We start from the raw sequence: 144,179 nt of genomic DNA on the forward strand, positions 1-144,179 counted from the left end.
TCGCTTTTCTTGGTATATTTTTGCCAGAAAATGCCTGTTTTGGCAGCTACACCACCTGTCAGCTTACCAAAAATCCTAAACATGCATTTTATGCCAACAACAACAACAACAATAAACAACAACAACAACAATAAAAAGCAACAAAGTATAAAGTTCAATAGAACTAACACACTAAGCTAACAAAACTAAGTTAACGCTTATTACAAGCCCATTCGAAAACGGGTTCTATTGTCTAGTTCAAAGTATATAAAGTACTCAAGGAGTGTTCTTTCAGCATCCTCATCCGAAAGTTGGATTGCCTTGCCCGACTCATTAGGTGGCTGACTGCGTATGAATTCCCCCACATCAGCTGTGAAGCGAACCTATAAGAAAAATTATATTGAATTAGTATTTCAAAATTTATATAAAAGTAAATCAAAATACTTAATGAAAAGTAAAAAACTTACATGTATAGTCGAGGCTCGACCCTCGACCCACCTTTCTAGATCAGTCTCTTTCTTCTTCTTTACAATACGAGTCTCATTGAATAACTCATCTTACTTCATTGACATCATAAAGTTGTCTGGTGGCTTTGGTGATTATCCTCGTGGTACTATTACTCGGGATGAACTTAGATACAGAGAGTAACTTGGATACAGTACCCGACAGGGTGTGTCTTTGATCAATTGTTGTTCTCATTAGCGACAATGATGATGAGAAGGCAATGACATGTGTTTCAAACAGTGATGGTGTAGGTAAGAATTTAACATTTCCTAAGCAGATAAAAGAAGAGGTTATAGAGGAATTCTCTACTTCCTCTTGGAAAATGAAGTAGAGAATTCCTCTATAACCTTTTCTTTTATCAATTTAGGAAATATTAAATTCCTACCTACACCATCACTGTTTGAAACACATGTCATTGCCTTCTCATCATCATTGTCGCTAATGAGAAAAACAATTAAAGGCATACTATGCCAGGTACTGTGTCTAAGTTATTCTTGGTGGAAATTGCATTGCATGTATAATAAAGTCATCAACCCCTTCTACAAAATCCTCCCGCAATCCTAAATTTCAATTCATATCCACAAAAGTTCAATTCATACACACAAAAGTTCAAGTCATATCCTAAAATTTCAATTTATAAACTAAAATTCCAATACATAAACCAAAAATTTCAATTCATATCCTAAAGGTTCAATTCATATCCTAAAGGTTCAACGCATCTCCACAAAAGTTCAAGTCATATCCTAAAATTTCAATTTATAAACTAAAATTCCAATACATAAACTAATATCCTAAAGGTTCAATTCATATCCTAAAGGTTCAACTCATATCCACAAAAGTTCAAGTCATATCCTAAAATTTCAATTTATAAACTAAAATTCCAATACATAAACAAATATCCTAAAGGTTCAATTCATATCCTAAAGGTTCAACTCATATCCACAAAAGTTCAAGTCATATCCTAAAATTTCAATTTATAAACTAAAATTCCAATACATAAACTAATATCCTAAAGGTTCAACTCATATCCACAAAAGTTCAAGTCATATCCTAAAATTTCAATTTATAAACTAAAATTCCAATACATAAACTAAAAGTCCAATTCATATCCTAAAGATTCAATTCATATCCTAAAGGTTCAACTCATATCCACAAAAGTTCAAGTCATATCCTAAAATTCCAATTTATAAACTAAAATTCCAATACATAAACTAAAAGTCCAATTCATATCCTAAAAGTTCAATTCATATCCTAAAGGTTCAACTCATATCCATAAAAGTTCAAGTCATATCCTAAAATTTCAATTTATAAACTAAAATTCCAATACATAAACTAAAAGTCCAATTCATATCCTAAATGTTCAATTCATATCCTAAAGGTTCAACTCATATCCACAAAAGTTCAAGTCATATCCTAAAATTTAATTTATAAACTAAAATTCCAATACATAATCCTAAAGGTGCAACTCTTAGGGTTTCTTCTCTTTAAACAATTTCTTCCCCAAATTAGTAGGTAAAACTAAATATTTTGGACTAAATGTATTAATAAGAACCCTAAAAAATGCAAATAATATATAACTTTGAACCCTAATATGGTTGAGCTAACTTTGAACCCTAACATGGAGAAATTAAACCCTAATATGGAGAAATTAACTTTGAACCCTAACATGGTTGAACAAATAATATATAACTTTGAACCCTAACATGGATAAATTAAACAAAATCACTGTATTTCGAAAAAAACAAAGAAAGGAGAAAGAAACCTACCTTGGGAATGGAGGTCGCCGGCGGTGGAGCTGCTACCGTCGGTGGTCGTCGGTGGCGTGGGTGGCGCCGCTGCTGCTGGGAGTCGGAGGGGGGGGGGGATTTGAGTGTGAGAGAGAAAAGGGAGATTTTGGGGATTTTTTTTGAAAGAATGGGAGGGGAAACTCGATTTTGACACTGGAATTAAAAATAGCGACCAACTTTGGTCGCTATTTTGGTAGCAAAATAAGTTTTGACTTTTTGACCAAAATAGCGACCAAAGTTGGTCGCTATTTCTAAAAAAATTAAATTACTTTTAATTCAATTTAAAATTATGTACATATGTAGTATAAATTTAGGATTTTAATTCAATTTAAGCTATATATATATATATATACATATATAAATAAATATATAATATTTTAAAAAATATTATATATATATATATATATATATATTAATTGATATAAGTCAAGACGTTTTAATTTATTGTTAATATATATACATGCATATGAGTAGGTTATAAGTCGATGAATCAATTTACAAGTGTATCAATACCTAAAAGAACCCGTCCCTGTGTTCCGAGCGCTTCATGTTCTTATATATATATATATATATATAGACACACACGCACGCTTCGTTGTACTGCTTAACTGCATATATAGCATGTTAGAGTATATTTTAGTCTATTCATCCTTTGTATTACAAAAGTGTTAACGTGTTACATTTATATTATTTAGATAGTAAATACAAAAGTGATTTTTAATTTTGACCATTGTTGGCCTGAAAGAGACCAACTTTGATCGCTAAATATACATAAATATAGCTTATATATATATATATATATATATATATATATATATATATGCATATGAGTAGGTTATAAGTCAATGAATCAATTTACAAGTGTATCAATACCTAAAAGAACCCCTCCCTGTGTTAAGAGCGCTTCATATTCTTATACATATATATATACTATATTATACTATATATATCGAATATACACTAAGTATTAGTGCATTAGCTATATATATATATATATATATATATATATATATATATATATATATATATATATATATATATATATATATATATATATATATATATATATATATATATATATATATATATATATATATATATATATATATATATATATGAGTAGGTTATAAGTCAATGAATCAATTTACAAGTGTATCAATACCTAAAAGAACCCCTCCCTGTGTTAAGAGCGCTTCATATTCTTATACATATATATATACTATATTATACTATATATATCGAATATACCTTGATATATAATACACTTAGTATATATACTATACTATACTATACTATGCACTAAGTATTAGTGCATTAGCTAATATTATATCGAATATAGCTATATATATATAGCTATATATATATATATACATATATTAATTGATATAAGTCGAGACGTTTTCATTTATTGTTAATATATATACATGCATATGAGTAGGTTATAAGTCGATGAATCAATTTACAAGTGTATCAATACCTAAAAGAACCAGTCCCTGTGTTCCGAGCGCTTCATGTTCTTATATATACATACCTAATATTATATCGAATATAGCTTATATATATATATATATATATATATTAATTGATATAAGTCGAAACGTTTTAATACCTAAAAGAACCCGTCCCTGTATATATTGGAGTATATAGTGTGTGTATATATATACTAATATATATATATATACACACACACACATACATACATACATACATACATACATACATACATATATTAATTGATATAAGTCGAGACATTTTAATTTATTGTTAATATATATATATATATATATATATATATAGGTTATAAGTCGATGAATCAAATTACAAGTGTATCAATACCTAAAAGAACTTGTCCCTGTGTTCCGAGCGTTTCATGTTCTTATATATATATATATATATATATATATATAGACACACACGCACGCTTCGTAGTACTGCTTAACTGCATATATAGCATGTTAGAGTATATTTTAGTCTATTCATCATTTGTATTACAAAAGTGTTAGCGGGTTACATTTATATTATTTAGATAGTAAATACAAAAGTGATTTTTAATTTTGACCATTGTTGACTTGAAAAGAGACCAACTATGGTCGCTAAATATACATAAATTTAAATTAGCGACCAAAGTTGGTCGCTAAATTTAAATCAAATTTATTTATATTTTATATAATATTTAAAATAATAATATAATTGTTAAACGTTAGAACTCGATCCCAGATTAGCGACCAAAGTTGGTCTCTATTTTCGTAAGCGACCAACTTTGGTCGCTAAATTTGAATTATATTTTTTTATATTTTATAATTTTTTTTAAATAAAAATATAATTATTAAAATTTTATAATTGGGTCCCATTTTAGCGACCAAAGTTGGTCGCTATCTGCTTACCCCTTAATTAGTGACCAACTTTGGTCGCTAATTTAAGTTATATTTATTTATATTTTATAATTTTTTTAAAATAATATTATAATTATTATAATTATATAAGTGGGTCCCCCTGTAGCGACCAACGTTGGTCGCTAATCTCAGTATACCTTTGACCAAGCAAGTCTGACCAGTCCGGTCAATATTTTGATAAAATTAGCGACCAAGTAGCGACCAACCTTGGTCGCTAATGTATATCAAATAATTATTTTATTATTTTCGCCAATTTAGCGACCAACTTTGGTCGCTTTTCTTGACAGACCAACTTTGGTCGCTAAAGTTTGGTCGCTTTTTTCCGGAATTCTAGTAGTGAACCATGCACTCTATGAGATCTCGTGATTCATTCATTTCTGACTTCTCTACTATCTTGGTCTTTTTTTTGGGGGGGGGAGGGGGGTGCATTTTGTAAATATTGAAGAAGCAGAAATCATTCAGTCTTCTTTAATGAAAAACAAAAAACAGTCAGAATTTTCATTAAGAGCAGTCCTAAATATAAAGAACTAACCATATGAAATGTCAGGGGATCTCATTATAGTATATATATTAAAATTTATTACCTGCAAAATGAGATTTTTCGGCAAAGAGGTGTCAAGTGACACCCCTGAGAATAAAGATGGCTTCGCCAGACTGCCACTGTATATACGTAATTAATCATAACCGTCACTATATATACGTAATTAACCATAACCAATTGTTGACTAATTAACCAACAATTAATATATATTTTTGTTACTGTCTTAGCAAGATGGTATTGTCTTTAGATTCCAATTGCTGGCCGCTCAAGAATGAAAATCGAACAGGCAAACTTATAGCTTGAATGGGTTATTCGTTTCAATGTTAACTGAATTTTTCTTTAGTGTTTTTGAAGAAACTCGCAGAGATTCTGGTCGATATTGAAGCAGAGCAAACACAAATGAGGGAAGAAGAACGCATGCAGAGTTTTGGAGAGAATTTTCTATTCATTATTAATGAAATAGTAGTACAAATGTAACGACCCGATCGGTCGTTTTGAGCTCCGGCGCGTCATTCAGCAGTTTGAGGCCATGAGCAGCTTCATCTCAGGTATATTGACTTGTGTGTATGGTCAGAATTAAAATTCAGGAAGTTTGGAGTCAAATCTAAATGGAAATTCTCATTTTGAAAGCTTAAAATTGAAGAAATGAACTAGGATTGGAATTTTGAGTAAACGACCTCGGAATTGGGATCCGAAGGTTCCACCAGGTTCGTATGATGATTTTGGACTTGGGCGTATGCCCGGATCGGGTTTTGGATAACCCGAGAGCGTTTTGGCGCCTATTGTGGAAGATAGCATTTTAGAAGAAATTGCATCAGTTTGGCTTAAAATGCATTTCAGTGTTATTGATATCCGTTTGGAATTTCGAGACTGGGAATAGCTCCGTATGGTGATTCTAGATTTGGGAGAGCGATCAGAAGTGAATTCAGAGGTCCGTAGTTCATTTTGGAGCCGTTTGGCTAAATATAGAAATTTGAAGGTTTTTGAGAAAATTCGACCGGAAGTGGAAAATTTTGATATCGGGGTCGGAATGCGATTCCGAAAGTTGGGGCAAGTCCGTAATGTCGAATGTGACTTGTGTGCAAAAATTTGAAGTTATTCCTGAATGATTTTGGTAAGGTTTGAGACACTTAGTCTCTTTTAAGGAAGCTTAAGTTGGAAAAATCAACCGGATATTGACTTATGTGTTAGAGCGCTCGAAATGCGAATTTTATGATTCGGATAGCTTTGTTAGGTAATTTGAAACTTAGGAGTGTGTCCGGAATATTTTTGTGATGACCGGTGTAGAATTAAGCTTGAATCGGCAAAGTTAGTATTTTGGCGAATTCCGGTTGATAGGTAAGATTTTGATCCGAGGCTCGAAATGGAATTCCGAGAGTTGTTGTAGCTTCGTTATGTCATTTTGGACTTGTCTGCAAAATTTGAGATCATTCGGACTAGTTTTGACGTGTTTCGGCATCGGATGTGGAAGTTAGAAGTTTCAAAGTTCATAGGTTTGAATCCGATGCGAATTTGGTGTTGTGATATTGTTTTGAGCGTTACGAAGATTGGAACAAGTTTGAACGATGTTATAGGATATGTTGGCATGATTGGTTGAGGTCCCACTGGCCTCGGGTGAGTTTTGGGTGGTTAAACGGACTATTTCATCTTTGAAAAAAATTGCAGAAATTTTTAGGCTTCTGCTGTGCCCAGAAAATTTCAGGCGCGAGGTGTCCAGTTTGGAAGCTCATATCTTGTAATCTATAAGAAATCAGAAAACTTGCAAAATACAAAAGTTGTAGCCCTTACATTCTAGTTTTCATAAAGTTAAACCATTCGCGATTTGGATATTATTTTAGAAAGTTAAGATGGATCGAAAATGGCTGGTAGAGCGATTTCGACAGAATTTACGGATGCGCTTTAGAAGCTCATATCTCGGGATATATAAAGAGTTATATGGTGTACAACCTATCAAATTAAAGATATTCGAGTCTAGTTTTTAAATCTTCAAACCATTTGTCATTTGGATATTTATACAAGACGTTATGGGTGTTTAAGCAGAAGGTGTCCGACAAGGGAAAATTTTAATAGGATGTACAACTTGTATAGCACAAGTGCAAGGTACAACTCGACGAAGCACGGGCAGATTCTTTAAAACACGGATTTGGCTTATTTCTTTCATTTCTTTCATTTGGCTTGGATTATTTTGGAGATAATTTCAAGGGGGATTTCATCAAGCATCAAAGGTGAATTGTTTCTACTTATTTCCAAGTTAAATACATGGATTAGAGCTGAAAACTCAAGTAATTTAAGGACAAAAATAGTGGTTTAGGGCTTGAAACTTAAGAGGATTAAATGAAGATTTGAGGGGTCATTTGAACTCCGATTTTGGTAAATTTGATATGTACGGACTCGTGGCGAGACGAGGAATCCGGTGATGTAAATTTCGTAATTTTTCGAGAAGTGGGCCCGGGGCTCGGGTTTTGCGAATTTCATGAATTTCGATATTTTTCGAGTCTTTTCGATTGGGTTATATTCCCTTAGCCTATTGTAATGTATTCGTTGTGGTTTTGACCAGATTCGACGCTCGAAGAGGTAAGTTCGATAGGCAAGGGCATAGCGGAGTAGACGTTGGACCGTCTTGAGGTGAGTAATGATTTTAAATGATGCACTGAGGGTTTGAAACCCCGGATTGCACAACATACTGCTATGTTGAGATGAGATACGCGTTGTATGACGAGCGCGGGGTCATTTACTATTGGAGATTGTGACTTGGTCCATCCCTGTTGATATTTTACCGCGTAATTGATAAAGATTTATTGTTTTTCACTATGATTGGGCTTATTGCCATATTTGGGCTTCGTGCCAATTATCTGAAATCTTTTATGAATTTACATCACTATTTTCCTCACGAATTGAAATATTATTTGAACTCAGTCTAATTGAATTATATTATTTTGTGAACTCAGCTATATTTATACTCATCTCGAGATTTAATGATATTTATAATGCTGTTGAGCTGAGCACTATTGTTTTACTGATGCCCAAGAGGCTTATGATTATTTTCTGGACTGATTGAGGCCGAGGGCCATACGTGAGGATATGTTGAGTGATGTGAGGAGGCTTTCAGGCCTCGAGTGTTATATGAGGAGGCTTTCAGGCCTCGTGTGTGATGTGTGAAGGCTTTCAGGCCTATTGATATTGCGCTTGGGCTGTAGGAGCCCCTCCAGAGTCTGTACATACCCCCAGTGAGCGCAGGGTACCCAGGTGAATTGGGAGTGGGCCCGAGAGGCCGTTGCTTGTGTGTGGTGAGTTGGGAGTGAGCCCGAGGGGCTGATGTTGTGTGCTGGTGAGTTGGGAGTGAGCCCGAGGGGCTGATACTATACTGAGATTTACATATTGAGCCTGAGGGGCAAGCTTTTGATTATCTTTACTGTGGAAATTATTTGTCTTTACTGTTTTAAAAGAAGAATTATCTGATACTCACTGTTTTACTGTATAACTGATTTTACTGCTTGGGCTAGCACTATATTGTGCCGTTATGAGATTTCATGTTTTCAATCGTTATTTATTTTTATTACTCACTGGGTCGGAGTACTCACATTACTCCATGCACCATGTGTGTAGATACATGCAGAGTTGAGTTCGCTCCTGAGCGCTGATTCTTTCCAGGACAGGCGGTGACTAGGAGTAACAAGGTAGTTGTTTACGTCCGCAGCCCCGTTTTCTCCCTTATCTTTGTTATTTATGATAATTCCAGACTTTGTAAAATATTAGTAACCTCTGTAGTAGCTCATGACTTGTGACACCCCGATTTCGAGCTGAGTTGGGATGGTTTTCCTTGTTCTATCACGTTTATTTCGCATTTAAGATTATATTGCCCATGATTTAGACTTATTCCTGCTAAGTAATTATAAAGAGATGTATTCTTTTGTTGATTGGCTGGCCTTGTCCTCACGAGAGGCGTCATCACGACCGGGTTGGGATTTTGGGTCGTGACAAGTTGGTATCAGAGCCTAGGTTACTAGGTCTCGCGAGTCATGAGCTGGTTTAGTAGAGTCTCACGGATCGGTACGGAGACGTCTGTACTTATCCTCGGGAGGCTGCAGAACCTTTAGGAAAAACTTCATATTCTTGAATTCTTAATCGTGCCTTCTTGATTCAGCTTGAAAAAGTAACTTTTACAGTTTCTTCCACATATTCGTATGCGCGAACGAATGCTCAGTGTTAGATGTGCCTTGATGGCTTGTAATTCCCCGATCGATGGGCGAGGTGTAATCTCTGTGAGTTTGATGTTAGGCCAGTCGGGAGGACTTGAGGCCGGATTATTGCCTATGGCTTGAGCACCAGGGTGCTGATTGTGTGAGCAAGTGTTTTGAACTTATATGTTCGGTATTGTCCCTATTAGTGGGAATGATGGATGGATAGCTACGTGATGAGTATGTTACAACTGCGAGATGTATCTATATGACTTGGAAGTGACGATGGAGACCTGTTGGATGATAGGTGGACTATTAAGTGTTTGATTTTTCATTGTGATGCTTTGTCAAGTTGTGGATGTGTTGTTAGGATGGTTTTGGTGATTCTCTGGCAGGTGGATAGGCCCAATTACAAAGGAAACTCTGCCGAAATTTTTGAAAAATTTGGGACTTAGTAAAAAAAATTGTCGCCTAAAGAGGGCTTAACTGTTGTGTGAGTTAATGAAGGAGTGAGTTTAATCTCACCATGGTATTATGGCAGCAATAGTGTATATGTGTTGTGATCTATGGCTTTGATCCAAGTTGGGGAGTTTGCTATTGATTAGATAATTGTGCGGTCATGTGCTATATTGGTTCCGGTTCGAGGCATGCTGGCGAATCAGCTCTGGTTACGGAAATTGGTCCGAAGATGGCACGAGTGAGGGAAAACTTGGACAAAGGCTACATGGTGTTTTATAGATGTGTGAGAATCACAGTATGTCTTAAGCTGTCGTTGGTAAAGAATGCTCGGTGCATGGAGCAGGAAGATGTTTGGTTGTGCTGGAATGAGGTCATACCCTGCGGTGTCAGAGTGCTAATGAGGCACGTGTGGTTATGTTCCTTGGATTAGGTGAATTGCATTTTGAATAAGAGTAAATGACTTGAGAGAATGGTTCTAATGTGTTCGAAAGTCGTGTAATAGTGGCTTTGAGATAAGTGGGAGAGTCCCACCGCTTACGATTGGGTTGCATGGTTAATTACCTGCGTGAATTCTGGTTATTAGCGTATTGATGGGTTATTGCGGCTACGGAAAAGGACCATGAGTGGTAATTTGAGTAAATGAATTGTTGAATGCATGTTATGGTTAGCCTTATTGGCTCATGTTCAGACTTGAGGGAAGATTCATGATTTATGCCTCGTAGGTGCAGGCTTCGAGGGAAGTGATCCCGTTGGGTGCTTCATAGAGAGGGTATTCATATGTTATAAAATTCAGTGGAGTGGTTGCATTCGGGGCCAAGTCGGAGCGGGTGGCTCTCAGTAACAGTCCTCATGAATTCAAAGGGCAAAGTGTGGTGCCTAATGATGTCGACATTATAGATACAGATAAGAATCAAACTTTGTAGCAGCTTATGAGAAGGTGCCCAAAATGTTCTATAATATTTTGACTTGCTGTGTAGCATTTGGGAGATATGAAATGGTTCGTGGGATTTGAGACAGCATGGTCTCGTGATTCAAGGTCACTCCGGAGGAGTACAGATGGAGTATGTTATGTGTTGTATGGAGAAGTATTATTTCCAAGGCAATTAAGGGTAAATTGGAAGGAGGTAGGTTGATTAGCCATAGTTGAATTAGCATATTGGTGTCAGTGATCAGTTCCTTCAGCGTGAGCAAGTTATGCAAGTGATTTGTGGCGGTACGTGTGAGGCTTGTCGGCCACCGTAATTGATTTTGTTCAGAAGCATTCTTCTGTTATGGCTTGTATGTGGAGGCAAATCCCGGAAGGGTTATGGTGGCTTGGACCACTACTTAGATATTGGCATATTCGACGGTTATGAGAATTCGCCTGTATGTTGCTATAGTTCTCCCAAAGTAAGTTAAATGAAAAGTCTTATGTGATGAAATATTAGCCTATCGACGGTTCTAGAGTTGTGATGGAAATCATGTCTATCGTATATCGGCACGTGAGGTGCAGTGAGTGGTATGGAATTTGAAGTAAGGACCAAGGTCGCAGTTTGGTCAATGACTGTGATTGTCACAAGCTCGAATGAGTAGGAAAGGAGTTCTAGTGTTTTGAGTAAGATGGGTATTGATGTCAGTATCACCTGAGACCGGTGTTCTGTGAGAAAGGCTTTGCATCCTGGTTAGGGATTCTTGATCGCTTTTCAGCGTTAGTGCAGCCGGTGGTTTGAATGTGTGAACCCGTTAATTATTTCGGAAGATGGTGGGAGCTTGTCCCATAGGAAGATTGTATAAGTGTGACATGGAGTCACTTGATTAATTAGAAATTTAAACCAAGTATGAGGATTTTGGTAATATCATCCATTTGAGAATTTATGCCTGGAGGGCACTCTGCTTATTGGGTTATATACCTGTGAAATATTATTGGCCTAGCTTGGCACGATCAGGATCGACTTGAGGTCGGGGGATAGATTTAAATGTGGAAGTGAGCCTTACATCAGGCTAGTTGTGTTTATTTCAGCAATGCGCTCTTTATGGAAGGATAGTCGCGGTCTTATTTCGTGGTCAGATAATTCATGTAAAGATATATTGCGATGTATGAGTTGTGAGATGGCTTGGTAAATTCCTTATGTGTTGAGGTTCCGCTCAGCGGTGATGTTATATGAGCAGGATGGCTCTTGAGACTTAGATCATGTATCGCACCTCAGTTGTGCTTGAGTTGTAGCCTATAACGCTATATGTTTCCTTGGGAATGGTATTATGCACCTTAGTGTGTTTATGACCGATATTCGGTATTTGGATGTGGTGAGCTATTCAGCTCGACGTGTATCTCCTTATGTGAGTTCTATATGTGGATCGGGTGGCACGCCTCCATGGGTATGTTGTTTGGATCGGGTTGCGCGTCGCAACAGTGTAATGTTCAGTTCAGTGCCCATATTTGCTTTTATGTGTTCTGTTTCCCTGTTTTCTGAGGAAATCCATGTTAGTGTGCGAGTTGAGTAGTTCCTCCCAGAGTTCACCTTCCTTTTGTATCGCGTTTGAATTGGTAGCCCACTGGCACATTGTGGCGTCTTGTGGGATTTTTTATTATGTCCGAGGTGACTTATTGCATGAGCAGTTCGTACTAGGTGAGACGAGGTTACTAGATTTGGGGTCAGTGCAAACTGATTATATGAAGTATATTATAGAGCAAAGATCATTCTTTGGTTTGAGACAAGGTAATGGAACTTGTCAGGAGTATAGATCCAATGAATTGTTGATTCAACAGTTGATTATGAATTTCGGCACATCTCTTCAGTCGTATCGGTGTTGTAAAAACTAGAGCAAGACCTATGTAGGTCATGAGATGCAATGGGAGCATCAGATTTGTGGAATTTCGACTATTATGTTTAAAGAATGTTATTGTGGTCCTATGAGTAAAGTGATGCAAAGTGTGAATTCAGCAAAGTTATTCATCCATGTTTGGGTACAGCGTGTGGAGATTGATATGATCGTCGTATGATGGAAACAGTCTTGGCAGGAAATTCAGGATGTTGGAATTGGACCTAATGGCTTATTTGCTTGAATAAGGGAGTATATCTACAGAGTTATCGAGCTAATGTGCTCAACTGAGTGGTGGTATCACGGGAAGGTGCATGAGGTATTAAACAAGTGATTTCAGACTACTTCAGTGTAGTTCTCAGCACGTTCGAGGACAAACGTATGTTTAAGTGGGGGAGATTGTAACGACCCGATCGGTCGTTTTGAGCTCCGGCGTATCATTCAGCAGTTTGAGGCCATGATCAGCTTCATCTCAGGTATATTGACTTGTGTGTATGGTCAGAATTAAAATTCAGGAAGTTTGGAGTCAAATCTAAATGGAAATTCTCATTTTGAAAGCTTAAAATTGAAGAAATGAACTAGGATTGGAATTTTGAGTAAACGACCTCGGAATTGGGATCCGAAGGTTACAATAGGTTTGTATGATGATTTCGGACTTGGGCGTATGCCTGGATCGGGTTTTGGATAACCCGGGAGCGTTTTGGCGCCTATTGTGGAAGATAGCATTTTAGAAGAAATTGCATTAGTTTGGCTTAAAATGCATTTCAGCGTTATTGATGTCTGTTTGGAATTCCGAGACTGAGAGTAGCTCCGTATGGTGATTCTGGATTTGGGAGCGCGATCGGAAATGAATTCGGAGGTCCGTAGGTCATTTTGGAGCCGTTTGGCTAAATATAGAAATTTGAAGGTTTTTGAGAAAATTCGACCGGAAGTGAAAATTTTGATATCGGGGTCGGAATGCGATTTCGAAAGTTGGGGCAAGTCCATAATGTCGAATGTGACTTGTGTGCAAAAATTTAAAGTCATTCCTGAATGATTTTGGTAAGGTTTGAGACACTTAGTCTCTTTTAAGGAAGCTTAAGTTGGAAAAGTCAACCGGATATTGACTTATGTGTTAGAGCGCTCGAAATGTGAATTTTATGGTTCGGATAGCTTTGTTAGGTGATTTGGGACTTAGGAGTGTGTCCGGAATATTTTTGTGATGATCGGTGTAGAATTAAGCTTGAATCGGCAAAGTTAGTATTTTGGCGAATTCCGGTTGATAGGTAAGATTTTGATCCGAGGCTCAGAATGGAATTCCGAGAGTTGTTGTAGCTTCGTTATGTCATTTTGGACTTGTCTGCAAAATTTGAGATCATTCGGACTAGTTTTGACGTGTTTCGGCATCGGATGTGGAAGTTAGAAGTTTCAAAGTTCATAGGTTTGAATCCGATGCGAATTTGGTGTAGTGATGTTGTTTTGAGCATTACGGATGTTGGAACAAGTTTGAACGATGTTATAGGATATGTTGGCATGATTGGTTGAGGTCCCACTGGCCTCGGGTGAGTTTTGGGTGGTTAAACGGACTATTTCATCTTTGAAAAAAATTGCAGAAATTTTTAGGCTTCTGCTGTTCCCAGAAAATTTCAGGCGCGAGGTGTCCAGTTTGGAAGCTCATATCTTATAATCTATAAGAAATCAGAAAAATTTCAAAACACAAAAGTTGTAGCCCTTACATTCTAGTTGTCAGAAAGTTAAACCATTCGTGATTTGGATATTATATCAGAAAGTTATGGTGGATCGAAAATGGCTGGTAGAGCGATTTCGACAGAATTTACGGATGCGCTTTAGAAGTTCATATTTCGGGATATATAAAGAGTTATATGGTGTACAACCTATCAAATTAAAGATATTCGAGTCTAGTTTTTAAATATTCAAACCATGTGTCATTTGGATATTTACACAAGACGTTATGGGTGTTTAAGCAGAAGGTATCCGACAAGGGAAAATATTAATAGGATGTACAACTTGTATAGCACAAGTGCAAGGTACAACTCGACGAAGCACGGGCAAATTCTTTAAAACACGGATTTGGCTTATTTCTTTCATTTCTTTCATTTGGCTTGGATTATTTTGGAGAGAATTTCAAGGGGGATTTCATCAAGCATCAAAGGTGAGTTGTTTCTACTTATTTCCAAGTTAAATACATGGATTAGAGCTGAAAACTCAAGTAATTTATGGACAAAAATGGTGGTTTAGGGCTTGAAACTTAACAGGATTAAATGAAGATTTGAGGGGTAATTTGAACTCCGATTTTGGTAAATTTGATATGTACGGACTCGTGGCGAGACGAGGAATCCGGTGATGTGAATTTCGTAATTTTTCGAGAAGTGGGACCGGGGCTCGGGTTTTGCGAATTTCGTGAATTTCGATATTTTTCGAGTCTTTTCGATTGGGTTAAATTCCTTTAGCCTATTGTAATGTATTCGTTGTGGTTTTGACCAGATTCGATGCGCGAAGAGGTAAATTCGAGAGGCAAGGGCATAGCGGAGTAGACGTTGGACCGTCTTGAGGTGAGTAATGATTTTAAATGATGCACTGAGGGTTTGAAACCCCGGATTGCACAATATACTGCTATGTTGAGATGAGACACGCGTTGTATGACGAGCACGGGGTCATTTACTATTGGGGATATTGACTTGGTCCATCCCAGTTGATATTTTTACCGCGTAATTGATAAAGATTTATTGTTTTTCACTATGATTGGGCTTATTGCCATATTTGTGCTTCGTGCCAATTATCTGAAATCTTTTGTGAATTTACATCACTATTTTCCTCACGAATTGAAATATTATTCGAACTCAGTCCAATTGAATTATATTATTTTGTGAACTCAGCTACATTTATACTCAACTCGAGATTTAATGATATTTATTTATGCTGTTGAGCTGAGCACTATTGTTTTACTGATGCCCAAGAGGCTTATGATTATTTTCTGGACTGATTGAGGCCGAGGGCCATACGTGAGGATATGTTGAGTGATGTGAGGAGGCTTTCAGGCCTCGAGTGTTATATGAGGAGGCTTTCAGGCCTCGTGTGTGATGTGTGAAGGTTTTCAGGCCTGTTGATATTGCGCTTGGGCTGTAGGAGCCACTCCAGAGCCTGTTGATGTGTGAAGGTTTTCAGGAAAAAATATTGCACAACAATTCAGTTCCTTGGTTAATTTAGACACTGACAATAGATTGAACTTAAAACTTGGTACACAAAGTACATCCTTAAGGGTATCACCTCCTCCCAAAGGACTGTTTCCTATCTTGGTCACTTTAGTAGACTCTCCTGTGGGCATTTGCACATTTCCAGCACTTTCTACTTTACCATTATCCAACAACAAACTTTCATTTCTTGTCATATGATTAGTAGCTCCTGCGTCCACTATCCATATATTGCATTATCTTTAACAAAAAAACACTTACCTGCTAAGTTTGCACTTGTTTCAGATATGGACGCCTTGCTAAGCATGTTGAACAACATATTGTATTGTTCTTGTGTGATCATTGAAGCAGCAGTGTTAGTAGAATTGATGTTTCCTTGATTGGTTGCATTAGTCTCAGGCTGCATAGAATGTCCATCCACCACATTAGCTTTGGCCTTGGACTTAAAGGCTGCAGGATATCCATCAGCTTGTAGTAGTTTTCCTTAAGATGACCCTTCTTGTTGCAGTAGCCACAATGCATCAGCTTGAAACATCCATCTCTTGTGTGACCCTTTCCATGACAATAGTCACATTCTATACCCCAACTTCTCTTCTGTTTAGGCACATTATTTCTGGCTGTGAATAATGCAGCTAATTCCATTGTTTCAGTTGTGACATAGTTACTTTCTGCCACAAGTTTTTGGCTCTTATCTTGAATAATCAAGGCATACGCTTGATTCACATTAATCACTTTAGATTTCATTAAGATTTGACTCCTTGCCTGACTATAACCTTCATTCAGTCCTATTAAAAACTGCAATAGGCATTGATATTGTAAATGCACTGCAAAATCTTTTGATTTCTCATAGTCACATGAAGGAGGTGGCATCATTGAGTCATATTCATCCCATAAATCCTTCAACCTCGAATAGTACACTAACACAGATGATGTTCCTTGTGTTAAGGTAAAGATCTCCTTGTGAAGAGAATACAAACGTGATCCATTCACCTTATTGAACCTCTTCTGCAATTCCTTCCAAACTAGGAGTGCATTAGAATGAAACAGAATTCCACTTAGCAATTCTTTGCTCATGTTTCTAGTAAGCTATGAGACTACTATCGTATTACACCTATCTCACTGATGTCTTAAAGTTGGTCCAAAAGTATCCCTAGTGATTGTGCCATTAATAAAACCTAGCTTATTTCTTCCTAGAAGTGCAACTCTCATTGCTCGATCCCACAAAGTGTAGTTTTCCATTCCTATAAGCTGAATACCAACTGATAAGGACCAAGGGGCATCAGAAGGATAAAGATACAGGGGATGATTGTGATCAATCACCACCGGAGCTGGAACAGAGGTTCCTGAATCGGATATATCCCCAATCGCCATGATTATACAGTAAAAAATTCAGTCAATTACAGATGAAGAGAAGAATTTCCAATCAAAATAGAAATCAGAAACAAAATTTATCAATTAAATCTAGGGCTTGCTTCAACTCAAATCAGAAATCGTTTTCTTACAGAATTGTCAATAAATCTCTCGATCATCTTCAATCCGCGAAGAACAATCCTTAGATCTAGCTGACGAAACATTGCTCTGATACCATGAAGAAACTCACAGAGATTCTGGTCGCTATTGAAGCAGAGCAAACACAAATGAGGGAAGAAGAACGCATGCAGAGTTTTTGAGAGAATTTTCTGTTCATTATCAATGGAACAGTAGTACAAATAAGCTAATTACACACATATATACAATGCTAGTTGGTGTCAGTGTCTAACTAATCTCCATTACGTCCACTACCAACATAATTAACTAATAACTAATTACACTACACTAACTAACATAGCTAAGACAGATTAGATCGTTAGTGTACGGTTAGGCAGTTAGTTAATTCCTTCACAGTATTCTTTCATTATTCCACGAGGGAAAAACCGGAAGAGGAATTCTTTTAATGTTCTCTTAAGAGATACTTGGCAGAGCTCAAGAAAAACCTTTTGAAATAATAAAAAAATACCGAATAGAAAAATCGCTATAAAAAGCCGATGAATTTATTCTTTAATTTGGTACGATTATATATTAATTTTAGAAAAATTAATAACATCTAGTCTGGCTGGCTTGGGAAATGCTTTACTTTCTATCTAAACTTGTTGCTCGAGTAATAGAATAAACTATGTCTTGCTATGTTTGCTTTCGACTGTTCTGGTTATCACAACAGCTAGTTATCCTGCTATTTTCAATCTCATTTTATTCGATATTACATGATTAAACATGGAATTTAAGATTAGAATTTGATTGTGATATTTCAGTAATGGTAAAAAGGTAAAAATAAGATTAGGATTTGGCTGTGATATTTCAGTAGTGGTAAAAAGGGTAGAAATATAAACATAAATGTATTAGACAAATTAGAATAAATTACATGCATGTAAGTCATACTGCCTCTGATCCTCCCTTGACCAGAGGTCTCAGGTTCGAGCCCTAAGCATGAAAAAATTCTTGGTAGGGAGTGATTCCCGCAAATGGGGCGCGCGAATCAGGATATAGTCGGGCTCCAATGCGAGTACTGGATATCGGGTGGGAAACCAAAAAATAATACTCTCTAATCTGATTGATGTGTTAATATCGTTTTAGTCCTATTTAAAAATAAATAATAATAAATTTCTAATCTTTAAAACAATTTAATTTAATTTAATATTCGTTAGTGAATTTTTTTTAAAGCCACAAAAATATTATAAAATATTTAATATAGGTATTTCATAAATTTTATAACCACACAAATAATATGAAATATTTATTATCACAAGTGTCAAAAGTTTTCATTTGTTTCTTTACTTCGTAACTATTCAAACTTTGTCACAAATATTATAACGGAACGAACACAAAACAAAACTAAAAAAGTGTTTACCCCTAAAATTGGATAACAATTAAACTTATAATTTGATTTTAAGGATACGTGATTTCACCTAATATCAATTGATGAATATGAAGATTAATAATAGAAATTAACAACGAGATAAAGCAAATCGATGTTGAAACGTAATTCAGCTCTCGAGCTTGAGTGCTCTCGAACTGGTCGATACCCGAATAGTTGAGAAATAAGCAAACTGATAAATAAGAATATAAGCTCGACAGAAAGTATTGTATTGCTTTGATATGTGTGAATGTAAGGTCCTTACAAAATGATTAGAACCCTCTTTATATAGTAAATGAATCCTATTTATGGTACAATTCTAATTACGGAAGTAAATCCCATGATTAGCCTAAACAATCGCCCTTGATTTGATTTCTTCTGAGATTATCGTCATGATCTTCGACCAGTCCGGATATCTCGCCTTTCCGTTATTATGCATTCTTCGATCTTGCCCACTGTCTGTCCCATTTGGTCTCGATCTCAACAGGCATCTCAAATCCCGAACTCGATACCCAATCTTCATGCCTCAGTGCCCAGTCTTCGATTCTTTATCCCGGCAAATCAGTAAAATAGGGTGGGCTAGATTTTAGCCGTATACAGATAGTTCCCTCATTTTTTGGAGTATAATGACAAGAAATGAATTGAGGCTTCGAACTTGCCCTCGATTCATCATGACGTAAGCATCGTAATGTAAGCGGCAGAGGTGCCCGAAACATCCCGTCGGTTCGTATATCGAAGCATTAAATACCTGTCTGTTGTTGTCGGCCATTATCGGTTCTGAACCATCATCTCCATCCTATAAATGAGCTTTCCTTTTCTTTGCCCAAACTTTACTCTTAATCTCTACTCTAATATTCAAAGCTTTTTACATATTTTAAGTTTTTCCATTCTGCATAATCTCCAGGTTTTGTTATCAACCTTCTCTCAAAACACCAAGACCTATTCTTTTCTTGTTTTTTTAAACTCAAACCCAAAATGGCGAAAACATCCAAAACTATGCCGTAGAAGGAAAAAGCTTCCTCGTCTAAGTCGGCCGATGAATAACCAGCGACGGAGCCACTCCCCGAAGAATTCTTTCCTCCGTTGTGTGTCCTTGACTCCGATTTCAAAGTTGAAAAGACCTTCTCGGTTCCGGGTCGAGGTACATATGCACAATCACAAGTGGCCGGTGTCGAGGTACATATGCACAATCACTAGTGGCCTTTTAAAGCAAGTTAAAAAGGACTGCAACTGGGTTGACAAGCATGTGGTGGTGCCCTCGCCCGAAGAGTCAATCACTACGCATGTGGAGGGGTATTTGAGTTTTTACACCTACCCTTTCACATTCAATCCTCTAGATCCAATCATTGTGGACTTGTACAAGAGGTACAAGGTCACCCTCGGCCAAATTCATCCTTCTTTTTGGAGGATAGTGACATTGCTTCGATTTTTTGAGAGCAAAGTCGAGGGTATTCCCTTCACCCCCGACCATCTCATTCGTCTGTATTGCCCCCGACTTTATCGAGGAGGGCTAATAAAGCTTCAACATCGGTCTTCGAAGGCAGTCTTCTTGAGCAAGGATGAGGACAGGGACCGGGGTTGGATGGGTCGATTTGTCCGAGTGAAGACCTCGGACTTGATCCCAGCCAAGAGCATGCCATTTCCAGAGAAATTAAATATGAAACGTGAGTATAATTTGTCCTTTTAACTCTGTTTATTATCTCCTCTTTTTTCATCCTTTCTTAACGGTGTTTTACTTGGTGCAGTCGTTGCTTGGATGCTGGGTGCGATTTCTCATCTAGAAAACTGGGTCAGGAAATTAGTGTCGACGTCTACACACTCTGAGCACGTATGGCGCGAATTTTTGAAAGGTTGATGGGAGGCCCAAAGCCATGGTAAGTTCTCGCATATCTCAATAATCTTGATCGATGTCTGTATTTCTCCTCATACTTGTTTTCTTTTGCAAGTCTTGGGAAGGATGTATCGATGAGGCCTCCATCTGGTGAGGAGGAGAATTCACCCCCGGTCCCAAAACCGGTGAAGGATAAGAAGAAGAAGAAAAGGATCTCAACTTTTGAGGATCCAAAGCCCAAGAAAAATCTGGCTCGTAAGCCAAAGAAAGACACCGTCATCCTGCTTGCGGAAATAGTTCAACGGCTAAGAGAGGAAGAAGAAGAAGAAAATGAAGATGACAGCTCCGAGCTGGTGGCTCTAGTAAAGAGGAACACCGAGGCCCCAAAGGTCTTTGAGTTGGTGAGGGTTGGATAGATTCAGCCTCGAATCGAAGGGGTCTTGGAAGAAGACCCGGGCAAAGTCCCCGAGTTGTCAGAGACTGAAGATGTCTCCCGCTGAAATGAGCAGTCAGTGGGTATGTCCTAAAGGGCCGGCTCTGAGGCCCTTCGAAATGAAGAGAACGCCCCAAGTGACTCACTTGGGGAAATAGAGATTGGAGACTCTCTGTCGCTTCCTTCATTCTCGGAAGGGGAAGTTTGGGAGGCTTAATCCATGAAGGCCCCTCAGGTAGAAGGCACCCTCGGAGGGGAGGACCTTTTCCAAGGTTGTTTTGTGGGGGTCAACAATGTCGCTGGCTTGGATGACTTGGAAGTACCGAGGACGAGCTTGGGCGAAACTTCCTCGAGTTTCAGATTGACCAGCTAATTTTCGGCCCCAGTGTCGATCCTGAGTGTAAATGGACTATCATTATCACGATCCTGGAGGATGCACGAGTTTTTTCCGCCCCCGTAGGGGTGGCTAGTAACCTTCAAGGTCTGGTCACCGAGGAAGATCAAGCTCTGATGGACAAGGTGGGAGCATTGTGTCTCTTCAATGAGGCCCAACAAGCTTTGAATCGGGTAAGCCCTAACTTTCTTTGTTAACATCGGTCTTCATACTTGTGTCTTTCTCTCCTTACCTAATTCTTTCCCTTCTATTTGTGCAGGCGTCAGTACTTCATCATGAGGCTTTCTTTAAGTCTCGAAGAGAGTTAAGCTGATATGAGGCTGAAATTCAAGGGCTTACCGAGGAGAAAAATGCTCTCAAGCTTCTCGGTGAGCAAAAAGAAAAAGAAATCAAAGGCCTTCGAGATGAGCTGGTCGTGGCCCAGAAAGAACAAAGCAAACTGACCGAGCAGGTAAATAAAGTCTTAGACTCATATGGCCTCGGTTTGGGAGTGATGGCTAATGATTCGATCTCACAAGTCCAACGGCTGCACGAAACGATTGTGCAACTCCAAGGGGAGGTAGATGAGGTAAAGGCGGAGACTGCAGTATGGAAGCAAAAGATGGACCACCTTGCTTCAGATAAAAAGGCTGCTCGAGCTCAGTTATCCTTAACCAAAAGCCAACTCCAAGGCATGAAAGAGAAGAACTTGGAACAAGCCAAGAAGATTGAGGTGCTTTAGGCTTGGTTGGACACGGAGCTTGCAGTGGCGAAATCTGAGGTTGATACGGCTAAGGCCGATGCTGAGGTGATCGTGGTTGTCTACCGATCTGACGCCGAGGCCGCCCAAGATCGAGCAAAAGAAGTTTTCGATACTGCTCAGACTCGAGCATACTATGTTACCGAGCATGTCAAGTGCCAGTCTCGAAGAGAGACTCTTGAGGAGATTCATACTCGTGGCTTTAACCTTGCTATCGAGATCGCGAATGCGAAAGAGCTTGAGGCTGAATCCAAAGCATTTCTCCCTTCTGATGATGATGATTCCAGGAGTGGAGAAGGCTCTGAGGACGAAGATGTTGCTCCTGGAGAAGATTAAGTGTTTAGGATCTTTTTTGTAAATTCCGATCGGGCCATGTTGCCCTTGTAAATAACTTTTTGGTATATAAAAGGTCTTTTATTTCCCTTTGCGTTCTGTATTTACTTTATTTTTTATGCCTCATGAAATTGCATTCATAGGTTAGAGGTTCGGGCGATTTGGACCGAAACCGAACTAATGTCGAGTGAGTACTTGCTCGAACTCGAAGTAGGACAACCTTTAGGTCGTAATTAAGTGAGGACGATCCCTCGAACTCAAAAATAACATGGCCCTTAGGCCTTTTGAATTAGGCCAGTGCGGCCTTGAAAGAATGGTTTTTTCCCTTTTCGGCTCAAAAAAGTTAACCATATAGAAATTTGTTATGCCTTAGCATGAAATAAGGTTGTTCAAGAGTTCGAACAATCCGGTACCCCTTAGGGTTTTCGAGGATTGATGTTATCTAAACCCTTTATAATTTTGCCGAGGGTAGCCCTTTTAATCGGTTTTGTAAAGATATTAGAAGGCCTATTTTATTACGGAATTCGGACGTCTCCGAACCGTATTAGTTTGGTCGTAGCCTTTAACTGGGGGTTTGACTCTTGGGCTTGTTTCCCGATTACACTTTGAACTTGTTCGAAGTGTCAGTCCCCGAGTGAGGTGGTCGTGGCCTATAAAAATGAGGGTTGCCTTTTTAAGGTCTTATGATCTCGAGATTTTAGTAGTTCGATTACATCGAATTTTCGGACGGCAGTCCCCGAGTACGGGGTAATTTGTTTGAACTTCAGTTGTGATCGGCCCTTAAGCCTATTTCCACTACGTACCAAAAGTATGAAATTGTAAAGTAAAATTTTCTCTAAGGCATGAAATATTTGGCAAAGAAAAAATACTTCTCTCAATATATTATACATGCGTACATGTTTGCCATTAGGGATCGAGTAATTTACATGGGCACGATTTGTTTGACCGTTTGACCCTTACAAAGTTTTACCTATCGAGACCCTGTCGACAGGAAGTATCTTCCTTATAACAAAGTTGACATCCGAGGGTGATGCCCCCCAGTATTCGAGGTTGATTTTAATGAAGCCTCGGATAATATTAAATTGCTCTAAGTTAGCACGAGCAATGGTTGCCTCATTAAAAATCTTGCCAGAAAAACCCACTTGGGACAAAAATCGGTCTAAGGGAAAAAGAGTGAAATGCGTGCTTTCAGGTCTAAGGACTTTGTGATGAAGAATCCTTTGATGTCTTCGATTGAACACCTATAATTGGTTAGTATAAAATGTAAATAAAAATAGAGAAGGCCGTACCTTAGCAGTAGTATCGCTTGAGGAGTGATACTTTCCAATTGTTTGGTAATTGCTCGTCGTCCATCGTGCCAAGTTTGTAGGATCCCTTTCCGACGATATCAAGGACCTGATACGATCCCTCCTAGTTCGGGCCAAGTTTTCCTTCGTTTGGGTCTCGAGTATTGAGGGTGACTTTTCTCAAAATTAAGTCCCGATCTTAAAGTGTCGAAGATTGGCTCTTCGATTGTAATACATTTCGATTCGCTATTTCTGTGCGACCATTCGAACAAGGGCGGATTCTCGTCTTTCATCTAGAAATTCAAGGCTCATATTCATAGCCTCATGATTTGACTCTTCCGTTGCATACCGAAACCTAAAGCTAGGTTCCCCGACTTCGACTAGGATCAGAGCTTTGGCACCATAGACTAAAGAGAACGGTATTGCCCCTGTACTGGATTTCGACGTTGTTTGATATGCCCAAAGGACCTCGGGCAATATTTCTCTCCATTTTCCTTTAGCTTCGTTCAGTCTTTTCTTCAGATTTTGGATGACGGTCATGTTTGTCGATTCGGCCTGTCCGTTCCCACTATGATGATACGGTGTTGACAGGATCCTTTTTATTTTGTGGTCTTCAAAAAACTTTGTCACTTTGCTGCCGACGAATTGCCTTCCATTGTTGCATACGATCTTGGCAGGCATTCTGAATCGGCATATGCTTTAACCCTTTCTCAAAGGCCTGTACTTCAACCAGCTTAGATAAATAGTCAATCATAAACAAAATGAATTTAGCTTTACCTGGGGCCGATGGTAGAGGACCGATGATATCCATCCCCCATTTCATGAACGGCCATAGGGATAAGACTGAGTGGAGTTGCTCTCCGGGCTGGTGGATCATCGGTGCATACCTTTGACATTTGTCACACTTTCGAACAAAATTTTAATGTCTTTTTCCATATTGGCCTAATAGTATCTTGCTCTGATAACTTTGTGAACCAATGACTCGGCACCAGAATGATTTTTGCAAGTGCCCTCGTGAATTTCCTGTAGAACATAGTCGGTGTCTCCTGGTCCCAAATATTTTGCTAATGTTCGATCAAAAGTTCTCCTATACAGTGTTCCATCCTCGGCCAATGTGAACCGTGCGGCCTTCGTGAGTAGAGTCCTTGATTCTTTAGGATCTGACGGAAGCTTCCCGTTCTTTAGGTATTCGATGTACTTATTCCTCCAATCCCAGGTTAGACTTGTGGAGTTTATTTCGGCGTGTCCTTCTTCGATTACTGACCTCGAAACTTGTACGACAGTCCCCGAGCTAAGTTCATTATCTTAGATCGACGACCCTAGATTTGCAAGGGCATAGGCCTCGCTATTTGTTCTCGAGGTACGTGTTGTAGGGTCCATTCCTTAAATCGATATAAAGACACTTGTAGTTTGTCCAAGTACCTCTGCATTCGATCTTCTCAAACCTCGAAATTTCTGTTGACTTTATTTACCACTAGTTGGGAGTTGCACTTGGCCTCGATGACCTCTGCTCCCAAGTCTTGGCTAGCTCGAGACCTGCAATCATGGCCTCATACCCGGCCTTATTGTTAGTTAATTTTGATGTTTTGACAGACTGTCTAATTGTATCACCTGTGGGTGGCTTCAAAATAATGTCTAGGCCGAACCCCTTCATGTTCGAAGCGCCATCTATGAAGAGGGTCCACACCCTCGGTGATGTACCTAATTTTAATAATAGTTAACCTCAGGTACGAAGGCTGGCGTGAAGTCGGCCACGAAGTCTGCCAAGATTTAAGACTTGATGGTCGTTCGGGGTTGATACTCGATATCGTACCCACTGATCTCGATGGCCCATTTGGCCAATCGACCCGAGAGTTCAGGCTTGTGCAAAATGTTGCGAAAGGGGGTAGGTGGTTACAACACAAATTGGGTGACATTGAAAATATGATTTTAATTTTCTTGAGGCGCTTATTAAAGCAAGCGCTAATTTTTCTAAGTTTGGTTACCGGGTCTCGACTTCACCTAGGGTCCGACTAACATAATAGATAGGAAATTGCATACGTTGCTCTTCTCGAACTAAGACCCCACTTACCGTTATCTCCGAGACCGCTAAGTATAAGTAAAGTTGTTCGTCTGCCTTCAGGGTGTGAAACAATGGCGGGCTCGACAGGTATCGTTTGAGTTCCTCCAAGGCCTGCTAACATTCTGGGGTCCATGCGAAATTGCTCTTTTTCTTAAGCAGTGAAAAGAACTGGTGGCTCCTATCTGAGTACCTCGAAATAAATTGACCCAGGGCGGCTATGCGTCCTGTTAACCTTTGTACAGCCTTGACATTATCAACAACTGTGATATCTTTGATTGCCTTGATTTTATCGGGGTTGATTTCAATTCCCTGATTTGATACCATAAAGCCGAGGAACTTGCCCGAACCGACCCCGAATGCACATTTCTCCGGGTTAAGCTTCATGTTGTACTTTATCAGTATGTCAAAGGTCTCCTGCAAATGTTTTAAATAGTCCTCTGCTCGCAGGAACTTGACTAGCATATCATCAATATAAACCTCCATTGATTTACATATTTGTTCTTCGAATATTCGATTTACTAGGCGTTGATAAGTAGCACCAGTATTTCTTAGTCCGAACGGCATTACATTATAGCAATAGGTACCGTATTTAGTGATAAACGAAGTCTTTTCCTGATCCTCTAGGTTCATTTGTATTTGATTGTACTGGGAGTAAGCATCAAGAAAAGTAAGGATCTCGTGACCGGCTGTGGCATCGATCATGCGATCGATATTTAGCAAAGGAAAGGAATTTTTAGGGAATGCCTTGTTTAATTCCTTATAGTCTATGCACATTCTAAGTCTATTTCCCTTTTTAGGAACTACAACTACATTTGTTAACCATTCGAGATATTTTACCTCCCGGGTGGATCCTATATTGAGAAGTTTTGTTACCTGGTCCTTAATAAATGCATGTTTTACCTCGGACTGGGGTTTTCTCTTTTGTTTTACCGGGCGGAACTTCGGGTCCAAGCTTTCAATGTGTAGTGATCTCTGGTGGGATCCCTGTCATATCTAGGTGGGACCAAGAAAAATAATCCATGTTACTTAAAAGGAATTGAACGAGTTTTTTCCTGAGCTCGGGAGTTAACCCGGTGCCTAAGTATACCTTTCGATCGGGCAGATGCTCGATCAGTATGATTTGTTCCAACTCCTCAACCGTTGACTTTGTTGCATCAGAATCATCGAGGATTATGAAGGTTCGAGGTATCATATAATCATCATCCTCGAAAGTTTCCCGCTCCTCCGATCGGGTCGAGGCCACTGACTATGGTTGCTATTTGACTTCTCGCTTTCCCTTCGACTCCAATCCTTTTGTTGATCAAAGCAACAATACTGGTGCTGCCTTATCGATTGCAAATATTTCTTTGGCGGCGGGTTGTTCTGATGTTGGGAATTTTAAGACTTGATGAAGTGTCGAGGGCACTACTATCATGTTATGAATCCAAGGCCTTCCGAGCAGCCCGTTATACCTCATGTCACCTTCAATCATATGGAACTTTGTTTTCTAGATAGTCCTGGCCACATTTACTAGCAAAAAGATTTCCCCTTTGGTAGTTTCACTTATCATATTGAAGCCGTTAAGTACTCGAGTTGTGGGCACGATTTGATCTTGGAAACCGAGTTGTTCTACAACCCTTGATCCAATAATATTTGTCGAGCTACTTGGATCAATCAACACACGTTTAACTTGAATTTTATTCATAAGGATATATATTACCTATGTGTCATTGTGAGGTTGTTCGATCCCTTCCGCATCCTCGTCGTTGAAAGACAAGGTTTCTTCCGGTAAGTAGTCCCGAGTTCGCTTTTCCCTTGTGATCGTCACCTTGGTGCATTTAAATACTAGCCCTTGAGGAATATCGACCCCTCTAACAATCATATAAATCACATGTTGTGGCTCTTCCTGCTCATTTTTCCTATTCTAATCCCTGTTTTTGAAGTGATTCTTGGCACGATCACTTAAGAATTCTCGAAGGTGACCCTCATTGAATGAACGAGCTACCTCCTCCCTTAGTTGTCTGCAGTCCTCAGTTTTGTGTCCATGGGTACCATGGTACTTATTAGGGTTCATTTGAGTTGGATCAATCTGTATGGGTCTGGGCCATCTAGTATCCTTGATCTGTCCAATGGCTGACATAATACCCGATGCATCGATGCTGAAGTTGTATTCTGATAGTCGTGGTGCTTCTGTGGGCTCGACATGTTTATCGAAACCACTTTTACTTATGATCCCTCGGGAGCTCTGTCCTCGATCATTCATTCGATCAATTCGAACAAGGTTACGTCCTGGGCTGCTGTTTTTACGATCTGCGTTGTATGGTTGGTACCGATCTCTGCTCGATCGGGGTTCACTGTCGATGTCCCTTTGAATTCTACCGACGGGACTGTTTCCTAATTGATCATACTCGACCCTAATCTTCGACTGGTATCGATTATATACATCGTCCCATTTCACAGTTGGATATTCAATTAAGTTATGATTTAGTTGTCCTGATGCTGTCGAACTTCGTTCGTTCAAACCTTGAGTGAAGGCTTGAACAACCCAATCATCTGTGACCGGGGGTAGGTCCATGCGTTCCATTTGGAACCGAGATACGAATTCCTAACATTTCGTTGTCCTTTTGTCTCACTTTGAAGAGGTCCAACTTCCTAGTCGCAACCTTTATTGCTCTGGCGTGTGCCTTTACAAAAGAATCTGCAAGCATTGGGAAGGAATCGATGGAATTGGGTGGCAAATTGTGGTACCATATTATCGTGCCTTCCGATAAAGTTTCTCCAAATTTTTTCAATAGAACAGATTCAATCTCATCATCTTCTAAGTCATTCCCCCTTACTGCACATGTATAAGAAGTGACATGCTCATTAGGGTCGGTGGTCCCATTGTATTTGGGAATTTCTGGCATACCGAATTTCTTTGGGATGAGCTTCGAAGCCGCACTTGGAGGGAAAGGCTTCTGCTCGAACTTCTTCGAATCCAAACCCTTTAGAATCGGTAGTGCCCCAGTATTTGGTTAACCCGGGAGTTGTACATTTCTACCTTTTTATCATTAGCCTCGATTTTCTTTTCACCTGATTTAATTCGTTTAGTGAGCTCCTCGAGTATTTTCATAATTGTTGGGTCAGTCCCCGATTCATTGGCGTTCACCTTTTCCGGTACAGGTTCGGCTCTATGAATAAGTTCTTGTGATGTTTCGAACTCAATTCTGCTTGGTGCTCGATTCTGATTTTGGAGTTGTGCTATCGCAGCTTGTTGAGTCTGCAACATCTCGAATATCATTCGAAGGCTAATTCCGCCTTCTTTATCGCTTTGTGATTCTGATCGGCTGCTCGAGCATTCCTGCGGATGCTATTATCAGGGTCGATGCCCAAATTCCCATTAATGGCAATGTGGGAGCTGACATCGACCGGGTCTATGGCCGGTGGTCCGTCGGGGTTGACTAGAGGAACTCTGTTTCCCGGGGCGGCAACGTTTTTGTTTTCGCCATGAAGACCAAGGTCGTTATCCGTGTGAGTGGGTGCTACTTGAGAGTTTGATATGTTGATTCCTGAAATCAAAGACACTTACGAGAACAAGCGTAAAACAATGTGTGTTACGATAATTAATACCATGCAATCACTATTATCCTTAGCCCCACGGTGGGCGCCAAATTGTTTACCCTTAAAATTGGATAACAATTAAACTTATAATGTGGTTTTAAGGACACGTGATTTCACCTAATACCAATTGATGAATATAAAGATCAATAATAGAAATTAACAACGAGATAAAGCAAACCAGTGTTGAAACGTAATTCAGCCCTCGAGCTTGAGTGCCCTCGAACTGGTCGGTACCCGAATAGTTGAGAAATAAGCAAACTGATGAATAAGAATATAAGCTAGACAGAAAGTATTGTATTGCTTTGATATGCGTGAATGTAAGGTCATTACAAAATGATTAGAACCCTTTTTATATAGTAGAAGAATCCTATTTATGGTACAATTCTAATTACGAAAGTAAATCCTGTAATTAGCCTAAACAGCTGCCCTTGATTTGATCTGTTCCGAGATTATCGCCATGATCTTCGACCAATCACGGATATTTTGTCTTTCCGTTATTATGCAGTCTTCGATCTTGCCCGTTGTTTGTCCCATTTGGCCTCGATCACTACTGATCTCGATCTCAACAGGCATCTCGTATCCCGGACTCGGTACCCAGTCTTCGATCCTTCATCCCAACAAATCAGTAAAATCGGGTGGACCTATTTTATACAAAAAGTTTACCCTGTTTTTTTTTCCCCTTGGCTGACAAGCCAGCAAGTTGACACCTAAACAGGGACTCCAATCGATAGCTTTTAACTTAGGAATTTGGCCATTTGTTCCATTGAGTGCTTTAAGAAGAAGAAAAATAATTTTTACATGTTACATGCATCAAATCATATTACTTTAATATATTGATAAGTTAAGGTAATAATAACAATCAATACTAGAATTAACTTATGAATTAATGTTATGTAAATGATAAATTTAATACATCTTTCGGTTTAATAAATTCACCGGATGCAGATAATTATGTTTCCGTTGTTTAGAACTAACCCACAATTGGGTTACCCCATTTAACGGAGGAAGTTATTTGTACCGTGAGAACTCTGTATAACAATATTTTTATATAACAATTATTCACAATAAAAGTCAAATTTTTTCGGAATTGATTTTATATGTTATATTTTACCTTTTTATAATAAATTTTTACCTACAAAAGCAACATCCATCTATATAACAGTACATTTTTTGTAAAATTATCTCCTCTATAATAGTGTAGACTAATAAGTTTCAAGATTTGGACCTTAATCTATTGCTACTTGGACTATACAGAGGATTCAAGCGTTAAACTTTTAGATTGTCTTCAAGAGAAAGCTATCAGATACTCTTTTGTTAAAAGTTTGAACATAAATCTTTGTCAATTCAAGCGTTATATCGCTAGCAAGAGACTGAAATCTACAGAACAAGCTACAATTCTATAGTTCTTCCATCAATCTTGAAATAATTAATCTTCTAGTAGCTTTAAAATGAATGCCTTAGAATTTAAAATCGTTATGTATTTAGTTATGAATTTATTAATAATATAATAGCTTTATATAATAATTAATTAATAAAATATACATATTTTTGAGTATTCAAATTTGAATAATTCTCTTATCTTTTATATGTAACAGTAAACATATTTAAATGTCAATTGTTATTATTGGTGTATACAGTCATTCACTATAAAAGCCAAAAAATATTAAAATAAATAATATATTATTATAAAAAAGTTTGACTATATTTCATTTCTTCACGGCCTAATTGCCTGCCGAAATTACGTGGGGTCGAAGTGTTCGTAAATCATAAGGTATTGACTCCAAAATCCAAATTAGCGGTTGAGGCACACACCGACACATAATTTGATAGTTTCATCCTAGTGTACCATTTATTGTGTCCTTTCATGCCTAGGAAAATCACCTTTTATCATTCCTTCCTTTTTGACCTTTTTGTCATTTGAATCTATTGGCTCATTTTAATTATTGGGTTCAATTATAGGTTCATACAAATAGTGCCAGAACCAAGATTTCACTAAAATGGTTTAAAATATAAAAAATTAAACACGCGAAGTTTTATATATATATAATATCTTTTGGTAAAAGGGATTATTTATAAAAATAACTTAAAAATCGACTTGATTCGGTTTGGTCGGGATTGGTGTTAATAAAAAATTTGACACCGCCTCTCCAGGCATTCCATTTTTCTTCTCATTTATTCCTTATTTTGTTTATTTATTTATTTATTTATTTATTACTCCACTTATCTGTTTTTTTTTAATCTATTCTGTCGTTATACTGAGGTTCATAGGGGAGTAGGTGCCCTGTATGATGAGTATATTATATTGTCTTCTTGTCAAATAATTTCTGTTTTACAAATAAAAAACAGAGTTATTATTAGAGGGTTAGTTGTTATGTGCCGAATCGGACCTCTATGGTTTAGACAGTTGCAAGATTCTTACAATATTCTTTTTGGTATACAATTGTGTACGATAAAGAATCAGCGGCTACACATAAACAATCCTTCCTTATGTTGTCCTCTTCATTGGACTTTATGTTTTTTTACAAACAAACAAAAAAAAAATCAACGTTAGGTTGGGTTAAATACTTACATGTACTGGGTGTTTGCACCAAACTGTAACAATTTATCATAGTTAAGTAATTTTATTAAGTGAAAATATATATTAATTAATCATGATTAAGTGTTATGAGTCTATTTGTAAACACATGACTTACCCATGTTGGTTTTGTGCAAACATCCGGAGTGAGTAAATTTTTACCGTTACATCGGAGTGTGATCCGTTAATAGAAATTTTCACCCTTAATCACAAGCTTCAAGTTCAAACCGTGAGAATAAATAACCCTTTGACAAAAAGTGTGTTATATTCTTAGTTGATTTACTTGGTGCCATTTCGAATTGTTGCCAATGAATTTCGAATATCAAATACCTAAAGCACATAAAGATGAAAATAAAAGCATATGTCCAGGTGGTTGGGTTACATGTTATGTTAAAGAGTAACGAGTAAAGTGCTTTTTAGTTTTTTTTTTTAAATGTTTATAAGTTATAACCCACAGATTAATGGCTTAGTGGAACGGTTTATATAGTACTTGAAATATAAAATAAATAGTATTTCCGCTTTCTTTCAACAGTTGCTGTCCCCCTTGATAATTAAGTTTGTACTTAGTTGAGAATATTGCACTTAAAATAAGTATTTCCTTTCTACTAGTTTAAAATTTTAACAAGGCGGTTCTCATCATTTGGTCTATTTATTCGATTTCGAGTCCCAGATATAGAGTCGTGTTTAGTAAGCAGCAGTTTACTCAATAATTTTTTTTTGATGTGAATGCAAATTTAATCGGCTTCCAATACAAATATCGAACACCATTTGAGAAAGTTACAACTACTCATAGAACTAATTATATCAAGACAAGAATCATTAAATTTTCAAGAAATAAACCCATCGCATTGCTATATAAAAGCATGTTAGCTTTTCGAGCATTCAAAATCCAATTGGAACCTTAATTATAAGGAGACATAGAGATCCGAACAAGAATGATGAAAATGCAGCAAGTAAAAGTGGTCTTTCTTTGATGTTTTGTTTTTTAGAAAGTGTAATGTCATATTGTGCATAATTGGTATCATAAGGAATTCGTCATTTTGAGTCCCCTTGATCTCTGTCTATGAGGTCCACTTTTGACCTCTACCGAACACGATAAAAACTAACGTGTATTTGGTATTTACATCAAACTAATTAATACAAAATATGTGCTCTCGATCATATTCAAAAACATTCCCCCAAAAAAATGTGTAATTAGGGAGTAGGGATGTACAAATCGAACTGAAAAATCGTACTAAACCGATAAAAAAAATCCGACTAGGTAGGTTTGGTTTGATTTGGTTGGAGGGAAAAAAGCCGAACCAAACCGATATATAATTTTTATATATACTTTTAAAACTTTTTATAGAATTTTATTTAAAAAATATCTAGAAATACTTGTAATTTTCTTATAGGATGTAATATGTAGTTAAATATGAAGTACTCCATTTTTATTAAATTTAAATAATGAGTTGTATGATCACTTTCTTATCAACTGTTACTGAAATGCTTCAATCTATTTGTTCTTTCATATTCATATGTCAAGATTTATTGAATTCTTATATCTTTTTAGAATTTGAAGTGGTATGTCAATAATTTTAAATTAAATAGAACATATCATTATTTAGGTATTATATTGATTTTTATGTTTAATTATTAAATTCAGTTAACCTTAAAAGATACATCAATGAAAAATTATTGTCAGACTACTAAAAAAATAGTATCATATTCTAAGAAAATTTCCCCATAAGAATATTTTAATATATCATATGTTTGTCAATTTTTTCAGTTTTTACTAAACATGTATTTACTTATAAAAAAATTTAACAAAGCAAGATTTAAGTAATATTTATGTAACAAAAAATTCGAAAAGTTCAAAAAACCCGATAAAATCGAATCAATCTAAATCGATATAGTAATTGGTTTGGTTTGATTTTGATAAAAACCGAACCAATTCAGTTCATGTACACCCCTACTTGGGAGTGTAAGAAAAGGAAAAATATTATATAGGTGCAAAAGTGATCTTCATCAGATCATTAAGATTCTTTTCTCTCAAGTGTTAAATAAATAATTCAAAACTTATTATATTTGAATCAGTATTTAAATGTTACATTCTCAGTCCCTCTAACCATTTTAAAGGTCGTCTCAAGCAGATACATCTAGTCCAAATTAAATAAGTGTAGCATTAGGAAACAAAAGATGCATTGATTTTCCAATCTACTCTTGGTCCAATAAATTATATATACAATTTTTAAAAAGATCTCTAAATAGTTATTACTCATTTTGAAAAGAGATAAAGAGAAATATAGTTAAACAATCCTTATGAATAAATAAAATGAATTTTTCTTAATATGTATATCAAAAACCTTAAACGGTATTTAAAATTCCCATGGAATATAATTTATGAAAAGAATTAGTTAACAACTAAATTTCAATTAAGACAAGTCTGTTAAAAATAAAAAGATGACACGTATCATGGCTCTTAAAGAAGAAAAGCACGCCTTAGTATTAAAAAAGAGTATACATCACAAGCATGAATGAATGATCAATAAACATACCCTTTATAAAGTGACATTGTGCATTATTCCATTTTCCTCTTTTATTAAAGTTTTCTACTTTTTTATGCCCTAATTTTCTCTCTTTATTTCTGTTTTTCTCAATAGGGTTTGGTACCAGGGGCCATTTAGAGGTTCGGCAATGCACCACTTTTACAACGTGGTACTCCTAATAGCCTAATAAATGCATATATCCGCAATAATATTATGCTTCTATCTCGGACGAACTTAGTAGCTTTTGTTCAGAATTTATATTTGTATTAAAAAATTCATTAAACGTGAAAATATTAATTGTAAATACAGTAACTATAACGAGCTATAGGTTCAGTTCAAAACTCATAAACAACTCTGTCTTTGCTTCCATCGTTTCTCGATTCCAATTATGTATATAGAGTTGAACAACTTTCAAACAACAATATTATGCTTCTATCATTTCTCGACTCGAATAATGTATATAAAGTTGAACAACTTTTAAACATCAATATTACGCTTCTATCGTTTTTCCAACTCGAATTATATACATATAGTGTTCAACAACTTTTAAATGTATATATATTAATTTTTGCATTCATTACCATATAAAACTACTCTATCTATCTCAATTTATTTAATACCATTTCCTTTTCTTAGTTGTTCAAAATATATTAACTTGTAATAGTACTATTATTTTTCCATTGACGAGACTTGTGGTGAGCTCCTTCGAATACAGAACGTAAATTGTTACAAGAGTACTTCTGATATTTTGTTGTACATATCTTTGATAATTTGGTGTTCATTTTTTTAAAACTCTGTATCCAAACAAATTTCGTAAACAAATTGGCAAATAAAAAGTAATAAATACAATATTGTTTCGTTGTGATTTATTTAAATTTTAAGGGCCCGTTTGGCCATTAAGAAGAATTTCACTTTTTCGGAAATTTTTTATTTTTTTTTAGAATCAGTATTTAGCCATGAAAATTTCAAATTTTAGTTGAAGCTAAATTTCGGAAATTTGAAAACTCCAAAAAGCCATTTTTCAAAATTTCTACTTCAAATCACTTGCAAAAATTCAAAAACAGCTCCAAGTTATATTCATATCCAAACATAACTCTAATTTTCAAATACCATTTTTATTTTAAAAAATTATTTATTCCTTTTTTCCGGAATTTCACTATTTTTATGTTCAAATGCCCACTAAATGCGCCACTAGTACCTTTTTCTATACTAAAACTAATTCCTTATTGTTTTCTAGAATTCAGATCAAGAATTTCCTTTTATGCAACAAATACATGATCTCTAAAATTAGGTTGAAAAGTTGTTTTAGAACCTTTAACTAGTATTAGTACCCGCGAGATGCGCGGAGAATTAAAAAGAACAATTTACACTGTATATTTTAATTTGTTAATGTTGATATCATCTTTACAATCAAACATTAAATATATTTTGAGACTCCAGTAAAACTTTTATTCCGCCGCCCTAATAGATATTCCATGAAAAATAATGATATTGTACAATTTGTTTGATATGAATGTTCCATAATAAATAATGATGCTATAAATTTTGCTTCATATGAAGCATGTCAACAACATCGGTTTAATGATCTCTTTAATTTTTCATCTTCTACATGCCCTTGATCAATTTTCTTAAATATGTTAGTATATTTTTTTAGCAGATCTTGTGTCACGACCCGGATTTTCCACCCTCGGGAGTCATGATGGCGCATACTAATGTGAGCTAGGCAAGCCGACTGTTTGAACCAATTACCTTTTTACCCCTTTATATTCTTTAACAATTATAAAGCAATAACGTGTAGACAGCGGAATTTACAATAAGCGGAAGAAAAGCAATGAACTATCTAAATATGTATCCAATACAACTGCTTGAACATCGACTACCCAGAACTGGTGTCACAGTTTCACAGATGGTCTAAGAACACTAAATACAAAGTCTAAAAGATAAAAGATATATTGTTTCTGAAATAAGTAAAGGAAACAGGATAAGGAAAGATAGGAGGTGACGCAAGGCTCGCGGACGTCTGCAGGACTACCTCGGGTCGCCTATGTGGACTGAAGACAGCACCATCACTGCGGTCCAAGCGCTCCGGTATCAGTATCTGCACACAGTGTAGAGTGTAGTATCAGCACAATCGACCCCATGTGTTGGTAAGTACCTAGTCTAACCTCGACGAAGTAGTGACGAGGCTAGGACCAGACTACCAAATAAACCTGTGCAGTTAAATCATATACAACAAAAAATAAAAGCAGATAATTACAGTTAAAGATGGGAGGGGGAAAACATGCTTCGGGGAATAACAGATAACAATAGAATATCAAGAGGAATATAAAGAAACCAAAATCCAATTACTAACAAGGATACGGAAAACAAATGCAGAATTCACTTTTATTTCACATCTTGTTGCAGGCGTGCAACCCGATCCCATTTCATATATCTCGTTGTAGGCGTGCAACCCGATCCCATTTCATATATCTCGTTACAGGCGTGCAACCCGCTCCCATTTCATATATTTCTGTGGCGGCGTGCCACCCGATCCCAGTTACAAATCAACAACAATCACAAAAGAATTCCGACAAGGAAACAAGAGAAATATAACAATATCCCGGCAAGGGAGCAATAATATTTCAACAACATCCCAGCAAGGAAACAATAATATCAAAACAAACATCCCGACAAGGGAACAATAATGATAATAACATGTGAAGCGCAATAAACTACAACGGAGTCATAACAATTACAATACAAAACTCACGAGCATACTTGACACCAACGTAAAGATACTCGTCACCATGCCTATATGTCGTACTCCACAATTAACACATAGCAAATAAGACACGACTCCTAATCCCTCAAGCTAAGGTTAGACCAAACACTTACCTCGATGTCACGAACACAATTCAAGTCTCAATTATCGCTTTACCTCTTGATTCCACCACCAATTTGTTCGTATCTAGCCACAAGTTACTTAATTACGTCAATAAATGCTAAATGAATCAATTCTAATGCATGAAAATAAATTTTTCAAAGTTTTACCCAAAAAGTCAAAAATCGCCCCCGGGCCCACATGGTCAAAACTCGAGGTTCGAACCAAAATCCGATTACCCATTCCCCCACGAACCCAAATATATAATTTGTTTTGAAATCGAACCTCAAATCAAGGTCTGAATCCCCAATTTTTGAAAAACCTAGGTTCTACCCAAAACACCCATTTTCCCCCATGAAAATCATTGATTTTGAGTTGAAATCATGTGAAAAGATGTTAAGGATTGAAGAAAACTAGTTAGAAACGACTTACAATTGATTTAGAGAAGAAGTTTTCTTTGGAAAATCGCTCAAGAGAGTTTATGTTTTGAGAAGATGTGAAAAATGGTTGAAAATGCGTCTAAGTGTGAAATTACAGGTCTCTGATATCGCAATTGCGACCAGGGTTCGCAATTGCGAACCCTTCAAAAACTGGGACTTTCGCATTTGCGACCCAATCAGCTTTCCGGTCATCTTCGCATTTGCGAGAGACCATTCGCAAATGCGAAATCGCATTTGCGAGAAGACAGTCGCATTTGCGACTCAGGCTGCTGAGGTCCATTCTTCGCATTTCCGATACAATGCTCGCATTTGTGAGCTCGCATTTGCGGCGAAGCCTGCAGGCCTGCAACATACCAACAAATTCCTAAGTGAAATTTTCACTCCGTGGCCTATCCAAAACTCACCCAAGCCCTCGGGGCTCCAAACCAAACATGCACACCAACCTAAAAACATCATACGGACTTGATCGTGCATTCAAATCACTCAAATAACATCAACAACTATGAATTTAGCATCAAAATCATGGAATTTCTTAAGAACTTCAATTTTTTTCCAATTTTCTCAAATACAATCAGATTCACGTCATCTCAAGTCCGTTTATTACTAAATTTCACAGGCTTAACTTAAATCACATATAAGACCTGTACCGGGTGCCGAAACCAAAATATGGGCCCGATACCATCAAGTTTTAAACAAATTTCATTTTCAAAAATTCATAAATATTCCAAAAAATAATTTTCTTTAAAAATTTATTTCTCGGGCTTGGGACCTCGAAATTCGATTCCAGGCATTTGCCCAAGTCCCATATTATCCTACGGACCCTTCGGGACCGTCAAATAATGGGTCCGGATCCGTTTACCCAAAATATTGACCGAAATCAACTTAAATCCATTTTGAAGTCAAAATTTATTATTTTTCACAGATTTTCACATAATGGCTTTCCGGCTACGCGTCCGGACTGCGCATGCAAATCGAGGTAATGTCGAAAGAGATTTTTAAGGATAGAAGAAGGAAGTACCTGAGTCGGGAAAAAGATGGGGATAACAGCTTCGCATATCGAACTCGGATTCCTAGGTCGATGCCCCAGCGGGCTGACCTCTCCACTGAACACGAACAGAAGAAAAACTCTTCGATCTCAATTGACGAACCTGCCGGTCTAGAATAGCTACCGGCTCCTCCTCATAAGACAAGTCCCTGTCCAACTGGACAGTGTTGAAATCTGACACATGGGATGGATCGTCGTGATACTTCCGAAGCATGGATACATGCTACACTGGATGCACGACTGATAAGCTCGGCAGCAATGCAAGTCTATAAGCCACCTCTCCCACTCGATCAAGAATCTCAAACGGGCCAATGAATCTAGGGCTAAGCTTGCCCTTCTTCCCAAATCTCATCACACCCTTCATAGGCGACACTCGAAGCAATACCCGCTCACTGACCATGAATGCCAAATCACGAACCTTGCGGTCGACATAACTCTTTTGCCTGGACTGAGCTGTACGAAGCCTATCCTGAATAATCCTGACCTTGTCCAAGGCATCTTGAACTAGATCCGTACCCAACAACCGAGCCTCCCCCAGCTCAAACCATCCAACCGGCGACCGACACCGCCTCCCATACAAAGCCTCATAAGGAGCCATCTGGATACTCGACTGGTAACTGTTGTTGTAGGCAAACTCTGCTAAAGGCAAAAACTGATCCCACGAGCCTCCAAAGTCAATGACACAAGTTCGGAGCATATCCTCCAAAATCTGAATGGTCCGCTCGGACTGCCCGTCCGTCTGAGGATGAAACGCTGTGCTCAACTCAACCCGTGTGCCCAACTTTCGTTAAACTGCTCTCCACAAATGGGAGGTAAACTGCGTACCTCGATCCGAAATGATTGACTCGGGCATACCATGAAGATGAACAATCTCCCGAATATAGATCTCAGCTAACCTCTCGAAAGAGTAGGAGACTGCCACAAGAATGAAATGTGCTGACTTGGTCAGCCTATTAACAATAACCCACACTGCATCGAACTTCCTCTAAGTCGGTGGGAGTCCAACAACGAAGTCCATAGTGATACGCTCCCACTTCCACTCAGGAATCTCAATCTTCTGGAACAAACCACCAGGCCTCTGATGCTCATAATTAACCTGCTGACAATTCAAACACTGAGCCACATATGCAACGATGTCCTTATTCATTCTTTTCCACCAATAATGTTGCCGCAAATCCTGATACATCTTCGCGGCGCCCAGATGAATAGAGTACTGGGAACTATGGGCCTCCTCTAAAATCAACTCTCAAAGCTCATCCATATTAGGCACACAAGCTCGACCCTGAAACCTCAAAACTCCATCATCCTCTAAGGAACCTGCTTGGCATCTCCGTGCTGCACCGTGTCTCTAAGGACACACAAATGAGGATCATCATACTGCCGATCTCGGATACGCTCCAATAAAGAAGAACGAGCGACTGTGCAAGCTAACACACGACTGGGCTCAGAAACATCCAACCTCACGAACTGGTTGGCCAAAGTCTGAACATCCAAAGAAAGCGGTCTCTCACTGACCGGAATATAAGCAAGACTACCCATACTACCTGACTTCTTACTCAAAGCATCGGCCACCATATTAGCCTTTATAAGATGGTGATATCATAGTCCTTTAATAGCTCCAACCACCTTCTCTGCCTCAAATTTAGCTCCTTCTACTTGAACAAATACTGTAGACTCTTGTGATCCGTGAACACCTCACATGCCACGCCATACAAATAATGCCTCCAAATCTTCAATGCGTAAACAATAGCTGCTAACTCCAAATCATGAACCGGATAGTTCTTCTCATGAATTTTCAACTGCCACGAAGCATAGGCAATGACCTTGCCATCCTACATCAACACCGCACCAAGTCCAATACGAGATGCATCACAATAAACTATATAAGGCCCTGAACCTGTGGGCAGAACGAACACCGGTGCCGTAGTCAGAGCTGTCATGAGCTTATGAAAGCTCACCTCACACTTATCCGACTATCTGAACTGGGCACCCTTCTGGGTCAACCTGGTCATCGGGGTTGCGATAGATGAAAACTCCTCCACAAACCTACGATAGTAGCTTGCCAATCCTAAGAAACTCCGGATCTTTGTAGCTGATGCTGGTCTAGGATAGTTCTTGACTGCCTCAATCTTCTTCGGATCAACCTGAATACCCTTTGTTGATACAACATGACCCAGGAATGCTACTAAACTCAACCAAAACTCACACTTCAAAATTTGGCGTACAACTGACTATTCCTCAAAGTCTGAAGAACCACTCTAAGATGTTGCTCGTGCTCCTCCCGACTACGAGAATAGATCAGAATATCATCAATGAAGTCTATCACGAATGAATCCAAGTAAGGCCTAAACATTCGGTTCATCAAATTCATAAAAGCTGTTGGGGCATTTCTCAACTCGAATGACATCACCAAGAACTCATAATGCCCGTACCGAGTGCGGAAAGCTATCTTAGGGACATCGGATGCCCTAATCCTCAACTGATGGTAGCCAGATCTCAAGTCAATCTTCAAAAATACCTTGGCACCCTAAAGTTGATCAAACAAATCATCAATCCTCGGCAATGGATACTTATTCTTGATTGTAACCTTGTTCAACTACCGGTAATCAATACACATCCTCATCGATCCGTCCTTCTTCTTAACAAACAACACCATCACACCCAAGGTGAGATACTAGGTCTAATGAAGCCTTTTTCAAGCAAGTCTTGTAACTGCTTCTTCAACTCTTTCAACTCAGGCGGGGCCATATGATACGGCGGAATAGAAATGGGCTGAGTGCCCGGAGCCAAATCAATGCAGAAGTCAATATCCCTATCGGGTGGCATACCCGGCAGGTCTGAAGGAAATACCTCAAGAAACTCATGAACAACAGGCACAAAATCATAGAAGGAACCTCAGTACTAGAATCACGAACATAGGCCAAATAGGCCAAACACCCATTCTCGACCATACGCCGAGCCTTTACATAATAGATAACACTATGGGTGGAATGACCAGGAGTCGCTCTCCACTATAAACAAGGTAAACCTAGCAAGGCTAAGGTCACAGTCTTGGCATGACAGTCCAAGATAGCGTGGTACGGTGATAACCAGTCCATCCCTAATATGACATTTAAATCAACCATGTCCAGAAGTAACAAATCTACACGAGTCTCAAGACCCCCAATCATAACTACACACGAACGATGGACTCAATCTACTACAATAGAATCACCCACCGATATAGACACATAAACAGGAGCACTCAAAAAATCACTAGGCATGACCAGATATGGTGCAAAATAAGATGACACATAGGAGTACGTAGATCTTGGATCAAATAAAACCAAAGCATATCTACTACAAAATAGAACAGTACCTGTGATAACTACATCGGAAGCCTCAGCCTCGGGCCTGGCTGGAAGAGCATAACATCGGGGCTGGGCCCCACCACCATGAACTACATCTCTGGGACGGCCTGCTGCTAGCTGGCCTCCACCCCTAGCGGCCTGAGCTCCACCTCTAATACCTCTACCTCCACCTCTAGCACCTCTACCCCCACCTCTAGCTAGATGGGCAGGCTGTGGAACACCCGGTGCCTAAACCATGGCATGGGAACCCTGATGTGGAGAGCTGCTCGATGCTCGAGGGCAATACCTAGCAATGTGCCTCGTGTCGCCACAAGTAAAACAAGCCCTCGGCTGCTGGGGCTGATGACCCTGGAAACTCTGAAATGGCGGTGCACTGATAGGAGTTGGTGGTGCACTGTAGGACTGCTGATCAGAATACTACATATGAGAAAGGCCACCTGAAGCAACGTGAGAAACCTGAAGTGCTGACTGAAAAGGCCTAGGAAGATGGCCTCTACCATACGAATCTCTGCCTCCAAACGAGGTACCACTGAATCGGCCTGAATGACGAGGCCTCTTGTCAGACCCCTGACCACCTCCCTACGATAGAACCATCTCAACTCTCCTGGCCACATTGGCTGCCTCCTCGAAAGAAATCTCACTCCCAGTCTCCTTGGCCATCTGAAGTTGAATCGGCTGAATAAGTCCCTCAATGAATCTCCTCACCCTCTCTCTCTCGGTGGGAAGTATGATAATAGCATGATGAGCCAACTCGATGAATCTGGTCTCATACTGAGTAACGGTCATAGAACCCTACTGGAGACGCTCAAACTGCCTCCGATAGGCCTCTCTCTGAGTGATAGGGAGAAACTTCTCCAGAAATAGCAGAGTAAACTGCTCCCAAGTCAAAGCTGGTGATCCGGCTGGTCTAGCCAAACAATAATCTCTCCACCAAGTCTTGGCGGATCCAGACAAGCAAAAAGTAGCAAAATCGACCCCATTGGTCTCAACTATCCCCATGTTCCTGAGAACCTCGTGATAGTTGTCTAGATAATCCCAGGGATCCTCAAAAGATGCACCGCTGAAAGTAGTAGTGAAGATCTTGGTGAACCTATCCAATCTCCACGAAGCATCGACAAACATAGCTGCTCCATCACCGGTCTGAGCTATCACACCCGGCTGAACTGTTCCAACTGGCTGAACTGCTGGAGTCTGAAACTAGGGAGCCATCTGCTCTGGAGTGCGAGTAGCAGGAGTCTGGGCTCCTCCTCCAGCCTGAGAGACGGCTGGTGCTACAGGAAGTAAGCATGCCGGGGTGACACTCTCCATAAGGCCCACTAGGCGGACCAGAGCATCCTGGAGTACTGGGGTAGCAATAAACCCCTTAGGGACCTGAGCTGGGCCCATCGGAACTGTCTGGGCCGGAACCTCATCATCAAAGTCAACTTAAGGCTCCGCCGATGGTGCCGCTGCTCTAAGCTGAGCTTGGCCCCTACCTCGGCCTCTAGCACGGCCTCGCCATTTGCTCCTTGTAGAAGCTGCTGCTAGGGGCTCGGGCTGTGGGTCGGTGGATAAGGAAGCGCTTGTTCTCGTCATCTACGAAAGAACAGAGTACAAATTAAATGAACATTGAGAAACCAAACCGCACGATAAGAATGAATAAATGTGAAGTTTTTCCTAACTCTGTAGCCTCTGGGGGATAAATAAAGACGTCTCTGTACCGATCCCTCAGACTCTACTAAGATTGTTTTTGAACTGTGAGACCCATGTAACCTAGAGCTCTGATACCAACTTGTCACGACCCGAATTTTCCACCCTCGGGAGTCGTGATGGCGCCTACTAATGTGAGCTAGGCAAGCCGACTGTTTGAACCAATTACCTTTTTACCCCTTTTATATTATTTGACAATTATAAAAGCAATAACGTGTAGACAGCAGAATTTACAATAAGCGAAAGAAAAGCAATGAACTATCTGAATATGTATCCAATATAACTACTTGAACATCGACTACCCAAAACTGGTGTTACAGTTTCATAGACTGTATAAGAACACTACATACAAAGTCTAAAAGATAAAAGATACATTGTTTCTGAAATAAGTAAAGGAAACAGGATAAAAGAAAGATATGAGGTGACGCCAAGGCCCGCAGACGTTTGCAGGACTACCTCGGGTCGCATGTGTGGACTGAAGACAGCACCCTCACTACGGTCCAAGCGCTCCGGTATCAGTATCTACACACAGTGTAGAGTGTAGTATCAGCACAACCGACCCCATGTGATGTTAAGTGCCTAGCATAACCTCGGCGAAGTAGTAACGAGGATATGACCAGACTACCAAATAAACCTGTGCAGTTAAATCATATACAGCGGAAAAATAAAAGCCGATAATTACAGTTAAAGACGGGAGGGGGAAAACATGCTTCGGGGAATAATAGATAACAACATAATATCAAGAGGAATATAAAGAAACCAAAATCCAATTACTAACAAGGATAAGGAAAACAAATGCAGAATTCATTTGCATTTCACATTTGCAGGCGTGCAACCCGATCCCATTTTATGTATCTCGTTGCAAGTATGCAACTCGATCCCATTTTATATATCTCATTACAGGCGTGCAACCCGATCCAATTTCATATATCTCGTTGGAGACGTGCAACCCGCTCCCATTTCATATATCTCGTTGCAAGCGTGCAACCTGCTCCCATTTCATATATCTCGTTGCAGGCGTGCAACCCGCTCCCATTTCATATATCTTGTTGCAGGCATGCAACCCACTCCCATTTCATATATCTTGTTGCAGGCGTGCAACCGACTCCCATTTCATATATTTCTGTAACGGCGTGTCACCCGATCCCAGTTACAAATCAACAACAATCACAAAAGAATCCCGGCAAGGGAACAAGAGCAATATAACAATATCCCGGCAAGGGAACAATAATATTTCAACAACATCCCGACAAGGGAACAATAATATCAAAACAAACATCCCGGCAAGGGAACAATAATATGACAATAACATCCCGACAAGGGAACAATAATGATAATAACATGTGAAGCGCAATAAACCACAGCGGAGTCATAAAAATTACAATACAAAACTCACGGGCATGCTTGACACTGATGTATAGATACTCGTCATCATGCCTATACGTCATACTCCACAATTAACACGTAGCAAATAAGACACGACTCCTATTCCCTCAAGCTAAGGTTAGATCAAACACTTACCTCGATGTCGCGAACACAATTCAAGTCTCAATTATCGCTTTAACTCTTGATTCCAGCACCAATTCGTTCGTATCTAGCCACAAGTTACTTAATTACGTCACTAAATGCTAAATGAATCAATTCTAATGCGTGAAAATAAGTTTTCCAAAGTTTTACCCAAAAAGTCAAAAATCGCCCCCAGGCCCACATGGTCAAAACCCGATGTTCGAACCAAAACCCAATTAACCATTCCCCCACGAACCCAAATATATAATATGTTTTGAAATCAGACCTCAAATCGAGGTCCAAATCCCCAATTTTTGAAAATCCTAGGTTCTACCCAAAACACCCATTTTCCCCCATGAAAATCATTGATTTGGAGTTGAAATCATGTGAAAATATGTTAAGGATTGAAGAAAACTAGTTATAAACGACTTACAATTGATTTGGAGAAGAAGTTTTCTTTGGAAAATTGCCCAAGAGAGTTATGTTTTGAGAAGATGTGAAAAATGGTTGAAAATGCGTCTAAGTGTGAATTTACAGGTCTCTGATATCGCAATTGCGATCAAGGTTCGTAATTAGAAACTGGTACTTTTGCATTTGCGACCCAATCAGCTTTCCGGTCATCTTCGCATTTGCGAGAGACCATTCGCAAATGCGAAATTGCATTTGCGAGAAGACAGTCGCATTTGCGACTAAGGCTGCCCAGGTTCATTCTTAGCATTTGCGATACAATGCTCGCAATTGCGAGCCAGGCTTCACAAATACGAAGCCTCCATGCCTGCAACATACCAGCAAATTCCTAAGTGAAATTTTCACTCTGTGGCCTATCCAAAACTCACCCGAGCCCTCGGGGATCCAAACCAAACATGCACACCAACCTAGAAACATCATACGGACTTGCTCGTGCATTCAAATCACTCAAATAATATCAACAACTATGAATTTAGCATCAAAATCATGGAATTTCTTAAGAGCTTCAAATATTTTTCAATTTTCTCAAATACGATCTGATTCACGTCATCTCAAGTCCGTTTATTACCAAATTTCAAAGACTTATCTTAAATCACATATAAAACCTTTACCTAGTGTCGGAACCAAAATACGGGCCCGATACCACCAAGTTTTAAACACATTTCATTTTCAAGAACTCATAAATATTCCAGAAAATAATGTTCTTTAAAAACTCATTTTTCGGGCTTGGGACCTTGGAATTTGATTTCGTGCATTCGCTCAAGTCCCATATTTTCCTACGGACCCTCCGGGACCGTCAAATCATGGGTCCGGGTCCGTTTACCCAAAATATTGACCGAAGTCAACTTAAATCTATTTTAAAGTCAAAATTCATCATTTTCACAGATTTTCACATAATGTCTTTTCGGCTACACGCCCGGACTATGCACGCAGATCGAGGTGATACCGAAAGAGGTTTTAAGGCCTCAGAACGTAGAATTTACTTATAAAATAAGTAATGACCTTTTGGGTCATCACATCTTGGACTTTAAGTTTATTACTTAATATACTATACTTTAACTTTGGTTCATCATTGTATGCTCATTATCTATAATACACGCGCATAGGAGAAAAAAAGTGAGAAAAGATTAAAAACGTACGAAATACTGCAAAAAAAAATCTCAGTTCTCATAAGCATTCGAGATATATGAGTAATTAACTAGATGCCAATATGTTACTATTCTCGTGGAGTTATTGAGATAAATTTCAGCTTCCTTCAAGTATCCACATTTAAAATACATATCAATGAGTGCAAATTCACTTTGCAATTATGGATCAACCTTCCCTATTATAGCCACTATGTTGTCAATGCAGTTGTATTAACTAACATGTTTGAGCTTATCACATTTTTTTGTATCCTCATATCATTGACACCAATACTTAAAAGACGCCCTCTTCTATCTCGATTGGAAAATTATATATGAACAATAATCAGTTTAGGTAATCTATATATGCACAATTATAGTGAAAACCGATTAACTATTTGGAACTGACCATTCATTATATCACGCAAAGTAGGATCGATTTTCTTCATTTTTGATTCTGCTCCATTTACCATTTGTGGGATCAACATCTTGTAGAAGAAATAGTGAAAGATAAAACAATTACCGAATAGTTCATTCTTATCAACATCAATTTTATTTTTCAAATGCTTACAAGGTTTAAAGTTGATGATATTCAAACTAAACTGTAGAACATTAATTTCAATCACACCCGTCCTATGAGAAAACGTCAATTTCAATTTATGCTTGTTAATCTTAAGTTTCATATTGTTTGGTCCAACTACAAAATTCTTCATAACATACAATCTCATTTCATATATTTTTCTTTTAAATTTAAGTTAGTATGAGGTCATGTTATATAAAGATTATGCATTATTTTGTTTGTAAAAACCCCACAACATACTAATGCATCAATAGGTTAAACATGAATCAACACCCAAATAAATTTTTATCTTGGCAGCATGGACAAAATTTGATCATAACTCTCTGACTAATGGCTTAGTCGTTTGAATTCAAAATCTGCCAAGAAGAAAAAATCCTTTTCTGTTATGCATTAAGCGTAAAAGTTGTACAAACTAACATAAAAAAAAAATATTTAATACCAAACTATAAAAGTAAAAACTCACAAAATCAGCAAATTTTATTGAATATGCAAAGAAATACAAATAAACTCGTCTGTAATTTAAAATCTTGAGTTATTTATGTATTCAATCACATATGCAGATTTCTTACATAAAATCATAAAGGAAAATAGATTTTCAATGATAAATTTATATTTCCTAACACCAGTTCAAATTGTAAATGAAACTATATTAAATCTCTATCTAGACCCTAACAAAACCGTAATTAATGTGGATTAAATATACGCATAAGTTGAAGAAAAAACAAAACAACTCGAATATCCACATTACATGGTAATGGAAAAGTTTAATAGGACTTAAAAATGTATGCACCTTTTCATCTTGAATAAGTAATTCAAGGGGCTGTCTAATTTATCACGATATAGAACGTGTCATCTCTAACAACTCCAACCCATTTTGATACTTGCTATTTCACTAATATAGTTAATGGTTGCAATCATATTTTGTAGCTTCTAATTGATTGTAGATTTGTTTATAATGAACTGTACGTAAGGTATTTTGTAGTAGGTCATATGATTAATATATTAAAAACTATAAGCAGCAAAACCCTGATTAAAAGAGATTCTTAATAGCATTTCCTTATAAACATCAGTACCAGCTCTAATATGCAATATATAAAAAATAATTATTAAGTAAATCCACAATTTTGAAGGTTTTGCAAAAGGAAAACAATATTTAATACTAATTTCTTAGATAAATGAGCAACATCTCTAATATGAAATTCATTATAAAAAAATCAATTATTAAGTAGATACACAAATCTGGAGAATGTTCAAAAGGAAAAAGTATTAATTTTATTTCCTTATATAATCAGTCATAGTTCTAATATACCATTCATAAAAAGTATTCAATTATTAATCAGGAAAAAATTCTAGAGAATGTTTCTTCAAAAGGAAAAAATATTTAGTAATATTTTCTTATATTAATCGATGACAACACTTTATGCAGTTTATAATTTTGTTTTAATTATTAATTAGATTAGATAAACAATTCTGGAGAATGTTTAAAAGGAAAAGATATTTAATATTATTTCCTTATATAACTCGGTGATAGCTCCAGCAATTCTTTAAAAAAAAATCAATTAGTAATTAGATACAAAATTCTAGAGAATGTTCCTTCAAAAGGAAAAGATACTTAGTACTATTTAGTTATACAATTCGGTGACACTTTATGCAATTCAAAAAATCCAATTATTAATTAGATACAAAAGAATATCAATTAATAACTTTTATTAATGTTATACAAATAGAATCCAACAAATTAAAGCTCAGATTAGCGGTGGATTTCCATTAATTATAAAGCTTGATCAAATTAGCGGTGGATTTCCATTAGTTATAAATATGTATATATAAATATAGATATATAGATCAGATTTGTCTAATATCTATTTAGATTATGTATAAAATTTATTAAAATACTTTCATTAATTATGTTTCCATTTATAATTTCTAATTATTAATGTTGTCTTAAATTGCCAACTGGCTTCTTTTTAGCTTGCCACTTGGCTTAACCACATGCTTCACTACTCTCCTTTTAATATAATATAGATATCAGCACTTTGCCTTTAAATCTAAATAATTTCAGTTTCACTTTTATATAACGACTCTACTATAACACGATTATCTACTTATCTCTTGTCTTGATCAAATTTCGGAAACTCAAAGTGTCGGGGTCATCCCCTGTCGGGCTTGGCAGACGGATCATGATTGCTACGAGTTCGAGAGAAATCTGACTGCTTGTTCCGTGGTTACGCTTTTTAGGTTTCAAATGAGATGGCGGCGTTCTTTCGATGTCCTTGGACCATTGCGGCTGTTTCGGAACCGAAACGTCATTTGGTATTGAAGTGTTGTTTCATGGTTTCCGCCATTATGACACACATTACTGAGAAACCGAAACGTTTCGTGCCCTATCAGATTCGATTGGCGACTCTTGGGTTTCGTGCTTGGGAGATTTATGTCTCTTACAAATAGGAGGAACACACCATTCGATTGACACACTTTTTTGCCCTTTGCTTGAAAGAATTCTGCAAATATACTTTCTTCCTGATACTCCAAATTTTCGTTTGCCCTCAGTTGACTGAAAACTTTCATCCTTTCTTTCCATTGTCTTTTTGCCACATCATATTGACAAGATGGCTGATGATTCCTCTCGCACTGATCTACCTGTCACAATTCCGGCACCGAAAAATGTTGCTCCCGCCACTAGAGGGGCAGAAGTGGTGGAAGTTGAGGAGGTCCCGTCGGTAGTTGAGATCTTGCCTCGTCCTGGGGGAGAATTGACCGACTTCTGCACTCGCGCCGGGGTGGAGCCGGAACCTGTCCACTCCATTATGAGAGAAGAAGACATTGTAGAGTTGAAAGCTAGGTGGGGAATCCCCAATTACGTTGACATGCGGCCGGCGGTAGGGAATGGCATAGTCCATTTTGACCGCCCTGGGTACTGTGTGTTCTACGCCTACCCTTTTCTTATTGGATATACACTTCCTCTCCCTCTGTTGATGGTGGATTTCTGTCATTTTTACGAGGTATCCCCACTCAACTTTTGCCGTACCTGTACAAGCTGTTCCTTATGTTGCTTAAGTTCGCAGAACTCGCCGGTCGTGAGATCACTTTGGATCATATGCTCAACATCTTCGCCCCTTAACTTATTTGTGGCACGATGATCCACATGCGTCCTCGGGGATCGAAGAGTCTGGTGGTGAAGATGGATGACAGGACTAACCATCATTTCTACAAGAATTATTTTTACGTGCGGACCGAGCACATCGTGATGGATCCAACGGGATTCCCTGAGAAGTGGAACTTTGCACGTAAGTTTCTTATATTTTTGGTCGGTGAGATGTCCGACTACTTTCTGTTACAGTACTAAACCTTATTATGTCTTTGCAGCTGAGAAATTGTCCCCTCCATCTGTCGAAGGTATCCGCGAGTGGGTTAGTGCCATCCTTCCCCATACAGTGGGGGTTTGCACATGGTCGACCTTTTATGAAAGGTTTGGACGCAGGCCCCTTACAGGTGAGATATCGTTTCTGTTTGCCATTCTTCCTCTCTTTTTACTTAGTTTCTTATGTGTTGTTTGTCAATGCCAGGGAGAGTGCGGAGAGCGAGGGCTCTTCCATTAGCTTTTCGTCAGCCTGCATCATTTGCTCGCCCAGCTGCAGCACCTGCCGCTCGGTCTTCATCGAGGTTGCTTCAGTTGAGTTCGTAGTTATGGTTATTCCTGCGGAGGCTGCTTCTCAGACTGAGGTCCCGACTCGTGTCGCTCATCCGACGGGTGAATCTCCCCGTGTTGAGGAATAAGAAGGGTCGTCTAAGAGGCGACGAGTGGAATTCGAGACAACCCCTCCAACTGTAATACACCTGGATGACTCTCCCTTGACAGGATCTGGGGCGGGGATTGATACTACTCCATCCGTAGAAATGGAGTTAGCCGTCGTATCTGCCCCGTCGACGAAGATTCCTGCCGCTGTTGCTGATCAGCAACCTGCTGTGACGGAGAGCCAGATTTCTAAGGCTGTGGCTGTGGTTTCGAACGTACCTTCGTCCTTCGTACCTGGTTGTGCTTCCTCCTTAGTTGCTGAAAGAGGAAAGGGCGTTGTGGTCGACGATTATGAATCCGAGTCAGACCTTGATCCTGACGACATTAGGATGATTGAGGAGGGTGTTACCCACTCAGCGGTTCGTGCGGGAGGCCCGGCCCGTATCCTTGAGATCCCTTCGGATGTTAATCTTCTAGGGGACATGAAGGATTTGGTGCCGCAGTTCAACATTTTGTGCTTCGCTGCCGAGAATGAGACTCTCCGGAACATTCCTGACAACAATTTGATGAATGAAGTGGCCTCTATGAGCTTGAGGGTACATTACACTTTTTCTTTTATACTTCTCTTGTTCTTCTTGGTGATATGGATTTAATCCATCTTCTCGTTTTTCAGACGTACATGGTGGAAGTGGAGAGTATGCGCAAGGTCGACATTCGGGCCAAGATTTTCTTGAAGATGCTGGAGAAGTATCGACGCTATAGCAACAAGTGCCGTGAGATGCACGAGCGGCTGAGGGAGAATCCTGGTGCTCGGTCCCTTGGTGAGGAATTGGATAAGAGAGACTAGCAGTTGATGGAGGCCATTCGCAAAAATAGTGTGCTCGAGGAGCAGCTTCACGCGAAGGATAAAGAGCTTGAGTTAGGCAAGGGGGTAGCCGCAGAGATGGATTAGAATCTTATCAAGGTCGAGGCAATGAGTGCAGAGTGGATGGGGAAGTTGGTCGAGTTGGAGAGAAAGGTTTCCGGGTTGGAGAGTATCGAGAGTGACTGGTCTGCAACTTCGGCAAAGGCGGCGGCTTTGGAAACCACTATCCACGTCCTTCGATCAGAGCAGGAGTCGGAGAGGGTGACAACCACGCTGATGGAAGCGAGGCTCGATGAGCGTATAAGTGAGATCGACGGGGATGCATCGTCCATAGGAGATCGGGTTGCCGCACTTGAGGCTGAGAGGGAGCAACTACTGGCTCAAATCTTGTCTTCATTCGTCGCTGTTCCCCACCACTTGCACGAGCTTTGGGTTCATGCTGAAGCCCAGTGGGATATATACAAGAGTTAGTGGGAAGCGGGCAATGTTGCTGAGGCCGCATACGAGGGAGCATGGACAAAGGCGCGAGAGGCTCGTGTCAACTGTGGTTATGACTTTGTGACTCCGGAGGCTGATGAGGGTGCGGATGATGAGGGAGGACTTCTTGGAGATGGTGATGATGATGGCGGTGAAGACACCGAATGAAGAATGTCATCTTTGTCTGTTTTCGTTTTTAGTTTTCAATTTTTTTTATTTGTTCGTCGTCTGTTGTCGTTGTTTCTTTCCCCTTTCCTTTTCTTTCTTTTTTCTTTTACTGTTGACTTGGGTTGTATGTAAGATGCGATTGTTCGTGCAATGACTTTGTATAAAGAAGAGTTTTTCGTTGTTTGCCTTGTACTTTATCTTTGTTTTTTTTGTTCATGGCTTTGGTGCGAGGTAGATTCCCGTATGGCGAGTCCTGGTTTTTCGTTCTCTTTATATTTTTCTGACGGCTTTTGGCCTTGGGAATATTTCGAATTTTCTCTTTGGCGATGGCCCGCGGTCTTGAGGGTGTGATTTCGAACTTTTGTCGAGATATCGACTCGTCGTTGTTCGATAAAAGTCGACCTCTTTTTTTTTTTTTTGGCGAAGGCCCTTGGCCTTAAAAGGTGTTATTTCGAACTTATCAAAATAGTCACCTGTCATCGTTCGATCGAGGTCGAACTCTTCTTTTTGGCGAAGGCCCTTGGCCTTGAAAGGTTATTTCGAACTTATCGAAATAGTAACCTGTCGTCGTTCGATCATGGTCGAACTCTTCTTTTTGGCGAATGCCCTTGGCCTTGAAAGGTTATTTCGAACTTATCGAAATAGTAACCTGTCGTCGTTCGATCGAGATCGAACTCTTCTTTTTGGCTAAGGCCCTTGGCCTTGAAAGGTTATTTTGAACTTATCAAAATAATAACCTGTTATCGTTCGATCAAGGTCGAACTCTTCTTTTTGGCGAAGGCCCTTGGCCTTGAAAGGTTATTTCAAACTTATCAAAATAGTAACCTGTCGTCGTTCGATCGAGGTCGAACTCTTCTTTTTGGCAAAAGCCCTTAGCCTTGAAAGGTTATTTCGAACTTATCGAAATAGTAACCTGTCGTCGTTCGATCGAGGTCGAACTCTTCTTTTTGGCGAAGGCTCCTGGCCTTGAAAGGTTATTTCGAACTTATCAAAATAGTAACCTGTCGTCGTTCGATCGAGGTCGAATTCTTCTTTTTGGCAAAGGCTCTTGGCCTTGAAAGGTTATTTCGAACTTATCGAAATAGTAACCTGTCGTCGTTCGATCGAGGTCGAACTCTTCTTTTTGGCAAAGGCCGTTGGCCTTGAAACGTTATTTCGAACTTATCGAAATAGTAACCTGTCGTCATTCGATCGAGGCCGAACTCTTCTTTTTGGCAAAAGCCCTTAGCCTTGAAAGGTTATTTCGAACTTATCGAAATAGTAACATGTCATCGTTCGATCGAGGTCGAACTCTTCTTTTTGGCAAAGGCCCTTGGCCTTGAAAGGTTATTTCGAACTTATCAAAATAGTAACCTGTCGTCGTTCGATCGAGGTCGAATTCTTCTTTTTGGCGAAGGCCCTTGGCCTTGAAAGGTTATTTCGAACTTATCGAAATAGTAACCTGTCGTCGGTCGATCGAGGTCGAATTCTTCTTTTTGGCGAAGTCCCTTGGCCTTGAAAGGTTATTTCGAACTTATCGAAATAGTAACCTGTCGTCGTTCGATCGAGGTCGAATTCTTCTTTGTGGCGAAGGCCCTTGGCCTTGAAAGGTTATTTCGAACTTATCAAAATAGTAACCTGTCGTCGTTCGATCGAGGTCGAACTCTTCTTTTTGGTGAAGGCCCTTGGCCTTGAAAGGTTATTTCGAACTTATCGAAATAGTAACCTATCGTCAGTTCCAATTTTTGGAGAATCAGGCATCTTCTAGGGGAGTCCCAGTTCGCTTGATATGGTTTGCATTGGAGAGTGTAATGTCGGAGGGTGCGAAACGTGGCTGTTTTGCTTGTGTTCGTTTTGTGCACACATTGGAGTTTTCTTGTTTGATTCCTGCCTTCCGCCCTGGAGGTGTCATCAACGGGCGATGTTTCGGTTGTCTTGTGGTAGTTTCCCATTCTCCGATTGAGATGTTTCTTTACTCGCTCGCCCGCGTGGCACTTGTATTCCTGCTTGAGCAAAGAGTAGAAGGTGAGTTGGAATGGTACTTTTCTTACCCCTATCCGATGGATCGGTGAATGAGAGTAAGTTTGTGACGTTGCTCGTTTTGTCTGGCATTTCGATGGTTGATGGGGCGATGATTCCTAAATTCGGTGACTCTACTCAGCTCTCTTTTCCCCTCCTATGTTGTGCCTTTGACCTGCGTGGGTTGGGCTTTGCCTTAGCGCTCTTTTCAGTGGGTAATCGTATTTCTTGTCTTTGATCTGGAAGAGACTAGGAAATTTCACTAAGAAATCCCCACAGATGGCGCCAAATTATTTGACTCAAAAGATATTGGAACCTTTTTGAACAAATCAATTAAAGAAAGTGAAGGGGTAAATCTTAGTTAAACATAATAAATCCCATATCAATGAGCTACTCGAAAAGATGATATTTGAGCTGAAATAGGGGTAATCAATCTTATTGAAGCTCTTCATTGTGGCTCACATTAATCAATGGGAGAGGTTGCTTTACATGTTTTTCTTTGAGTGCTTCATTCTTCCTTTTGTTATGAAGATTACAGAAAAGAGAAAAAATGAGAAGGGAAAAGAAGTCGAGAGCCCCCTTCAACCGAAGGTTTTCCCTCACTATATATAGTCATGGGACCTTTGCTATTTACTTGGTCCGACGCTCTCTTACTCTATGTCTTTCTTGGTCGTCCTCTAAATGTCGTTTCTTCTGGCTCGACGGGTGTCGAGAATGTTGGATGTGGAATTGGTCATGTCGTCTTTCACTGTCTTGTCGCCTGAACGGGACGTTCGCAAGCTTGACAGCAGACGTCAGATTTCGACCAATACACAAAGGACAAATAAGAGAAATGCAAGCTAACTTATGCCAAGGGTCGTACATTAGTAGTGGTGATAAAGGAGGAAGATGAGCTATCTCTATTCGTAGACAAAATCGAGTATCGTCAAATTTTGGAAAATAAATCAAGAATCTTTAGGCATATTCCATTTAGGACATAGGACAGTTAAGTAAAAGCCAAAATAGCTACTTTTATTTGAGATTGACATTTCACTTATTTTCCAACTTATGTCGAGGCATGAAAGGTAATCACTTAAACTTTAAATTTCAATAAAATTAATGCCAATATAATATATGGCTGTAAATAAAATAAAGAAAAAAGCTCTTTTTTTCCTTATATATAGCTACCCTATATTCAGTGTCTTTACATCACATTACTCCCTCAGACACGGGTCGCTGCCTTTTCTTTTTCTTCTCATATACTTTCGTATTCTGACATATCAAAATTCAGGTACTTTTTCTATGTTGGTAAATCATTTAATAGCAAATAAATTAATACAGTAAGAACTTAGATTACTCAGAGTTGCCAACTGGTTTCTTTTGAGTGGCTAGAAATTTAGTGGTCCCTTTGTTTTTATTTTTATTTAGTGGTCCCTTTGTTTTTTTTTTGTTTTTTTTTTTTTTTTTTTGTATTTTCTTGGGGTGTCATGATCAAATATTGTGGTCAGTGTAATTTTGTAAAAAAGTCGATAATTTTTATGCTATGTACTTTGCTCCAGGGTCTTTAAATAGATAGTTGAGTTGAGGGGGGAGTGGAGAGTGAGAAATGGCGAATCGTAATTTGGAGAAATTGGCATCAATTGATGCACAGTTGAGGCAATTGGTACCTGGTAAAGTTTCTGAAGATGATAAGCTTATTGAGTATGATGCTTTGCTTTTGGATCGGTTTCTTGATATTCTTCAGGATTTGCATGGTGAAGATCTCAAAGAAACAGTATGTTTTCTTTCCCAATTATTCTTTCTTTTGTTTTTTGGGCCTATTTACTTGTTTGTGCTGTCAATTTACTGTTGATGGAGTTGTGTGATTTTTGGTCTTTGGATTTGACTAGTTTGACTGTCATGTGACCTTGTTTCGAGTCGTGCACAGTGTAAGTTTGCGTACAATAGATCCTTGTGATCTGAGCGGGAGCTTATTGCAATTGGCTGCATTTTTGGATTTGACTAGTTTGAGTTTGATTAAATTTGAAAAGAAGGGTGTTGTTCCTCTTCCATTCTTAATCTATTTTATGGTAAAGATTGAATTTTTAAGTCACTTATTTTTTTTTTTTTAAAAAGATTGAATTTTTATGTATGTTCTGGCTGAGTTGACCATATACACTTGAGTCTGAATGTTTGTTATACGATAAAAACGGTATTAGATAGTCAATATCAATCATCTTCAAAGTGGTCTTTGATGTTGTGTACTCTCATTTAATGTTGTTGAAGTTCTGCAATTTTACTTGTTGAATACAAAGTTTGAATTTGTTTAAATTTCAAATGTGTGTTTTTTCTTTTAATCTGGTTCGTTTCTTGAAGCTAAAGATTGAATTATCGGAAAAAGGAATAAAAAGATTTGATTTATATATCTGTTCTGACTGAGTTGACCACAAACACTTCACTAAAATGTTTGTAATACTTAAAAATGGTATTATATAGTCAATTGTGCATAATCTTTCAAAATGTTGTTTCGTTGCTGTCTACTCTCAATTTAATGTTGATGAAGTTCTGTGATATTACTTGGTTTTGGATACACAACTTTGAATTTGATTGAATTTGTAAAAAGGGTGTTTACTCCTCCATTCTTGATCTGGTTTATGTTAAAGATTGAATTTTTAAGTCACTTATCAAGAAAGGAATAAAAAGACTGGATTTTAGGTCTGTTCCGACTGAGTTGACCACAAACACTTGAGTCTAAAATGTTTGTAATACCTATAAACGCTATTGGATAGTCAATTGTCAATCATCTTCCAAAGTGGTCTCTGGTGCTGTGTATTCTTCATTTAATAATGATGAAGTTCTGTGATTTTACTTTGGTTTTTGGATACACCAGTTTGAATTTGATTAAATTTGAAAAAAAAGGTGGTGTTTTTCTTCCACTTTTAATCTGGTTTATTGCTTGAAGCTAAAGATTGAATTTTTAAATCATCTAGAAAGGAATAAAAGATTGGATTTTATGTCAAGGCTGCATACTCACTACCCTCCCCAGACCCCACCACTTGTGTGACTACACTTGGTATGTTGTTATTGTTGTTGTTGTTCTGACCGAGTTGACCCCAAACACTTGGGTCTAACATGTTTGTACTACTTATTGGTGGATGACTCATTTTTAGTAGTTTGACTGTCAGACTGTGTTAGTTTAACAGAGTAGACAAAATCTTCATGTTTATGGTGATTAAAAATCCTAATCTTGGGGTTGACCAAGTGGTTCATTGAGTTGATTAAATTAATTAATATACTTGTGAAAGATTGACTAGTTTGAACTCGATTAAATTCAACAAAGAAAAGGTGTTGTTTCTCTTCCACTTTTAATCTAGTTCTTGCTTGAAGCTAAAGATTGAATTTCTGTGTTAGCTTTAATCTGGTTTATTGCTAGATGTAATCTACTTCATTCTTGGTGGATCGCTCGTTTTTTAGTAGTTTGACAAGTTTAGTAGAGTAGACGAAATCAACGTATGCGGTGATTTGAAATTCTAAACTTGGTGCGGAGGCTTCTGTCATCGTAAATCAATTGAGATGTACTTGTAAAAGACTGGTCAACGTTAAAGTCTTTGATTTCTTCAATATCACTCTAGGTCCAAGAGTGCTATGAGCTTTCTGCCGAGTATGAAGGAAAGCATGATCCGAAGAAACTGGAGGAGCTTGGCAATGTATTAACAAGTTTGGATCCAGGGGATTCAATTGTCATTGCTAAAGCTTTCTCTCACATGCTTAACTTGGCCAATTTGGCCGAGGAGGTTCAGATCGCCTACCGCCGGCGCCAAAAGCTGAAGAAAACGGGGGATTTTGTCGATGAGAGCAATGCAACAACTGAATCAGATATTGAAGAAACTTTTAAGAAACTGGTGGGGGACTTGAAGAAGTCCCCTCAAGAAGTTTTTGATGCTCTGAAAAATCAGACTGTGGATCTCGTCCTAACTGCTCATCCTACTCAATCTGTCCGAAGATCTTTGCTTCAAAAGCATGGAAGGTTTGGTCTCTAATCACCATGTTTTTTGTCAATTTTATGCTTCGTTTTTGTTTTTCTAATCAGTGTAGATGGAAATTCTCTTTTCTGCCCAAACAAATTTCTTGCATTCTTAATTTGTTTAGTTTCTTCCACTATAACCTTACTCTATAACTAAATTTTCAGGATCCGCAACTGCTTGGCTCAGTTGTATGCCAAAGACATAACACCTGATGATAAGCAGGAGCTTGATGAGGCTTTACAGAGGGAGGTAATTATCAAAGTTTAGTTACTTAATGCATGTGGTTTTCCTTGAATGAAATTCGATCTTATTTATCTATGCCGCATCATATATTAGTGTAGTTTTACTCTCTAAGCTTTCTAGATGGGAAACATTAAAGAATTTGCATAAGATTGGAAAACCAAAATTATCTTATAACTTATTGTAGATTCTGTTTGGTTATTCAGTTAATACTCCAAAACTTAAATTATGCATGTTATAGTGGTAGGAGCTCTACTTAAAATGTACTGAACCTTTGTGCTTTTACTGGTGCAACAAAGTTGCAACATTTGATGTCAAAAACTTTTTCTATTTATAGAATTTTGTGAAATTTTGGTGTGGAAAGCTTCTATGACTTTGTTCTAATCAGTCAGTCACTATGAAGCTGAATTATTTGCATGAGATGGCCACTACAGTAATGCAAGTAATCCTTGCTTTTCTGGCGGTTGAGTAAAGTATCAGTTGTACTATTACTCTATCCTTTTACACTGAATCTAACTATGTTTCAACCTCCACGTAGATCGATAATTTTGAAGGGATGTGCTTACTTTTTTCCTGCAGTAACACAACCATTTAATCTGAATTGTATTTTATCCTGAAACATTGGAGGTAGTTCGTTTTTCACAACTGTCTGCTGCTTACTTCTTGTGCAGATTCAAGCTGCTTTCCGCACTGATGAGATCCGAAGAACTCCTCCAACTCCACAAGATGAAATGAGAGCTGGAATGAGCTATTTCCATGAAACAATTTGGAAGGGCGTACCAAAGTTCCTGCGCCGTGTTGATACAGCTCTCAAAAACATAGGGATTGATGAACGAGTTCCTTATAATGCACCTCTTATTCAATTCTCCTCTTGGATGGGTGGTGATCGTGATGGTATGATTCCTCTCCTGCAGAGAATGTTTCCACTTACATTAGCTGAAAGTTGAGGACAAAAAAATGAAATGGGATTATATTACAGTAAGACCGCTTTATAACAACACACTTCGATAATAGTCATCAATGTAAAAGCCAAGTTTTTTTGGAACCCATTTTATATGTTATATTTTACCTCTCTATAATAGTTTTTTGTCTATAGCAACAACAACCATCTTTGTAACAACCTTTTACCTATGACAACAACAACCATCTTTGTAACATAAGGTTGTTTTGTTAAATTATCCCTCTATAACGACCATATAAAATTTCTAAGATTACGAATAATAAGTCTAAAGACTTTAATGCACCACGTACGATAAGGAATATTATGTTACATCCATACTTAAAGATTTTATTCAATTTAATTTAAAGATATTCTTGAATATTTTCATTTCATTGCACAAAATTTTAAATCGTTGCACATTTAGTTATGAATTTACTTAGCTTTCTTTAATATTTAATTAGTAAACTATGCATATCTGTTGAGATTTTAAATTTAAATAATTTTCTTATGTTTTAAATGTAACAATAAAAGGGGAAAAATTGATTTTTGATAATTTTTGTCTATAACGGCGCATTAATATCTAAACGTCAAATGTTGTTATAGGTATATAACAACCTTCACTATAAAAGTCAAAAAAATGTCATACAAACGATGTTGTTACAAAGAGGTTTGAAATGTATTTTGAAGGGATGGACGACAGCAAAATGTTCCTTGTATTTTGAAGGGATGGATGACAGCAAAATGTTCCTTCTGCTCCTCTGGGAAGGATTTTTTTAATATATGCCGGACATGGATTTCGTAGTTGCTAAATGCAGTAAATATTCCTCATATGTCTGTCAACCCTGCCCTTCTAAATATAGGTAATCCAAGAGTGACGCCTGAGGTCACAAGAGATGTTTGCTTGTTGGCCAGAATGATGGCAGCCAATTTGTACTATTCACAAATAGAGGACCTCATGTTTGAGGTATCCGACATGTTTTTCTTACTTTTGTCTTGATCCATTTTGAGATGTTGCGCCATTTTTCAACACTATTTTATATTTTTTCTAACTTGCACATTCTTTTAGTTATCTATGTGGCGTTGCAACGATGAGCTTCGCGTGCGATCAGATGAAGTACTCCACAGTTCTTCAAGGAGAGATGCAAAACACTACATAGGTAACTCGTGATTGCTATTGAGCTTGTTCCATGAAATTGAATCCAAGAAAAAAGCTCGTTATTTGCATGACTTGATAGGAATGTGTTAAATGCTTGTTTGCAATATGAGTCAATTTTCGCCTTTCAAGTGAGACAAGGGTGTTATTTTCATTATTGCCTATCAAAAAAGAAAAAGAAAAGTAAGGAAAGGGTGTTACTTTTTATGATTTTAAACAGAGAAAAAGAGGTCGTTCTAGCATTTGTTGCTCTGGTCAGTGTTGATTTTTTTTGAAATTGCAAACCAGCTCTCTCAATTTCTCTTAGACAGATGTTCCTTTCCTCCAAAAAAAGAATAATTCTTTGGGACAGAGCAATGGCATATTCTCAGACCTTTCAACATTTTCTTCTAATGCAGAATTTTGGAAGCAAGTTCCTCCAAATGAACCTTATCGGGTAATTCTTGGTGATGTGAGAGATAAGCTGTATCAGACACGCGAGCGTGCTCGCCAACTGTTAGCCCATGGATACTCTGAAATTCCAGAGGAAGCAACTTATACTAATATTGAGCAGGTTTTATACTACTACACCTTTTCTTTTCATGTGACTGCTTTCTATGTACAGAACATCCTAAAATTAAGGAGTGAAAGTTCACTTAGTCTCTTTGGTCATATAACACTAATATGGTCATATGTTTTCTGTAGTTCTTGGAACCTCTTGAGCTCTGCTACAGATCTCTTTGTGCTTGTGGTGATCGGTCCATCGCTGACGGTAGCCTTCTGGATTTCCTAAGACAAGTTTCGACCTTTGGACTTTCACTTGTGAGACTTGACATAAGACAAGAGTCAGACCGCCATACCGATGTGCTTGATGCTATTACTCAGCACTTAGAAATTGGTTCATATCGAGAATGGTCTGAAGAACGTAAACAAGAGTGGCTTCTGTCTGAACTCAGCGGCAAGAGACCTTTATTTGGACCTGATCTTCCAAAAACTGAAGAAATTGCCGACGTTTTGGACACATTCCATGTCATAGCCGAACTCCCAGCTGACTGCTTCGGGGCATACATCATCTCAATGGCCACTGCACCATCTGATGTGCTCGCAGTTGAGCTTCTACAGCGTGAATGCCGAGTGAAGCAACCTTTACGAGTTGTTCCACTTTTTGAGAAGTTGGCTGATCTGGATGCTGCTCCTGCTGCTGTTGCACGTCTTTTCTCAGTTGAGTGGTACAGAAACCGGATAAATGGCAAGCAAGAGGTCATGATCGGATACTCTGATTCTGGCAAGGATGCAGGTCGGTTATCAGCAGCGTGGCAGCTGTATAAGGCTCAAGAGGAGCTTGTAAAAGTTGCCAAGGAGTACGGCGTGAAGCTAACTATGTTCCACGGCAGAGGTGGTACTGTTGGACGAGGAGGTGGCCCCACCCATCTTGCTATATTGTCTCAACCACCCGATACAATCCATGGAAATCTGCGTGTTACAGTTCAGGGTGAGGTCATTGAGCAATGTTTTGGGGAGGAACACTTGTGTTTTAGGACACTTCAGCGTTTTACTGCTGCTACCCTTGAACATGGGATGCATCCACCAGTTTCTCCAAAACCAGAATGGCGTGCACTTATGGACGAAATTGCAGTTGTTGCTACAGAGAAGTATCGATCAATAGTTTTTAAAGAACCCCGATTCGTTGAGTATTTCCGCCTGGTAAGTATGCTAGAAATGAACTTGGTTATTAGTTGTAGATGTGACAAATATTGCCTTGAGTTTTGTAATTAGTTTTTACCAATCATGAATATTGCAGGCCACACCCGAGTTAGAGTATGGTCGAATGAACATTGGCAGCCGTCCATCAAAGCGTAAACCCAGCGGAGGCATAGAATCACTTAGAGCTATTCCATGGATCTTTGCCTGGACTCAGACTAGATTCCATCTGCCCGTGTGGCTCGGCTTTGGAGCAGCATTTAAGTATGCCATCAACAAGGATATCAAAAACCTCCGCATGCTGCAGGAAATGTACAATGCATGGCCATTCTTTAGGGTAACAATTGATTTGGTTGAAATGGTGTTTGCCAAAGGAAACCCCAGCATTGCTGCATTATACGACAAGCTTCTGGTTTCAGAAGATTTGTGGTCCTTCGGTGAACAACTGAGGTCAAACTACGAAGAGACAAAGAGCCTCCTGCTGCAGGTAAATATTTTCTCAAAAGGATCAGTTCTCACTTATCGTGCTTGATTGCTTCGCAATTGATTGTTCTACATTATCACATCTAAACCTCTGTTTTTTCTGCTTTTTTGATAGATTGCTGGACACAAGGATCTTTTGGAGGGCGATCCCTACTTGAGACAACGACTCAGGCTGCGCGACTCCTATATCACAACATTGAACGTGTGCCAAGCCTACACCCTAAAGCGTATTCGTGACCCCAAACTACAGTGTCACACCAAGGCCACACATATCCAAGGAATACATGGAATCAAAGCCAGCTGCTGAACTTGTGAAGCTGAACCCGACTAGCGAATACGCCCCTGGCTTGGAGGACACACTCATCTTGACCATGAAGGGTATTGCTGCTGGAATGCAGAATACTGGTTAAGTTTGTTCTATTTCATGTTTTTTCTTATTTACATTCGAAAAGGCATCATCACCTGGAATATGGAAGATGTCATCTTATCCTGTTGTGTTTTGAGGTGGTGAGTTTGTACCCATTACTGGAAACTATGCATTATGATCACGTATCATTAAGTTTCTGGGCAAAAAGCTCCGAATAGGGACCAGCATTGAGCAAGGTTACTTGCCGTGTAATGAACTAGAATCTTATACTGGGCATGGTTCACTGGAATCCCTATTTTCTATTCCAATTTCCAATTTTAGTAACTCTGAACATCATGCACTTGTTTGGTTTTGATGTATTAAATGAAACAAAATCATGGTGTAAAATTTGGTATTTGAATCCAGTGTTTGGTTTGTATTTTGAATCTAGCATAGCTAATCCTGGTATAATTTATGGAAAAATATAATATTTGTCCGTCGGCCAAAACTAATTGCATTCCGTAGCCAAATGGTGTATAAAATATGTATATTATATGTATACATTTACAAAAAAATCATTTTGTCGACAACTTTTCGGGGGGGGGGGGGTGGGGGTGACACATGTATTTACTTTTAAGCCACTGTTTAAAATGTTTTAGTTTTTAGGCTCTGCTTTAATAAATTTTTACCCGTCCGGACGAAAATACCATTCTGCTCATATAGTTCTGGACCAAGTGTCCTTAACTTATGAGCTTGTTACTGTAAGTTCAGGATTAGTTGTCCTTAATTTATGAGCTTGTAAGTCTAAGTTTAGGACTACCTGTTCTTAACTTTTGAACTTGTAACTCTAAGTTCAGGACTATATGTCCTTAACTTTTGAATTTAGAACTCGAAGTTCAGGACTAACTGTCCTTAATTTCTGTGCTTGTAACTCTAAGTTAAGGACCAAGTGTCCTTAATTTTTGAACTTCCAACTCTAAATTCAGGACTAAGTGTCCTTAAATTATGAACTTGTTACTGTAAGTTCAGGACTAGTTATCATTAATTTATGAGCTTGCAAGTCTAAGTTAAGGATTACATGTCCTTAGTTTTTGAGCTTGTAACTCTAAGTTTAGAACTACCTGTTCTTAACTTTTGAACTTGTAACTCTAAGTTCAGGACTACATATTCTTATTTTTTGAACTTGGAACTCTAATTTAAGGAACTCTACACATTCAAACAAAGAGAAAAAGAAATATGGGATGAAGTACTAAATCCAAAAGGCGTGTGTTCTAAATATGGGATAGCCGTTCCAAAAGGAATTGCATTCTGAGATAAAAGCTAAGGCGAGATATCTATCCCTACTTTCTTTATTTTTCGTTACTTTGACACCTAGGAAGACGAAGAGACTAGCAAGGAAGAGAACATGGAGAGAAAAGAGATAGAAGAAAGGGTAACACCGTCTTTTTATATTAATTTTAATAGACTAGTGGCTACTTTTGCTGTTATTTTATTATGACTCTATTGATGTTACTAATATATCGTCTCTTGTCGTCTTCTTGAGCCGAGGGTCTCCTGGAAACAGTCTCTCTGCCATCGGGGTAGGGTTAAGGTCTGCATACACATTACCCTGCCCAGACCCCACTAGTGGGATTACACTGGGCCATTGTTGTCGTTGTTGTAGACTAGTGGCTACTTTTGTCCAACATTAAAAATACTGGATAAAAAGTAAATACCACTTTAAAAGTGGTTATCCCATGTAATTTTTACACTTTTCGGAGTGACTAAAAATATACATTTCTCTACAAATTTAATGCGCCAATTGGAGTATTATTATGTAACTAATATGACATGGAACAATACATCGATTAAACACCAAAAGACAAACTTGCGAGCGTGGATGGAATGGATCGAATGGGGTTCGGTAGTGATTTAAAGCACCTAGTTCATGACTAGAGGCTTAAAATTAAGAGAGTTGACCAAAATTAATATTTTGGGTCAACGGACTCGTAATCGGGATTTGAAGATTTCAATAAGTTCATATGATGATTTTAGACTGATACATATATTCAAATTGGATCTCGGGTGGCCCGGGGTTGATTCGGCGCTTTAAGTTGAAAATTGGCAATTTGAAGAATTTAAGAGTTCACAAGTTTGATTTTTATGTTATTGCACTTCGATTCGTATTTTGAGACTTTAATCAAGTCCAATTAGTCATTCAGACTTGTTGGAATAGTTTAGAGGTAAGTATCTTGCTTAACCTCAACTTGAGGAACTATTTTCTAAAATTAGGCTTACATGTTATATGTTATGCGTTTGGGAGTGACGTATATGAGAGATGACGAGCGTATATCCGGGTTCTAAGGTTACAACATACTCGCTGCATATTTTAAGCTTCGTTATGCCTTGTTTTGGTACATACTTTATTTGTGATATGCTTTAGTTATTTGTATAGCTACTTGAGCTTTCTTATTCATGTTGTAAGTCATGTCTACGTTTATTATGCTTTATTTGGACATAATGGCTATTTGTATGTTGGATTATATGTTGGAGATATAGTCGTACGTTATACATATGCATACATCATGCGTAGAGATCATCTCATGTACACATGCATATATCCCTGCATGGTTATTTCTCTGTCCAAGTGCATACATGCTTATCTCTTCATATGCATACATTCCTGCATAAGATTCTTTTATATGGACTAAGATTATAAAACGTGAGTTGTCCGTGTAGTTGAGATGATTATGACACGTGAATTGTCCATGCGATTGATATTGTTATGGCTGGTCTATGTCGTGCTGTTCTTGTGATATTAATATGTTATGGCATGATGAGTTTCTGTGCGGGCGCTTGGATATGGATTTATCCCTCCAAAGTCAGGTGATTACCCATTTTACCTTAGATTCTGTGAGCGCAGGTGATACATGTATTGTGTTTGAGCACATAGGATGTGCTGGATCATGTTGGAGCATATGGGATATGCTGGATATTAGTTATGGTGGAGTCTTGAGCATGCATTGACATTCTAGATTCATGTAGAAGCATTCATGTATATCATCGACATATGCAAATTCATGCATTTTACATATGCATGAGACTTAGCTTGTTAGTGTATTGTTGGACACTTTTAGGGCGTTAATTGATGTATATGTTGAATTTTCGCCATGCATAAATATTTTAGACTCATGTAGAAGTATTCGTATAAATGCTATTTGAAAATTAATGTGAAATTGGGTCTTTAACTCTTTATCATGTATAGACACTCTACATTAAAGTAGAAGTATTCGAGTTAAAGCTACTTGTTATATATCTCCTTTATATGCGGGATTGGGGCATTTTTATATGCTTTTTACCTTGTTATCCAAAAGTATGCTTATTATCATCCTCTTTGAGTGTGAACCTTATTATTAATATCCATTGTTGCTTGGTCGTTTCTCTGTTGTTGTATATGCTTATGAGCTGCACAGGTTATATACAGTGAGTATCTTTGATTAAAACTTTGTCACTACTTCTTTTAAGGTTAGTCTTGATACTTACCAAGTACATGAGTTCAGTTGTACTCATACTATACTTATGTACTTTGCATGCAGAAATTGGGGTTGAGCTATTGCGGAGTTCTAGAGCGAGCGTTGAAGACATTAGCTGCCATCTTGTTCATGGTAGTTTAAAACTTGTATTTGTGTTTATGTATATTCAAACAAATAATGTTTTTTTCTCATACCAACATTGAAGTTCCAAATTTCAGTTGTTCATGACTTGTACGGTTCTTTAAATAGTTTGCATCAAATTTCCTTTTTTATTTTTATTTATTTATTGTTGATCTTCTAATTAGATGATATTATGTTAGTTGGTTTACCTAGCAAATTAAGTTAAATGCCATTACGACTTGCCATCACGACTCGTGGGATTTGTGTGTTTGCTGATATACGTATCTACTTATCAATTTTAGTAGTTTTTTATTTTTGTTAATGTTAAGGGTGTCAAAATTTTATACTGATGGAACTTATATCGAATAGAATTTAACTGTATTTATTGGCTGATTTCTTTTCATAATTACTTGTTTCTAACGACTTGTTTTATATTTTGCATAACTTGTTTCTAAACGACTCCTAATGGCATCTTTGTTGCATCTTGCTCAGTTGCGTCTTCCCTATGTATGCTGCAAAGATCACTTTTCTTCCTTTAGCATGCAGAAGTAACATATACTAGAGACTAGAGACTCTAGATGACAATTTATAGCTTTGAGCTACTTCTTTTAATTTATTTTTCACTCTACTATTTTTCCTTTATTAGTTCTAATACAATTTTCAGATTCTCAATTCATCTATATTGTTACACCTCATGTTTTTGTACGTGAAAGTATGTCGTAAGTCAATTGATTTAAGCTCAGAAATGAGATACTCTTTAAAAGTATATAAAGAGATTTAATGTTGTTACACCCCGTACTTCAGACGTCACTGTCATTATAGGATTATCTAATGTAAACTCAAAAAGGACGAAATCCTTCTACAAGAATAAGAAAGGTTTACTGAAGTCTTAAGTAAGTCAAGATGAATATGAGACTTGTTAATCATGATTTAAATGAGTTTAAAGTCATGATATGGCTATATATGATGTTTTGATATGAAATATAAAGTTTAAGAAAAATCGGATTTAAGTTGCGGAAAAACCGACTAAGGATTTGCCTTGTAATGAAGAGTTTTGAGCAATACATTTCATGTGTTAAATGACGTCTTTTTGGGACATATTATATATCAAAATGAAGGCCTTGGAACCTAGTTCCCAACGGTCCAAACCAATTATTCATACGACATCGGGGTAGAGAAATATGAATTTATAAAATAAGGTCGCCAAGTCACGTCGTCGCACTTCGGAGAAACTGGCAGTTTTATAGGTCAGGTTGCGGCACAGTTTTTTCTCAATCTATTGAGAGTTACATGGATATCTTTATATAGAATTAAAGCTCTATGTGTCTAGTTTCCAACTCTACAAACTGTTTGTCAATACGATGTTGGAGTAGAGAGATACAAGTGCCCAAAATGGCACTGCTCAAGCTGCCAAGCAGGCAGCTTACCCACCTGCTTGGAGAATTGAGGCGGTGGCCTTATCCCCTTATATCTCGTCAACAATACAGATTTTACTCACACCAAAACACTCTCAACATCTCCAAAACCCTCCCTAACATATCCCAAGATCCCAATAACCAAACTCAAGGAAAATCAACTCAAATCATCATTAAAGGTGTTAAAGACTACAAAAGAATGCTTCTATGGTGTTATGGTGTGATTGAGGGATATTGTGGGATAAGTTGAGATAGGGTTTTGAGTTTTAGCTACTATCCAAGGTATGTATAACATCTTCTTGATTGTGCCTAAGGTTAATCTTGTGTTGGTTGTGTTGTTTGAGTGAAAAATCATATGATGCACTTGAAGGGACATAGGATATGGTTGTCTTTTTGGTTGGACCGTTTTGTGGCTAAATATATAGTTTGTGGTGGCTGGAAATTGTGATAAATAATTTGATAATGTTGTGACTACTTTTGTTAAGCTTTTATAGGTGTTAATTAAGTTGATTGAACAAGAAAAGATGAAAAACAAGTGATTGACGATAAAAATTAAGGTGCGGGACGTATGATGCTGTTTTATAAGGCATTTTATGGATGTTTTAAACTAGAAATAATATGGTACATATAAGTATGATATTATGAAGGTTGTAAACTAATTTATGGAATAAGAGTTGGATTCAATTCATATCTTATTATGAGTAAAAATGAGTTTGCCGCTCAATATGATTGTTAAGATAATCAGAGAAACTCACATTGGATTATATTGTTGTTGTTGCTATTGTTGGTTATAGTTGTTGTTGTTGGGCTGTTGATGACCCTTAGTGGTCTTTGGGATGTATTAAAAATAGGGGAGTTGCTGCCCGATTTTCCTCAAGCCGTACGACTAGCCAAATACGATGGTACGACATTATATGTTAACGACAATATCATTTCACTTGTTGTAGATGCAAGACATTGTGTCGAGCTTGGTTGAGTAATAAGGAAGATATCATACAGGTATGTTAAGGCTATCCCTTCTTTCCTTTTGGCATGATCCATATGATACCACGAAATGAGCAAGCACACAACTTTCATAAATGATTCTACTCTTAGAAGTACTAGGGTTGCCTATGTTCTTGATTCCCCATATATCCTACTACCATATTGTCTATTCATGGGTCTCATGACATTCCGAGAGATCTTATTGACTTACTTCATTATGCATTGCACTTATTTATACATGTACATTGACTCATGACCAGATGGCGTTATATACGCGTATATTATATGTATATGAGATATGGGAAAAGGTTATGGTGTTATATACGCACCACCACCTGATCAGCTGGTATACGTTGATGATTTTCCCACAGTTGCTGAGATGATATTATGGGATGCCCTCAGAGGATTGATGATATTATGTATGCATATACCTATGCATGATATGACATTTATACGCACATGTATGACATTATAAATGTTTCATGATTCACAGAGCTATTCAAACTTACAGGTTGAGTCCTTTACTTCATGCTTCTTTCATGTCTTTTACATACTGCTTTCATGCCTTACATACTCGTTACTTTATTTGTGCTAATGTCCCTTTTGCTTGAGGACGCTGTGTTTCATGCCCATAGGTCCCATATTACAGGTTGACAGTCCTCCTAGTAGGCTATCAGCTCAGCAAAAAGGTGTTGTTGCACTCCACTTGCTCCGAAGTTACCTATTTGGTCAATATAATTTGGACATGTATTGACTGGTATGGTGGAGCCATGTCCCGACCTATATGATGTTTATGTACTCTTAGAGGCTTGTAGACAGATGTCATGTACATAGATACTTGTATGTCCTTGTCGGCCTACGTTTTGAGTATACAAATGATCATGTGGGCCTTATAGACCCATATGTCATGTGTATAAGTTTCTATATCATATTGGGTCGTCCTATGTCTAGTATTCCTTTATGTTTTATTCTGGTTATCTCATGATGGACCTTTTGGCCCATTTACCCATGATAGTATGATAACAAAGATAAGTTACGTTGGTACACAGTTGAGTAAGGTACCGGGTGCCCGTCGTGCCCCTTCGGTGTGGGTCATGATAGAAATGGTATCAGAGCAGTTCTGTCCTAGGGATTCTACAAGCTGTGTCTAGTAGAGTCTTGTTTATGGGTGTGTTGTGCACCACACTTATAAGCAGGAGGCTACATGCATTTAGGATTGCCACTCTTTCTTTTTACTCTAGATAGAGCTCCTTTGTAAGAATTCAAACTCCTAAATTATATTTTATATGTAATACAATGAAACCTACATCCAGAAAGAAGATGGTTGGTAAGAGATTGAATGTGGTTGTGGAAAAGTTGAGTTAGAGGAACTTGATTTTGCATTAAGTTTATGATGAGTAAATGTGAGGTCTTCAGCAGATCACGTGTGTACTAAGACGTGTAAGCTTCTTAATAAGGAGCCCTAAGGCATGATTATCTATCTACCTATATGGTAAGAAGAAATAAGAGAATCAGAAGGTAGATACAAGTTTCAATAAGTAAAAGAAGCAAGGTGAAGAAGTGTATGAGGTACCTAGTTAGTGAGATTATCAGTATTTACAATTCAGGCAGAAAAATATAAACATTCTGAGTTACTTTCAATAGTAACAGAGATATATACAATTGGCCACACCCATCTTAATTATGCCCTATGGAAGCTAACAAAAATAGTTTAAAAGAAATATGGCATATCAGGATCCAGCTGGGGTTTAACCCAAATTTGTGGATGGATTGTTATCATTAGCTAACATTTCTGAAGGAAAGTGAAAACGTGGTAACAGATCTCCTTGTGAGACACCTAGATGGTGCACTCTAGAATAGTACAATCATATATGAATACTAGAATGTACAGAAATTTCAGAAGATAGGCTGTTGAATCCTAGAAGGGATAAATATTTACCTTAGTATGATTCCCACCCATAGTAAAAGAGAGAGAGAATTTTAGGCATCCCGAAGAGCTAGTGAGATGAAGCAAGAGGAGCTAATAGTGAAAGAACGTTTTGTTGAAGTTTTCAGAATAACGTGATAGACAGAAATATTAGTCGGAGAATAAGAAGAGAGTAAATAAAGTATTATAAGTAAGATGTGATAAATGGATGATAACGGTAAATCAAAATATGACAGGATGATAGAGTCTACAGTCAAGTGAAGGAAAAGACAAGAGGAGACATGCCTTGAAACTATAAAAGAGTATAAGCCATAAAGTCATATCCTCATTTCGAGAAATAAGTTGGTGACCCGAATGTGATTACGAAAAGGCTATGTTAGACCCCCGGAGTAATAAAAATCAGTATAGGCTGGAGAACAAGATAAACTGAACATGTATTAGGGACCGAACGATTTGATAATAGTCAGCATCATGAGAAATTTAGAGATCGCGTTCTGGTAATAATAGAATGGACAACAGAAGAATAACATTTAAAGGTCATTTAGGAAGAGGCTTCCCTTAAGCGAGCAATGTGAGCAAAGCTAAGCTTAAGGGACTAAATGTGCCAGTTACACTAGGTGTCACCCTTATGCGTAAGGAATTTAGTTATCCCTGGTACAGAAGGGTTATTGTAAGGCTAGTAAGGGTCATTGATGACGCCAAAGATGAAAAGGTAACTATGAAATGGTAAAGAAAGAATGTGGTAAAAAGGGAGAAAGGGATGAGGTTGCCTTTATTCATATCCTATAGATATGTCGCGACTCCAGAAAATTATGCAAGCACGACACTGGAGAAAGGCAGTAAGAGCTCCCGGTCAGGATGTTATTGATAAATAAGTGCGAATGAACCCTTGATACATCAGGAGATAGTACGAGAAGTAAGTTAAGACAAAATAAATAACCCAAGAGAGATAACAAGAAATATAGATATGAGAATGGACTAACAAATAGTTAGTAGTTGATTTAGGAAGAGCCTAGTTATGGCTACATAAGAGGATACAGACAAATCTATAGATTATGCAAGATAAATGTAGGGAACCCTAACATAGTGAATTCAGTCTTGCAAATATGATGTAGTAACCCTTGAGAAATAATAAGATAGGAATTGGGGTAATTAAAGATACCGTACAAGTGTTACGAAAATAAGAAAGAGTGCCACTAAGGAGACAATCAAAATTTGAGTTCAGAAGTAACCCTACGAGCACACGGGCACAGAGGTATGTCACTAAGGTTATTTGTAGGCGAGTAAGAATATCAAAAATTCCTCCCGGTATACAATATAACAAGCTCGCAACTTTACAAGAGCCAGAAGGTCTCCTTAAGTACTACAAAGAAAGACTAGCTGAGGAAATAAGGAAGTAGGCTTCAACTTAAGCATAATGACATAAAGAAGAAATGGTCTTATAACAACAGTATCACAACAACATTGTATGTACTCCATAAGAAGTGGCACCTATCGTGGCTAATAAACGGGAAGAAGAAAAAAAATCAAAAGGTGATATTAGAGATTATATGAGTTATAGGAAATTCAAGTATTCGTGGTCAATAAGATAAGCCAAGTATTCATGCAACAAGTGGCAGAACGATCAGGAAAAGTAATTGCTTACATTTAAATACAACTGAGAAGGCACAAAAGGAAATCTATAGTGCTAGCAAGTTACAGGAAGGTTGCGAGTAGTATAAATAGATAAGTGTAGATCGCAAGATAAAGTATCGTAGAGCGACAAGGTTTTAGGTAGATAGGAGTAAGGATAAGAAAAGGTGAGTGAGAAGGTGAAAAAGATAGGTAAGGCTTTGGGATTAAGCCCATCAGAACAAGAGAATTAATGGTTTCCGTAAGTTATAGAAAGCTCGGTAGATCCTGAATGAACTCAGAGGAGTCTAAGGCTGGGAGCAATTAGAAGAGATGAAATGCTGTCGTGGTAGTAAAATGAGGGTGTAATTGTGATAAATAAGAGGATGAAGTTTGGTCCTTCGATTGAGTAATCATTTAAAGAAAAGGGATTTCATGGATGGCACGATATTAGAATACCCCATAAGATGAATCACGTTGGAATGATATGAAGTACAGTTATTGAAGTATAGTATCACCCTGTGATGACCCAAAAGGTCATCACTTGTTTTAAAATAAATTCTGCATTCCGAGGCCTTAAAGACCTCTTTCAACACCACCTCAATTTATGTGTGCAGTCCGAGCGCGTAGCCGGAAAGCTATTATGTGGAAATCTGTGAAAACGTTGAAATTTTGACTTAAAATGCATTTAAGTTGACTTCGGTCAACATTTTGGGTAAACGGACCCGGACCCATGATTTGATGGTCCCGGAGGGTCCATGGAAAAATATGGGACTTGGGCGTATGCCCGAAATCGGATTCCGATGTCCCAAGCCCGAGAAATGAATTTTTTAAAGAAAATTATTTTCTGGAAATTTCTATGAGTTTTGGAAATGAAATGCATTAAGAGTTTGATGGTATTGGGCTCGTATTCTAGTTCTGGAGCCCGGTACAGATCTTATATGTGAAATAAGATGTGTATGTGAAATTTGGTAAGAAACGGAAGTCGTTTGAGGTGATTCGGACCCGTAGTTGTAAAAATTTCCTACTTTGAAAGTTTTCAGATTTTTCTTAGATTTCAATGCTAAATTCGTTGTTTAAGAGGTTATTTTGGCGATTTGATCGCACAGATAAGTTCATATGATGTTTTTGAGTTAGTACGTAATGTTTGGTTTGGAGCCTCGAGGGATCGGGTGAGTTTCAGATGGGTTTCGAAAAGTTTTTGAACTATGGAAAATTGCAGGTTTCTGTTGTTCAGTGCCCAGGGATTTTGTTCTTCGCGTTCGCGTGGTTCCACTCGCGAACGCGTAAGGCTGAGGGGGGATTACCCTTCGCGAACACGTCGAGGCACTCGCGAACGCGTAAGGTTAAAGGCCTGGGGGAGGGGTTCACATTTTGTTCTACGCGAACGCGGCCACTTGCCCGCAAATGCGAAGGCTCGAGGGGTCAAAGCTCCGCGAAAGCGAAGGTCACTGGGGCCTAACCCATCGCAAACACGACAGGACTATCGCGAACGTGATGAAGGCCTGTTCAGTGATTTTAAAACAGAAGCAAAAACGGGACTTAATCAAAATTTCATAACTTCTTCTTCCAAACTCCAAATTGGGCGATTTTTAAAAGGGTATTTCACCACCAATTCATAGGTATGTAATTTTAGACTCATTTTCTACAATTTCCATTAACACCCATTGGATTTCTAGGCCTATGTCATATTTGTAAGGGTAGAAAATTAAGGATTTGGGTAGAGTTAGGGCTTTTTGTATATTTGGGATTTAGACCTCATTTTGTGGTAGAATTTTGGAACTAAATACATATTCGGGCTTGTGGGTGAATGGGTGATCGGGTTTTGGTCCGAACCTCGTATTTTGACCAAGCGGACCCGGGGTCGATTTTTGACTTTTTGGGAAGAATGATGGGAATTCTACAATTGAGCATTGGAATTGGATTGTTTAGCGTTTATTGATGTTGTTAAATCAATTTGGACTAGATACGAGTTGTTTGGAGGCGAATTCTAAAGGAAAAGCGGTGTTTGAGGCTTGAGTTGGCCGTGGAAGTTCGAGGTAAGTGTTTGGTCTAACCTTAGCTTGAGGGATTAAGAGTTGTGTTCTATTTTCTACGTGTTACTTGTTGTGTACGATGTATAGGTATGGTGACGAGTATCTATACGTTGGTGCCGAGCATGACCGTGAGTCTCAAATTGTAATTTATTGTGTTCTTAAATAATACTACGGATGCTTAAATTGATGATCCTCTGAATTGAGCAAGAATTATGATTATTCTCGTGGAAATTACTTATTGTTGAGTATTGGTGTTAGCTGAGGTAGTTAGATGTTGGAACAAGTTTGGTTATAGCTGTTTCTCCCTTGCCGGGACATATTTACTTATACTGTCGATTCCCTTGCCGGGATAGTGTAGTTCTTTATTGATCCCTTGCCGGGTCTCTTGTTATTATTGTTGTTGATTGTATATGTGGATTGGGTTGCGCACCACAACAATGTTATATTTGGATCGGGTTGCACGCCGCAACAATGATAAATGATATGGATCGGGTTGCACGCCACAACAGTGTTATTATATGTTGGGATCGGGTTGCGCGCCGCAACAATTGATGATACACGTGTTTATAGATTAGAGACAAGTTCCTTATTATTTTGCTGTGAATTTTAAGTTGTCCTTATGCCCTTACTCTTGATTTACTGTTGATATTGATATACCCCCGCAACATGTACCCCCTCCCATCTTTACTTGTTATTCTTGTTTTATTTTCCGTTGCATATTATATAACTGCACAAGTTTATCCGGTAGTCTAGTCCTAGCCTCGTCACTACTTCATCGAGGTTAGGCTAGGCACTTACCAGCACATGGGGTCGGTTGTGCTGATGCTACACTCTACACTATGTGCAGATCCCGGAGCAGCTTTTGGACAGTAGCATTTGGGGCGGCTGCCTTGAGTCCGGCTAGATATCCCGAGGTAGTCCTGCAGGCGTCCCCAGGCACGACGTTCTCTTCTATCTTATTATGTATTCTGTTTTCAGTTGTTTCCGACACAGATTGTCCTTCCTTTTCAGACAGTTTCTTGTATAATTCATAGACAGTCCGTGATATTGTGACACCGGATTTTGGGTAGAGACGTATGTTAGCATTGTCGTACTGGCTTTGGTTATTCTATCAGATTAAGTCTTCCGCTTGATTTTATTTATCGTTAATATTTCAATGTTGATTACCTGTTAATTCAAATTGTTAAAAAGGGCTAAAATAAAAGAGTTAGTGATTCTTTATTTAGCGGCTTGCCTAGCTTCTACGAGTAGGTGCCATCACGACTCCCGAGGGTGGGAAATCGGGGTCGTGACAAGTTGGTATCAGAGCTCTAGGTTACATAGGTCTCACAATTCACGGAAAAGCTTAGTAGAGTCTGAGGGATCGGTACAGAGATGTCTGTATTTATCCCCTAGAGGCTACAGAGTTAGGAAAAACTTCATATTTATTCTTTCTTGTCGTGCGATTTGGTTTCTCAATGCTAATTGAATTTTTACTATGTTCTTTCGCAGATGGCAGGAACACGCGCTTCCTCATCCATCGATCAGCAGCTCCCTCGAGGGGCAGAGGACGAGGCCGAGGCCGTGCTAGTGGCCGAGGTAGGGGAAAAGCTCAGCCGAGAGCAGCAGCACCAGCGGCAGAGCCTCAGGTTGACTTTGATGATGAGGTTCTAGCCCAGACAGTTCCGGTGGGCCCAGTTCAAGTCCCAGAGGGGTTTATTGCTACCCCATTACTCCAGGATGCTCTGGTCCGTCTAGTGGGCCTTGTAGAGAGTGTCACCTGGACATGCTTTCTTCTCGTAGCCCCAGCCGTCTCTCAGGCTGGAGGAGGAGCCCAGACTCCTGCTACTCGCACTCCAGAGCAGGTAGCTCCCCATATTCAGACTCCAGTGGTTCAACCAGTTGGAGCAGTTCCACCGGGTGTGGTAGCTCAGACCGGTGATGGACTAGCTATGTTTGTCGATGCCTTGTGGAGGTTGGACAGGTTCACCAAGCTCTTCACTACTACCTTCAGCGGTGCATCTTCTGAGAATCCCCAGGATTATCAGACAGCTGTCATGAGGTTCTCAGGGATAGTAAAGACCAATGGGGTCGATTTTGCTACTTTTTGCTTATCTGGATCTACCAAGACTTGGTGGAGAGATTATTGCTTGGCTAGACAAGACGGATCACCAGCCTTGACTTGGGAGCAGTTTACCCAGCTATTTCTGGAGAAGTTTCTCCCTATTACTCTGAGAGAGATCTATCGGAGGCAGTTTGAGTGTCTCCAGCAAGGTTCTATGACTGTTAGTCAGTATGAGACCAGATTCATCAACTTGGCATGTCATGCTCTTATCATACTTCCCACCGAGAGAGAGAGAGAGAGGGTGAGGAGGTTCATTGAGGGCCTTATCCAGCCTATTCGACTTCAGATGGCCAAGGAGACTGGGAGTGAGATTTCTTTCCAGGAGGCGGCCAATGTGGCCAGGAGAGTTGAGATGGTTCTATCGCAGGGAGGTGGTCAGGGGTCTAATAAGAGGCCTCGTCATTTAGGCCGATTCAGTGGTACCTCGTCTGGAGGAAGAGATTCGTATGGTAGAGGCCATCCTCCTAGGCCTTTTTAGTTAGCCCTTCAGGTTTCTCACGGTGCTTCATGTGGGCTGACAAGGTCAATGCGTATAAGATTTTGCTACTCGTACACTATCAAATTCTAGTATAGTTTATGATATCATCCCACCAAGACTGGAGAATCTAGCTACAAACTTATAATGTTCTTACTACTGTTTGAGAGAATCAAATTGATGAAGTTTTGTTTGTTGAAAATTTAAATTGCTTAAGTTGAAACTAAATAACTTTCGGAAGATTTATATTTAAAAAGAGTTGGGAATCATTGAATTCACTTGATAGCATGATAATAATAAAATCTTAGCTTCTACATATATTTCTCTTAGGAATAACTGTTTATTGCTAATACAATTATATTTTGCTCACTAAGAAATAATCAATTAACAACACTCCGCGAGATTATGTAAATCAATTGATATATTACTTGTGATGATTAAACCGAAATAATTTTCTTGCCTGAATTGTGCTAAAAGATAGCAAAAACCTCTTGCGATTACTTTTTACTAAAAATCAATAATCTTGCCAACTACAACTCCTCCGTGAGAATTAGAATGGAAGTAAGCAAGATTACAGACTTGGAATGATAGCTTAAAAAGAATTACTCTCAATCTATTATTTTACCCAATAGTTATCGTATATTAATTTTGCTTCGTGAGAATTACAAAATTGATATACAACTAACTTTGGAGAATAAATAGATAGAAGTGATAATAATTAATTAAAACTAATATTCCAGCACAATATAGAAATATAATTAGAAAGTTTCAGGTCAAGCATGTAGTAAAATTGAGATTAATATTATAACGCTATCGAGCTTCATCAACTATCCCAACAAAAGAGATTACTCCATTATGGAGTATTTAAATCTCACAAAGAAAGAAATTCTTAAAATACTATCAACACTCTTAGAAAATTCAAAGACTACAAGATAAAATGAAATAGATAAAGAAAGAAGCAAAGACCAAAACTAGAGAAAAGTTGTTAATTAGGCACAAATGATCCCTCCCCCCCTTTCAACACAAACATCCTATTTATAGAAATCAAATCTCATAAGGTGCCACGATGTCTCGTGGTTCTTTTGCCATGATGCGTCGTGCTTCTATTGCCATGATGCGTCGTGCTTCTATTGCCATGATGCCTCGTAGTTCTTTTGCCATGATGCCTCGTGCTTCTCTTTTATTCCTTTATTTGCTTTATCATGATATTTTTATTTCCTGCAAAATACTATTAGAAAATACAGATAATTGACATATTATATATATATTATTTAAAATAATTTATTTTTAAGTATATAATATATGAATATTTTATAGTCATCAAACTCCCCCGCACTTGAATCCTTGCTCGTCCTCGAGGCAGTAATTTTATTAATAATTGTTGTTTCTTGTACAATAGAAAAGTAAAAAAAAATAAAGTTTCACATAAAATTCAAAACCTATAAGTTTTTCAAGTTGCCAAATCTATACCTTGTTTCTGCTTCTGCTTTTGTTTGCCAAAAACTTTCAACTCCTCTTTTGATGAACCTTTTGAGATTGATAACATTATGATTACAATTTCGTGTTTCTCAAATTTTGTCCATAGGCTTGCCCTTTATGTCAGTCTCCACTAATGTAGAATCAACACTAATTTCTAAAATTATTTTAGGACTTTTTCAAGCTTGTAATGATAGGCTTAATGCTGGTAAGGTAAAAGGATATATTTGTAGTGACTTTGTTCCATCCAGCTTTATTATGAGAGCCGATTATTTTACCAAAGTAACTATGTACAACTCAACACAAGAAATAACTCTAGAGATTGGGCTAAAGGTCCCGGTCTCCTATTTCATAATTAATATCACTTAAGTCATCATTTCTCTCAATAGATTTCTTAAATTCAAGCTTCTTGAACCAATAATTTATTTTACAGGTATATACACCTTGTTTTCCTCTTTTTTTTAAGAGTGAAATAGAACATTTACTCCATAAGTATTCCTTCATCGCTTGCTTTAATAATCATTTTTGCTCAACTATAACTGGAAGGATTATCAATCTTTTTGTAAGGTAAACCAATATGGTGTATCAATAAAAGTTGGTTTATCCCTCGTTTTTTTTGTTTTTTGGTCTCAAAGTTGGGTCCTAAAAGGTAAAATATAAATATTTGTGGTTAAAAATAAATAGGCTAAAAAGTGTGTCAAAGATAGCCTAATTTCATTCTAAAAATAGCTAGAATTTCGCTTTGATAGACATTTGGGGCAAGTTCTAGCAAAATTTTATTGATTCTACCTGTTGAGATCATAATGCTTCTCAATTCCAATACTTTCTCAAATTTGGAGATACTCGTTCTTGCATTCACAAAAATAAAATCACAAACTTGGAAGTTATATGGCAAAATGAAAAAAATTATGTTTGAAAAATATGTAAACTTTTATTTTAAAACTTTAATATTGTACAAGAACAACAATTAAGAATAAAATAAAAGATGAATATATATATGTGTGTATATATATATATATATGAGAGAGAGAAGAAAAAACTTGAAAGAGTGTGTGACAACACATATTTTTATATGTAATAGACTGACTAATTTAAGACTTTATTAGTCATTTGGTCCTGGTTTAAATATAAACCAACAAATTTACATGTGCCAACATTTTGAATTGATTCATTAAATGGTTAATCAACCAGTTACTTAGGCATACTGATCACCATGGAGTTACTCCTCCACAGGTGACTCTGTTTTTGTAGAGGCCTTCATGAGATGTTCTAGTTGTACAATAACCTGGATATTGACCAGATTAATTGATTAAGTATTTAATTACCCAAATATATGTCAGGCTTATGAGGCTCCACTGCTTCTCCCTCAATGGCTACGAGTTTTGTATCTTGGTTCTGAGTTTAACGTCATCAGCTCGACTTATTAATTGCGGAATTCATCAGTCTATCAAAGTAACCGATGGATGTTGTTCAAAATGTCTTCCATAGTAAAATTTTAGCATGTGACCATTTACCTTAAACTTGTCTCCTCCATTTTTCTGAATTTCAATTGCCCCGTATGGAGTAACACCTGTAACATTGTAAGGACCTGTCCACCTAGATTTTAATTTTCCTGGGAATAACCTGAGTCGGCTATTGTAAAGATGTACCTGATCTCCAATTTTGAAACTCTTTGGTCGGATCAATTTGTCATGCCATATTTTTGTTTTTTCTTTAAAAATTTTAGCATTTTCATAGGCTCCCAATCTCAGTTCTTCCAATTCATTAACCTGAATAAATCGCTTTTTACCAGCGGAGGTTAAATCAAAGTTCAGTGCTTTCAATGCCCAAAAAGCTTTATGTTCTAATTCTACGGGAAAATAACAAGCTTTTCCAAAGACTAATCTATATGGAGATGTTCCAATTGGCATTTTGAATGTCGTTCAGTACGCCCATAATGCATCATCTAATTTTAAAGCCCAGTCTTTTCTTGAAACTCCAACCATTTTTTCAAGAATTCTTTTTAACTCGCGATTGGAAACCTCAACTTGCCCTTGAGTTTGAGCATGATATGGTGTTCCTGTTTTGTGAGTCACATTATATTTTGACAGTAAACAAAAAAAAAATGTCTATTGATAAAATGAGTTCCTTGATCACTAGTGATGACTCGCGGCGTGCCAAATCTAGTAAAAATATTTTTTCTAAGAAAATTGCACACTATACGAGCATCATTATTCCTTGTGGGGATGACTTCAACCCATCTTGACACATAATCCACAACCACAAGGATATATTCAAAAGAGTGAGAAGAAGGAAAAGGACCCATAAAATCTATTCCCCAAACATAAAATATTTCACATACCTATATTGATTGCAGAGGCATCTCATCTCTCTTGGTGATATACCCTGTTCTCTGACTCCTGTCACATTATGCTACATATGCTCGATCATCTTTAAAGAGTGGTCCAGAAGAATCCGGCTTTTGAAACTTTAAAAGTCGTTCGATTTGCTGCATAATGTCCTCCAATTGCTCCATCATGACGGTGATATAGAATTTTATTCATATCTTCTTTAGGTACACACCTTCTAATGACATTATCAAATGACATTCTCCTATAGGCATATGTTCCATGAGGGCATGTGAAGGTTGTCTTATCTTGATCTTCTGGTGCAATTGGTATCTGATTATATCCTGAATAGCCATCAAGAAAACAGTAAAAACCATATCCGGCAATTCTTTCCAACATTTGATCAATAAATGGCAAAGGAAAATGATCTTTTCTAGTGACATCATTGAGACGTCTGTAATCAATACAGACTCTCCATCCTGTAACAGTCCTGGTAGGTATGAGCTCATTATTTTTATTTTTTATAACTGTCATACCTCCTTGCTTTGGTACTACCTGAACGGGACTTACCCACGAGCTGTCAGAAATGGGGTATATAATACTTGCTGCCAACAACTTTACGATCTCTTTTTTCACTACTTCATGCATTGCTGGATTCAATCTTCTTTGCGGCTGGACTGTTGGCTTGTAGCTATCCTCCATGAGGATTCTGTGTGTACAAAAAGCCGGACTAATCCCTTTAATATCTTCTACAGTCCACCCCAAGGCTCCTTTGTGTGCTTTCAATACTTTAATCAAACTATTTTCTTGTTCTGCAGTAAGAGAAGATGAAATAATTACTGGAAATAATTCTTGCTCAAGATAAACATATTTCAAATGAGAAGGTAGAGTTTTGAGTTCAATTTTTGATTGAACTTTTTCGGATTTCATCTCTTCTTCTTCTGAATCTTTGTCCAATATTTCTTTCTGATAGTGGGATCATCGTCCTGTGTGGTGCCTGATTTGACCAAGCATCTTTCTATTGAATTTGAAATTAATTGATCATCTTTTAATTCATCTGTAAGATAACTAATCATGTCAATTGAAAAACATGAAGATGATGTTTCATCTCCTGAATATCTTAGTATCTTTTGCATATCAAATATGACTCTTTCTTCATCAACTCTTAAAATTAATTGTCCTTGATGAACATCTATAATTGCTCTTCCTGTAGCAAGAAATGGTCTACCTAAAATTATTGGTTCATTAGGACATTCTTTCATTTCAAGCACTATAAAATCTACAGGGAAAACAAACTTATCTACTCTTACGAGTACATTTTCAATTATTCCCTTAGGTTTCTTAGTACTTTGATCTACAAACTGAAGAGAAACACTTGTGTCTTTTATTTCACCAAGATCTAACTTTTTAAAGATAGAAAATGGCATCAAATTTATTGAAGCTCCAGAATCACAAAGTGCTTTTTCAAAATATACTCCTCTCAAAGTGCATGGAATTGTAAAACTGCCTGGATCACCAAGTTTTTGTGGAAGCTTATTTTGAAGTATAGCACTGAATTTTTTCGTAAGCATTACCACAAAAACTTCTTCTAATTTTCTTTTACTTGACAAATTTAAAAATTTGGCATATGAAGGCATTTGCAACAAAGCATCAGTAAAATGAATATTGATATGAATTTGTTTTAAAATCTCCATAAATTTTGCAAATTGGTTGTCAAGCTTTTCTCTTTTCATTTTTTGTGGAAAGGGAATAGTCACAGGGAGAGGAGTCAATTTTTCAATATTTTTTTCTTCTTTTTTCTTGACTTCATTCTTTTTAGATGGTTCAGAGGGTATTTCAACATTCTTACCGTTGTTTACCTGTTGTTCTGACTGGTCTACATAGGGTTCATCAAGATCCTTACCTGACCGTAAGGTGATGGCCTTAAGGTGCTCTTTTGGGTTTTTCTCTGTATTGCTTGGTAAAGGACCTTGAATCTTTTCTGAAACAAGAGCTGCCAATTGGCTCAACTGTATTTCCAGATTTTTGAGGGATGATTTTTGGATCTCCATCTTTTCATCAGTGACCTTAATATACTTATACAGAAGATCATTAAGACTTGAATGAGCTTGTTGAGGCCTTTGCTGATAGGGCCCTGCTTGTTGATAAGGTCTAAAGTTTGATTGACCATGGTTTGGATTCTGGTATCCGGGTGGATCCTGTATTTGTTGCTTCTGTAAGCTTTGAGAGTTCTCTGCACCATTTGGATTGCTCCCTGAAATCCTGGATGTTTTTGTGTCATTGAACTTCCAAAAGGATACTGCTTGTAACCGATGACATTGACATGTTCATCATTGTGATTGATTGCTTGACATTCATGGTTCTGCTGATTTCCTCCACACATGTCACAAGCCTCAGATTGGCTTGGTTTTTGTGTATTCACCTGAAAAGTTTCAAACTTTTGTGCCAAAGAAATAATTTGCTATATTAGTGTATTTAAAGCATCAACCTGATTTACTGTAGCGGCCTTCTTGATAATTATACGCTCAGATGGCCATTGGATGTCATTCTCAGAAATTTCATTCAGCAATTGCAATGCTTCCTCTGTTGTTTTTCCCATTATTGAACCTCCTTCAGCTGCATCTATCACATTTCTAGAAGAGGGTTTTAGCCTGTGATAAAAAATATACAATTGCATATGTTCAGGAATATCGTGGTGTGGACATTTTCTTAACATTGCTTTTAACCTTTCCCAAGCTTGATAAACTGACTCTGTGTCAGTCTGCAAGAAATTAGATATGTCTTGTCTTAACTTTGTAGTTTTAGCAGGGGAAAAATATTTGTTTAAAAATTTCTGAGTCATTTGATCCCATGTGGTAATGGAACCTTGTGGCAAACTTCGCAACCACGTATTGGCATCTCCTTTTAAAGAGAAAGGAAATAGCCTTAACTTGATAGCTTCAGGAGGTACTCCATTATACTTAGCTGTTTCAACAAGTTCCAAAAAGTCAACTAAATGACTGTGTGGATCTTCACTTGCGTCTCCAGTGAAGATGCAAGACTGTTGAATTGTTTGAATCAGGCCAGTCCTGATTTCAAAGTTGTTGGATGCCACTGGAGGTTTTCTGATACTAGATTCACAGTTGAAGCGGTCAGGTCTAGCATAATCCCTTAGGATTCTGTTTGCTGGCCTTGGTGCCACTTCATCAAATTGATCCTCTATTTGGACTGGTGGTGGTACTTCGCGTGGGTTGATATTTTCTACTTTCTGATTCTCCATACCTTCACAAGCTATGCTTTGGGAAGATAATTCTTGTCCTTTCCTGCGCAATCGAAGAGATCTTTCAATTTCAGGATCGTAATTGACCAACTCTTTTATAGAAGAGCGGGTCATAAACTACTCAAAATTCTAAAAAAAACAAACTGAACTTAACTTCTAAAGTGGTAGTAATAGTAGTACTTAGAAGAAAATAATTAAAAGAAAGTGATGAATAACAAGGACAACAAAGATTACAAAGATGACAAAAATAATAAGCGATCAAATAAAAATAGTAGTATGATAATGTTGTTGTTGTTGTTGTTGTTGTTGTTATTATTATTATTATTATTATTATTATTATTATTATTATTATTATTATTATTATTATTATTATTATTATTAGTAGTAGTAGTAGTAGTATATGATAATAGTAATTATATTAGTACTAATTAGCAATAGATGTTATGAAAAAAAATGGTAAACGAAATCAGTTAGTAGTAACAGTAACTAAAGATGAAAAATAATAATATAATACTAATATAGAATATAGTTACAAGTAGTACTAGTATTAATAATAGTGACTGCTATGCTATAATGATGATAAGAAGGATAAATGATAATAACACTTGTATAAGATGTTAGTACTTGTAATAGTAAAAGTAATAGTAGTAATATTTACTAAACATTGATAGCAAAGATAATAATACTAATAGTAAGTTCCCAAATTAGTAACATAACATTTAGTCTGAAGTAGACTTGTGCCAATCCCCGGCAACGGCGCCAAAAATTTGACGAGGCCAATACGTATAAGATTTTGCTACTCGTACTCTATCAAATTCTAGTATAGTTTATGATATCGTCCCACAGAGATTGGAGAATCTAGCTACAAACTTATAATGTTCTTACTACTATTTGAGAGAATCAAATTGATGAAGTTTTGTTTGTTGAAAATTTAAATTGCTTAAGTTGAAACTAAATAACTTTCGGAAGATTTATATTTAAAAAGAGTTGGGAATCATTGAATTCACTCGACAGCGTGATAATAATAAAATCTTAGCTTCTACATATATTTCTCTTAGGAATAACTGTTTATTGCTAATATAATTATATTTTGCTCACTAAGAAATAATCAATTAACAACACTCCACGAGGTTATGTAAATCAATTGATATATTACTTGTGACGATTAAACCGAAATAATTTTCTTTCCTGAATTGTGCTAAAAGATAGCAAAAACCTCTTGCGATTACTTTTTACTAAAAATCAATAATCTTGCCAACTACAACTCCTCCGTGAGAATTATAATGGAAGTAAGCAAGATTACAGACTTGGAATGGTAGCTTAAAAAGAATTACTCTCAATCTATTATTTTTCCCAATAGTTATCGTATATTAATTTTGCTTCGTGAGAATTACAAAATTGACATACAACTAACTTTGGAGAATAAATAGATAGAAGTGATAATAATTAATTAAAACTAATATTCCAGCACAATATAGAAATATAATTAGAAAGTTTCAGGTCAAGCATGTAGTAAAATTGAGATTAATATTAGAACGCTATCGAGCTTCATCAACTATCCCAACAAAAGAGATTACTCCATTATGGAGTATTTGAATCTCACAAAGAAAGAAATTCTTAAAATACTATCAACACTCTTAGAAAATTCAAAGACTATACGATAAAATGAAATAGATAAAGAAAGAAGCAAAGACCAAAACTAGAGAAAAGTTGTTAATTATGCACATATGATCCTCCCCCGCTCCTTCAACACAAACATCCTATTTATAGAAATCAAATCTCATAAGGTGCCACGGTGTCTCGTGGTTCTTTTGCCATGATGCGTCGTGCTTCGATTGCCATGATGCGCCGTGCTTCTATTGCCATGATGCCTCGTGGTTCTTTTGCCATGATGCCTCGTGCTTCTCTTTTTATTCCTTTATTTTCTTTATCATGATATTTTTATTTCCTGCAAAATACTATTAGCAAATACAGATAATTGACATATTATATATATATATATTATTTAAAATAATTTATTTTTAAGTATATAATATATGAATATTTTATAGTCATCATGGGCGTGGTTCTCACACGCAGTATTCTGATCAGCAACCCTACAGTGCACCACCAGCTCCTATCAGTGCATCGTCGTTCCAGAGTTTTCGGGGTGGTCATTCAAGTCGCTAGGTTCAGTCTCAGTTTCCTCAGTCGTAGCATTAAGGTGGATGTTTTGAGTGTGGTGATTATGATCATATCTGGAGGGCTTGTCCGAGATTGGTGGGTACTCAGTCGCAGCAGCAGGCTTCCCGTGTTATGGTTCAGGCACCAGGTGTTCCACAGCCCGCTCCGCCAGCTAGGGGTGGGGGTAGAGGTGCTAGAGGTGGATGTAGAGGTGTGAGAGGTGGAGCTCAGACCGCTAGAGGTGGAGGCCAACCAGCTGCAGGTCGTCCCAGAGATGTAGTCTATGGTGGAGAGGCCTAGCCCCGATGTTATGCTCTTCCAGCCAGGCCTGAGGCTGAGGCTTACGATGCCGTTATCACAGGTACTGTTCTGGTTTGTGGCAGAGATGCTTCAGTTTTATTTGATCCAGGGTCTACCTACTCCTATGTGTCATCTTATTTTGCACCGTATCTGGTCATGCCTAGTGATTCCTTGAGTGCCTCTGTATATGTGTCTACACCGGTAGGTGATTCTATTGTGGTAGATTGAGTCCATCGCTCTTGTATAGTTGTGATTGGGGGTCTTGAGACTCGTGTAGATTTGTTGCTTCTGGACATGGTTGATTTCGATGTCATATTGGGGATGGACTGGTTATCACCTTACCACGCTATCTTGGACTGTCATGCCAAAACTGTGACCTTAGCCTTGCCGAGTTTACCTCGTTTAGAGTGGAGAGGGACTCTTGGTCATTCTACCTGTAGTGTTATCTCTTATGTGAAGGCTCGACGTATGGTCGAGAAGAGGTGTTTGGCCTATTTGGCATATATTCGTGATTCTAGTGTCGAGGTTCCTTCTATTGATTCTGTGCCTATTGTTCGTGAGTTCCCTGAGGTATTTCCTTCAGACCTGCCGGGTATGCCACCCGATAAGGATATTGACTTCTGCATTGATTTGGCTCCGGGCACTCTGCCCATTTCTATTCCAACGTATTGTATGGCCTCGCCTGAGTTGAAAGAGTTGAAGGAGCAGTTGCTAGACTTGCTTGAGAAGGGTTTCATTAGACCTAGTTTTCGCCTTGGGGTGCGCTGGTGTTGTTTGTTAAGAAGAAGGATGGGTCGATGAGAATGTGTATTGATTACCGGCAATTGAATAAGGTTACAATCAAGAATAAGTATCGATTGCTGAGTATTGATGATTTGATTGATCAGCTTCAGGGTGCCAAGGTATTTTCGAAGATTGACTTGAGATCTGGCTACCACCAATTGAGGATTAGGGCATCTGATGTCCCTAAGATAGCCTTCCGCACTCGGTACGAGCATTATGAGTTCTTGGTGATGTCATTCGGGTTGACAAATTCCCCAGCAGCTTTTATGGATTTGATGAACCGAGTGTTGAGGCCTTACTTGGATTCGTTCGTGATAGTCTTCATTGATGACATTTTGATATATTCCCGCAGCCGGGAGGAGCACGAGCAGCATCTTAGAGTGGTTCTTCAAACTCTGAGGGATAGTCAGTTGTATGCTAAGTTTTCGAAGTGTGAGTTCTGGTTGAGTTCAGTTGCATTCCTAGGCCATGTTGTATCGGCAGAGGGTATTCAGGTTGATCCGAAGAAGATTGAGGCAGTTAAGAACTGGCCTAGACCAGCATCACCTGCAGAGATCCAGAGTTTCTTGGGATTGGCAGGCTACTATCGTTGGTTTGTGGAGGGGTTTTCATTTATCGCAGCCCCGATGACTAGGTTGACCCATAAGGGTGCCCAGTTCAGGTGGTCGGACGAGTGTGGGTCGAGTTTTCAAAAGCTCAAGACAGCTTTGATTACGGCACCAATGTTGGTTTTGCCCACAGGTTCAGGGCCATATATAGTTTATCGTGATGCATCTCGTATTGGGCTTGGTGTAGTATTGATTCAGGATGGCAAGGTCATTGCTTATGCTTTGCGGCAGTTCAAGATTCACGAGAAGAATTATCCGGTTCATGATTTGGAGTTAGCAGCCATTGTTCACGCGTTGAAGATTTGGAGGCATTATCTATATGGCATGGCATGTGAGGCATTCACGAATCACAAGAGTCTACAGTACTTGTTCAAGCAGAAAGAGTTGAATTTGAGGCAAAGAAGGTGGTTGGAGCTGTTAAAGGACTATGATATCACCATTTTATATCATCCGGAAAAGGCCAATGTGGTGGCCGATGCTTTGAGTAGGAAGTCAGCCAGTATGGGCAGTCTTGCTTATATTCCGGTCGATGAGAGGCCGCTTGCCTTGGATGTTCAATTTTTGGCCAATCAATTTGTGAGGTTAGATGTTTCTGAGCCCAGTCGGGTGTTAGCTTGCACGGTCGCTCGTTCTTCTTTATTAGAGCGTATCTGTGATCGGCAGTATGATGATCCCCATTTGTGTGTCCTTAGAGACACGGTGTAGCACGGAGGTGCCAAGCAGGTTACCTTAGGTGATGATGAAGTTTTGAGATTTCAGGGTCGAGTTTATGTATAAGGATTTGCGGCAGCATTATTGGTGGCAGAGAATGAAGAAGGATATCGTTACATATGTGGCTTGGTGTTTGAATTGTCAGCAGGTTAAGTATGAGCATTAGAGGCCTGGTGGTTTATTCCAGAAGATTGAGATTCCTGAGTGGAAGTGGGAGCAGATCACTATGGACTTCGTTGTTGGACTTCCACGGACTCAGAGGAAGTTCGATGCAATGTGAGTTATTGTCGATAGGCTGACTAAGTCAGCGCATTTCATTCCTATGGCAGTCTCCTATTCTTCCGAGAGGTTAGCTGAGATCTATATCCGGGAGATTGTTCGTCTTCATGGTGTGCCCGTGTCTATTATTTCGGATTGAGGTACGCAGTTTACCTCGCATTTCTGGAGAGCAGTTCAGCGAGAGTTGGGCACACAGGTTGAGTTAAGCACAACATTTCATCCTTAGACGGACAGGTAGTCTGAGCAAATTATTCAGATTTTGGAGGATATGCTCTGAGCTTGTGTCATTGACTTTGGAGGCTCGTGGGATCAGTTTTTGCCTTTAGCAGAGTTTGCCTACAACAACAGCTACCAGTCAAGTATTCAGATGGCTCCATATGAGGCTTTATATGGTAGGCGGTATCGGTCTCCAGTTGGATGGTTTGAGCCGGGGGAGGCTCGGTTGTTGGGTACGGATCTGGTTCAGGATGCCTTGGACAAGGTCAAGATTATTTAGGATAGGCTTCGTACAGCTCAGTCCAAGCAAAAGAGTTATGCCGACCGCAAAGTTCGAGATTTGGCTTTCATGGTCGGTGAGCGTGTATTGCTTTGAGTGTCGCCTATGAAGGGTGTGATGAGATTTGAAAGGAAGGGAAGCTTAGCCCTAGGTTCATTGGCCTGTTTGAGATTCTTGATCGAGTGGGAGGGGTGGCCTATAGACTTGCATTTCCGCCAAGCTTATCAGCCGTGCATCCAGTGTTTCATGTGTCCATGCTTCGGAAATATCACCACAATCCATCCCACGTGTTAGATTTCAGCACTGTCCAGTTGGACAAGAACTTGTCTTATGAGGAGGAGCCGGTAGCTATTCTAGACCGGCAGGTTCATCAGCTGATCGAAAAGTTTTCCTTCTGTTCGTGTTCAGTGGAGAGGTCAGCCTGTTGAGGCATCGACCTGGGAGTCTGATCGTTGCCAACACCACACTACTAAAAAGTAGGAAGAGAGGGTTGCAATAGTTTTTACCCGATATGAGGGTCGGGATCAATTTCCACAGGGAGCTAGGAATGAAGTCGAGTATCTATCTAGACTAGAGTTGTGTATTTGTTCCAAATGTCACTTCCATACATTTTTGGGTTTTTGATTATAAACTACTATTATCAAACTATCAATTGAAACTAGATTATGCTACGAGATAATTGCTAAGTTGTATCTAATGGGAAGAAGGGCACTAGGGTCGTGACATTATCTAAGTGGCTAATTGATGGGTAGATGTTACTAAGGTTCGATTGACATAATTGGGGCTTATGCTATAACCATTGCACAATTTTACCCACTCTCACACCTCTCGGTAGAGAGAGTGATTTTGCTCAATTGACTCTCTCTAGACCAAATGGGTGGGCAAATTAGCCCAAGTAACTAGGGTTCAAGTTGGGTAACTACTCTCTCGAGGTTTAACCCTTTAATTGGGACTATCAATTCTCCTGAGTCCATCCCAATACCTTGTTGGGTCAATTTTGGAGACTTAGGCTCTCTTTCTCAAGAATAGCCAAGTCAACTTAGCACAAACCAGTGTTTGCAACCACCAATTCTTAGATTAAACCATAAAATACCCAAATAACAAACACCCATAGTCAATCTAACAATAGATGACAACACCCATCAATTACCCACACTAGGGTTGAGCCACAAACCTAGCTAATGGGTTTAGCGACTCATGCTTGAAGGAGAAAATAGAGAAATAGATGAAGAACAAGACATATTAATTAAATGCTAAATTAAAATACAAGAATCTATCGTTAATTTAAAGCTAAGATGCCAAAAAATGGCTACATATGAAGTTACCACGAGTGCAGCTAAGTTCTGGATATATCTGATGACCTAAAAATGGTAAAATATTCTATTTATGCTAGGCTGGAAAAACTAGACAAAAATACCCCTGCGGGGTCAGCGCGGGCCGCATAAAATGGACCGCGGCCGCGCTAGGCTCTTGGACTTCAATTCTAGGCTCTCTGACTTGGCTCCGCGGACCGCATAGAATGGACCGCGGCCGCGGAGGCAGCTGTCGCGGTCCGCTCAACCATGACCACGGACCGCATTGGCATTTTCCATTTCTCTAAATATCTCTTCCGCAGACCGCATAAAAAGGCAGTGCGGCCACGGAACCTTCACCGCGGGCCGCGCAATGTGGACTGTGGCCGCGTTGCCTGAAGCCTGATCTTGCCATCTATCTGAATCACCTAGTGCGGCCGCATTCGACTTTGTGCGGTCCGCACTAGGCTTGTTTGCCCTCAGTTTACTTTGTCATTAATACTTGAGCAGGTTTCACTCCTTTTGAGCCGATCTTTGACATTTCGTCACTTTGTCGATTAAACCTGCAATCAAGCACAACTTATGAGCCTTTTGGAACTATTTTGTAACGATTTATAATCAAAGCATAGGCAAGACGGAGCATGAAACTTGTTAAAATCCCTACTTATCAACTCCCCCAAACTTAAGTCTTTGCTTGTCCTCAAGCAAACAAAATAAGAGCCACCCCTTAAGGGAGAATCCAAGTATCCAACTATCCTAAAGTAACCTCAACAAGCATCAATTGTGACTAACAATTGCCCTCAATACGAATAAATCATTAACAACATTTAAACTTTGAAAAACTATGGATCAAGTGTGACACAAGAGCATCAAGAGTTGACTCATTACATCAAAGAACTCTCTGAATTACTTTGGTCATTGTGGCACCCAAACTCACACATCCTCAACTCTCCCTAAGCAAACCTCACCTTTTAGAGTATTAGCACACAAATCGAGGTTAATGGAAATTCACTCTTCTCTCTCAAGGAAAGGCCACAAATCCGGCTCTAAGTACCATATGCTTGCCCCTCATGTAAGTATCCACTAATGTAAGGGTCATTCAACTCAAGATCATATAGGACTTTTGAGGAGTCAATGTGAAGGCTTTTGGTTCAAGGTAGGAAAAGTTTTTGGTCTAAATGGGTTCCATCTTCCCTTAAGCACTTCTTTTGATTCATTTGGCATAATTCTCTTGACTCTTTGAGTATCTCACTTCTTTTTAAGGGGTTAGAGAGATATAATGTCACTCTTTCTTATGCACTTCAAAACGTTTCTCCTTTTTTTAACTTTTTCCACACCTTTTTTTTTCTTGAATCCCTTTTTATTCTTTTTCACATTGGGCTCTCTTTTTGTCTTTTTCTTTTCTTTTCTTTTTCATTGCCTTCCTTTTCTTCTCTTTAGTACCTTTTACCACTTTGTTCCCTCTCTCGTCTCTCCCCCAAAACTTAGACTTTTTCCATTGCTCAAGGGAAGATCGGGTGCCAAAAGAGGGTATATTTTAGAACAGATATAGGCTGATAGTGTTGGTTCTTGAAAGAAAAATGTTTAAAGCTCAAAAGGGTTAACTAGGGATTATATAATTGGTGGGCTATGAAAATTTTCAACTATCATTTGAATCAAGGAGAGCCTATAATCACTTCTCAAGACAAATTTCACTCAAGATTTCGCCTCAACAGACATTCAGGGCAAGTTCTAGACCATTGGCTTAGGACTTGGACTCACAGTTCGATTTCTCACCACACAAGCTCAAGGATTGCTAAAGACATAGAGTCAGGGGCCCACAACAACCTTAGACACGATTGAGCACACAATAGTCCTGAAAGACCACATGATGATTGTTTGGTCAACACAAAAGTCTCAAGGTCACGACTTTCACCATCCTAAACACAAAAACTTGTCTTTGATCATGGGATCAAAGGCAAATGTGTTAGGCCCAAGTGAAGCTTTGCTTGAGGTACCCTTAACTATAAGCTACCAAAAATAAAAACAAAAACGGACTCAAACCCTTAAGAAGGTTGTCACGCCATCCATCATCGGGAAGAGTCACCCGGTTCACACAATACTCCACCTTTGGAAAGAACCGTGACATTAAGAAAACCAAAGGATTATTGAAGTGCCAAAAACGAAACAGAAAGCTACGAGCCTATCTAAGAAGCTAAAAACTAGAAAATAGAGCTACGAGCCTATATAAGAAGCTAAAACCTAGAAAATAGAATGAATATGTACAATAGGGGATTTGAATATACAACGGGGGATGAATATATACAATAATATAACTTTATATATGGACCAAAGGGAAGATAAATGCGATAAAAATAGCTAAATGTAAAGTTATATACAACCCAATAGAAAATCAAAAAGGCATAAACTAAATCAGTGTATATATACAATAATCCAAAAATAAAATGTAGGGCGCACCCCCTCAAATAAAAGCTGGCATTGTCCCCAATGCCAACTAAACAAATAAGCACCAACATGTATAAGGAAAGGATATAAGGACTCCCTAAGCCGTTTCCGTATGCATGGGATCATCAGTGGTCCCCGGGTCCTTTGTATGCGCGGGAACCTCAAACTGGTTCCCGATCTCCTATTGCTCAGCTTCTGGAACTGGGGCCTGGACCTGGATGGGCTAAATATCAAAAACATCTTGTGGCTGACTGGAGGAAGCCTCCGGTGGGTCCGCCAACTGGATGATCGCCTCATCTGCACTGGGGAGCTTCCTCTTCTTCTTAAGAAGCCTCTATGTCTGCTCCTGCAATGGCTCTGCTCCTGGTACTGTTGCTGGAGCTGGATCCTCAAATAGCAAATCTAAAGGCAGCTGGTCTGCCTTCAGTCTGTCCACATCCGCTCTAATCTCCTTCACAGACTCCTTGGAAGCCCGTGTTTTGAATAGCTTCTTGTGCTCCCTGGCAAGCTCCTTCAGGGCCTTGCCATGTGAATCCACTGCCCTAGCCAAGGCAGCCTGAGAATCAAGGATCTTCTGCTGGTTGGCAAGAATCTCCTTAAGTGAATCCTCTATAGACTAGGGCACCTGCACTGGCTGTGGTGCCGATTGAGCCGCAATGGTGGAGGTCAATGTAGACAACTTGGACGAAACAGTCGCCATCCAGTTGTTCAAGCTATGAGGTGTCTGGCTCAGCTGGTGGGCAGTAATGGGATGGGCCCGGGAAGATGGAATCCTTGGGCCAGCTGATGTTGAAGGACCAGCAGTAGTGGAACGTCCGGGAGGCATGCCATCAACTGTGGAGGCAGGCTCATTGGAGGGCTCCACCGTAACCGGCTCTTCAGACTGTCCAATTGGGGCAGAAACAGGCGGCTTGTAATTCTTGTCTTTGGGGTTGTCTGACCCCTTCAAACTATACCACGAAAACAGAGCCACAGGTTTGACCTTGATGTCAAAAGGTCTCTTCTCCACCTCCAGGTCCCAAAAATACATAGTGAAGGTGCTGGGAAAAGGGTAGTTCCGATCATGCTCAACCCCCACTGCAGAAATGACGTGGGACATCACATTCCCACGTTGATAGAGTATCCCGCCATAATAGATGCAACAAGAACAGCCCAGGCAAGTGGAATAGTGTGATCATGGGTAGTGGGGTCGAGTCGACTGCACACAAAAGTCAACCACCCTCTAGATTCAAAGTTAAAGGTCCTCCGAAGTATTTTGGCCCCTGCTTGCAACCACTCTGGAACCGTACCCGGGATTGCCAGGTATGAAGCTAACCACGGACGAACCTCCTCGCCCATTGCCAACTTTTCATTGTAAAAGGACTCATCTTCTTCATTGAACCCCAGGTATTCATTTAGTGCCTTCCCGGTAAATACCACATTTTTGTTTCGCACTTTGGTCACTTTAGTGCCCTTCAAGATGTGGGCCACATTGCTATAAAACTCCTTGACCATGTGCTCATTCGCCTTCACACAATTATCTTTGAAGTGCTCCCAACCCACTCGAGCTCGAAACTGTCTATGTACATTGGGGTGTAGGGGTAGAAGGTCTTTATCAATGAAGCTCCTTTTCAAGAATCAACTTTCGTAACGGCCACCATTACCTAAACTTGTGGAACGCCACGTGGCTGACGAATCTATCTTCCCAAACAGCGGGATTTCTAGTCCGATCAATACCCCCAACCTGAGGCACACCACCCCCGGGTAACTCCCCATCTCCCTTATCACCTCTAACACCCTCTCCAGATATTGAAGTTGTGGGAGAGGTAGAGTATTCATCCCCATTACCTGCTGCTGAGCCTTCAGACGACCCAGAAGAAATGTTGATTGAAGCTTGAGCATCGGGGGAAGAGGGAGGAGTGTCTCTATGTATGGCCCTCTCCAGATATGGGATGTATAATGGGACTGAATCCGAAGAGATCTCCAGGGAGGGATCGTACTCACTCCCCGAGTTGTCAATGGCTCTGTCAGCCGCTTTTATGGCCTTCCTCATGTCTTTGATGTTTTTTCTAGCCTGGAGAGTGAGTTTAATCATCCTTTGCTTCCCTCCCCGGGAAGAATCACCTCGGTCGGGTTGTTTCGAGCCTTTGCCTCGTTGTTTAACCATTGTCTGCAAGCACAAACATCTAGCTTTGTTAGTATCAGCACAGGTAGTGAATCAATTGTAGAAAATGAATTGCAGAATAGAAGCCCAAAAGTTGTAGAAGATGTTGCAGACACTTTGCACCGCGGACCGCACAAAAAGGAGTGCGGCCGCACTGAAGGCACCGCGGACCGCATAAAAGCAACCGCAGTCCGCATTGGGGGTAAGGTCTAAAAATGCATCCTCTGAATCACACCACCGCGGTCCGCACAAAGTAGCATCGCGGCTGCGGTGGGCCAGCGCGTACCGCACAAAATGTAGTGCGATCGCACTGGGCAACAAGTCAATCTTTCAGAACATAAGCACTGCGGTCCGCACAAAGTGGTACCGCGGACCGTATCAGAGCACTACAAACCGCACAAAAGGGTCCGCGGAAGGTGCTTAGTCAAGGCACTGAGTTAGGGTTCATGGGTTTTGCCTTTTTGTTCAAGTTTTCACCTAACTTTGTCCCTACTCAATTCACCCAGTTAATAATATTGGCACACAAAACTTAACAGTTAAACTAAACTAACATCAAAATTGAAGAATTATGGGGGGGGGAGAAGTCTACACAGTTAATAGAAAATGAAATAAAATGAAATTAAATAATTAAAATAACAAGAAGTGGTTGAATTGTTACCAGATATTGAGAAGAAGTGAAGAAACACAATACAAACAAACTAGTACGAAGAAGAGGGAAGATGAACAGTAATTTTTAGGTTTCTAAGAATCTATTTTTCGAAAAGGGTAACCAGTGACCCCTGTGGTCTATTTATAGAAAAATGTGTGGGACCCAGTTATACCTACCAGCGCGGCCGCACAAAACGGACCGCAGACTGCGGTGGGTTTGTTCAAAATAAGCTTGATAAGGCAACCTCCGCGGACCGCACAAAACAGATCGCGGCCGCGAAGGTCCACTGCGGTCCGCAATAAATGGAATGCGGCCGCGGTTGCAATCTTCAGAGAGTACCTCACTTGGCCTTTACCAGTGTGGACCGCACAAAGTGCAATGCGGCCGCACTGGCAACTTCGGAGACTGTTCAATTTTTCCAAAATGTTTTGCACTGTATCAACACAATCCCTGCAACATCTCATAACCAATTAGTCCAAAAATCAAACCTAAGCTACAAAGAAAATCAAAGAAAACAAGAAGAAAAAGACATGGGTTGCCTCCCAAGAAGCGCCTGATTTAACTTCGCGGCACGACGCATGTTACCCGCACATCACTTTAGATGAAGAAGTACCACCACGTGGCTGTCATCAAATTTCCCAAGATAATGCTTGACCCGGTGCCCATTAACTCTGAAAACTTCACCATTTTTGTTCCTTAGATCAAGAGCACCAAATGGGGTCACAAACACAATTTCAAATGGCCCACTCCACTTTGACTTGAGCTTACCCGGAAACAGACGTAACCAGGAATTGAACAAGAGAACCATATCTCCAACCTTGAACTCCTTACCCCGAGCATATTTGTCGTGAAGGTAATTCATTTTGTCCTTATACAAGGATGAACTTGAGTAGGCATGGAATCTAAACTCATCGAGCTCATTGAGTTGCTCAACACGAAGATTTGCCGCAACATCCCATTCTAAATTCAACTTCCTCAAAGCCCACATGGCCTTGTGCTCTAACTCAACCGGAAGATGACAAGCTTTTCCAAACACCAACCGATATGGAGACATACCAATCGGAGTTTTGTAAGCCGTCCGATAAGCCCATAGAGCGTCATCCAACATTTCGACCAATCGGTCCTATTAGCATTGGCAGAAACCTTATGATTGACACCGTACTTTTAAAGCAACGTGTCGAAAGCCTTATTACAAAAGTGAGACCCCCCATCACTGATAATCGCACAAGGAGTGCCAAACCTTGTGAAGATGCTCTTTTTAAGAAACGCAACAACACTCCGGGTTTCATTATTAGGCAAATCCACGGCTTCAACCCATTTTGAGACATAATCAACCGCCACGAGAATGTAAGTATTCCCACAAGAGCTAACAAATGGACCCATGAAATTGATGCCCCAAACGTCAAAGATATCCACTTCTAGAATCGTATTGAGAGGCATCTCATATCTTTTTGAAATTTTGCCCGCTCTTTGGCACTCATCACACCTCTTCACCAAATAGCCCACATCTTTGAACACGGTGGGCCAATAGAATTCACAACTAAGAACTTTCGAGGCGGTCCTCACCCCACCATGATGGCCACCATAGGGTGAAGAATGACAAGCCTCTAAGATACTCAATTGTTCTTCCTCCAGGACACATCTACGAATCACACCATCCGTGCAAATCTTGAACAAGTATGGCTCATCCCAATAGAAATCCAAACTATCCCGCTTGAGCTTCTTCCTTTGGTTAGAAGAGAGCTCACACAGGATTATTCCGGTCATAAGGTAATTGGCAACATCGGCAAACCATGGCATATCCTTCATTGACACCGCAAGGAGTTGTTCGTCGGGAAATGAATCATTGATCTCAAGGCCGTCACAAGGCCTCCCCTCCTCCTCCAAACAGGACAAGTGGTCTGCCACTTGATTCTCACTACCTTTCCGGTCAACAATTTCTAGAACAAACTCTTGAAGAAGTAACACCCATCTCATCAATCTCGCCTTGGAGTCTTTCTTGGTCATCAAATACCTAAGGGCAGCATGATTGGTGTGCACTATAACTTTGGCTCCCATAAGGTAAGGTCGGAATTTTTTTATAGCAAATACAATAGCCAACAACTCTTTCTCTGTGGCTGTATAGTTCCTTTGAGACTCATTCATGGTCTTGCTTGCGTAGTATACCGGATGAAACACCTTGTTGATCCTTTGTCCCAAAATAGCCCCAACCGCAACGTCATTAGCATCACACATGAGCTCGAAAGGCAAGCTCCAATTAGGTGCGGTAATGATGGGGGTAGAAGTGAACTTGAGTTTGAGAAGCTCGAATGCTTGCATACAACTCTCATTGAACAAGAACTTTGCATCTTTCTCTAGCAACTTGCACAAAGGGTATACCACTTTGGAAAAATCTTTTATGAACCTCCAGTAAAAACCCGCGTGCCCAAGGAAACTCTTCACCCCTTTGACAGACGTAGGGGGAGGAAGCCTCGAAATCACCTCTATCTTGGCTTTATCCACTTCAATTCCTCGCTTCGAGATTTTGTGACCCAACACTATACACTCTTCTACCATAAAATGGCACTTTTCCCAATTGAGAACAAGGTTGGTGTCTTCACATCGGGCCAATACTCTATCCAAATTTTTCAGGCACCCATCAAAAGAATCCCCAACCACGCTGAAATCATCCATGAAAACCTCCAAGATATCTTCTACCATGTCGGTGAAAATAGCCATCATACAACGTTGGAAGGTCGCCGGATCATTACACAATTCGAACGACATTCGAGAGAAAGCGAATGTGCCATAAGGACATGTAAAAGTTGTCTTCTCATGGTCCTCCGGGGCAATTAAAATTTGATTGTACCCCGAGTAACCATCCAAAAAGCAATAGAAAGCACGCCTCGCAAGACGATCTAGCATTTGGTCAAGGAATGACAATGGGAAATGATCTTTTCGGGTCACCTTGTTTAGCTTCCGGTAATCCATACATACTCTCCACCCGGTGACCGTGCGAGTAGGAATGAGTTCATTGTTGTCATTGGTCACCACAGTCATACCACCCTTCTTTGGCACACATTACACCGGATAAGTCCAAGAACTGTCAGAAATAGGATAAACCACACCGGCGTCTAACCACTTGATAACCTCTTTCTTCACCACTTCGTGTATCGCCTCATTTAATCTTCTTTGATGCTCCAAGGAAGGCTTTGCATCGTCCTCCAAGATGATTTTGTGCATGCAAAATGCAGGGCTTATTCCCCGAATGTCAGCTAGAGTCCATCCAATTGCCCTTTTTCGCTTTTGAAGCACCGCCAAAGTGGCCTCAACCTACATTTTAGTAAGGCGAGAAGAAAAAATAACTGGTAAAGTAGAATTTGAACCCAAGAATTCATAATTGAGGTGTGGAGGAAGTGGTTTCAACTCCAACACCGGTGGTTCCTCAATTGATGGCTTTATTGGTGGAGTTTTCTGATTTTCAAGATCCAAAGATAGCTTCCTCGGCTCATAAGAATAAGAGCCCATCCCATGTAGGGAATTGACACATTCCACTCTACTAGCATCATCATTGACATCCATGTTCAAGAGCACTGCTTCAAGAGGATCTTCCACATTGATCATAGCACTGATATCATCCACAATCACTGCTCTAACAAGGTCTATAAATGAGCACACATCGGTGCTATTAGGCTACTTCATAGATTTGCAAACGTGGAAAACGGCCTTTTCATCTCCCACTCGGAAAGTGAGCTCACCTGCTTCAACATCAACCAATGCCTTCCCCGTTGCAAGGAAAGGTCTTCCCAAGATAATAGTAACCTCATAGTCCACCTCACAATCCAAAATCACAAAGTCGGTCGGCAATATGAACTTGTCCACCCGGACAAGCACATCATCAATAATGCCCAAAGGGTCGCTTCATCGATCGATCCGCCATTTGAAGTCTCATTGAAGTTGGCCTAGGTTGCCCGATACCCAAAGTTTTGAAAACCGAGTAGGGCATCAAATTGATACTAGCTCCCAAGTCACAAAGAGCTTTGGCAAAATTCACACTTCCAATGGTGCAAGGAATGGTGAAGGTGTCGGGATCTTCAAGCTTCGGGGCCATTGAATGCACTATAGCACTAACTTGGTGAGTCATTTTTATAGTTTCCCAGTCCATAGAACGCTTTTTTGTAACCAAGTCTTTCATGAATTTTACATAACCCGGCATTTGTTCAAGTGCCTCCACCAGAGGCACATTAATAGATAAGCTCTTCATCATGTCAATGAACTTTTTAAACTGATTATCATTATTCTGCTTTCCGAGCCTTTGAGGATAAGGTGGAGGTGTCGTTAGCAGAGGAGCCTTGGCTTTTGGCACAACCGGCTCGGGCATGTCAATCACGTGTTCCCTAGATGGGTTCACAGCATCTTGGGTTTCTACCTCGGCCTTACCAATATCAATCCTCACATCATTGTTCACATTCTCTTCAACCACATCTTCAACAATCAAAGGTACATCATCATCTCACAACTCAACATCTTCATCCACAACTTGCTTTTGCTTTGAGGCATTCACATCACCGTCTCTCCCACTTCTTGTTGTAACCGCCATCACATGATTGTTATTTCCACCCTTCGGGTTCACTACCGTATCACTTGGTAGAGCACCATTTGGGTGAGTATTCAATGACTGAGAGATTTGGCCTAATTGCACCTCCAAGTTTCGGATAGAGGTGGTGTGAGAAGCTAACTGTGCATCCGAATCAGCATTCCTCTTCATCATCTGCTCGAACATAATTTTAATTCTACCCCTATCATTACCAGAAGAACTAGGACCTTGAGAAGGGAAAGGGGGTGGGTTGTTCGGTTGTTGGTACATTGGGGGCCTTTGAAAGCCTTGCTCCCGGTTGCCTTGGTTTCCATTGTTGTTCCACCCGCCTTGATTGATGTTGTTGCTCTAGTTGTTGCTCTAGTTGTTGTTATTTCCATTCCAATTGACTTGGTTGTTGTTCTGATTACCCCAATTGTTGTTTTGGTTGTTATTCCAATTGCCACCACTTTGTTGTTGATTGCCCCAATTTCCTTGGGGACGCCATTGTTGGTTTGAGGAGTTGCCTCTGTTGCCTTGATAGTTGTTGACATATTGTACCTCTTCACTTTGGTCATCATAACCATCATTTTGACACCCATCATATTTATCAACAATTTCTCAGAATTTCCTTGATTTTGTTGCCTCCTTTGCCTTCTCTTGTTGACAAGCATACTAACACCCTCCATGGAATTCACTTGGTGAGGATTCTGAACTTGTTGCAACTGTGCCTTAGCCAATTGATTCATCGTAGTAGTAAGCTCAGCTATTGCTTGCCCGTGATCATGTAATTCCTTGTGCAAATGGATAACCGTAGGTTCACCTTGAGGCACATTTGCTCTACTCTACCATGCTAAAGAAGTGTCTGCCATTTCATCAAGTACATCACATGCCTCCTCATAAGAAAGCTTCATAAAATTTCCCCCGGCCAATTGGTTAATAATGCATTGATTTGTAGTATTTATGCCCCGGTAGAAGGTTTGTTGGATCATGGCCTCGGTCATATAATTATTTGGGCACTCCTTCACCATCGTTCTATACCGCTCCCAAATCTCATGCAAAGGTTCCGTTGGCTCTTGCTTGAAGGCTAATACTTCATCTCGAAGTGTCGCCATATGACTAGGAGAGAAGAATTTTGCAATAAACTTATCCGCCAACTCATCACAAGTTGTGATGGAATGGATGGGGAGTCTCTCGAGCCAATCCAATGCCTTTCCCCAAAGTGAGAACGGGAAAAGTCTCAATCTCAATGCATCCTCGGACACATTCGTCTGTTTGCTCCCCCAACATATATCTACGAACCCCTTGAGATGTTTGTAGGCATTTTGATTTGCAGCGCCCGTGAAGTACCCACGCTGCTTAACTAAGGTCAACATCATATTGGTTATCTGAAAGTTGCCCGCCCGGATTCGGGGTGGGACAATAGCACTTGCCTAGCCCTGATTCAGTAATACTCTGGGAGCCACTCTTGGAGGAACCGGGGGAGGGTCTGGAATATTGTCATTTGGATTAGCATTGGCATTCCTGCCTCTCCGTTGACCTTGAGGTGCTAGAGGTACCTCATCTTGCTCAAGATCATCTACCTCCTCCCCTGCCATCATGTTTCCAAGAGGATCATTAGCATTGTTTAAAGCCATGTTGGTACCTGAGTAATGTCACAAACAAGTAAGTAACAAAGAAGGAAAGAAGAACAATACACAAAACTAACTAAATAGATAGCCAAAACCATTAGCTCCCCGGCAACGGCGCCAAAAAGTGATCGCTGCCAACTCCACACTAATAAAAAGTAAGAGAGGATCGCAATAGCTTTTACCCGATATGAGGGTTGGGATTGATTTCCACAGGGGGCTAGGAATGGAGTCGAGTATCTATCTAGACTAGAGTTGTGTATTTGTTCCAAATGTCACTTCCATACATTTTTCGGTTTTTGATTATAAACTACTATTATCAAATTATCAATTGAAACTAGATTATGCTATGAGATAATTGCTAAGTTGTATCTAATGGGAAGAAGGGCACTAGGGTCGTGACATTACCTAGGTGGCTAATTGACGGGTAGATGTCACTAAGGTTTGATTGACATAATTGGGGCTTATGCTATAATCGTTGCACAATTTTACCCACTCTCACACCTCTCGGTAGAGAGAGTGATTTTGTGCAATTGACTCTCTCAAGACCAAATGGGTGGGCAAATTAGCTCAAGCAACTAGGGTTCAAGTTGGGTAATTACTCTCTCGAGGTTTAACCCTTTAATTGGGACTATCAATTCTCTTGAGTCCATCCCAATTCCTTGTTGGGTCAATTTTGGAGACTTAGGCTCTCTTTCTCAAGAAGAGCCAAGTCAACTTAGCACAAACCAGTGTTTGCAACCACCAATTCATAGATTAAACCATAAAATTGACCCAAATAACAAACATCCATAGTCAATCTAACAATAGATGGCGACACCCATCAATTACCCACACTAGGGTTGAGCCACAACCCTAGCTAATGGGTTTAGTGACTCATGTTTGAAGGAGAAAATAGAGAAATAGATGAAGAACAAGGCATATTAATTAAATGCTAAATTAAAATACAAGAATCTATTGTTATGTTGAAGCTAAGATGCCAAAAAATGGCTAAAGATGAAGTTCCCACGAGCGCAGCTAAGTTCTGGATATATTTGATGACCTAAAAATGGTAAAATGTTCTATTTATACTAGGCTAGAAAAACTAGACAAAAATACCCCTATGGGATCAGCGCGGGCCGCATAAAATGGACTGCGGCCGCGCTAGACTCTTGGACTTCAATTCTGGGCTCTCTAACTTGGGCTCCGCGGACCGCGTAGAATGGACCGCGACCGCGAAGGCTGCTGTCGCGGTCCGCACAACCATGACCGCGGACCGCATTGGCATTTTCCATTTCTCTAAATATCTCTTTTGCGGACCGCACAAAAAGGTAGTGCGGTCGCGGAACCTTCACCGTGGATCGCGCAATGTGTAATGCGGCCGCGTTGCCTGAAGCCTGGTTTCTGTCATCTCTCTTCCGCAGACCGCACAAAAAGGCACTACGGCCGCAGAACCTTCACCGCGGGCCGCGCAATGTGGACTGCGGCCGCGTTGCCTAAAGCCTGATCTTGCCATCCCTCTGAATCACCTAGTGCGGCCGCATTCGACTTTGTGCAGACCGCACTAGGCTTGTTTGCCCTTAGTTTACTTTGTCTTTGATACTTGAGCAGGTTTCACTCCTTTTGAGCCGATCTTTGACATTTCGTCACTTTGTCGATCAAACCTGCAATCAAGCACAACTTATGAGCCTTTTGGGACTATTTTGTAACGATTTATAATCAAAGCATAGGCAAGAAGGAGCATGAAACTCATTAAAATCCCTACTTATCAACTCCCCTAAACTTAAGCCTTTGCTTGTCCTCAAGCAAACAAAATAAGACCCACCCCTTAAGGGAGAATCCAAGTATTTCCAACTATCCTAAAGTAACCTCAACAAGCATCAATTGGGACTAACAATTGCCCTCAATACGAATAAATCATTAACAACATTTAAACTTTGAAAAACTATGGATCAAGTGTGCCACAAGAGCATCAAGAGTTGACTCATTACATCAAAGAACTCTCTCAATTACTTTGGTCATTGTGGAACCCAAACTCACACATCCTGAACACTCCCTAAGCAAACCTCAGCTTTTAGAGTATTAGCACACAAACCGAGGTTAATAGGAATTCACTCATCTCTCTCAAGGAAAGGCTACAAATCCAGCTCTAAGTACCATATGTTTGCCCCTCATGTAAGTATCCACTAATGTAAGCGTCATTCAACTCAAGATCATATAGGGCTTTTGAGGAGTCAATGTGAAGGCTTTTGGTTCAGGGTAGGAAAAGTTTTTGGTCTAAATGGGTTCAATCTTTCCTTAAGCACTTATTTTGATTCATTTGGTACAATTCTCTTGATCTTTGAGTATCTCACTTCTTTTTAAGGGGTTAGAGAGATATAATGTCACTCTTTTTTATGCACTTCAAAACGTTTCTCCTTTTTTCAACTTTTTCCGCACCCTTTTTTTTTTTTCTTGAATCCCTTTTTATTCTTTTTCACATTGGGCTCTCTTTTTGTCTTTTTCTTTTCTTTTCTTTTTCATTGCCTTCCTTTTCTTAGCTTTAGTACCTTTTACCACTTTGTTCCCTCTCTCATCTCTCCCCCCAAACTTAGACTTTTGCCATTGCTCAAGGAAAAATCGGGTGCCAAAAGAGGGTATATTTTAGAACGGATATAGGCTTATAGTATTGGTTCTTGAAAGAAAAAGGTGTAAAGCTCAAAAGGGTTAACTAGGGATTATATCATTGGTGGGCTATGGAATTGTTCAACTATCATTTGGATCAAGGAGAGCCTATAATCACTTCTCAAGCCAAATTTCACTCAAGAGTTCGCCTCAACAGACAATCAAGGCAGGTTCTAGACCATTGGCTTAGGACTTGGACTCACAGTTCGATTTCTCACCACACAAGCTCAAGTATTGCTAAAGACATAGAGTCGGGGGCCCACAACAACCTTAGACACGATTGAGCACACAATAGTCTCGAAAGACCACATGATGATTGTTTGGTCAACATAAGCGTCTCAAGGTCACGACTTTCACCATCCTAAACATAACAACTTGTCTTTGATCATGGGATCAAAGGCAAATGTGTTAGGCCCAAGTGAAGCTTTGCTTGAGGTACCCTTAACTATAAGCTACCAAAAATAAAAACAAAAACGGACTCAAACCCTTAAGAAGGTTGTCACGCCATCCATCATCGGGAAGAGCCACCTAGTTCACATAATACTCCACCTTTGGAAAGAACCGTGACATTAAGAAAACCAAATGCTTATTGAAGCGCCAAAAACAAAACATAAAGCTACGAACCTATCTAAGAAGCTAAAAACTAGTAAATAGAGCTACGAGCCTATCTAAGAAGCTAAAAACTAGAAAATAGAATGAATATGTACAATAGGGGATTTGAATATACAACGAGGGATGAATATATACAATAATGTAACTTTATATATAGGCCAAAGGGAAGATAAATGCGATAAAAGTAGCTAAATGTAAAGTTATATACAACCCAATAGAAAATCAAAAAGGCATAAACTAAATAAAAATAATTAAACATTTATTTATATAATATCATCAGTAAATCCTTATGAAAAAATTATAAATTAATAAAACTGATATACATGCTTACTAAAAATTGAAGTCATAACAGACGAAGCTTGCTAAACATACTTAACTTTAATAACTTTAATATCTCTTACATAGATTGTACTTATGTTTGATATATTTTTTCTAAGAATATAAGCTCGTGTGTAACCAACAATTCTAGTTGCATTGTAATTTCTAATTAACTATAGGCACAATTTTTAAATAATTTTGAAAAGTACAATTTTATTTTATGTTGATTTCCTAAATATTAGGAATTTTTACATAGTTCAAACAAGGAATAAAATAAGGAAAGATTCAATAACCAAAATTTAGCTCATTTTAAAATCCTAAATATTAGAAATATATCTAAATTACAATCTTGTCCGATGTAAACTCAGTTTTAAAAGGATAAAAAAGGCAAACAATATTTCGCTAAGGGCCTTCGTGGATTTTAATATAGTATATATATAGATATAGATAAATATAGATATACATCACGACCCAAACTAAAGGGGGACGATGGGCACCCGGTACCTTACTCTACTGAGTACCAACGTAACTTATATTTCTTATCATATTATCATGGGTAAATGGGCCAAAATAGCCGTCATGAGATAACCAGAATAAAACATAAAGGAATACTAGATATAGGACGACCCAATATGATATAGAAACCTATACACGTGACATACGGGCCTATAAGGCCCACATGATCATTTATATACTCAGAATGTAGGCCGACAAGGACATACAAGTATCCATATACATGACATCTGTCTACAAGCCTCTAAGAGTACCTAAACGTCATATAGGTCGGGACAGGGCCCCGCCATACCAATCAATACATGTCCAAATCATACTAACCAAATAGGTAACTCTGGAGCAAGTGGAGTGCAACAACACCTTTCCGCTGAGCTGATAGCCTACTATGAGGACTGTCAACCTGTCTATCGGGACCTGCGGGCATGAAACGCAATGTCCCCAAGTAAAAAGGACGTCAGTACAAATAAAGTACCGAGTATGTAAGGCATGAAAGCAGTATGTAAGAGACATGATAGAAACATGAAGTAAAGGACTCAACCTGTAAGTCTGAATAGCTCTGTGAATCATTCATGTGCATATAAATATCATATCATGCATAGGTATATGCGTACATAACATCATCAAGCCTCTGAGGGCATCCCATAATATATCTCAGCCACTGTGGGCAAAATCATCAACGTATACCAGTTGCTCAGGTGGTGGTGCGTATATAATGCCATAACCTTTTCCCATATCCTATATACATATAATATACGCGTATATAATGTCATCTGGTCATGGGTCAATATACATGTATAAATGAATGCAATGCAATAGGATCTCTCGGAATGTCATGAGACCCATGAATATACAATATGGTAGTAGGATATATGGGGAATTAAGAAACCCTAGTACTTCTAAGAGTAGAATAGTTTATGAAAGTTGCGTGCTTGCTCAGTTCGTGGTATCATATGGATCATGCCAAAAGGAAAGAAGGGATTCCTTAACATACCTTGTATGATATCTTCCTTATTACTCAACCAAGCTCGACACAATGTCTTACATCTACAACAAGTGAAATGATATTGCCGTTAACATATAATGTCGATTGTATTTGGCTAGTCGTACGGCTTAAGGAAAATCGGACAGCAACTCCCCTATTATAACGACCCGGCCGGTCGTTTCATGAGTTACAACTCTGTTTTCCCCGTTTTTGCTTTCTTCTGTGTTCTTCAGCTGTGTGTTATCTTATCATGTTGGTTGATTCGGGTTCGGAGTGGTCTTGGAGTTTAATGAGGCACTTAGCCTCCTATTTAGAAGCTTAAGTAGGGAAAAAAATCAACCGGACATTGACTTATATATAGACGATCTCAGAATAGAATTTCGAGAGTTGGAGTAGCTTCGTAGAGTCAATTGTGACCTGTGTACAAAATTTGAGAATAATCAGACGAGGTTTGATTGATTTCGGAGTCATTTGTGGAATTTATGAGTTTTGAGTTCTTAGGCTCGAATCTGAGATTTGTTTCGATGTTGGTGTTGTTTTGAGTGATTCATAGATTCGACTAAGTATGAATGATGTTATGGGATGTGTTGGTATGTTTGGTTGAGGTCCCGAGGGCCTCAGATATGTTTCAGATAGTCATCGGAGGAGATTAGCTATTGAAACAGGTGCTGGGTTGATGAGGGAGTTGCTGGTGTTTGGGGGGTGGGGGGTTCTCTGAAGTTGAGAATGCGGACCGCGCCAGGAATTTCACAGTCAGCGGTGTGGATTCGTGGGGGTGGCAAATTCCATGCTCAGCAGTAGAGGCTGGCGCGGATAGCAGAATTGGAGGCGTGACCACAGAGCCGGCAGTTTCGTGGCCGCGGCAAAAAATCTACGGATAACAGAGTTAGTGAAGTGGGGGCATTTGTTTTTCCGTGGTCAGCGAATTTGGGATCTGGGAGGTGCACTATAAATACGAGATTCAGGGTTTTATTTTCATATTTTGACCTAGAGAGCTCGGGCTTTGGCGATTTTTCGAGGGATTTTCAAGAAAACCATCGGGGTAAGTGATTCTAACTCAACTTTAGCTAAAATACATGATTATAATGTCGGATTCATCATTTGAGTAGAGATTTGGGATGAATATTGGGGAAAATTTGTGGAACTTCATAAAATGAACTTTTGAGATTTGAAAGTCGATTCGAAGTTGGAATTGAGTGAAACTAGTATGGTTAGTCTCGTAATTGAATGGATTGACAGATTTTGTGACTTTGGTCAGATTTTGAGATGTGGGCCCGGGGCCCGTCTTTTGAATTGACTTTTTGACTTTTGGTCTTAAGCTTAGCATTTTCTTATGGGATTGATTCCTTTAGCTCGTGTTGATTGTATTGAATTGTTTATAGCTAGATTCAGAACGTTCGGAGGTTGATTTGAGGGGTGAGGGCATCACGGAGTAATATTTTCGCTTGGTTGAGGTAAGTAATGCTTTCAAACTTTGTTCTGAGGGTTCGAAACCCCGAACTATGTGATATATTATCTTATGAAGGTGACACACATGCCAAGTGACGGGCGTGTGGGCGTGCACCGTAAGAAATATGTCCTAGTTCAGTCCATGGCACCGCTTAGTAGCTCTTACTTGCTGATATCCTTATTTCTACCATGTGATTAAGTAAATGCGATGTATATCATGCTAGCCATCCTGTTAGGGCTTCACGCCAATACTGTTAAGACCCGAGTGGTCGTTTCTTACTATTATCTCGTTAGATTCATTGATATTCTATACTCAGTCTTATTCATGTCTATCATATCATGTCTCAGTCTCAGTTGTTGTTATTTGGCACATCATATCATTGTTTCGGGCTAGTTTCATAACATTGTGAGCCCGGGTGTGTGAGACTGGAGAGTGATGATTGAGTGAGGCCGAGAGCCTGATTATGAGTGATAGTTATGGGATCGGGATACACGCCACAGCGGTTATGTTGATGATTATGATAGCGCTTGGGCTGTAGGAGTAATGCTGTATTTTGTCCTGGGCCCGGGCCTTAGTGGGCCTAACGGGCCGGGCCTCGCGGTCCCGGGCTTCGTGGTCCCGGGCTCTGGCGGTCCCGGGCTTCGTGGGCCTAATGGGTGGAACCGGCCCGTGACGGGCCTAAGCCCACATGGTCCTGTGCTTAACGGGCCGGGCTCGTGGGCTTCGCGGGCCTAGCGGGCTTTTTTTTTTTTTTTTTAGACAATTTCTTGTAGTATCATGGCTATATTAAAAATATATATGTAGTATATATGTATATCTAATTATTAAAGTGCTTGATGAAAAAGAAAATAACAAAACAATAGTAAAACACTAAATTGTCATGCATAAATATCACTTCTTGAAGTATATTATATTGTATCTTATGTATATATATTCTCTTATATATTTTCTTTTAGTATATATATTGTATCTTATGTATATATGTTCGCATAATATATTTTCTTGTAGTATATATATTGTATATTATGTATATATTGTAGCATAATATATTTTCTTGATGTATATATATTCGCATAATATATTTTCTTGTAGTATATATATTGTATCTTATGTATATATTGTAGCATAATATATTTTCTTGTAGTATATTATATTGTATCTTATGTATATATATTCTCTTATATATTTTCTTGTAGTATATATATTGTATCTTATGTATATATATTCGCATAATATATTTAAGAGCTTGGTATATATATTGTATATTATGTATATATATTCGCATAATATATTGTCTTGTAGTATATATATTGTATATTATGTATATATTTTCGCATAATATATTTTCTCTTATGTATATATTGTAGCTTATAAATAATTCTGAGTATAGACAAAGAAATATTGCGAAAAGAAGCTCATGGGTAGAAGCAATAAATTTTATTACCAAAAAATGACATATCTTTCTTAGTCATCCTTCCCCCAATGGAATGAGCACAACAAGGTACTAATACCACCATTAGAAGGAAAAAAAACTAAGGAAGATGTGCCAAAATACAAGTTACATATTATTCTATGTATTATCTCTAACAAATCTCATAAATCCTTCAAGGTTCGGAGGAGGTTGCGTTGGTGGTGGTGGAAAAGAAGCTTGTTCATGACCACTTCCGGGCGAAGCCGAATCCTCCACAAGTTCCGCTATCATTTCTTCATAAGCTTCATCTATCGCCGTTGTGCTTCTGCAATTCCAAAGTTTCTTCTTTCCGAGCGGATCCAATCTCTAAACAATACTGATTTTTCCAAGCTATCCCTCATAGACGCTCTATGATCACCTATTTGCAGTCTTGCTTGACTGAAAGCGCTCTCTGATGCAACAGTTGAAGCTTGAATTGATAAAATATCCCGAGCCATCCTTGCAAGAATAGGAAAATGTTTTTCCCTTGCCTTCCACCATTCCAAAAGATCAAAAGAGCCGTCTGGATTCTCCTTTTCAAGTCCCTGAGACAAATAAACTTGAAGCTCATTTAGATGTGAAGTTTCATCATAATTTTCACCTTGAGACCCCTTGAACTCCGTCCAAGATTTAAGAGCTTTTAAGCCCGCAACTCTTTTAGAGGATTGTGAGCTAGACGAAGTAGGGGTTGGAATAGTTGGCCTAGCATGCTCTAAGGCAAGTTGATAAGCATTATAAACTGTTTGAGCGTTAATCTTAATTGAAGCTTTTGCATCTGCAAGTGTCGCAATTTCCTCATTTGAAAGATCTAAAGCCTTATAAATATTTGAATACCAAAAATGAGGACCTCCCAATTTCATTGTAGGATTTAGCATTGCAGCAAGACCATAAATAGGAGGGATAGGAAAAAAATATTTTTTAAACTTTTGTTTCATTTCATTTATAGCAAGTTCATAAATATCCCCACCCTCACTAAATTCAACAAACAAATCAGATAGTGCTGCAATATAAACTAAACAGTTTGGAATAGTAGGATAATATTGCCCAGAAAATGCATTTGTTGCAATTTGAAAATGTTCTAAAAAATCTAAAAGAATTTTAACATTAGTCCAATCTTGAGTGGTAAGCATTTCATCATCATCTTCACCACCTACCCGAGAATTAAACGTTGCATTAATTGGGTTTCTATATTCATATGCTACTACTAAACTTTCGTACATACAATTCCATCTAGTCGGGCAAGGTTTAGGAACCTTTCTTTCTCTAAGGCCATATTCATCACATTTTTTAAAATACTCTCTAAGTCTACTTCTACGGTTTGAATAAAAAAGCCAATTAAGAGCCATTCTAACCTTTTCAATTTCTATGTTTAATATTCGCATACCATCACCGACAATTAAATGATAAATATGACAAATACATCTAACATGGAAAATATTAGTAAATGCAGGATTTAGTGTTGTTGTAAGCATGCCTATAGCACTGGTGTTACTAGAAGCATTATCCATTGAAATTGCCATTATTTTATCGCTAAAGCAAAAATATCTACAAATATCTGCAACAGTGTTAGCTATAAATTTACCTGTGTGACGCGAATTAATTATTCTATATGCAATTATGCGTTTTTGCATTATCCATTCTTCAACTATCCAATGACTTGTAACAGTTAGGTAATCACAATCATTACCACTTCTACCAATATCAGTAGTAATAGAAATCCGATTAGGTATATGAGTAAATAAATAACGCAAATATTGTTCATATTCATGTTTGAATTTATAAATATCACTCTTAACTGTTGCGCGAGGCCAACCTTTATAAGTAGGATTAAACACTCTTCTAATATAATGAACCCAATTAGGATTAGAAGCAAAAGTATAAGGTAAACACATAACAGTAATCATCTTTGCTAATTCTTCACGATCTCTATTTGGATCGTAATATAAAATACCTCCAGTGACAGTGTTAATTCCTGGTTGAACTAGATTTGAACCTGTACTAGGGTTAATCGCAGAATCTACACTTGTCCCCTCTAGATGCGCTTTCATTTGAAAAAATCTAGCCTTATCTCTAGGGTGTGTTTTTATGTGCCTAGTCAAACTACCTGTGCCGCTACGGTCTCCTACATATTTATGCGACATTAATTTCCCACAAGTTTTACACTTAGCCTTATTTTTTTCTCTTACTTGAGTAAACAAATTCCAAACTAATGATGTTTCTAAGCGTTTAGCAGGTTCTCTATTAAAAGTAGGAGTTTCTACAGGTGGGTCGACTGGTGCATCACTTGGGTTATTAAGAGGACTAGTAGGTATATCATCTAAATCCGGTGCTTGAGTTTCATCATCATCCTCATTTTCCTCATTATTTTCTAAGATGGTTTCATTAGGATAAAGAGCATTCATAATTTCATCATCTAATCTATCACCTGGTGCAACATTATGATAAAATTCACTATCGGTAAATTGAAAACAAGGGTGATCACTATCAAGAATTACGGAAGGAGGAGGACGTCTAGGTTGGCGACTACTTTCAACTTGCTTATCTTTTCTAGGTCGGGGAGCCGGGGGAAGGGTAGTTGGTTGGCCACTACTTTCACCGGTTTTATCTTTTCCTTTACCAAACATTTTTTTCAAAGTAAATGCCATATTAATTATAATTATGCAAACTAAACCACACAAAAATATATTCTAAAAACGTAAGAGTTGAAACGAGTTTACCGGATTGCTGAACAACTTCTTGAAAATTGAAAATCGTTGAACACTTGAAAACTTCAATTCAACAACTTCACAATTTTTCACGAAATTTCAACAATAAATTAAGTAATTGTAGTAGAGAGATTGAGAGAGATTGAGAGATATTGAGAGATATTGATGAATTGGTGAATAAAAATGAAAGAATGAGGGGGTATTTATAGTTGAGAAATGGGGAAAAGTGTAATTATATAAAGCTTGGGGCCAAATGGCCATTTTTTTAACTTAAAAAACGGTCATATTTTCAGCCCAAACGGCTAGATTTTAAATATGGCCGTTGCAGATTTTTTTTTTTTTTTTTTTGAAAAATAGCCGTTGGGCCCGCCAGGACCGGCCCAGGCCCGCCTGCCGGTCCCGGGCTAAACGGTCCCGGGCTCGTGGGCTCACCCATGGAGACCAGCCCGTGACGGGCTCAGGAGGCCCACCAAGACCGGCCCACCAGGCCCGTTAGGACCGCGGGCCCGGTCCGGTCCGGTTCAAGCCCGGCCCACCGAGCAGCATTATGTAGGAGCCCCTCCGGAGTCTGTAACACACCTCAGTGAGCGCAAGTGATATTTGAGGGATGGATTTCCCTGGACATGGATTTGTCCGAAATATTTATCTCTGGAGTTGGATTTCTCCACAGGGTTGGATTACCGTTTTTCCTCGGTACTGAGTGACTTGTAGTCAGCGATGAGTATGTTCCGGGATGGATTTCCCTGGACTGGATGGCCATATGTTGTACCGAGTGTTTGAGTGTGTGTATATATACACACCTAGAGATGGATTTCTCCTCAGGGTTGGATTACCCTTGTTCCTCGGTACTGTTTGACTTGTAGTTAGTGTTATATATGTTATGGGATGGATTTCCCTAGGCCAGATGGCCATATGCAGTATCGAGTGGTTGAGCACTTGAGAGTGGGAGCACATGGTACATTTCATACATACTGTGCATTGGCATGTAGAGTTAGCCGAGTTTTATATTTTTACATTGTTTAGATCTGTATATATTTCACTATTGAGTTGTATTCCTGAAAGAATAGCATGCCTACTTTACTGCACAGCCTATTTCTATTTTCTGTTGAGGTTGTGTTCGTCACTACCTATCAGTCCAAAGGTTGGACTTGTTATTTACTGAGTTGGTGTACTCACATTACCCCCTGTACCTTGCGTGCAAATCCAGGTGCGTTCGGTCCCGATAGCGGTCATAAATCGAGGTTGCAAGCTTGGGAGATTGTTGAGGTATCTGCATGACGTTCGCAGATCTTGACCCTCCTTCTTTATTCCAGTTGTAATTTTGTTGTTCCTCAGTAAACATTGTAGTAGACTATGTTATTTTTCTAGACGCTCATGTACTCCGTGACACCTTGGTTTCATGCTGGTTGTATCATATTATGAGTTTGCTTTATATTTCTAAACAATTCATTTAAGCGATAAAAGTGTTTATCCGCAAATGTTTTAAATGTTAGTATTGTGGTTGGAATACATTGAGTTGAGGCTGGCCTAGTTTCACAATAGGCGCCATCATGACGGGTTGAGTTTGGGCAGCAAATCCCCTATTTTTATGATATCCCAAAGACCACTAAGGGTCATCAACAACCCAACAACAAAAACTATAACCAACAATATAATCCAATATGAGTTTCTCCGATTATCTTAACAATCATAATAAAGGCAATCTCATTTTTACTCATAACAAGATATGAATTGAATCCAACCCTTATTCCATAAATTAGTGTACAACCTTCATAACAACATACTTATATGTATCATATTATTTCTAGTTTAAAACATCCACAAAATGTCTTCCAAAATAGCCCCATACGTCTAGCATATTAATTTTATCGTCAATCACTTGTTTTTCATATTTTCTTGTTCAATCAACTTAATTAACACCTATAAAAGCTTAACCACAGCAGCCACAACATTATCAAATTATTTCTCACATTTTCCAGCCACCACAAACCATATATTTAGCCACAAAATAGTCCAACCAAAAAGACAACCATATCGCATGTCCCTTCAAGTGAATCTTATGGTTTTTTACTCAAACAACACAACCAACACAAGATTAACCTTAGTAACAATCAAGAAGATGTTAGAATTACTTTGGAAAATAGCTACAACTCGAAACCCTATCTCAACTTAGCCCACAATAGTCCTCAATCACACCACAACACCATAGAAGCATTCTCTTGTAGTCTTTAACACCTTTGATGATGATTTGAGTAGATTTTCCTTGAGTTTGGTTCTTGGGATCTTAGGATATGTTAGGGAGGGTTTTGGAGATGTTGAGAGTGTTTTGGTGTGAGTAAAATTTGTATTGTTTACGAGATATAAGGGGATAAGGCCACCGCCTCAATTCTCCAAGCAGGTGGGTAAGCTGCCTACTTGGCAGCTTGAGCAATGCCGTTTCGGATACTTGTATCTCTCTACCCTTTTATCGTATTGATAAAAGGCTTTTAGAGTTGGAAACTAGACACATAGGGATTTAATTCCATATACAGATATCCATGTAACTCTCAATAGATTGGGAAAAAACTACGTTGCAACCTGGCCTATAAAATTGCCAGTTTCTCTGAAGTGCGGCGACGTGACTTGGTGACCCTATTTATAACTTCATATTTCTCTACCTGGATATTGTATGAATAAATGGTTTGTACCGTTGGAAATTAGGTTCCAATACCTTTATTTTGGTATATAATATGTCCCAAAAGGCCTCATATAGCACATGAAATGTATTGCTCAAAATGCTTCATTACAAGGCAAATCCTTAGTCGGTTTTTCCGCAACTTAAATTTGATTTTTCCAAACTTTATATTTCATATCCAAACATAATATATAGACATATCATAACTTTAAACTCATTTAAATCATACTTAACAAGTCTCATATTCATCTTAACTTACTTAAGACTTCAGTAAACCTTTCTTATTCTTGTAGAAGGATTTCGTCCTTTTTGAGTTTATATTAGATAATCCTATAATGACAACGACGTCTGAAGTGCGGGTTGTAACAAAATTAAATATCTTTATATACTTTTAAAGAATATCTCATTTCCAAGCTTACATCAATTGACTTACGGCATACTTTCACGTACAAAAACATGGGGTGTAACATCATTCCCCTCTTGGAACATTCGTCCTCGAATGTTGACTGATGTGCTTATCAGTCTCATAACCTATAGCTCTCGTGAATACTTTAAAATTTTCCTTACCATCTAGGCAATTATTCTGTGAATAAATTCAAAGACCAGGGCATTCCCCCTTTAGGCCTTTTCTCACATAACGACTTGTGATAGGAATTCTTCCAATCCGTAACTTTGGCTACCTTCTGTGATGCAGCATGTATGACTCTGTCCTTTTCTATGCGGATCTTCTCTTTTTTTATTCTTTAGCTTTTTGCAAATCTCTTCGCCTCACTTTGTGAACATATATAGAACTATGACAAGATGTCCCTCAAAGCATATATAGGTGTACTGAATTTCTTTGCTTGGTACTTTGCCGAACTTACAACTATTGCTAATTTTGTTTCCTAGACTTGGTTATCTGTCCTTATGGATTTAGTGCATCTAAGTAGGTCATACCGTACTATAACACTTACTTAGGTTTATTATTACCGAGGTGTGCTACACAACTCTAGGTTATTCTCTCATTGCTTATCCCATAACCTACTAGCGCAGCCCTGCTACATTAGGAGCACATAATCGACCCCGATATCTGAGGACTCCATCTCCTGTAATCTCAAATGGTGTCTTCTCCTTTTGAGGGGTTGTATCTCTGTAATGAGCTATCACATGATCTTTATACTGGCATTCCTTCACTTCAGTTACTAAGGAGGATGCTGCCATGTCCTGAATAGTAACTCCGGTACCACCTGAATCTAGCAATCAAATTCCAAGATTAGCTAGCTGATAAATCTCACAAGCTATATCACTCTACTCTCGTTGTAAATATAATAGGCTACCCATAGATGTACGGCTGAGGGCATCGACTACTACATTCGCCTTCTCTGAATTGTATAAAATATCAACAACATAGTCTTTCACTAGCTCCAACCATCGCCTTTGACATAATACATTGTCATTGGGGCTCACGTCTCATTAGGGAACATTTGAAGTGATTTTCCTAATCCACCTAGGGGTGTGTCACGACCCGGATTTCCCACCCTCGGGAGTCGTGATGGCGCCTACTCGTAGAAGTTAGGCAAGCTGCGAAATGAAAAATCCCTAACTCTTTCATTTTAGCCCTTTTTAACAATTTGAATTAACAGGTAATCAACATTGAAATATTAACGATAAATAAAATCAAGCAGAAGACTTAATCTGATAGAATAACCAAAGCCAGTACGACAATGCTAACATACATCTCTACCCGGAATCCGGTGTCACAATATCATGGGCTGTCTATGAATTCTACAAGAAAATGTCTAAAAAGGAAGTACAATCTGTCTCGAAAACAACTGAAAACAGAATACATAATAAGATAGAAGAGAACGTCGGGCCTACAGACGCCTACAAGACTACCTCGGGATCTCTTGCCGAACTGAAGTCAGCCACACCAAATGCTACTGTCCAAAAGCTTCTCCGGGATCTGCTAATAGTACAGAGTGTAGCATCAGCACAACTGACCCCATGTGTTGGTAAGTTCCTAGCCTAACCTCGACGAAGTAGTAACGAGGTTAGGACCAGACTACCAGATAAACCTGTGCAGTTATATAATATGCAACGGAAAATAAAATAGGAATAACAAGTAAAGATGGAAGGGGGTACATGCTGCGGGGGTATATCAATATCAACAGTAAATCAAGAGTAAGGGCATAAGGACAACTTAGAATTCACAACAAAACAATAAGGAACTTGTATCCAATCTATAAACACTTGTATCATCAATTGTTATGGCGCGCAACCCGATCCCAACATATAATAACACTGTTGCGGCGTGCAACCCGATCTATATCATTTATCATTATTGCAGCATGAAACCCGATCCAATTATATTATTGTTGCGGCATGCAACCCGATACATTTATATCATTGTTGTGGCGTGCAACTCGATCCACATATAATATTGTTGTGGCGTGCAATCCGATCCACATATAATATTGTTGCGGTGTGCAACGCAATCCAAATATAACATTGTTGCGATGCGCAACCCGATCCAAATATACAATCAACAACAATCATAACAAGAGTCCCGACAAGGGATCAATAAAGAACTACACTATCCCAGCAAAAGAATCGACAGTATAAGTAAATACGTCCCGGCAAGGGAGAAACAGCTATAACCAAACTTGTTCCAACATCTAACTACCTCAGCTAATACCAATACTCAACCATAAGTAATTTCCATGAGAATAATCATAATCCTTGCTCAAGAGGATCATAAATTTAAGCATCCGTAGTATTATTTAATAACACAATAAATTACAATTTGAGACTCATGGTCATGCTCGACACCAACATATATATACTCGTCACCATGCCTATACATCGTACTCAATAAGAAACAAGTAGCAAATATGACACAACTCCTAATCCCTCAAGCTAAGATTAGACTAAACACTTACCTCGAACTTCCACGGCCAACTCAAGCCTCAAACACCACCTTTCCTTTAGAATTCGCCTCTAAACAACTCGTATCTAGTCCAAATTGATTTAACAACATCAATAAATGCTAAACAATCCAATTCCAATGCTCAATTATAGAATTCCCATCATTCTTCCCAAAAAGTCAAAAATTGACCCCGGGCCCGCTTGGTCAAAACACGAGGTTCGGACCAAAACCCGATCACCCATTCACCCACAAGTCCAAATATACAATTAGTTCCAAAATTCGACCCCAAAACAAGGTCTAAATCCCAAATATACAAAAGCCCTAACGCTACCCAAATCCCTAATTTTCTACTCTTAAAAACATGATTTAGGCTTAGAAATCCAATGGGTGTTAATGGAAATTGAAGAAAATGAGTCTAAGATTACATACCTATGAATTGGTGGTGAAATCCCCTTTCAAAAATCGCCCAATTTGGAGTTTGGAAGAAGAAGTTATGAAATTTTTATTAAGTCCCGTTTTTGCTTCTGTTTTAAATTCACTGGACAGGCCTTCATCGCGTTCGTGATAGGCTTGTCGCGTTCGCGATGGGTTAGGCCTCTGTGACCTTCGCGTTCGCAGAGCTTTGACCCCTCAAGCCTTCATGTTCGGGGGCCAGTGGCCGCGTTCACGTAGAACAAAATATGAACCCCTCCCCCAGGCCTTTAACCTTACGCGTTCGCGAGTGCCTTGACGCGTTCGCGAAGGGTAATCCCTTCTCATCCTCGCGTTCGCGTCTCAGGCTTCGCGTTCGCGAAGAAGAAAACTGGCACTTGGGGTATTTTCCATACGCATTCGTTAGTGGGACCACGCGAACGCAAAGAACAAAATCCCAGGGCACTGAACAACAGAAACCTGCAACTTTCCATAGTTCAAAAACTTTCTAAAACCCATTCAAAACTCACCCGAGCCCTCGGGGCTCCAAACTTAACATACGTACTAACTCAAAAACATCATATGAACTTATGCATGCGATCAAATCGCCAAAATAACCTCTTAAACAATGAATTTAGCATAACAATCTAAGAAAAATCTCAAAACTTTCAAAGTAGGAAATTTTCACAACTACGGGTCCGAATCACCTCAAACGACTTCTGTTTCTTACCAAATTTCACAGACTCATCTTATTTAACATATAAGATCTGTACCGGGCTCCGAAACCAGAATACGATCCCGATATCATCAAATTCTAAATGCATTTCATTTCCAAAACTCATATAAATTTCCAGAAAATAATTTTCTTTAAAAAATTTATTTCTCGGGCTTGGGACCTCGGAATCCGATTCTGGGCATACGCCCAAGTCCCATATTTTTCCACGGACCCTTCGGGACCGTCAAATCATGGGTACGGGTCAGTTTACCCAAAATTTTGACCGAAGTCAACTTAAATGCATTTTAAGTCAAAATTTCAACATTTTCACAAATTTCCACATAATAGCTTTTTGGTTACGCGCCTGGACTGCGTACGCAAATTGAGGTGGTACTAAAAGAGGTCTATAAGGCCTCGGAATGGAGAATTCATTTTAAAACAAGTGATGACCTTTTGGGTCATCACATCCTCCACCTCTAAAACAAACGTTCATCCTAGAACGAACATAAGAAGGAAGTACCCGAGTTGGGGAAAAGATGGGGATAATGGCTCCGCATATCGGACTCGAACTCTGATAAGTAGGGATTTTAACGAGTTTCATGCTCCTTCTTGCCTATGCTTTAATTATAAATCGTTACAAAGTAGTCCCAAAAGGCTCATAAGTTGTGCTTGATTGCAGGTTTGATCGACAAAGTGACGAATTGCCAAAGATCGGCTCAAAAGGAGTGAAACCTGCTCAAGTGTCAAATACAAAGTAAACTGAGGGCAAACAAGCCTAGTGCGGACCAACAAAGTCGAATGCGGCCGCACTAGGTGATTCAGAGAGATGGCAAGATCAGGCTTCAGGCAACGCGGCCGCAGTCCACATTGCGCGGTCCGCGGTGAAGGTTCTGCGACCGCACTACCTTTTTGTATAGTCCGCGAAAGAGATATTCAGAGAGATGGAAAATGCCAATGCGGTCTGCGGTCATGGTTGTACGGACCGCGATAGCTGCCTTCGTGACCGCGGTCCATTCTACGCGGTCCACGAGCCCAAGTCAGAGAGCCCAGAATTGAAGTCCAAGAGCCTAGCGCGGTCGCGGTCTATTTTATGCGGACCGCGCTGACCCCGCAGGGGTATTTTTGGCCAGTTTTTCCAGTCTAGTAGAAATAGAATATTTTACCATTTTTAGGTCATCAGATATATCCAGAACTTAGCTGCACTCATGGGAACTTCATCTGTAGCCATTTTTGGGCATCTTAGCTTCAAATTAACGATAGATTCTTGTATTTTAATTTAGCATTTAATTAATATGCCTTGTTCTTCATCTATTTCTCTATTTCTTCTTCAAGCATGAGTAGCTAAACCCATTAGCTAGGGTTTAGTTACATGGATTAAGTTTTGGGTGTTGCCATCTATTGTTAGATTGACTATGGGTGTTTGTTGTTTGGGTTAATTTTATGGTTTAATCTATGAATTGGTGGTTGAAAACACTGGTTTGTGCTAAGTTGACTTGGCTCTTCTTGAGAAAGAGAGCCTAAGTCTCCAAAATTGACCCAACAAGGAATTGGGATGGACTCAAGAGAATTGATAGTCCCAATTAAAGGGTTAAACCTCGAGAGAGTAATTACCCAACTTGAACCCTAGTTGCTTGAGCTAATTTGCCCACCCATTTGGTCTCGAGAGAGTCAATTGGGCAAAATCACTCTCTCTACCGAGAGGTGTGAATGTGGGTAAAATTGTGCAACGGTTATAGCATAAGCCCCAATTATGTCAATCGAATCTTAGTAACATCTACATGTCAATTAACCACCTAGGTAATGTCACGACCCTAGTGCCCTACTTCCCATTAGATACAACTTAGCAATTATCTCGTAGCATAATCTAGTTTTAATTGATAGTTTGATAATAGTAGTTTATAATCAAAAACTAAAAAATGTATGGAAGTGACATTTGGAACAAATACACAACTCTAGTCTAGATAAATACTCGACTCCATTCCTAGCTCCCTGTGGAAATCGATCCCGACCCTCATACCGGGTAAAAGCTATTGCGACCCTCTCTTCCTACTTTTTAGTAGTGTGGAGTTGGCAGCAATCACTTTTTGGTGCCGCTGCCGGGGAGCTAACGGTTTTGGCTATCTATTTAGTTAGTTTTGTGTATTGTTCTTGTTTCCTTCTTTGTTACTTACTTGTTTGTGACATTACTCAGGTACCAACATGGATTTAAACAACGCTAATGATCCTCTTAGAAACGTGATAGCGGTGGAGGAGGTAGATGATCTTGAGCAAGATGAGGTGCCTCTAGCACCTCAAGGTCAACGGAGAGGTAGGAATGCCAATGCTAATCCAAATGACAATATTTCAGACCCTCCCCCGATTCCTCCAAGAGTGGCTCCCAGAGTATTACCGAATCAGGGCTACGCAAGTGCTATTGTCCCACCCCGAAATATGGACGGGCAACTTTCAGATAACCAATGTGATGTTTACCTTACTTGAGCAGCGTGGGTACTTCACGGGTGCTTCAAATCAAAAGGCCTACAAACATATCAAGGGGTTCGTAGATACATGCTGGGGGAGGAAACAGACAAATGTGTCCGAGGATGCGTTGAGATTGAGACTTTTCCCGTTATCACTTCAGGGAAAGGCATTGGATTGGCTCGAAAGACTCCCCAACCATTCCATCACAACTTGGGATGAGTTGGCGGATAAGTTTATTGCAAAATTCTTCTCTCCTAGTCATATGGCGACACTTCGAGATGAAATATTTGCCTTCAAGAAAGAGCCAACGAAACCTTTGCATGAGATTTGGGAGCGGTATAGAACGATGGTGAAGGAGTTCCCAAATAATGATATGACTGAGTCCATGATCCAACAAACCTTCTACCAGGGCATAAATACTACAAATCAATGCATTGTTAACCAATTGGTCGGGGGCAATTTTATGAAGCTTTCTTATGAGGTGGCATGTGATGTACTTGAGGAAATGGCGGACACTTCTTCAGCATGGCAGAGTAGAGCAAATGTGCCTCAAGGTGACCCTACGGTTATCCATTTGCAAAAGGAATTACATGATCATGGGCAAGCAATAGCTGAGCTTACTACTATGATAAATCAATTGGCTAAGACACAGTTGCAACAAGTTCAGAATCCTCGCCAAGTGAATACCATGGAGGGTGTCAGTATGCTTGTCAATAAGAGAAGGCAAAGGAGGCAAAAAAATCAAGGAAATTCTGAGCAATTGTTGATGAATATGATGGGTGTCAAAATGATGGTTATGATGACCAAAGTGAAGAGGTACAATATGCCAACAACTATCAAGGCAATATAGGCAACTCCTCAAACCAACAATGGCGCCCCCAAGGAAATTGGGGCAATCAACAACAAAGAGGTGGTAATTGGAACAACAACCAAAACAATAATTGGGGTAATCAGAACAACAACCAAGGCAATTGGAATGGAAATAACAACAACTGGAGCAAAAACAACAATCAAGGCGGGTGGAACAACAATGGAAACCAAGGCAACCAGGGGCAAGGCTTTCAAAGGCCCCCAATGTACCAACAACTGAACAATCCACCCCCTTTCCCTTCTCAAGGTCCTAGTTCTTCTGGTAATGATATGGGTAGAATTGAAATGATGCTCGAGCAGATGATGAAGAGGAATGTGGATTCGGATGCATAGTTAGCTTCTCACAACACCTCTATCCGAAACTTGGAGGTGCAATTAAGCCAAATCTCTAAGTCATTGAATACTCGCCCGAAGGGTGCTCTACCAAGTGATACGGTAGTAAACCCGAAGGGTGGAAATAACAATCATGTGATGGCGGTTACAACAAGAAGTGGGAGAGGCGGTGATGTGAATGCCTCAAAGCAAAAGCAAGTTGTGGATGAAGATGTTGAGTTGTGGGATGATGATGTACCTTTGATTGTTGAAGATGTGGTTGAAGAGAATGTGAACAATGATGTGAGGATTGATATTGGTGAGGCCGAGGTAGAAACCCATCTAGGGAACATATGATTGACATGCCCGAGCCGGTTGTGCCAAAAGCCAAGTCTCCTATGCCAAGGACACCTCCACCTTATCCTCAAAGGCTCGCAAAGCAGAAGAATGATAATCAGTTTAAAAAGTTCATTGAAATGATAAAGAGCTTATCTATTAATGTGGCTCTGGTGGAGGCACTTGAACAAATGCCGGGTTATGCAAAATTCATGAAAGACTTGGTTACAAAGAAGTGTTCTATGGACTGTGAAACTATAAAAATAACTCACCAAGTTAGTGCTATAGTGCATTCAATGGCCCCGAAGCTTGAAGATCTCGGTGCCTTTACCATTCCTTGCACCATTGGAAGTGCGGATTTTGCCAAAGCTCTTTATGACTTGGGAGCTAGTATCAATTTGATGCCCTACTCGGTTTTCAAAACTTTGGGTATCTGGCAACCTAGGCCAACTTTAATGAGACTTCAAATGGCGGATCGATCGATGAAGTGACCTTTGGGCATTATTGATGATGTGCTTGTTCAGGTGGACAAGTTCATATTGCCGGCCGACTTTGTGATTTTGGATTGTGAGGTGGACTATGAGGTTCCTATTATCTTGGGCAGACCTTTCCTTGCAATGGGGAAGGCATTGGTTGATGTTGAAACGGGTGAGCTCACTTTCTGAGTGGGAGATGAAAAGGTCGTCTTTCATGTGTGCAAATCTATGAAGCAGACCCAATAGCACCGAGGTGTGCTCATTTGTAAACCTTGTCACAACAGTGATTGTGGATGATACCAGTGCTATGATCAATGTGGAAGATCCTCTTGAAGTAGTGCTCTTGAACATGGATGTCAATGATGATGCTAGTAGAGTGGAATGTGTCAACGCCCTACATGGGATGGTCTCTTATTCTTATGAGCTGAGGAAGCTATCTTTGGATCTTGAAAATCGGAAAACTCCACCAATAAAGCCATCAATTGAGGAACCACCGGTGTTGGAGTTGAAGCCACTTCATCCACACCTCAGGTATTAATTCTTGGGTTCAAATTCTATTTTACCAGTTATTGTTTCTTCTTGCCTTACTAAAATGCAGGTTGAGGCCACTTTGGCGGTGCTTCAAAAGCGAAAAAGGGCAATTGGATGGAATAAAGCTAACATTCGGGGAATAAGCCCCGCATTTTGCATGCACAAAATCATCTTGGAGGACGATGCAAAGCCTTCCTTGGAGCATCAAAGAAGATTAAATGAGGCGATGAAAGAAGTGGTGAAGAAAGAGGTTATCAAGTGGTTAGATACCGGTGTGGTTTATCCTATTTATGACAGTTCTTGGACTTCTCCGGTGCAATATGTACCGAAAAAGGGTGGTATGACTGCTATCGACGCCCCCTTTTTCTAAGAGTCGAAATCGGGTATACGACATTGGGAGGACAACTCTATTCCCTTTCGAGAATTGGGTTTAGAAGTTGAAGAGTCGCCACCTAATGATTATAACGCATTAGGACACTTTTTAGAAGAGTTTGAGATGAAGAGACTAGAGATTAGGGTAAGGGCTAAAATTTATCCCGAGGGGAAGGTGTTAGACACCCCTCAGGATCCACAAGTGTGGTTCCTGGCCATGCTACAATTGTGACTTTACAAGTAAACAATCAAGGCTCGAATAAGGACTTGCATACAACATTGCAATTAGGTTGAAACTTATGAAAGTAAGTATAGAAGAAAGAATTTAAAAAGATATAAAGAGTTTTACAAAAGAGATAAAGCAAGTAAAGGGAAGGGGGTCCTAGGTTTATGATTAATATGGATCACTTCAATACAATACCCAGCAATCACTCCTCAAAGAGGGGTCGCACATGATATTAGCACATCGGTCATCATCTCCATATTCTACCCTTCCCACCCTGTAAAGGTTATTTAAACGTGTGATTGGGTCACGAAAGCTTATTGCGTGTTGTTACCTGTCCCATCCTATAAGTCCTAGAGGGTATTTAGGACCACTATGCCTACAGGGTAAGGACTAGGCTGAACCCTTAGGTTTAAAGGACAAAATGCTAGGCGACATACATAATAAGTAGGACTACACACAAAGGGAACATACAAAGGCAAACAAAAGGCTCACAGATCCCTCCACAAGTAAACATGTATCAGCACGTCTCTAACACATTTAAGGTCTCAAGGATAAAAGTTTTAAAGAAAAGGAATAAGTGACAGCAGTTGAGTAAGTAAAAAGCTAAGGGAACTGTTAAAACCTGGTTTGAAAAGGTAAAGACTTGAAAAATATAGTAGTTTAAATCAAAGCAACACGATTCTGGGCAGAAAAGGTAGCCCAGCAGTTTGAAAACTTAATAGAGCAAGAATCAGAAAAATCAGTGAGAGTAGATACGTGATTTCAAAAAAACTTATTTCCAGATAGAGGTGGATTTTAAGTAAAAGAGTAAATTTCAGAGAGTCACAACAGGAATGAAAGCGGCAGAATTCAAATTAAACAAAATTTGGTTAATCTTAAACTGATAAAAACATGATTAATCGATTCTTATTAGGGCCTAAAGCTTGCCTAGGCGACGTATAGGTTGCCTAATTACCTTAAAGGGGTGAACATGCATATTTAATCCCAGTTGTAAAAGGACGCAGTTAACCAAGCTTGTATTAACGGTTTAAACCATACTGGTGAGGCGTTCAGCTAATTGTAACTCAGACAGAATAAAACCCTAAGTAACATGGTGTCTAATGTACATAAAAGTCCTAAAACATGGTCTCTAAATGCCAGTGAGAATGCACCAGTTATTTTAACAGTTATTCGTTAGTTATTAGCTAGTCGTGATTACGAAATGAGTATGACAACAAGCTGACAGTAAAGAGTCTAAAACAAGATTACTACTATATGAGATGCATGTCCTATACAGGATATCTATTGCACAAATAAGTAAGTAATGTCCTATAAGCATGTTTTCTATCCATTATTTAAACTAAGCATGCATAACCCCTCCCAATTTCACTATAACCCCAATCAGTTGTTTACAAGTTATTACAAACCATGATAGCTGAATTACAATAATAAAGAAAAATAAGAAGTTATTCTATAGGGAGCCTTCAACCAGGCCCAATCTTCCAATCTCACATCTTTCGAGTTTCACGGCCATGGTCTGGGTGCAGCAAAGCTCCCTTGGCCCCATTGGGTCCCTGGCCAATACTAGCACCCAAACATTTACCAAAAAATGTTGGACAAGTGCAGTGTGGAATTACCAACATTGTGCATCAAAGTTCAGTGGGTATTAAGAGATACCCAAAGCAATGCTTACACGAAAGGGGGCAGAACCTATTTTCTAAGAATAGTGAGAGTGTGTGATAGAGTTTTTTAAGAAATTGATTTGGGAGGAGAAAACAGTTTTAAAAATGATCCATATAGAATCAGTTCTTGAAAGAAAAACAATAGAAGAGTGTGACAGTTTTTGTAAGAAGATGAGTAAGATAATCTCAGAACTAGAATATCACACATAGTTCAGGGAAACAAACACAAACAGCAGACAGGGGACAGGGGACATGGGGACAAGTAGTTCACATGTAAGAGCACAATTGCACATACATAGACATCAGAGAAAAGCATTTCAGAACTTAAACAGTCACAACATATTTCATCCCAAAAAGGTTCAGGGTTACATGCTGATAATGTACTGGGGTTAGGGGTAAGGAAGAACATGCATTAAACAAATAAGGGAAGCAGTAGGCATGCTGAATTAAAGGAAATATAGTCACATCAATGAACTTACACAGAGGCATGCTAGTTGCAATAAGAACAGCAGAATCATAACAAGAGGAAGTGTAATACACATAAAAACATGTTGGTTTGGAAGCTGTAAATAAAATAGAAGACATACCAGTAAAAGAGCAAAAGCAGGATGCAAAGACAAAGTAGTAACACTGTATTGGCCTTGGCTTTCAGCCAGCTGATAATAAGCAGGAGCAGAGAACAGCAATAGAACAAAAGAGCAAGAGAGCAAGAGAGAATGCAGATTTGGAAAGTATTCAGTGGTATGTGTAAGTCAGAAGACTGTTATGCGTTTGCAAAAGAGAATGGGGAGTATTTATAGTACTAAATACGAGTAATCAATAAGGTAGCAGTCCCTTAATTAAGGAACTGGCATCAATCACAATCAAATTAGTATATGGACTTCCCTTTAATTAAGGAATCCAAATCAAACAGTAAAAATCAATCATTTAAAAGGAAAGAAATCACAAAGTAGGGTATAATCACATAAGGAAACAGAGTAACATATAGTATTCAATAAAGACTAGGTACATGACACTCTAATTAGGGAAATAGGTCAGGCAAATCAATCAACAAATTTGTGCACATATATAGGGCAAAATACCATTGTAATTCAGGAAAATAATTTTCAAAATAATGAACGAGATTGAAGACCTAGGAAATCAGTATTAATCGAGGAGAGTATCCCACAATTTAAGGAAGCAATTCAAACTATAGGGAAAATACGCAGAATCACAATTTCAAAGCAAGTATCACAGTCTCAAAGAGGGCTCGGATAATCAGTATAAAATCCTCGTGTAAGCAATCAGAGAAGCTTTAAGCGAAGAACACAGAATGGTAGGGGAATGAAACACTAACAACAAGATTAAAGCAAAGAGCATGGAACTCGGAGAAGAACCTAGAAGAACACACAAACATGCAAATAATGCAAACACAATCATACAAAGTTAGAGTTTCATCAAACTTAAGCCAAACGTTTGAAAAATAGTACTGAGAATCACGAGTCAATACTCAAAATTAGAAAATAAAGTGATTTTGAAAAGGGGTTCAGAAACCCTAGTTTCAAAAAGGGAACAAAACATTTTAAAATTTGGACAATCATAAAGATCGAGTAGAGAATAGTGTAAAATACCAAGGTGTGAGTTAAAAAATCGTAAAAACTATAGAGATTTAAGAGGTTGGGTACGGATTAGGGTTTCATAAGAAACCAGTGAGTATTGACGGCCGGAGATGAACCATCGGAGGACGGCCGGAGATGAACCAGGCAAAGCTTTCAATGACCATCTCGCATGGTGGAGGCTCTTGGGGTCTCAAAGATAGAGGGAATCAATGAGGTGAGGCTTCACGGAGACTGATGATCGAAAGAGGTGAGGGTGGAGGTAGTCGTACAGGCGGTGGGTTCATCGGAGAAGAAGAGAACCAGATGGTTATATAGAGAAGGGAGAGGGAGAGTCAATATATATATATAGAGAGAGAGAGAGAGACTGTCTCAGAAATGAGGGGCTTTGGGGGAGGGTAATTGGATTTTAATTAAGGAAATCAAATCTGGGCCGTTGATCTCATTTGATCAACGGCTCAGATTAAATCGGAGCTGGGCCGGGTTGATTAATTGAAAATATGGGCTGGTCTAATTGGGGTAAGGACTGGGTAAATTGAGGGATAAAATTGAAATCTGAATGGGCTATAATTGCAATGAAATGAGGCTAAATGTTAAATAGCCAGTTTTCCCTTTTTATTTTATATAAAATAGTTAAATTGGTTTTTAAAACAAATTAAAAGCACTGAACTAATTAATAAGGTATAAGTATTAAATTAAAAATACTGGAAATAATTTGATAATTATGAAATGCTGTTAATTGTAAAATAGGCTATAATTGCAATTACATGCAATTTAGCTTTTAAATACCAAATAAATTTGTAAAAATATGCAAAAAATCACCTTAATTATATTTTGGTGTAAATATGAGAATAAAATAAGTTATTCACCAAAAATGATAATTCTGGAAATAATTATTGAATTTTGTAGTATTAAAATAGATAATAAATTGGTTTTGAGAATCTTTTAAAAATTTGGAAAAATACCAAAACACTTGGGTATGCTCATATATGCATATATATGTTATTTTGAAAGTATTTTAAGTATAAAAAAGAATACCTAGGGAAAAATTGGGTATCAACAACTGCCCCTCTTTACCCGGGAAGGATGAAAGAGTTATCGGGTAATGATAGGATGGCCGATTTTGACCGGAAGAGGCGATTTGTAAAGAATTTTGACCGAGCTCTGGTTCCTGAGATGCCTACATATCCCTTGTCTTACAGAAATCAGGCCATATGTAGTTCAGGATCCATTGACGGAATATGCTGATGGAGACTTTGAAAGGCGGACGCAATGTTTAGATTGAGAGAGGTTTCTGAAAATCGATAGGATGCGGGAACCGGTGCAGGATCGCTCCTGCTGAGATGGTCGTTGCCAGCCGGTGTACCTGCAAGTAAGAAATACCATATATTGTGCATAAAATTAAACGTGATGCAAGTTCCCATTGGACCATGAATGCTGTCTTTGGACGGTTAGGATGACGTCCTTGGACCATGACGTCCCGGGCTATGAAGAGCGTAAATAAAAATTCACAGGCCATGAAATGATGTTCTCGGGCCATGTAGATGGTGCCTTCGAACTATGATGCCTTTGAATAGGTTGGCTATCTTTCAGCCCATGAAATGCAAAAGGTGGCGATCTTTTAGCCGGTACAGAATTTAAATGAAGATGGTGATGTTGCAGCCGTGCGAGAAAAGTAAAGAGGCGATATTTTAGCCATGCAGGATGGAGACAATGCTTAGTCTCGAAAGGCAGATAAGTAGCCTTATGCAAATGATGATGGAGGTAGAGCTTAACCTCGGAAAGCAAAAAAGTAGCCTTATGCAAAAATGCAGATGGAGACAGAGCTTAGTCTCGAAAGGCAGATAAGTAGCCTTATGCAGATGATGATGGAGACAGGGCTTAGTCTCAAAAGGCAGAAAAGTAGCCTTATGTTGATGATGATGGAGGTAGAGCTTAACCTCGGAAGGCAGAAAAATATCCTTATGCAAAATGCAGATGGAGACAGAGCTTAGTCTCGAAAGGCAGATAAGTAGCCTTTTGCAGATGATGATGGAGACAAAGCTTAGTCTCGAAAGGCAGAAAAGTAGCTTTATGCAAAATGCAGATGGAGACAGAGCTTAGTCTCGAAAGGCAGATAAGTACCCTTATGCAGATGATGATGGAGGTAGAGCTTAACCTCGGAAGGCAGAAAAGTAGCCTTATGCAAAATGCAGATGGAGACAGAGCTTAGTCTAGAAAGGCAGATAAGTAGCCTTATGCTGTGCAAGAATGTAAAAGGACGATTAGTAGTAAGATCTCTTAGCTGATAGCCGATTACGACAATATGACTGCTGGGGAGATTGTGTACGGATAGCAATTGCGGGCAAGCGATGATTCTGAGAAGTTGCATTCTTGGGAAAGTATGCGTACATAAATATACTTAATGATACTGCAAGTCGAGTGCCTGCATCCAAAGAAAAATCGTAAGTTCTGTAAGGGGAAAATGTTAGTTCGTCTTCCCAGGGCTCTTGACGTTGTGTGTCATTGGGGTAGCGTCGCTAAACAACAGCAATTCGGATAATAGTTATGCATGATTTAGTAAATATAACGTAAGTATATAATCGAAAATAGTTTTCTTTAGATGAACCAATGACTGCGACGTGTTTCAAGACATTGCAACCTCCTCCTGCTTTGGAATTTTGAAGTTCCTCCTCAAATTCTGCCCCAGTTTGCTGAGCGGACATTTCTGACGGCTCCGCTGAACGATTAAAAATCATCTTCGGAATTTTGAGGTTCCTCCTCAAAATTCTGCCCTAGTTTACTGGGTTGGCGCTTCTGGCAATGCATGGACTAAAATCAACTTCGGAATTTTGAGGGTCCTCCTCAAAATTCTGCCCCAGTTCCAATAGCGGGGGAAAATGGAATTTTTTTAATAAATTGTGACCGAACCCATAGGGCTGCCTACGTATCCCCTCTTAAACGGGAATCAGGTCAGGCGTAGTTCAAATTACATCATAGAGGGAATCATAAGTGGTTACACATAATATCGTTTTACTACATCTGAATTGATCGGCTTTGACCAGACTTCTCCATCCATCTCTGAGAGAATAAGGGCTCCTCCGGTCAGAACCAGGTGAACCATGTACGGACCCTGCCAATTAGGAGAGAACTTCCCCTTGGCTTCATCTTGATATGGGAATATTTTCTTCAACACCAGTTGCCCCGGTGTAAACTTCCTTGGCTTAACTCTTTTGTTGAAGGCTCTGGACATTCTGTTCTGATAAAACTGACCGTGGCAAACTGCATTCATCCTTTTCCCATCTATAAGGGCTAACTGCTCTTAGCGACCTTTTACCCATTTTGCATCATCCAACTCTGCTTCTTGTATGATCCTTAAGGAGGGAATTTCTACCTCAGCAGGGATGACCGCCTTTGTACCATAAACCAGCATGAAGGGAGTTGCTCCGGTCGATGTGCGGACTGTGGTGCGGTATCCCAATAAGGCGAATGATAATTTCTCATGCCATTGTTTGTGCCTTTCGACCATCTTCCTTAGTATCTTCTTGATATTCTTATTGGCTGCCTCCACAGCTCCATTCATCTGAGGCCTGTAGGCTGTAGAGTTCTTGTGTTTGATCTTGAATGTTTCACACATTGCTTTCATCAAGTCGCTGTTGAGATTGGAACCATTATCGGTGATGATTGATTCCGGAATTCCGAACCGAAAAACAATACGGTCACGGATGAAATCTGCCACAACCTTCTTAGTGACCGCCTTGTATGATGTTGCTTCGACCCATTTGGTAAAATAATTGATTGCCACTAAGATGAACCTGTGCCCATTTGATGTGGCAGGCTCGATAGGTCCGATAACATCCATTCCCCAGGCGGCGAATGGCCATGGTGATCTTGTTGCAGTAAGATCGTTTGGAGGCACCTTTATCATATCTGCATGTATCTGACAGCGATGACATTTGCAAATATATCGGATACAGTCTGTTTCTATAGTCATCCAAAAATACCCTGCTCGGAGTATCTTCTTTGCTAAGACAAAACCATTCATGTGTTGCCCGCAGGTCCCTCCATGCACTTCGTCCAATAGCCTGGATGTTTCTTTTGCTTCGACACACCTTAGTAAACCCAAATCGGGAGTCCTCCTGTACAGGATTCCTCCACTGTGAAAGAAGTTTCTGGATAACCTACGAAGTGTGCGCTTCTGAGTAGCATTGGCAAGTTTTGGATATTCCCCTATTGTCAAGTACTCCTTGATGTCATGGAACCATGGTTTTCCATCCGCTTCTTCCTCAACGTGGGCGCAATAAGCTGGCTGATCATGAATCTTTACTGGGATGGGATCAATGAAATTTGTATCTGGATGTTGGATCATGGACGATAAAGTAGCTAATGCATCAGCAAACTCGTTCTGGACTCTGGGGACATGCTGAAATTCTGTCTTTGTGAACCTTTTCCTCAACTCCTGTATGTGATGCAAGTAGGGAAGTATCTTAGAGTTCTTGGTTGCCTACTCTTCTCGAACCTGATGTATGAGCAAGTCTGAATCCCCGATCACTAGCAACTCCTGAACGTTCATGTCAATGGCCATTTTGAGCCCCAAGATGCAGGCTTCATATTCGACCATATTATTGGTGCAAGGGAACCTGAGCTTGGCGGATACCGGGTAGTGCTGGCCGGTTTCTGATACTAGGGCTGCTCATATGCCAACTCCTTTGAAATTTGCAGCTCCATCGAAAAACAACCTACAACCATCATAGAATTTTGCAATATCTTCTCCTATGAAAGATACCTCTTCATCGGGAAAATACGCTTTTAGGGGCTCGTATTCTCCGTCCACGGGATTCTCGGTGAGATGATCCGCCACGGCTTGCCCTTTGATTGTTTTTTGGGTCACGTAAACAATGTCGAATTCACTTAACAGGATTTTCCACTTGGCGAGCTTGCTAGTGGGCATGGATTTCTGGAAGATGTACTTTAGAGGGTCCATTCTGGATATGAGATAAGTAGTGTAAGCACAGAAGTAATGCCTCAACTTCTGCGCGACCCAAGTCAGAGCACAACAAGTTCATTCTAAAAGAGAATACCGGGCCTCGTACGGTGTGAACTTCTTACTGAGATAGTAGATGGCTTGCTCCTTTATCCCTATTTCATCATGTTGTCCCAGAACACAACCGAATGCTCCATCCAATACCGCAAGGTAAAGCAATAGGGGTCTTCCTAGCTCAGGCGGAACCAAGACTGGTGGCATTGACAGGTATTCCTTAATTCTGTCGAAGGCTTACTTGGTAGCAGCATCCTTTTTCAACATTTTAAAGATAGGTTCACAAATGGCAGTGGACTGAGCTATGAACCGGCTGATATAGTTGAGCCTTCCCAAAAAACTTATCACGTCTTTCTTGTTCTTTGGTGGTGGCAATTCTTGAATGGCTTTGACCTTTGATGGATCCAATTCTATTCCTCGACGACTCACGATGAAACCCAATAACTTTCCGGCAGGAACCCCGAATGCACACTTGACGGGATTAAATTTCAAATTGTACCTCCTCAGTCTGTTAAAGAACTTTCTCAGGTCTTTCATATGATCCGTGGCTTTCTTGGATTTGATGATGATGTCGTCTACATATACCTCGATCTCCTTGTGTATCATGTCATGAAAGATGGTAGTCATGGCTCTCATATAGGTGGCACCAGCATTCTTCAAACCGAATGGTATCATTTTGTAACAGTACATTCCCCATGGCGTGATGAAAACCGTTTTCTCTGCATCTTCCTCATCCATCCATATCTGATGATACCCACCGAAACAATCAACAAAAGACTGCAACCCATGCTTGGCGCAATTGTCGATAAGAATGTATATGTTAGGTAAGGGGAAGTCGTCTTTAAGACTGGCCCGATTAAGATCCCGGTAGTCAACACAAACTCTAACTTTCCCATCCTTTTTTGGCACTGGCACGATGTTGGCTAACCATGTTGGATACTCTACTACCCTGAGAACCTTGGCTTTGACTTGCTTGGTAACCTCTTCTTTGATTTTCAAATTTATGTTGGGTTTGAATTTCCTGAGCTTTTGCTTTACCGGCGGGCATGTTGGATCTGTTGGCAGTTTGTGAGCTACAATGGATGTACTGAGACCGGTCATATCATCATACGACCAGGCAAAAATGTCTTCATATTCCTTTAGGAATTCCGTGTACTCTTTCTTCTCTGATGGTGACAGGTGACACTGATGCACGTTTCTTTGACATTCTCTGTAACTCCCAAATTAATGACCTGAGTTTCGTCCAAGTTAGATTTTGGTCTATTCTCAAAATTCTCGACTTCTCTGACGACCTCTTCTGGTATATCATCCTCTTCTGAATCTATATCCGTTTGTCGCGTTGTCTCGTTGCAAGTCACAATCGTTGGTTTATCATCAAGGCAAATAATAGTAATGTTGTGTAAAATAAAGTGAATGATAGAAAAAATAATAAGAGCGAGATATATAATAAACTGAAATGCTTTGATTGAATTCATAATTTTTTTGGAAGACAATGCGGAAAAAAATCAGCTAATAAAAGGTAAAATATGTGATGCATGGTGTTTTTGTTTAGCCTTGCTACCCCGAAGCTTTTCGGGCCCTAGTGGTTCTGATTGACCAATTGCTGAGTCACTCTCCTCGGTTCACAACTTGTATAGAAGGGCCTTCCTCCCCTTCCTCCTCGAAAATAACATAGCAGTCCATATCATCATCCTCAAGGAACAGATTCTTCATGGCTGCTAATGCTTCATCTTTCTCTGAACCATATATGATGTCTGCTGGCTGGAAAGTGTGCTCCAGGAGAGGTATCAGATGCTCTAGTGTATAGTAGGGGCCGCGCCATGGTGGCGACCAGTCGTCGAACTCCTTCCAAATGTATTCATACTCCAAACCAAATATAGTACCATGTTTCTTCAGCTTGATGGGTTTGGTGATTCCTTGGAGGTTTTTGCCGAGTCCCTTTAGGTTTGTACCCACACCAATTCAGGATTCTTTCAATCTTGTTATACCACCATTTATCCTTATCTACAGCGTTGACCCTTTCAATGTGGTGGTATGTTTCTCTGCCTATTCTCCTTCTGCCTCCAATCATCAGGATGGTCTGGTGACTATATATGGGGTTGCTACCATTGCCATGAATAATCACCTCTTGGTGATTCCATTCGAACTTCACTGCCTGATACAGGGTCGATGCTACGGCTCCAGCAGCGTGGATCCATGGTCGTCCCAACAGCAAGTTGTAGGATGCTGGGACATCTATCACTTGAAAGTCAATGTCGAACCAGGTTGGCCCCATTTGCAAGCATAGGCTGATCTCTCCTATAGTGGACCTTTGGGACCTGTCGAAGGCTTTGACATTGATGGCCCCATCTTTGATCTCGTGCATGCTCTTTCCTAATGTTCTGAGAGTTATCAACGGACAGATGTTGAGGTTGGAGCCTCCGTCGATCAAGACTCTAGGGATGAAGTAAGCCTCGCATTGCACGGTGATGTGCAGGGCCTTGTTGTGACTCAGTCCTTCCGGTGGCAGCTCATCTTCATGGAAGGTGATTTTGTGGCTTTCCAGTATTTTCCCTACCATATTTGCCATTTCGCCTCCAGTTATGTTGTTGGGAACATAAGCTTCGCTCAATATCTTCATCAAGGCATTTTTGTGTGCGTTAGAGCTCTGCAGAAGAGCTAGGATGGAGATCTGCGCTGGTGTTTTGTTCAACTGCACAACGACCGAATACTCCTTAGCTTGTATTTTCCTCCAAAGATCATTGGGCCCAGTTTCAATAGTCCATCCAGAGGCTTGCTTACTGGACTCATCTAGGTGCTCTGGAGTGTAAACCCTGTCTATTCTGGTGATACCCTGCGCAGCAATTGCTTCTCCCGTCTTGGTCTTCCCTTTCCTCTTTGCTTCAGCTGTGTAATCCCATGGTATGGCATTTGAGTGGAATGGTGTTATGTCTGACATTGCTATAGGGATGGGTACCCTCGGTGGTAACACAGCAACTTCAAAGAGTACAGGTGCCTTTGGAGACTCCAAACTCAACCTCAATTGGTCCGAGCACCTTTGTAGAAGCAGGTGCTTCAAATTCGTAAGGTATAGACATATTTACTTCATCGCCCTTGGAGGGTTGATTCTGCACAACACTTGGGTTAAGCGTGACCGCCGGTTTCTTCGGCTTATCACCCTCAGTAATCAATCCTATCGACCCCTTGGGGTCCCAGTCATCTTTGATCTCGATCATGTAAATGTCTCCACCTTTGTGGTCAGGTAGAGGGTTGTTGCGGACATTAGGAGCAGGATCCTTTGCTACGATAACCTTATTTTCGATCAGAGTTTGAATCTTGTCCTTCAACGAGCGGCACTCGTCAATAGTATGTCCCTTCATGTCGGAGTAGTACGCACAAGTCTTATTAGGGTTGACCCACTGGGAAGGATTTTATGGAGTTATGGCAGGGATAGGGGAGACGTAACCAGCAACTTTAAGTCTCTCATACATCTGGTCAATTGGCTTAGCGATGGTTGTATATTGTCTGGGAGGTCTGCGGTCAAAATTTGGTCTAGGTCTAGGGAAATTTTGGCGAGTAGGAGGTAATTGGTAGTGAGAGGGTTGGGCATTATAAGCTTGGTAAACAGGTGTAGGTTGAGAGTATTTGGATGAAGTGGGTTGATATGTGGGGGGTGGAGATGATTGGTAAACGGGTGGTGGATTTTGGTAAGAGGGTGCGGGTACTTGGTAATTCGGGATAGGCTGATATGTAAGTGGAGGTGACGGGTAAGTGTGGTATTTTAGTGGTGATTTGGCTCTCTGTGCGACCATCACGGCACTCACATCCTTCTTCTTGGATGTGCCACCAGACTGTAAAGCCTTGTTGGTGGCCTGCAATGTTTCAAGATTAGTAACAATACCATTCTTAATGCCTTTCTCAATTATATCGGTGAATTTCTGACCCTCGATCAGCATCAACCTCTCGTAATATTGTGGATCCTAAGACCGGACGAAGAATCTGTTCATCTATTCCTCTTCTAAGGCTGGCCTAACCTTAGTAGCCTCTGATCTCCAACGAGTAGCATACTCGTGAAATGTCTCGATAGGCTTCTTCTTCAAATTCTAGATGTTGAATACATCCGGTGCATTCTCTGTATTGAATCGGAACATATCCATGAAATCTAATGCCATACCTACCCAGCTTGTCCATTTCTTGGGGTCCTGACTGATGTACCAGGATAAAACATCCCCCTTCAGACTTCTCATGAAGAGTTTCATGCGGATTTTCTCATCCCTTCCGACTCCGACCATCTTATCACAATATGTCCTCAAATGGACTCTGGGATCTCCTGTGCCATCGAACATTTCGAACTTGGGAGGTTTGTACCCCTCCGGAAGTTCAACATCTGGCTGAATGCAGAGGTCCTCATAATTCAACCCCTCTATACCTTTGTTTCCTTCCACACCCTGGACTCGGCTGGTCAACTTCTTGAGTTCTGCTGCCAAGTTTCTAATAAGAGAGTCCTTGTCATCAGACTCAGGTTCACTTGAGATTAGTTGAATGTAGTGGGGTACATTATCTACATAGATGGGAGTGTTGTGGAGGTGGTCGTTTGTTGTGTTCAGTGGTTCAGGAATGAGTAGTGGAGTGTTGTTGGAAGTGTGACATGTGTTGCAATGTTGATCATGAGTGGGTTGCATCTGTGGTTGTAGGGTGTTCTGTGGAGGTGCGGGATTTTGAGCATTTGGAAAGTTGATATCAGGAGCGGTGAGAGTGAATGATAAATTTGCCAAGTTCCGAACTTGATCCAGTTCTTCTCGGAACTTCAATAGCTTCTGCTCAAGTTGGGCAGCAGTTTCCTTGGAGACCTGGATACCCTGAGTAACCTCTGCTCGTTCACCCGAATTCTCCTTTCTGATGTTGTTCAAGTCTTCCATTTTTGCCTTGTTCTTGTTTCTAATAGGAGGATGTGGAGGGCCCTTGGATCTCGTACTGTATGATGATGGTGCCAGAATGTACGAACTAACCTCTTAGGGAGGGGAATAAAAAATAAAAGAAAAACAAAAAGGTAACAAGTTAGTGCGGGTTATGAGAAGAAAATGTTGCAATATTTAAACACATTGTGCAAGAATATAAATTGTGTCCTAATTTGGGTGCCTCATTGTGCCCGAGGTAGGCCTAGCAACAAGTTAATTTGGCGAACTTATAATGCTAAATGCCTCATTTTATTGATAAAAATAAGACGAATCCCAAAATGACACTAAAATAGCGGAAAGTAAAAATGTCACTAATGGCCATTGGCCTTATTACATTAAAAGCGAAAAGAAAGACTCCTAACTACTTGGTCCCAGAAGGACCTTCTTCAGGTTGAATGTTCTCGTTGATCAAGTCCTCCAGCTCGCGTAGATTTTCCAGTAAAAATGCTATCGCCAGACGTTCTCCTTTGCCTTCCTCAGCATTTTGACAGTCGATGACTCTTTTTCTCACTTTCCCTTCCAATTCTAGCAAGTTGTAACCCAGGTATTCTAGCTTCTCACTAGCCTTGGTGACTCTCTCTTTCCATTCGTTGATTTGGTTGCTCGATGGGAGGTTTCTCCACCAAGTCTGCAAGAGTGAAGGTATGTTTACCATATCGAAGTCAGGAACTTTGTCATTCATTTTCTGCAAAACAAAAGGGTTAAGACCTCACCCCCATCGGACTCGACTATTTAATACCAATAATCAGCATAAAAAGCATTCAGTTCTCCAAATAAATGCACAGAATATGGTGATGTCCGTTTGGGTTTCAAGGAAACCCAGTTGACTTCGGACAAGGCTATCTTAATGAGTCATTATGTGGACAACATAACTGACCCGACTAGATTTGACCATGATGCATGCACAATTAAACAGAGTAAGGTTTCTATTGGGGTATTAGACAGGTACCCTTGAGCGGACAACTCAAGAGGGAAAGGCACGAAACCGTCGACTGCACCACTGATCGACTAGTTTTACCGCAAATACGTCTTTGCCAAATTTAAAGGGTGATAATATTGGAAGAGCGCAACCACTCATTATAAGCATTGATGTGGTATTTGTTTGGCACGAGTGGAATATGATGTTGAAGATGCAGTTTACAAGAATGAAACAAATTGACATGTATTTCCATGTTCATAAGATAAATGATTACAATAATTGCAGTAATTACAACAATATTGAAATAAAGCAGTAAATGAAAGCAGTTAAAGGAAAGAAAAGACATGAAGAGCCAAGTCAGTTTCGTAGTGATAGAATAAAAGACAGTAAATAAAGCAATTAATGAGATAATAGAGTCACAAGCAGCATGCAGTGGTAAAAGCCTAAAGAATCCCCAGCAGATCGCCATGCTGTCGACGCCTCCTTTTTCTATGGGTCGAAATCGGGTTTACAACATTTGGAAGGACAACTCTATTCCCTTCCGAGAATTGGATCTTTGGAATTGGAGAGTCGCCACCTAATGATTATAGTGCATTAGGACACTTTTTAGAAGAGTTTGAGATGAAGAGACCAGAGATTAGGGTAAGGGCTAGAAATTATCCCGAGGGGAAGGTGTTAAGCACCCCTCAAGATACACAAGTGTGGTTCCCGGCCATGCTACAATTGTGACTTTACAAGTAAACAATCAAGGCTCGAATAAGGACTTGCATATAACATTGCAGTTAGGTTGAAACTTATGAAAGTAAGTAGAGAAGGCAGAATTTAAAAAGATTTAAAGAGTTTTACAAAAGAGATAAAGCAAGTAAAGGGAAGGGGGTCCTAGGTTTATGATTAATATGGATCACTTCAATGCAATACCCAGCAATCACTCCTCAAAGAGGGGTCGCACGTGATATTAGCGCATCGGTCATCATCTCCATATTCTACCCTTCCTACCCCGTAAAGGTTATTTAAACGCGTGATTGGGTCACGAAAGCTTATTGCGTGCTGTTACCCATCCCATCCTATAAGTCCTAGAGGGTATTTAGGACCACTATGCCTACAGGGCAAGGACTAGGCTGAACCCTTAGGTTTAAAGGACAAAATGCTAGGCGACATACATAACAAGTAGGACTACACACAAAGGGAACATACAAAGGAAAATAAAAGGCTCACAGATCCCTCCATAAGTAAACATGTATCAGCACGTCTCTAACATATTTAAGGTCTCAAGGATAAAAGTTTTAAAGAAAAGGAATAAGTGACAGCAGTTGAGTAAGTAAAAAGTTAAGGGAACTGTTAAAACCTGGTTTGAAAAGGTAAAGACTTGAAAATATAGTAGTTTAAATCAAAGCAACATGATTCTGGGTAGAAAAGGCAGCCCAGCAGTTTGAAAACTTAATAGAGCAAGAATCAGAAAAATTAGTGAGAGTAGATACGTGATTTCAAAAAAACTTGTTTCCAGATAGAGGTGGATTTTAAGTAAAAGAGTAAATTTCAGAGAGTCACAACAGGAATGAAAGCGGCAGAATTCAAATTAAACAAAAGTTGGTTAATCTTAAACTGATAAGAACATGATTAATCGATTCTTATTAGGGCCTAAAGCTTGCCTAGGCAACATATAGGTTGCCTAATTACCTTAAAGGGGTGAACATGCATATTTAATCCCGGTTTTAAAAGGACGCAGTTAACCAAGCTTGTATTAATGGTTTAAACCATACTAGTGAGGCGTTCAACTAATTGCAACTCGGACAGAATAAAACCCTAAGTAACATGGTGTCTAATGCACATAAAAGTCCTAAAACATGGTCTCTAAATACCAGTGAGAATGCACCAGTTATTTTAACAGTTATTCGTTAGTTATTAGCTAGTCGTGGTTACGAAATGAGTATGACAACAAGCTGAAAGTAAAGGGCCTAAAAACAGGATCTCTAATTGTATGAGATGCATGTCCTATACAGGATATTTATTGCACAAATAAGTAAGTAAAGTCCTATAAGCATGTTTTCTACCCATTATTTAATCTAAGCATGCATAACCCCTCCCAATTTCACTATAACCCCAATCGGTTGTTTACAAGTTATTACAAACCATGATAGCTGAATTACAATAATAAAGAAAAATAAGAAGTTATTCTATAGGGAACCTTCTACCAGGCCCAATCTTCCAATCTCACATCTTTCGAGTTTCACAGCCATGGTATGGGTGCGGCAAAGCTCCCTAGGGCCCCATTGGGTCCCTGGCCAATACCAGCACCCAAACATTTACCAAAAAATGTTGGACAAGTGCAGTGTAGAATTACCAGCCTTGTGCATCAAAGTTCAGTGGGTATTCAGAGATACCCAAAGCAATGCTTACACGAAAAGGGGCAGAACCTATTTTCTAAGAGTAGTGAGAGTGTGTGATAGAGTTTTTTAAGAAATTGAGTTGGGAGGAGAAAACAGTTTTAAAAATGATCCATATAGAATCAGTTCTTGAAAGTAAACCAATAGAAGAGTGACAGTTTTTGTAAGAAGATGAGTAAGACAATCTCAGAACTAGAATATCACACATAGTTCAGGGAAACAAACACAAACAGGGGACATGGGACATGGGACATGGGGACAAGTAGTTCACATGTAAGAGCACAATTGCACATACATGGACATCAGAGAAAAGCATTTCAGAACTTAAATAGTCACAACATATTTCATCCTAAAAAGGTTCAGGATTACATGCTGATAATGTACTAGGGTTAGGGGTAAGGAAGAACATGCATTAAACAAATAAGGGAAGCTGTAGGCATGCTGAATTAAAGGAAATATAGTCACATCAATGAACTTACACAGAGGCATGCTAGTTGCAATGAGAACAGCAGAATCATAACGAGAGGAAGTGTAATACACATAAAAATATGTTGTTTTGGAAACTGTAAATCAAATAGAAGACATACCAGTAAAAGAGAAAAAGCAGGATGCAAAGACAAAGTAGTAACACTATATTGGCCTTGGCTTTCAGCCGGCTGATAATAAGCAGGAGCAGAGAACAGCAACAGAGCAAGAGAGCAAGAGAGAATGCAAATTTTGAAAATATTCAGTGGTGTGTGTAAGTCAGAAGACTGTTGTGCAAAAGAGAATGGGGAGTATTTATAGTATTGAATACGAGTAATCAATAAGGCAGCAGTCCCTTAATTAAGGAACTGTATCAATCACAATCAAATTAATATATGGATTTCCCTTTAATTAAGGAATCCAAATCAAACGGTAAAAATCAATCATTTAAAAGGAAAGAAATCACAAAGTAGGGTATAATCACATAAGGAAATAGAGTAACATATAGTATTCAATAAAGACTAGGTACATGACACTGTAATTAGGGAAATAGGTCAGGCAAATCAATCAACAAATTTGTGCACATATATAGGGTAAAATACCACTGTAATTCAGGAAAATAATTTTCAAAATAATGAACGAGATTAAATACCTAGGAAATCGGTATTAATTGAGGAGAGTATCCCACAATTTAAGGAAGCAATTCAAACTATAGGGAAAATACGCAGAATCACAATTTCAAAGCAAGTATCACAGTCTCAAAGAGGGCTCGGATAATCAGTATAAAATCCTCGTGTAAGCAATCAGAGAAGCTTTAAGCGAAGAACACAGAATGGTAGGGGAATGAAACACTAACAACGAGATTAAAGCAAAGAGCATGGAACTCGGAGAAGAACCTAGAAGAACACACAAACATGCAAATAATGCAAACACAATCATACAAAGTTAGGGTTTCATCAAACTTAAGCCAAACATTTGAAAAATAGTACTGAGAATCACGAGTCAGTACTCAAAATCAGAAAATAAAGTGATTTTGAAAAGGGGTTCAGAAACCCTAGTTTCAAAAGGGGAACAAAACGTTTTAAAATTTGAACAATCGTAAAGATCGAGTAGAGAATAGTGTAAAATGCCAAGGTATGAGTTAAAAATCGTAAAAACTATAGAGATTTAAGAGGTTGGGTACAAATTAGGGTTTCATAAGAAACCAGTGAGAAGTGAGAGAAACCTGGCTGTGAAACTCAGCAATAATGGTGTTCATAGCACCATCGGACAAAACCCATCGGAGGACGGCCGGAGACGAACCATGCAAAGCTTTCAGTGACCATAT

The 144,179-nt window shown here is 39.2% G+C and overlaps 3 protein-coding genes and 1 non-coding gene across 4 annotated transcripts; 2 read left to right on the forward strand and 2 right to left on the reverse strand.

Moving 5' to 3' along the window:
• The first annotated feature begins 56,203 nt into the window (after positions 1 to 56,203).
• LOC107830003 (phosphoenolpyruvate carboxylase) lies at positions 56,204 to 64,040 on the forward strand. Its single transcript, XM_016657475.2, is given in 11 exon segments — positions 56,204 to 56,543; positions 58,381 to 58,775; positions 58,938 to 59,022; positions 59,685 to 59,907; positions 60,814 to 60,917; positions 61,020 to 61,110; positions 61,505 to 61,659; positions 61,791 to 62,789; positions 62,887 to 63,273; positions 63,385 to 63,507; positions 63,509 to 64,040. Coding segments are annotated over 11 exon segments (2,901 nt in total). The 5' UTR covers positions 56,204 to 56,375; the 3' UTR covers positions 63,680 to 64,040.
• A 16,674-nt stretch (positions 64,041 to 80,714) lies between these two features.
• LOC107825313 (uncharacterized) lies at positions 80,715 to 81,185 on the reverse strand. The gene has a single exon (XM_016652158.2). The coding sequence runs from the start codon at positions 81,183 to 81,185 to the stop codon at positions 80,715 to 80,717; it is 471 nt and encodes a 156-aa protein (XP_016507644.2).
• Positions 81,186 to 82,528: 1,343 nt separating this feature from the next.
• LOC142163406 (uncharacterized) lies at positions 82,529 to 84,975 on the reverse strand. Its single transcript, XM_075220690.1, has 5 exons — positions 84,329 to 84,975; positions 84,091 to 84,253; positions 83,770 to 84,024; positions 83,177 to 83,668; positions 82,529 to 83,005 (listed from the first exon to the last, which is right to left on the reverse strand). The coding sequence occupies exons 1-5, from the start codon at positions 84,973 to 84,975 to the stop codon at positions 82,529 to 82,531; spliced, it is 2,034 nt and encodes a 677-aa protein (XP_075076791.1).
• LOC142163659 (small nucleolar RNA R71) lies at positions 84,290 to 84,396 on the forward strand. The gene has a single exon (XR_012694604.1). It is a non-coding gene; the product is annotated as a small nucleolar RNA R71 (small nucleolar RNA).
• Positions 84,976 to 144,179: the final 59,204 nt, after the last annotated feature.

Source organism: Nicotiana tabacum, chromosome 8 (assembly GCF_000715075.1).
Source record: "Nicotiana tabacum cultivar K326 chromosome 8, ASM71507v2, whole genome shotgun sequence".
Lineage (NCBI taxonomy): Eukaryota > Viridiplantae > Streptophyta > Magnoliopsida > Solanales > Solanaceae > Nicotiana > Nicotiana tabacum.

Coding starts and splice junctions, on each gene's coding strand:
- LOC107825313 (XM_016652158.2), bottom strand. CDS start 81,185: ATGCCAATTGGAACATCTCCATATAGATTAGTCTTTGGAAAAGCTTGT.
- LOC142163406 (XM_075220690.1), bottom strand. CDS start 84,975: ATGACCCGCTCTTCTATAAAAGAGTTGGTCAATTACGATCCTGAAATT. Junction 84,254..84,328: donor GTTTATCAAGCTTGGGAAAG/GTTAAAAGCAAT, acceptor TTTTTATCACAG/GCTAAAACCCTCTTCTAGAA. Junction 84,025..84,090: donor AGGCCGCTACAGTAAATCAG/GTTGATGCTTTA, acceptor GAAACTTTTCAG/GTGAATACACAAAAACCAAG.